The following is a 144179-nucleotide window of genomic DNA, read 5'->3' on the forward strand; positions in this document are numbered from 1 at the left end:
TAATTTGTTTTGATGCTACTCCCTTCTTCCCCTAGATACGTAATCTCAGAGGAATGAAGTGTTTTGAGCTCTGAGTGTCTAGAGGATAAACCAAACATTTATTCCGCTCTCAAGGGAGCATGATTCAATTCCTAACATAACATATTGCTAAGAGTTTTAGGGCTTGTATAACATCTAACATCTTTGCTTTATATGTGATCCGATACAGTATATACATTCTTCCACTTTGACAAATTTTAAAATTCTATTGATTTTAGAAGCTTACCATCCATAAAGCAATTCAGAATACTAGGCCAAAATATGTTAGGACAATGGCACATGGGAATATTTGCCCCACATGGTACAAAAAGGCCATGAATCTCCCAAAAATGCTTTCCCTCCACAATAATATTAATTGCGCTGGTGGGAAATGATACAAGTCACCATTTTCCTTATACTAAAGGTACCATCACTCTTCCCCTTTAGTGTCGTTTGCTACAAGGACATTTATTCTAACCACCATATGTAATAAAAGGCACTTAGTTTCCCAGTAGCAGTAACCCATAGCAACCAATAAACAGGTGACCAGTAAATCCTACCTGCTGATTGGTTGCTATAGGTTACTGCCACTGGGTAAACTTAGTGTCTTTTATTACATAACCCTCATAGACTTTAACTGCAAAGGCCTTTTACACAACACCAGGCAATGAATCTACTCATTGGCAGAGCACCAGTAATGTAAAGCTCACTTTATGTATGAAAATTTGGTGAAACTATAATTAACAGGCCATGAAAGGCAATGAGGTTCTAAGAAGATTTATATCTGCTTTAATATACTGGGTTGCTGTACCTCTAAACCAGTGATCCCCAACCAGTAGCTCGTGAGCAACATTTTGCTCTCCAACCCCTTGGATGTTGCTCCCAGTGGCCTCAAAGCAGGTGTTTATTTTTGAATCCCAGACTTGGGGGCAAGTTTTGGTTGTATTATTATTATTATATTATTTGTATTATTATTTGGAGCCCCAAGAACATTTTTCATGCTTGTGTTGCTCCCCAACTCCTTTTACTTCTGAATGTTGCTCATGGGTTCAAAAGGTTGGGGATCCCCCCCTGTACAGTGAGGGCTTTATTTATCAAAGTCTGAATTTATCTGACCAAACTAGAATCCACGATTGGACCTTATTTATTATTACATTAAACATTATTTTATCGGATCAGGGAAAAACCCACAAAAGGGATATTTCTGGATATTTTTTTGATTTTTTTCCTAAAATCAGATTTTCAGGCAAAATTCAGACAATAAAAACTTCCAAATAGGATAGAGACCTCTCCCAGTGACTTATATACAACTTCGGCAGGTCTGAATGCCGAATTTTCAGATTTTGACTTTTTCCATCCTCTGGGTTTAATAAACCCAGAAAAATGTGAGTTTTTATAGTTAAAAAAGCTAAAAGTTGGCAAGAGTTTTGGCATTCGGACTTTAAAAAATAACCCCCTTAGAGTGTGCCAATTTTTGCTTGAACCATTGCAATTATCATCTACATTATACTTTCTGTATTATCTCTTATTTTTGCTTCAGTTTTTTGAAGAGTTTGTACAGAAAACTGCACATTCTAGATTCTAAATACAACTTGATGAGGGTGCGTAGGCAGGAATTTGCACACCCGTAGAATGGTATGTTCCAATAACACTGTGGCCTTTTACTCACAATTCACACGAGTAGCACGTTGTAATTATATGAGTTCATTGCAGGGCCCTAAAAACTGACATATTTTGGCTGTGTACAGGCACCTTTAAATTCAATTTGTCTTCTTACCTTATGAAGTTTTGATTATGTTTAGAGGGGCTATTCTTTCTTTTTGACAGAATTGCCTAAAACATTATGGATGCACTGAATCCATCGTTTGGCACAATACCAGAAACTGAACCCAAAGTGTATTTTCTAAAGCAAATTTGAGGAAATATCCTGAGTTGTTCAGTGGTTTACAGTCAGATAGGATTAAGGTTTTAGAAATTATTTAGTTCCATCCTTGTTGGAAGCCTTGGGGGACCTTGCAAAACAACAGTATATGCTTAATTCCTGGTCTGAAAACTGAGATTTTCCAAAATCCATTTCTATTCCTTTTCAGCCCAATCTAAAAATAATAGTGTGGCCACATTAGCTTACACTCACTTGTAGAGGGAGTCCCACGGAAACCCCAAGCATGGAGGGCATTGAAGAAACACTCTGACCAAAATATTGAATCTCTCATAAATGTTTGAATCTCATTTTGCATTCCAGTAGGGTGCATGTCTCAGGCTTAGTTCACTTAACTTTACTGGACTTATTAAATCCAAAAATAAAATGCCATAGGCCAATCATCAGCTCTGCAGTGTCCTGAGAATGTAAATATTGTACTCTATTATCCATGGGTTCATATGCAAAAAAAAAAGCATGAGAAGGTAAACGAACCCAGTGTATTCAAACTACCTCTCATTTAGCAGATGCATCGGATTTCATTACTGAGATCTTAAATCACAATAGTAAGGGATTTTGTGACAGCTTTAAGAGATTAATAATAAGTCATTTTTGCTCCAGCTAAAAACATGCATGTATTGAAATAAACAGCAGGTTCCACCTCTGTAATTAAATCACAACATATGTCGATGTGCCTGAAATACTCTGAGGAATGACCAATCTGTTGCTAAATTCAAAAAAGTGGTAAACTGTATTTATCTGTTTTGGACCAATATATCATTTTGTGTACATTCAGATGCAATTTGAGTATCTAATGTTAACTTTACAATACATAATGCAATAAAATTGGGAGCGTTCAAAGAAAAATGATGTTCTGAATAAAGTCAGAAAACAATGATAAAACTCTGGTGCATTGCTTGCTTCAATGATAGGAAACTGCGACTATAAAAGAACAGAATTATCAGCCAAATCTATATTTTGAGATACATCATAGAACAGGTATTAATGTCTGCCCTTCTGCACCTGCAGGTTCAATAATTCATACCTGCCTGCCCTGCTGAGTAGAATGGCAAGGACATACAAATGAAAAAGTTCATTTTCAATATCAATGGAGAATTTATTTTAATATTGTATAAAATTTTAAATAAATAAAACATCATTCAGTTTTCATTAGTGTGTGAATTATTAGCCTGCCTAATATGCTTCTTTGGAAATACTAACTGGTTGTAGTGGGTCCCTGTCCCAGCAGCCAAAACAACTGTTGGTTTGTAAGGCTACACTCTTGTATTAATATTTCAGTCTGTTATTCAGAATAATTCCTCATTGCTAAGAGGCAGGTAGGAAGCTGGATCTAAGCAACCAGATAGGCACTGAAATACCAACTGGAGAGCAACTGATGAAAACTGAAATCCATTTCTCAAAAGAGCAAACAGATTTTTTTACATTCAATTTTGAAATCTGACATGGGGCTAGACATATTGTCAATTTCCCAGCTGCCCCAAGTCATGTGACTTGTGCTCTGATAAACTTCAATCACTCTTTACTGCTGTACTGCAAGTTGGAGTGATATCACCCCTCCCTTTTTCCCCCCAGCAGCCAAACAAAAGAACAATGGGAAGGTAACCAGATAGCAGCTCCCTAACACAAGATAACAACTGCCTGGTAGATCTAAGAACAGCACTCAATAGTAAAAACCCATGTCCCACTGAGACACATTCAGTTACATTAAGAAGGAAAAACAGCAGCCTGCCAGAAAGCATTTCTCTCCTAAAGTGCAGGCACAAGTCACATGACCAGGGGCAGCTGGGAAATTGACAAAATGTCTAGCCCCATGTCAGATTTAAAAATTGAATATAAAAAAATCTGTTTGCTCTTTTGAGAAATGGATTTCAGTGCAGAATTCTGCTGGAGCAGCACTATTCACTGATTCATTTTGAAAAAAAATTTTTTCCCATGACAGTATCCCTTTAATTAAAAAAAAAACACAAAAACTGAAGACTAGTCGCAAGGGATTTCACTTCAACATCTATGAGCCAGGCCTGTTATTGAAAATTGCCTAGCAAATCTGATACCAAAATGTATCTCATTAACAGTTTATATCCAGACCTGTGAAACTAGTTAAAAATGATCTGGCATCCAGTGCAGTCATTTATTTCACCTTCTCCAATTAAAAACAATAAGCCGCAACACATACCATTCCTTTTATGAGATATGACTTCTTGTTATTTTGAAAGGATTTTTTTTACTCTTTTTTTTTGTAAATCGACATTATGCTTTTTTTTCAAAATAAAGGTCTGTTTCATTTGTGTGGGTGTTCTTGGTTGAATATTAAAACAAGATAATGTCGCTGTGCACATTTGATTACTATTGGGCTGGTGGATTACGAGTTCACAAGATGCTCTTGTACTGGGAGCCAACTCTGAAAAATGTTGCTTCTTCTATATTATAATCTCTATTCTAATAGATTATGTTGTAAAATATTATATTCTCAATTCACACTACAGTCTAATGTGCAATGTACTTCCCATTAATACTTATATGTCATGTTTGCAAGTCTGAGCACATAATATTCCACTGTCCATCTGTTACACCCTATTCTGGCTTGACAGTCAAGCTCATTATCAACCAATTCATCTACAATAGATTTTAAATGAAGCATCCCCCAAAAACTGCAAATAACCTTAACCAGCTGGAAAAGCTCTACCAAATTACCTTTTTATTGTCTTCTTTATTATTTTTACCTTTTATTTTCCATAAAAAAAATCTAGGCCTTATAAACCTAAACTCTAATCTCTACCAATAGAGAACTGGAACTGGGGAACTTATGACTTATATATGAAAAATAAGTCTGTTTTTGAGGAAGCTAAGCCTGTGTAATTCTCCACATACGGGGATGCTCATCCAAAAAGCATAAACAAAGAAAATATAATATCTGAATCAGAAGTGACTGCAGACAAAAAAAAAGGAATAAGCAAATACTGTACATTACATGAAGCTATTCTGTTGACACAAACTAGTTAACTTTTAGTATGTTATACAGTGTCGGACTGGCCCACAGGGATACCAGGAAAACTCCCGGTGGGCCAAGGTGTCAGTGGGCCCTCATGCTTCTAAATATTTGTCTTATTTCATAGGAGAATGGAGGTTGACTAAGGAAGAAAATAATATTTAGAGTGGGCCCCTGGTCTAAGGGTTTTTGGTGGGCCCCTGGTGTCCCAGTCCGACACTGATGTTATAGAATTACCTATAACTAGTAACTTTGTTTATTAATATTTACACTCTTTGCATTATTTGACTTCCTATTCTGCCTCTTTCCGGCTTTCTAATGGGAGTCACTGACATCAGCAGCCAAAAAATGATTATTCTGAGGCTACGATTTTTATTGCTATTGTTACTTCTTATTACTTATCTTTCTATTTTGGTCCTCTTCTATTCATATTGCTATTCTCTATCAAACCACTGCCTGTTTGCTAGTTAACATTGGACCTTAGCAACCAGATAGATGCTGAAATTCCAAATTGGAGAGCTGCTGAACAAAAAGCTAAATAATTCAGACCAATTGCAAATCACCTTCAAACCCCTTCAAAGTAGAACCAATCCCTAACCATATACATTTGGTCATTAGGGATGGGCAAATATTTTCGCCTCGTTTCTTCGCGGAAACAAAGCCCTTAGACTTGTATGGTGTCGTGCGTCTATAATATTTCGCCGTGCAACAAAAATTTTTCAACAGCCATAGACTTTAATGGGCATCTGCGACATTTCGCTGGCGGTGAATTTTTGGCAAAACGAAACGGGTCAAATTCGCCCATCCCTATTGGTCATATAGCGTCAGTCAAAAAAAGGTTTTCTCCCTTGAACCCAGTAGTAAACATACAGTATTGGTGTAGATGACTGAAATCTGGCGATTCGGCCCTTTAGACCTATTCGGCAGTTTATCTGCCCGTGTATAGGGACCTATGTTGTCGATAATTGAACAGATGTTTATTGGGCAGGTTTGATTTTCCTGACTGCTGGTATCCCTGCTGTTATAATCTAACTGTATGTACCTAGGGCCAGTGATCGAATTAAAGCCAGATATTGGGCAAAAGATCTACTCATTTGTTTCTTAGGGCAGAGACAGGCGAAAAGATTCAGGTCGATTCAGTCGCCCGGTGACAATTCACCTCTTTCTTCGGGCGACTAATCTCCCCGAACTGCCTCCCTGTCAGCTAGAATCTAAATCGCCTGCGGGATGGCCCTCGGAGCACTTCATTTTCCAAAGTTGTCTCACGAGGCGACTTCGGAATATGAAGCACTCCAAGTGCCATCCTGCTGGCAATTTAGATTCTAGGCGGGAAGGTAGGTCAGGGAGATTAGTCGCCCAACGAAGAGGCAATTTGTCGCCAGGAGACTAAACTCCCCGAATCTCCACGCGTGTCTCTGCCCTTATTAGCATTTTAGGAAGTAACGGTACTAAATGGGAGTGGTTTATGTGCATAGGTATGCAACTGGTGGAGGAGGTCACTCTCTTAATAGAACATGCCAATATATCAGTAAAGGCTGCTGCAGGCATCCATATAAACTGGTAAGTAGCCATACAAGATTAGACATGCTAAATAACACAGTAGTTGGGTAGCAACATATTTGATTCTGCACAGAGGTTAAACAAGAAACAGTAACAGTCTAATTAACATGGGAGCCACATAAAAACAAATACAGTGTACTCAAAATAAAAGCCCAGGTAGAGAGATGCCAGTTATACCAAATGTTCTTAATTACGATTGGCAGCTCCTAGATTTAACTCTCTGTTCCATGAAATTGTAGCCTCTGGAAAAGCCCCATTACTTTTTTTAATTCAACAGCTGCACTGAAGGATTCTTAATGGTCTATTTAATGGGGTGAAGTTCACAAAAATTGTACTTATTTTACTCCTGAGCTTTAAGGAAGTGCAACCATTTAGCAATTAGATCTGCTTAATCAACTGTAGTATAAAACTAGTGAAGTTTACTTCTGATTGGTTTCTTTTGGGTCTCTACTCCAGAGTAAGTGTTATGTCTGTTTTGGACTCTACAAACATTACTTACCCCATAACCATAACACACCTGTAGCAGGTTTCCTCAAACACTGTTATTTATAATGTTTTACTACTGGGTGATTAATGGATTCATTATCTTGCCCCATCTTTCCTAGAGGTTAAAAAAATCACCTCCATTACTGTGTGCTCAATAACGAAAAAGCACAGGCACAATTCATCTGACTTACTGAATAACTGCTGAGTCACAGAACTTTAACCCCTTATTTCATAGTAGTCACTAACAATAATGTGCTCAAACCTGAGTCTCAAACATCCTTCAGATGAAAGAATCACCCCTGTGCAAAGTCCCTTGTGCTAAAATGTAAAGGGCAACTAAATTCTGCCAATTATTTTACTGTGTTTGTGAATGTTTCTCTGAACTTTTGAAATGTCTCACTTCTAAAAATGATACAGAGAGCATATCACTTATCTCACTGTGGTTGGAAATGTTTGCTTACAAATCTGTTCATATGGCTTTTACTTGCAAGTGAACATTGTGATTGGTGCAGGGAAATAACTGTGCTTAAATGATTTAATGATACAGGTATGGGATCCATTATCTAGAAACCCATTATCCAAAAAGCTCCAAATGATGGGAAGTCTGTTTCCCATAGACTAAATTATATCCAAATAATCCAAATTTTTAAAAATGATGTCCTTTTTCTCTGTAATAATTAAAAACAGTAGCTTGTACTTGATTCTAACTAAGATATAATTAATCCTTATTGGAAGCAAAACCAGCCTATTAAGTTTATTTAATGTTTAAATTGTTTTCTAGTAGATTTATGATATGAAGATCCAGATTACTGAAAGATCCTTTATCCGGAAAACACCAGGTCTCAAGCATTCTGGTTAACAAGTCCCATACCTGTACTAATCTAAAAACAGATTTTAGCAAAGAATTTAAGATGATTTGAAAAATCTGGGTCATGTTTTTGGTTTACACTTATTGCATTTTTGTTAAATACAGACAATGGGGCAAATTCACTAAAGTGCCACACTTAGTACCACTTTCCCATGCGTAAATTCACTATGTTAATTCACTACAATGCGAAGTTGCGTCTCATCAGCCGAACTCTGGCGAATTTTCGCTAGCGTTACTTCGGCAGTGTGAGCATTTCATAGTGATGGTTTGCTAGCATTAATTTCTGCTGAGCTAAATTCTTACGCTTAGGTCAATTTGGATAGGGCAGGTGCATAAAAGTCATATGGATGTCTGTATTAGTTGGTGCAAATTATAGAAGTGGCCACTTTTTATTCCAAATGTTCAATGAACCATAATGAAGACATAAAAGATCCTCAAATGCCCTAGACATGAGCCCACCCTAAAACAAATGTGGCATGCCCCTCAAATGTCTGGAAAAATATGTTAACACAAAAATCTTTAATAGTTAGGACTTTTGAAGGCAATGCCACTTTAAAAAGTAAAAGTCGCCAGCGTTATTTTACAACTTTTATGACTTTCCAGCATACAGGAAATGATGTCACTGACATAAGATTGAGGAGGATATAGTTTCATCTTATCAGTTCGCCTGGTCTAAGGTGGTGATGGAAACTCTGGAGAGAGAGGCAACATTCAGTAAAATTTGCGGAGTAACGACTTTTCACTTAAGCGAAAAGTCGCCTGGCAATAGGGTGCAAATGTACACTAGCGACGGTCTCTTTCGCTAGCAGTTGCCCTCTATGCCTGTTAGTAACTTGGCAATGGGATGGGATTTCTGGCAAGCCCTTTAGTAAATCTGCCCCAGTGTATCCCCCTCTAGATGGATTTTTTAGAACAGTTCCCAACATGATTCTATAATCTTAAAGGCAAGCTTCCACAATGCGTCTGCCCCGGGAAATTTGAAGAAAGAAGAAGGATCGCTCAGTGGTGCTTGCTGGAATAACCGCTGATAGGAGCACCGGTAAGTAAATACAGCAGATAACACCGAGTGGCCTATTTATCATGCTGTGTAAAAAAGTGGAGTGAAGCATTACCTGGATTAGCGCTAATTGTTCTTTGAAATAACTGACTCTTACACAAAGCTGGTTAAGTACTGGAATTGCAAATGTACAGCAGAGATACTGTTCAATATACTAATAGGAACAAGTGTCAGACTGAGCCCCCCAGATGACCTGACTTGAAGTAAGAAAGGGTTTACGGGAATTGTTTACTGGGCAGGGGGTTGTCTAAGGCTACAGCCATTTCAGTCCTGTAGGGCACTAGAAGATGTGTTATACACAGGGGTGCCGTTTTATTTCCTATTCAGGTATGGCAGTATTTTGTTCAAGGGGTTGTTCAACCCCTTTAACTAATGTAACACATATTTTTCCACCATGGAATTAAATAACTACCCAATGACCCATCACTATGTCTAAAGGGTATCTGTATTTATTGAATTAATCTGCATATCTGTTTATGTAGCGACCCCGGCAATATAGCTGGGACAGCCATGTGTAGTATCAGGGAACAGAATTAGTGACTGAGGTTATTGCTTAGGAAGGCTACAAATAGAATTCTTTCAATGGGAAAACATATTAGTAGGTATGATTATATATCAGAGAGTAGGCACACTGATGCTGTTCCATTTGAATATAATGACTTTACATCTAAACTTGTGTAAGCACTTTCCTAGCATTTTCCTAGTGCCCTTGTTTCCTAGTCTCCTTTTTCACAAAGTCCAATAAATCTTAGCAACCAAACAGCAGATAACACCGAGTGGCCTATTTATCATGCTGTGTAAAAAGTGGAGTGAAGCATTGCCTGGGATGTTGCCCGGAGCAACCAATCAGCGATTAGGTTTAATAGTTAGAAAACAAAAGCAAAGCTCTGATTGGTTGCTATGAGCAACATCACCGGTGATGTTTCACTCCACTTTTTACACAGCATGATAAATAGACCCTTTATTGTTCACTATCTGAAAGCAAACATTTCTGAAAAGCCTATTTCTTGTGGTTATATGAACGTATACACTAAAGGCTTTTTTTTTCTTGAAGCTGAGTCATATGGGTAGTTAAAGGAGAAAGAAAGTGTTCTTGCACTTGGGGGGGGGGGCGGTGCTCCTATCAGCAGAAAACTGCACCGGCCCGGGGGTTATACCAGTGAGCACCATGGAGCGATTCTCTTCCGTCTTCTTCTTTCTTTGCGCAGCTGCACATGCGCATTAGAGCAAAAAGCCGGACTTTAACTAAAAAGTCGGCTATTTCATTCTACTGTGCATGCGTCTGCCCCGGGAAATTTGAAGAAAGTAGAAGGATCGCTCAGTGGTGCTCACTGGAATAACCCCGGGCCAGTGCAGTTTTCTGCTGATAGGAGCACCGGTAAGTAAATACAATCACTTGGGGGTGCCTAACATTTGGCACCCCCAGTGCAAAAAGACTTTCCTTCTCCTTTTTAATTAAGTATTAGTGCATTGTTTAATTTATCTCGTATTTTATTTTAAAAAAAAACCATGACCAAACTCCCATGCTTGATTGACCTTATTTATTAATAAAATAACTAAAATTAATTGGATTGTAGGAAAACTCAATAAAATCAAGCAAAAACCCGAAACGTTCACATTTATGGGGCTTTTTTCCCAAATCGCACAATTTTTTCGGGTATTTGCCCAAAAACCCAGAAAAAGTCAGATTTCCGGACTAAACCCAAATTGGGTTTAATTGAGATAGGTGCTTCTAATATTGACTTCTGCAGGACCTATGACTGGCCTGAGATGGTGGATTTACAGATTTTGGCTTTTTGCAAAATTGAGGAATAATAAATCTCGAAAAATTTGAGGGTTTTTTTTCCCTAAAAAAAATTCGTTTTTGCCCCAAAAAGCCTGACCAGATAAATATGAGATTTAGTAAATAACACTTAACATCTGGTGAATCTGGTGACATCTCCGCCTAACACTCTGCTGACTATAAGAGCCATTCCTTAGCCTATGCTGTAATGTGTAAAACAGCAGCCAAGGCTACACACTACACCATTATGTTTAAAGGAGTAAAAGCTGGAATGAACTGGCTGTTCTGTATCTCCGCTAACAAACTCTGCACCCACAGAAGGGTTAATGTGATTTCCCCTGTGCTGCCTCATGTTACTGCTCTGGATCAGGTTTCTGCAGTTATTCACTGTGTCAGACTGACACGTACATTCTCATTATTGGCTGCTCACCTGGGAGACACAAAGGAATAGCAGTCTGTGCCCAGGAATTCCTGGCAAGGAGTGGAATGGTGAAAACCGGCTATAAGTAATTAGTTTAACCCACATAGAGGCAACACACAGAATTTTACATGCACCTTCAGATAAGGCAAAAGCAAAGAGTAACATAAACGTGTTTGTACAGATAAACTACAGGTACTATAATCACATGCTGACACGTGCTGGTGATTCATATACATACTGTACGTTATATACACAAGCACTGCACACATTCTATTTTAAGCAGAGGTGTAGGTGCTGTTACAAACTCTTGAAAACCCCAGAGTCTTCAAGCACTTAAATACCCCACTACCCAAAAAGCTGAACAGAAAAACCTACTGAAAATATAAGGAAGAAAAATTAAAAAAAATGTATGGAAAGATTTTTTTCCTCGTGAGTGGTTCCCCACAATACAAATCTATACTTTGCTGTTTAGAATCTGATTTATACATCATTTAGGACATATTGCTAAATCTATGAAAGTTTTAATGTATTCACTACCCGTGTTGTTGAGTAGCTAAACAGTATTAATATTAGCCTTCATTTTTTTTAAAAAGAGTGAGATCTGTCACTCCAGTTCTACAGTACAGGTATGGGATTCGTTATCCAGAAACCCCTAATCCAAACCCCTTATCTTTTTCTCTGTAATAATAAAACAGTACCTTTATCCAAATTAAGATATAATTAATCCTTATTGGAGGCAAAATCAGCCTACTGGATTTATTTAATGTTTACATGATTTTCTAGTAGGCTTAAGGCATGGAGAGCTAAATTATGGAAAGATCCCTTATCAGGAAAACCACAGGTCCCATACCTGTAATATAATATAATGCTAGCATACACAGTATATATATGGTAACTAGATCATATATTGTACAGTACTCCTACCCTCTAGTTGAGGGTCATACAGAAATTTACAAGATTATTATATTACACTGCTAAATCAAAGTTATTCATCTTATGGCAGTGACGGAACTACACGGCTCAAGGGCTCGGGTACAGCTGGGATCCTCCACCCACCTCTAGAAGCGATTTTTATGGCATATTTGCGTCCGCGCAAAACCGCCCACACCTCCAGTATTTCCATCACTGGTCTGTGGCCCTCCAAGCCGTTTTGAAAAACAGCTTCTATCATTTCCTGGTAGCCCTTGTGCTTCGACATCAGTCAAATTAATAAGGCCCACCATAGATTCAGAATATGCAGTAAGTCGATGATGTTTGTTAGTGTTGGGAATACAAGAACATTGAAACTACAGTGTCCTTCTGAAGATGCTTATGCTAAACATTCATTTGCATGTTGTTTTTAATTAGAAAATATCTATGGTTTTTGTTATTTCATGCTCTAAACAGGGCAAAATATGAAAATAAAATAAAGCCACATTCTACTTCCTGATTCAAACAATCAGTCATCTAAGAAACCTCTATATAATAAGCAGCTCTTTATCTAAAAAGATTAACGGGCAGTAGCCGAGGGGTTTATTAATACAGAGGCTTGTTAGAGGACTGCTGGTTTGTTTGACTTTGCTCTTTGGGATCTGGTCTTAGTTTCATCTTCAAACGTTACCCTGTTTAGAGCAACTAATATTTCCTAATTAAAACAATAATGAATTAAATGAGTAGGCCAAAAGTATGTTCAGCACAAGTTCTAGTCATTGATCCAATCCTTACAAAGGGGTATACTGTCTCTTTAATGCTTGATTCCAAAACCAGTTTATCTCGAAATCAGCGCTTGATGTATTTAAAGAGCAGTCATGCAAAGGCTAGCTCCAATGACAGGCGTTGTTGATGCTAAGTCATATGATGTTCACTGAAGCTCAATAATTCTGACACTTGCCTCACCAGTTAATGGGGCATATTAACTACGAAATGTCAAATTTGACATATATGAACCATAAAACGAAATCTGCCACATCATTGACAATATACTAAAACACGAGTCCAACAAGTTTTGGCATACAGGTATGGGACCTGTTATCTAGAATCCTTGGTACCTGTGGTTTTCCAAATAAGAGTTGTTTCTGTTATTTGGATCTCCATACATGAATTCGAGGATCTTCATATCCTAAGTCTGCCATTTAAAGGGATACTGTCATGGGAAAAAATTTTTTTTTCGAAATGAATCAGTTAATAGTGCTGCTCCAGCAGAATTCTGCACTGAAATCCATTTCTCAAAAGAGCAAACAGATTTTTTTTATATTCAATTTTGAAATCTGACATGGGGCTAGACATATTGTCAATTTCCCAGCTGCCCCAAGTCATGTGACTTGTGCTCTGATAAACTTCAATCACTCTTTACTGCTGTACTGCAAGTTGGAGTGATATCATCCCCCTTCCTTTCCCCCACCAGCAGCCAGCAGCAAAAATGCCGCTCCTGGTAACTAAGAGCTAAATTTCTGGTTTTAAACCCAGAAATGGGGCTCTTCTACTGCAGAGAGCACGATTGCGCTCTCTGCACTAGCGACATGGACCCCCCGGGGGGGCCGCCTCGGGCGGCAATTTGGGTAGGATCGCAACTGGACCCCTCCACCTTCTTCGTGAATCCCCCCTCGACCCCTTCTGGTGCAAAAATGTGAGTGCACGGGGGTGGCAGCTACAGCAAACTGCCTCAGGTGGCGGAGGGGCCAGGATCGCCCCTGAGCAGAGTGACTTTAAAGTGGCCCCGGGCCCCCGTGACTGCAGGGTCTGCTTCCTCTGTAGTTATGCCACTAGATTTATGGTTGAAGGGATTCTGTTTCTAAATTACTCTGTTTACACTGCAAACAATTAACTCTACAATATTACATTTCATTTCCAGCAAGTGTATTGTTTTTAGTTGTAATATTGGTGTGTAGGCAGCCTTCTCAGGTCATTTTGCCTGGTCATGTGCTTTCAGAAAGAGACAGCACTTTAGGATGGAACTGTATTCTGGCAGGCTGTTGTTTTTCCTACTCAATGAAACTGAATGTGTCTCAGTGGGACCTGGATTTTACTATTGAGTGCTGTTCTTAGATCTACCAGGCAGCTGTTATCTTGTGTTAGGGAGCTGTTATCTGGTTACCCTCCCATTGTTCTGTTGTTAAGCTGCTGGGGGGAAAGGGGGGTGATATCACTCCAACTTGCAGTACAGCATTAAAAAGAGACTGAAGTTTATCAGAGCACAAGTCACATGACTGGGGCAGCTGGGAAACTGACAATATATCTAGTCCCATGTCAGATTTAAAATTAAATATAAAAAAATGTGTTTGCTCTTTTGAGAAATGGATTTCAGTGCAGAATTCTGCTGGAGCAGCACTATTAACTGATGAGTTTAAAAAAAATCCCACAACAGTATCCCTTTAAAGGAGCTTTCCCTAATGTGAAGCAGCATGCAATAAGGCTACTAAAAATGCTTAAATTAGAAAAACCTAATCAAATTGTTTTATCATCAACACAAGGAAAGGTCTTAGGGTACAACTCGGATGATTTCCCAGCGATTGTGTCGGATCCGACGCGCTGCACCAAAACAGAGGCGTCAAGTCGGATGCGACAGAAAACAAGTTTGTGTAGTTGTACCCTTACTATTACAGATTAAAAAAATTTAAAAATGAAGAAATGTTTGTTGAGATACTAAACATTATAGAAGAAGTAAACATTATAAAAGTATTTCTGTATTTTGGAGTTTTCGGGACAAGTGGTTTCTGAATAAAAGATTATTTTTCTGTATTTAACATAATTTCCCATGTAAGGTTAATTCCATTGCTCCTCATTTTGGCATAGAATCCATTTAAGCGCACCTTAACTACAAACTGAATTCCTCGCCCATTACCTATGTCTCAGATCAGGAAACAGAGAAGGTTATTCCAGGTAAATCAGCAGGGAAAGATGTTTGCGGAGAAGAATGCTTATGGAGCTTGTTATTCCTCTTATAATGTTATATGGTTTCTCCCTCCCCCAGTTTTACATTAACTTTAGCAGAATTGGGGAAAAAAAAGAATTGGCTGTTTCCCAGAAATTCAACTCTTGCAGAAGCAAAAGAGAGATCTAGTAAAGGGAGTGTCTCCAGAGAGCAGAAGAATGTCCAGATAACCTGTCAATTATTCCCAGTTCAATAAAGTTTTCTCTTCCGATGCCAAGCTATTGCAGGCAGATGCTAATGGCAACAACAGCTTGAATATCTGAATAAGAACTCAGAAACTGAAGAACTTAGGACATCAATAAAGGAAGGTTTTCCTTCATTTCCAGAAGATAATGCAGACTGAATGCCAATTCAGAATGAATTACAGGTATTGGACCTGTTATTATGAATGTCAGGGACGCATCTTTCCATTATTGGATTTCCATACCTTATGTCTAAAAATTTATTTAAACATTAATAAAACCAATAGGTTTGTTTTGCTTATAATAAGGATAAATTATATCTTAGTTGGTATCAAGTGCAAGGTACTATTTTATTATTACAGAGATAAAGGAAACTATTTTCACAAATTTGAATAAATTCATTAAAATGTAGTCTATGAGAGACGGCCTTCCCATAATTCGCAGCTTTCTCGATAATGGGTTTTCCAATCCCATACCGGTATAAGCAATACTTTAATAGTAGAGCATGTTCCTGAATGTGACTTTCCATTTGCTGTTGAACTTTTACTGGGCAGCATGGTGGCACAATGGTTAGAACTGCTGACTTGTAGTGATGGGCGAATAAATTCGCCAGACACTAATTCATGGCGAATTTCCGCATTTCGCCACAAGCGAATTAATTCACGGAACTGCAAGGGACAGTTCCCTGGCGAAAAATCAGCAGTGTCAAAAACAAAATTGATGCACGTCAAAATTCTCACGTGCATAAAAATTGTCGCGCGTCAAAATTATTCGGACGCCCATTGACTTTAAAGCATTTGGACCGAGTAGTTGCTCGTATAAAAATTGTCACTCGCATCAAAATTGACGTGTGTCAAAATTATTTTGATGCCCATTGACTTCAATGCGTTTCGCAAATTTTTCACAGATTTGCCATTCACTACTGACTAGTGCCTTTTCCAGCCATGGCACTGTAAGGACCTGTGTATGTTTTCCCCATGTTTGCATTGGTTTCCTATGGGTGATTTAGTTCCCTCCAACACTCCAAAAATGTACAGGCAGGTTAATTGTCTCCTTATAGGTTTGACTGTAATGTGTGGATGTAATGTAATAGCTCCATTGGGACAGGGACTGATGTGAATCATGTATAATCACTTTATAATCTCTGTAAAGCACTGAAGAACATATTGGTGCTATAGAAATAGCAGAATAATAGCATTCTCTAAAGTACAATGCTATTGGCACAGTATTCTGGGAGTTATAGTGTAACACAAATAGATTAAGGGGTGTAATTAGAGGTCCATGGGCCCAGTGCAAAATATGGTCCAGTACCATTTTGTCTTTAAACCCCAAAAGATTTATTTTGTCTTCTCTAATACCATGAATGGGCAGAATGAAGCTGTAAGAACAGCTCTCAGCCCCTTGAATCTGTGTGACCCAGCGGTACTTTGTACAAAGTAGAAAACATTGTCCTATGATGATTAACAGAAGTTCCCGGATCCCCTGGAAAAAGTTTGTCTGTCCCTAGGTAAGAAATTCCCAGCGACCTAGTAAAACATTATCTTGGGGACAGGGAAGTCACATGTTGGCAGCACAAACCATGTTCAGTTAAATAGTAATTATATTGATTTTCTCTGAACAAATATTGCCACTTCCTTGTTAAAGAATGCAGAGCTAGGATTTCAGGGGTGCCTTCCAACGAGCAACTAAAATGTGCGTATAATCAGCAGGGTCTATACTTCATCATTTATTTCTCTGCTGTGTTGTAAGAAATTGGTAGAAAATGTATGAATAAGGTTATAGAATTATAAGTATGTGTGACACAAAGTGAAGTATTTGATGGGGGCTGGGTACATATAAGGTACAGTAAATGCACATATGTGTAAGTAGAGGAAGTCTCGTTCTTTAATGGTCAAGTACAGCTGTACTGTAGGGAGTTCATTCCCTGGGGGTGCCGGTTTGGCTTTTTAAAAGATATATTTTATAGAATAACTATATTTTTCCACAGCCATTAAAAGCATCTCCCATAGACAACACACATTTTAAGTGAAAGAGAAGTGGCTGCCCGAGGAGACGGGTGTTTTCATAGCTGAGAAGTACAAGGAGAGCTGCCTTACTAATGTCCATGTGCAGATTGTACTGATAGATTAGCATGGTGCTCCTCCATGTCACCCTTAGGGTTATATTCAATGCTTTTAAAACGTACCCCATTGTCCCTTATAACCCACACAATGAGGCCTACTAGAAAAAGTATTAAGAGAAATGCAACAGGATATGGGCAGATCTAATATGGTATTATGGTTAGTATAAATATATATATACATATATTAGATTTTAGCTGATTAGCAGATTATTTAATACAATGAGTTTTGTTTCTATTTGTCTAAATCGAAATCCACCCTCCCCCCCCAGGTTACCTTTAAAGATTGCTTGAATGTGTATGAATATTCCATGCAGCAATGTAACGTTAAAATGTAACTTTAAAGAAGGACTGTAAATGAATTATAATATAATCTTATTTAGAGCAATCTACAGTACATGAAAAGAGAATGTATGTATTTATTATGTCTGATTACCTGGAAGTACAGCGTAGGCAGTAACACACAGTGTAAGATTATAGCAGCACAATATACATTTACACTTAACACAGGTTTAAGCCTCTATACAGGAATTTCATGTTACGCTCATCAAAATGTGTTATGAATCTCTCCAGAGACAGCATTCTATATTACCTTACAACTCCAGCATCCACCACTCCACCAGTGAGAGCAAATCAATCACTAGAATATGTTTTTTCGGTCGCTTATTCCTCAAAGTCCATGATCCCAAATCACAATTTTGCAAGCTGAATTTTAAAGTAGCGGCTTGCTCATAATGAGATGTTTTCCAGGCAGAGATTGTCAGCGTCTCTTATCTTTCACCTTGGCTGGAGTATGGATTGTTGGTGAGATTCTTTGCCTGGTACAGTTCCCTTTGCTTCCCAGGCCAGGAATTTTTCATTGAATAATTTTTAACTAACGCTTTGGGAGGGGAACCAGGGTCTTCCTACATAATTGCGCTGTTTAGCCAAGTAGAAAGAGACGTTAAAGGCAATTTTTTTCTTATGTCAAACAAAGAGAGGGAGGGAAGCCAATTAAAGAGAATGTACCATTTATTATACACAATGTTAGTGAATCAAGTGTTGCACTTTATGTACAACCATGGTATTTATTTACTGCATTTGATTTATATAGGAGCATAAACGATACAATGAAACATACATTAAGACCTGGAGTGTTGCCACCAGGACTGTTTTTGAGGCAGTAGCCCCTTTGCCACACACCCCCCTTGCCTGCTCCAAGCTTACCACATGGAGTGGGTTGGGGGTGTAATACTAGTACTGCTCTCTGTACTAGAAGAGGCACATTTTTACTTTATAAAAGCTAAAGAGTTGGTTTTTGGTTCTCACTTTGCTTAATATGCAGGAGCGACCCTGGCTACCACAACCCCCTTTAGTGTATTTTTGTACTTTAGCCGAGATTGCCCAGACTTGCATGTGGTTGTAGCACCCCCCCCCCCACTCCCTTCCCTTTAATGGTGGCCTTATGACTTCAAAAACAGATGTTGGTCTTGGAGACCTCACTTTTATAAAGACTACAGTAGAGGAGGATGATCCTGTTAGACCAACTTTGGTCAGGAGACACTTTTCCCAAGACAGACAACCGTGCAGAGAGGTGCCAGCCTATGAACAAAGCTACTGGACAGAAATAGACGTAATACCATGCGACTTTTACCTTAAAGTGGCCACTTTATGATAATACCTTTGTAACTAGAAACCCATGTTTTTGAATATATATTAACTTGCATAAAGATCAAATTTCTAATTAAAGAAGCCCCTGTGAGTACACTTCCTTAGATTGAACAATAATATCCACTAGCTGAAACTTTCCTATTTCGGAGTACATTCCCCACAATTTGGAATCTCCCCTATCCAACTTCTCCAGTGCCATTAAACTCAGGGGCCACCAGCGCTTAGACAGAGAACATTTCCATCAGTTCCTCCACATGTATGTCACCCACCATAAAGGTGAAACCATCAAACTCGCAGTACACTAACATACCAGTCACCCCTGGCAGACTGACCAGGGCCTGACGCGTTGGCTATGACAAGCAAGACTCAATAGTCACCATTTAAGTGGTCACCCCCCAGAAAACTACAATCCTCCCCATTTTTTAGGGAGGTTGTGTCCCTTTTTTCTGTTAACCAACCTAAAATGGTGTCCAGGCTACACCCTTTACAGAATTAATTGGTTTCCAGACACCATCCCCCTGCACTTACCCCCGATTAATAACAAACTACCCCATGTTGTGTGGCTGGGCCTGGGTCATTCCTTGACGGCTGATTTATTAATGTATTGCTGTGTGTAACAAGCTAATTGTCACATTTTTTACCTACAATGCAGCATTTTTCCAGAATTTCAATGTAATTCCCTTTACCGCAACCTTTGTGAGCACCAACTTGACTCATATTCATTTTGGCAAGTAGTGTTTAAAGGTGCTGTTCACCTTTGAGTTTTGATGTATGATGTAGATAATTATAAAGGGGCAATTTGCAATTGGTCTTCATTTTGTATTATTTGTGTTTTTTAAATATTTTGCTTTCTGTTCAGCAGCTCTGCAGTCTGGAATTTTTAAAGCAATTCGATTGCAAGGGTCCAAATGACCTAAACAACCAGGCTGTGGTTTAAATGAGATTATTTATAGGAGAGCACCTGATTAGAAACATAAGTGATAAAGAGAAAAAGTAACAACTCACATAGCAATCGTTTTTTTGACTGAAAAGAAGCTGGAAAGAGTCAGAAGCGGAAGGCAATTAAAAAAAAATAAAAAAACTATTAAAAAAACCCTATAAAACTATAAAAAATAAAAATGAAGACCAATTGAAAATTTGCTTAAAACTGGCCATTCTATAATATATTAAAAGTTAACATAAAGGTGAACTACTCCTTTAAGTTGTAGTATATTGTGGTGCTCGCCTCAACCGGCAAAGAAGCATTTTAGGGGAAACTATGCAAATGTTAGCTCAGTTTTGTGTTCATTTGACTTTTCAGTCTTCTTATGTTGTACGATGCTGTGGGGGCTGGGGATAAAACACCATTATGTTAAAGCCCTCAGGCCCTGGGATGTTGAAAGCCCTATTAAGGTTTTCAAGGTAAAGAGCCAAATATATGTTATTGACATGGGGTATTGTCGGGTGTCAAAGAGCTCTCAGTTAAACATACAGAATTATCAATGAGAGCTCATCTGCTTTTGAACTTTGCTTTCTATTCAGAACCCCCACAAGTCAGGTCTATTACAGCACATTGTGTTCTCTGCTTCTGTTTTTAGAAGCAGCTACTAAGCAACTTGAATTCTCCAAGGTTCATAAACCATTTTGTCTGCTGCCTTCTATCTAAATGATCATAATGAGAAAGGCAAAATAGAGTTCTTTAAATGAGAATTTTCCTTAGCACAAACTTGAATGATGATAAGGATATTAGACAATGTGTTAACATGGCTCATATCCAAAGAATAAGAACATAAAATGATAAAATATAGGAACATTATATAATGTTCAACAGCTAGAAGGCTTCGTGTTTGTCTCATACGCCTATGTAAGAGCCAGCTAAAAGCGAAAATATATATATATATTTTTTTTAACATAGGTTCATTGAGTTGGGCTTATGCAGAAACCATGACAGTCTGTCTCTGCCTTGTAGGAACCATCTCCCAACTACCCTTAGGCGCACAGACTCATTCAATCCCTTACTCTTATTCTATTATTCTATTATGAAGTTATTATTTTTGGGACTTAACACCAGGCTGTTACCTATAGTGGGTGGTGTACAGATTCTCTAGAAAGCAAAGAGATCTCTTCACAATGGAGCAAGGCGAGAATGACTCTGTGATCATCAAGGGGACTGAGAGATGGTTCCTACAAGTCAGACAGATTATCATGGTTTTCAAGGTTAAAATGTGATCTAAAACATGTGTGATTGGTTCAGGGAGAGTATCAGTGGCTTAACTATAGAGGTAGCAGATCATGTGGTCTTGGGTGGGGGCAGGGATCTGGGGGGCCTAGACCATGGGTTAAACTTCCTCTATAGCCACTTTCTGTAGAAAAATATGGCTACCTGTGCTGGTAGGTGCACAATTAGGCACACATTTGGGCAAGGAGGAAGGGCATGTAGTATGCAGAGATTTGTTTGTGGGAGGAGCTCGGCGGCGGTGCCATGCTGTTACACTGGTGGTAAGTAACAAATTATATGTGTGCTTTCTGGTGTAATAACTTCATTCACATATACAAGGACTCCGTTTAGAAGGGACACTAAACAGAATACAACAGTGTAAATATATGTAAATGTTAGGGTAAAAATGGTTAGCTGGACTTAATGTGATCTCTATAACCCCTAGAAATCCAATACCTTCCAGTGAAATATTTGGTTTCTTCAAAATTTTTAGCCAAAAAGTTAATGAAGCGTGTATCCAAAACATTTTTTTTTATCCATGATTGTAGGGTTTTATTCACATTGGCAAGCACTATTTTCACCCATTAAAAAATATTAATGTACTTTTCACTTGTTGTGTACATGCAATAAGTATTAGTTTGGTCATCCTCAGAAATGAGTTCACATGGTATAAGACTAATGTCTTGGACTCCATGTTTGCTCACTTCCTGAGGTCCATATAGAGTTCTGCAAAAACTTCAGGTTTCAAGAACATCAGAAATTCACTTGCCAGACTATGCTCTTTCTTTATAGGGATCCTGTCATTGGAAAACATGTTTTTTTCAAAACGCATCAGTTAATAGTGCTACTCCAGCAGAATTCTGCACTGAAATCCATTTCTCAAAAGACAAACAGATTTTTTTATATTCAATTTTGAAATCTGACATGGGGCAAGACATTTTGTCAATTTCCCAGCCTGCACTTTAGGAGAGAAATCTTTTCTGGCAGGCTGAAGTTTTTCCTTCTCAATGTAACTGAATGTGTCTCAGTGAGACATGGGTTTTTACTATTGAGTGTTGTTCTTAGATCTATCTGCTGGGGGGGAAAGGGGAGGGGGTGATATCACCCCAACTTGCAGTACAGCAGTAAAGAGTGATTGAAGTTTATCAGAGCACAAGTCACATGACTTGGGGCAGCTGGGAAATTGACAATATGTCTAGCCCCATGTCAGATTTCAAAATTGAATATAAAAAAATCTTGCTCTTTTGAGAAATGGATTTCAGTGCAGAATTCTACTGCAGCACTATTAACTGATTCATTTTGGAAAAAAATTTTTTTCCCATGACAGTATCCCTTTATGTTTAAATGTTTCAATTCTACCCCTTAACACCAATTATAATTCCCTTACATATAATAATACTAACCCTGCACAACCGAGACACTTCAAAAATGCAGTTTTCATATAAAAATCTATTTCTGGTGCAATTTCTCATGAAGGTACCTCTACTGATCAACCAGCACCCACAAAGAATGTTACATGAGTGGTTGGATCTTACAGAAACTTTCAGACTTCAATTCAGCATAAATGTTAAGGCAGTTGCTAAATGGTCCTGTTTAAAAAGAGATCAGGGTCTCGAAATATGTAGTTATCTTTTCCTTAAATGGAGGGAAAACCGGACATGCAACCTAATGTTTTACTAGGGCTGCTTTCTTTAAAGGTGTATTTTTATTAAAAAAACCTTATAGATGTAGTGCTGATACCCCTCCTAACTAGTAAGAATAGGACTGATCTTTTATAAGACAAATGTTGCACAAGCTGTTTAAAAGAATATATAATTTTCATCATACTCCTGCTTTAAATAGGACATCACATAAGAAGTGATACATTAAAAGTTATCTAAATACATGATAGATGCTCAGTTTAAAGCTCAAGTATGATCTGTAGTTCCAGCAGTGTGGGAAAAGCATAATTCCATTATAAACTGGGAATTGTAGTGATAATTAGTGGATGGGATGTGGAATGAAATTACAGAGTACCCACCTGCTCTGCAGACTGATCCACCTGCACTCCTGTGAGGATATCCTGTAAAGGGGGCCCACTGGGAAGGCAGGAGAAACAGGTTTAAAACCTAATGCTTTATGATGATGACTTCTAAGGTAAACAAACACTTAAACAAATGCAACATACATAATTGTATATGTAAATATATATATATACCTGTATATATATTTTAATTACAGTTTATATATAAAAGAGTTTAACTAAAGTTTAAATACAGATTTCATTGTTTAAAATTATTCAACAAGGTCAAAATGTCAGAAATATTATCTCCATCTGGTATGTTACCTGATAAATAGCTAATTGCTAACTTATACAAATTCCCCTGGTATTATCAGTTTTACACTCTGGTGTCTCTCTCACCATCTGGAAAACAGATGAATTGCCTTATATCATATATATATATATATATATATATATATATATATATATATATATATATATATATATATATATATATATATATATATATATATATATAAGGATGTGGATAAATGGATGCACACCAGGATTTTTTTAAAAAGTTTAAAACTCGCTTTTATTTAAATACTTAAAACATGGTCAGGTCAACGTTTCGGTCTCCATCTTAGACCTTTGTCAAGATGGAGATGGAGATGGGGTCTTGACAAAGGTCTAAGATGGAGACCGAAACGTTGACCTGACCATGTTTTAAGTATTTAAATAAAAGCGAGTTTTAAACTTTTTAAAAAATCCTGGTGTGCATCCATTTATCCACATCCTTGTATGAAAGCACGTTTGGATAGCACCTGGGTTGGATTAATTAATTAATTTTTTCTGAATGGTGTGCTGAGACCCAACTGGACATTATATATATATATATATATATATATATATATATATATATATATATACAGTATACACATACATATACATACAGTATATAGTATGTGTGTGTGTGTCTGGGTACATGCATTTATACAAGCACACCCTTAGTACTAATACACAAAAACCATCAATATGCTGTATTACGTTTTGAGTGTATTGCTCAGCTTTTTTTCTCATTCACACTTTTTATATTCAGATGTTTTAATAAATTACAAGGCATTCACAGTTTTAGAGAAAATGAGTTTATTTGTGGTTTCAAAAACCTCTGAAACCACTAAAAGGAGAATATTGATAAATGGACCTCAAGGAGTCTTTCAAGTAACAAAATGTTTTAACAAAGTAACTTACTAACCTTGTATGTATTATTAGATTTTAAGTGCCCACCTAAATGAAGCCATCTATTGTAACTTGTCTCCTAAAATCTGTTTCTCTGGGTTTTAATATATTAGTGAAACGCATAAGAGCAGTACATGCCAGAGTAGAACAAAATGCTTATTATAGCTGACACACCTGTTTATATGTAAAACATAGTGATGGGCGAATTTATTCGCCAGGTGCGAATTTGCGGCGAATTCCCGTGATTCACAACCGCCGAATAAATTTGCGAAACCGCCACGAAACTTGGTCCGTTTTTTTGATGCCAGTGCAATTTCACAAAAACAGATGCCGGCGCCGTTTCGCTAATTTTTTCCAGGAAATTTGCGAATTTTTTGGTGAAGCGAAACGCCCCAAATTCACCCATCACTATTAAAACAGAATTATAACACCCAAGGAATGGCTTATCACTGTGCTCTGCATGGAAATTATCTAATAGCATATGAGATGCTGCAAGGATACAACACGCTTTTCTACATTACATGAACATAGCTGAGGCGTCATAAATAAAATGTTCTTGAAACTTAACTTTTATTTATCATACTCAAGAATCTTTTTCAAGGCCTTTCACCATTTTTCCCAGGCTAAACTAAAACTTTATATAACAAGTAGGTACACTGTACAAGGACAGCACAAATATGAATACACAGTAGGTAGAGATACTGTATTTTGATACATTTGCATAATTTTTTTTTCAATTAAATTACCCATCAGGATGTCCATAAAGAAATGACAGCAATGGCCAACCAATGGTGGAGCTATATTACCCAGTAACAGAGGATGGGGTTTCACTTATCTGTACAGGTATGGGACATGGTATCAAAAAATGCTCAGGGCCTGGGGTTTTCCGGATAAGGGTTCTTTCCGTAATTTGAATCTTCATTCCCTAAGTCTACTTAAAAATAATTGAAATATTAAATAAACTCAAAAAAAAAAACTCTCCAATAAGGATGAATTGTATCGTAGTTGGCATCAAGTACAAGGTACTGTTTTATTACAGAGAAAAAGTAAATCATTTTTAAAAATGTGAATTATTCGATAATAGAGTCTATGGGAGATGGCCTTCCCATAATTTGCAGCTTTCTGGATAATGGATCCCATACCTGTATTAGTGTTTTAATTATGAAGGACCACAGACTAGATGTTAGGTATTTGTTACATGGTTGGCTTTTATTTTCTTTCGTTTTGTATAACTTACCTTTTGCTCATGTTATATTAGTTAAATAGTTCACAATCACTTTGTCTCTGCTAATTTTTCAGGGGACACAATGCTGAACATATTTGCAGATAAAAAATTACCTGCTCAGCAGAGAATAATTTATGACAAAGGAAATCCTCATTCTCTTAGAATTTGTCCCCTTAGTAACGTTAATGACAGATTGGGATGTGGCAATTCTCCACTGAATTTCTCCTTACCTAAACCTTTTCGATTTTTTTTGTGGGATATTTTATGTAAACCAGAATCAAATTAAAATTACTATTCAGAATCTAAAAAATGCTTTTCAACCAAGTGGGTTTTTTCAATGGTCAGGTATTATAAGCTTAGCAATTAAGGCAGTGGTACTAATTGCAGGTCGATAATAACACGTTACAAGATTAGGCCAAACCCCCAAGCTTATGGTATCAGCTGCTTGAGTAAAGATAAAACAATGCCCTGCCCATTATCCTTTTACCACACAATTCCCCACCTGTTCCTGGGACAGCTGAATCAGGTGCAGCCCAGGGTCCCATGAGTATGGTGGCTTGATGGGAGTCCTAACTTCTAGGTATCTGAATACATCAATAAAAAGGGACTTGGGAGATGGGTGGGGGTGCTAAAAATATGGAGCATAGCTTATTTTAGCTCTACTGCTGTATACAGATCTAAAAGACACAATGTTCCAGAATGAACACACTAGAATCATTCATTCTATGACATCAAGACTATTTGCCACATAGCAGGCAACTAGATGATGGCTTTCATAATGCTAAGTACATGTCCAAAGCAAGTTCAGCCCCCATCCCCAATGTGACTAGCATTAAAATTATGCTGCCACCCCATGACAATTAAATTAAACACTGGGACAATTTTTTAGGATAAAAAGGCATTTTATTAAATAAATACACATAACCCATTTATGCTTTAAGGGGAACTCCGGCTTCCAAACCAAAATTTTATAGAGAGTCCCACATAACACAGAAACCCCTAATATACCCATCACATTTACCTGTTTCTTCAAAAGTACGAATAAATGCCATTTTCTATGCTGAAATCCAGCTGTTTAACAGATATTCTCTTTCTGTATCATTTGAAATCCTGGCAGGGAAGGAGGGACTAAACATTGATTTTACAAATTGTAACAACTTCTCCACAGCTTACAGACGGCATGCAGGAACTACATAACCCACAATGCATTGCACTGTGATGTTCTGTTCCTTATTGAAATCAAGTGTGCAGGGAATTGTGGGGTTTGGAGGATGCAGGCTGAGGACGCAGGATGCAGGCTGAGGACAGCTGGCTGTTGATACAAAGTTACAGTAGTCAGCCAGCTCAGCAAAGTAGTCAGATAGATCAGCAGGAGAGCAGGGGGCTAGGCTTAGGGAAATGTTCCAAACCATTAAAAATCATTAAAACTCTGCATATTTTTAAACTGATGTATATGGCAAAGTTGCTTGAAATTATGTTTACTTTTCAAAAAGCTCAAGTTATGTTTTTGCAGAGTTCCCCTTTAACATAAAACTCCATATAGTATATACAGTAACATTATAATTAAAATATCATGTGATACCATATCCATGTATAACAGTTTTATAAAAAACTACCACACAGGCCAAACACTTGTACCACCCCACACCAAATGCTTTGCTCCCCCAACCACACCTGACTCCTGTCGAGTTTTTAACCTCGCCTAGCCATGGAACTTCCCCTGCTTATCATGACTGCCATGCATGGCCATCTTCATTTGCTACAAGCCCCCTCTTCTATTCCACAAACTAAAAAAAGAGGGGGGACTGCCTGAACTAGACTTTCACATGTTTTAGTGTAAGTTATGTTTGTTGTGCCCTAGAGCCCAATGATTGGATCATCCCTATGTGACTTCACCAAATGAGCAGATCTTCAAGTGTATGGCCAGCTTTAGGTGTACAAACTAACAAAGCATGATATTGCAACATTAGGGGTAATATACAAGCTATGAAAATGACAGTAATAATGTTATTGCGTTGACAAGTATGCCACAGGTCAGCACCAAATAAATTGTGTCTTAAATAATTTTTACCTTAGATATTAGGGTTTGATTTATTATAATTACATTGATTTTTATATCATTGGGAATATTACCTCTCTTTGTTGTTTTGTTGCATTGTTAAACCCTTGCACTCGATGTTTAGTGGGGGATTAGATCTTGGGTCAGCGTGTGCCCAAGTATTTTGCCTAGAATCTAATAGCTTTGTAATAGAATAACAGGAGGTGGGACGAAGGCCCCTGTGTGGTGCCGAAACGTTGGATCACCAATAAATCTCCACTTTATTTGAACTATTGCATTGCTGTATTTCCTCGGAGTGCTGTCAATCCTTGCATTCGTTTATATACCGTACTTTTTGGACTAGCACCCAGGTATCTGAATACTAATGGTTGTGCATTCCATTTGGTTTTGATATATATATATATATATATATATATATATATATATATATATATATATATATATATATATATCTGACAAAAAATGTGTTCATTCAATGTAAAAGCTTGGACATATGACAGTAATAAAAAATGCCATTGGACACCCTATGATATAGAGTAATATATTAAAAAACAATTGTATATTAAACCACCCTGGTCTTGTAAAATTCAAATTTGTTCTTTGATCTTCTATTTTGAAGCTGAATACACAACAGGGAATGTGGCTGCTGTGTGCTGGTTGTTTTATTCAAATATAAAATATACACAAACAAAAATGTCAGAGACAATAGCTCTGATGTCAGAAAGCACATTTTATATTTCTTTTCAAATCAAGGGCCTAAGCACCTGGTTCAGATTGTAGGTACATTTAACGAATATCTTTGTACAAACAAGGGAGTATATCGATTATATATCCATGTGAATTATACAGGTGCTTGCTTTCATTATAATGTAGAGATCAAAGGCACATTTCCATATCCTTATGGTTTGCTTTTATCTTCTGTTTAAAATGTCATTGATATCATCAAAAAACCTTTACACTGGATGACATACTGTATTTCCAGGTCTATATCAGGCCTTTCTCAAATGCTAAAGGAGATAGAATTGTTGCAGGTGCAGAACCAGGATTAAGGGAGATGGAAAGTCTTATGCCAATTGAAGGTGCCAAATGTTAGTTTACCAATATATGTTGAAATTGTTCATTATTTAGGGCCTCATGGGGCCCTTATATCTCCTGGGCTCCCCTGCAGCCGAAGGGTCTGCTTCCTCTGTAGTTACGCCACTAATCCGCTCATTTGGACGATTGAGCGGATCTTTCCCTGATTTACCTACAAATGCAGTGCTATATTACAACGAGGAGTATTTGGCTTCGATTGGTCGTTCGCCTGAAAAATTAAACCTTCCCGATCGATATGGTGGCCAGATAATATAGTTTTGATAAGATTTCCTTGTAATTGTGTTCATTGTATAAAAAATCAATATTTTACATTGGTTCATTGCCTAGATGTATTTAACTGGGTGGTGCTCTTAGCATGGATAAATGGCAGAATTACTGCACTGACTCTGGATAAATATGGAATTTAAACTTGACCTGAGATAATTACATATAAAACATAGATTTATTATACATATATATAGAGAGAGAGAGAGAGGCAAAGAGAGAGATAGAGGTAAGACTCATGTCTAAGAATTGAGAAGCCAATCTGTCATCAGAAATAAGGGGTCCCATGCTACATAGTAGGGCCAGCGGCATAACTACAAAATTTACCCCTAGGGGTCTATTTATCATGCTCTGTAAAAAGTGGAGTGAAAAATGACTGGTGATGTTGCTCATTGCAACCAATCAGACCTTTGCTTTTGCTTTCTAACTGTTAAAATCAAATTCAGTGTTATATTGTTCAAAGTTAATTGCTGATTGTTTGCTTTTGGCAACTACACTTGATCTACGGTTGAAAATAAGCCTTCATACCTGCATTGGAGTCCTATTCTAAACATCTGGCCCAAACAATATTCTGTGACAGTTTGGCAGATTATTGTTGCTGCTTGGAGTCAACATTAGTTTTAAATGAACTAATAAAATACTTATTTTATATATAGGTTGGGTCTCATTCAGCAGCTGATTAGCAAAAGCTCTGGAGCCCCTGAAATTATGAAAGATTTGTAAGCATGCTGTATTATAATTGCTATTTTTTATGATGCACACCTTCTGTTTCAACCTCTTCTCCTTTTAGATTGTAAACTTTGGACTGGGTCATCTTTTCAACTCTGCATTGTGTTCAGTACCTCTTCCCGGAGATGTCAGTCCTTTGCTGCTTTTCCTTCTTCCCATGACGCATGTAGTAGAAAACATGGTAATTTGGTCCAACAATAGTGCATTGCACCATTAGCAATGGATGCCTACTGCCTCATCTGCAGTGTGAAAAAATAAATAAAGTATGTATTTTCACACAGGCCCGGATTTGTGGAAATGCCACCTAGGCCCAGGCCTAGGGCAGCAGGATTTTAGGGGGGCGGCATGCTGCCCAACTACTCCCACATTGGTTCAAAAACACAGGTGATGTGCTGGAGATACAATAATTTTTTAAATTTCCTGTGCGCCAATCTCCATTGCTCCGGACCAGATGATGAAAATATGCACGAATAAAGGGGAGGGGACAGGGGCGACGAACGGCAGTGGGCCTAGGGGTGCCCAATATGTAAATCCAGCCCTGTTTTCACAGCTTTGTCAAAGCATGTTACTATATGCTCCCTGAAATATTTGTATCAAGGGATTAATACACAGGTTGCCCTGGACTATAGCCTATGATCAGAGGCCCATCTAGCTTTTTTTTAATTATCATTTATTTGCTCTGCTAGGTCCTGTAGGGTGCACCTGCTGGGAGAAGAAAGCACATGCGCCTGGATGCATGCAGATCCAGTCACATCACTGGCGCACACCTAACCCAAACAAGCATAGAGAGCTCGCAAGCACTTGTGCCTGAATCTGCACACATCCGGACCCAGAAGCAGCCTAGAAGAGGAGACTGTGAATGTAGCTTAGAGGGCTGAAAACAAAACAAGGTCCAAGCACACAAGGCTTGATGCAAACACGGGACAAGCCCCTTACGTGTTTATTGTGTTGAAAAAGCTCATAATGTTTCAGGAACCTGATGAAGGGGCATGCCCCCGAAACGCTGTTAGCTTTTTTGATGCAATAAACATGAAAGGGGCTTGTCCCCTACTAATATCAAGTCTTGAATGCCAGTACCTTGTTTTGTTTCAGCCTTGACTGTGGGGGAGTGCCATCTCCCCAGAGGACTGAGCACCAGGCTGTAGAATGTAGGAAATGCCTGTGTGTGCTCGCAAACATAATTTGGTCTGTATCCTAGGGGTCCCCACATCTCATTAATCCACCACTAGTTGTATGGCTTTTGCTTAAATGTGAAACTTACCTACCATTGTAAACACAGCACCAATTCTAATATTACTGCAAGTTTCTAAGGGACAGAAGTAAAAGTAATCACTATTGAAAACATGACTGGAATGAGCACAAACTCAAAAAAGAACTCCACCATAACTCCAACAATCAGATAGGATTCCTATGGCAATGATGTAAAAACTTAACTTCCAATATGAAAATGAATTAAAATGTTTTATTCTGTTAATAACAACACTAAGGTGTATAATGAAAGTATAGCAGAGTAAATAGCCAACAAAAATATTGGTGTATGGATAAAAAGCAGTATTTGGTTATCTGATAAATAAGTTCATCAAAAGAGTATATCAAAGTGAATCCCAAAAACCAAGTAAATACGTAAAATAGGACAATATTGCAAATCCAAAATTTGTATCAGACTCTCAGAGAAAAAGTTGGGAGTTATAGTCGCACGTAGTATGCCTTATATAAGGATTAATCTCATGGAACCAATGCTGGGGTCTAGGTTATCTCTCCCCTTTGAAAGCTAATGGCGGGGGAGGACTAAGCCCTATGATGAAAACCAATGCCCAGGTCGGGAGACCTTATTTTTCAGGTAATGCTCTTATGCCGGGAGGCTTTAGCATTTGAAATTATGACCAGAGGTAAATAGTTAGGGACCGCCATATGGGTTTTACCTTGACGTGGTATGGTGGCTTATCAATCTTATGATCATAATTTTGTAACTAAAAAACCCCCTGTCTTTGTAAATACATGCATCTGCATAGATTACTGATATGACAGGGGCCCAGGGAATGTGCATTGATCAATTTTTCTTCTTTTTTTCTATGTCTGTAGTTAATTTGGCCAGATCAGTAGCACTTCCAATGTATTTTAGTACATTTTTATTTAGCCATGGAGTGCTCTCACAATTTTTCCTTTTTGTATTTTGTATTGTAGCAGATTTATTCTGTTTGGAAGTTCAGCAGCTATGCTGCAGGCCAGGCTTCCATGTGGTTGTAGCACCCCCATACCTGTCTCTTTAAATGGTGTAACAATGCCTTTGGAAATGGGTGTTGGTCTGGGCAGTTTCTCTCTCTTAAAAGCCGCAAGCGGGGGAGGATTAATCTCATGGAACCAATGCTGGGGTCTAGGTTATCTCTCCCCTTTGAAAGCTAATGGCGGGGGAGGACTAAGCCCTATGATGAAAACCAATGCCCAGGTCGGGAGACCTTATTTTTCAGGTAATGCTCTTATGCCGGGAGGCTTTAGCATTTGAAATTATGACCAGAGGTAAATAGTTAGGGACCGCCATATGGGTTTTACCTTGACGTGGTATGGTGGCTTATCAATCTTATGATCATAATTTTGTAACTAAAAAACCCCCTGTCTTTGTAAATACATGCATCTGTATAGATTACTGATATGACAGGGGCCCAGGGAATGTGCATTGATCAATTTTTCTTCTTTTTTTCTATGTCTGTAGTTAATTTGGCCAGATCAGTAGCACTTCCAATGTATTTTAGTACATTTTTATTTAGCCATGGAGTGCTCTCACAATTTTTCCTTTTTGTATTGTAGCAGATTTATTCTGTTTGGAAGTTCAGCAGCTATGCTGCAGGCCAGGCTTCCATGTGGTTGTAGCACCCCCATACCTGTCTCTTTAAATGGTGTAACAATGCCTTTGGAAATGGGTGTTGGTCTGGGCAGTTTCTCTCTCTTAAAAGCCGCAAGCGGGGGAGGATTAATCTCATGGAACCAATGCTGGGGTCTAGGTTATCTCTCCCCTTTGAAAGCTAATGGCGGGGGAGGACTAAGCCCTATGATGAAAACCAATGCCCAGGTCGGGAGACCTTATTTTTCAGGTAATGCTCTTATGCCGGGAGGCTTTAGCATTTGAAATTATGACCAGAGGTAAATAGTTAGGGACCGCCATATGGGTTTTACCTTGACGTGGTATGGTGGCTTATCAATCTTATGATCATAATTTTGTAACTAAAAAACCCCCTGTCTTTGTAAATACATGCATCTGCATAGATTACTGATATGACAGGGGCCCAGGGAATGTGCATTGATCAATTTTTCTTCTTTTTTTCTATGTCTGTAGTTAATTTGGCCAGATCAGTAGCACTTCCAATGTATTTTAGTACATTTTTATTTAGCCATGGAGTGCTCTCACAATTTTTCCTTTTTGTATTTTGTATTGTAGCAGATTTATTCTGTTTGGAAGTTCAGCAGCTATGCTGCAGGCCAGGCTTCCATGTGGTTGTAGCACCCCCATACCTGTCTCTTTAAATGGTGTAACAATGCCTTTGGAAATGGGTGTTGGTCTGGGCAGTTTCTCTCTCTTAAAAGCCGCAAGCGGGGGAGGATTAATCTCATGGAACCAATGCTGGGGTCTAGGTTATCTCTCCCCTTTGAAAGCTAATGGCGGGGGAGGACTAAGCCCTATGATGAAAACCAATGCCCAGGTCGGGAGACCTTATTTTTCAGGTAATGCTCTTATGCCGGGAGGCTTTAGCATTTGAAATTATGACCAGAGGTAAATAGTTAGGGACCGCCATATGGGTTTTACCTTGACGTGGTATGGTGGCTTATCAATCTTATGATCATAATTTTGTAACTAAAAAACCCCCTGTCTTTGTAAATACATGCATCTGCATAGATTACTGATATGACAGGGGCCCAGGGAATGTGCATTGATCAATTTTTCTTCTTTTTTTCTATGTCTGTAGTTAATTTGGCCAGATCAGTAGCACTTCCAATGTATTTTAGTACATTTTTATTTAGCCATGGAGTGCTCTCACAATTTTTCCTTTTTGTATCTTATATAAAGGCACCATCACAATTTAGGCAAGGAGAGGGGGAGAGGGATTTTGGACTGTGTTGGAAAGTACCCAATTGCACCCCAGTGTGCTTATCGCCCACCCAACCCATCTCTAGCTAAAGCCTTACAGTGTGAGCACCACAGCCACAAACTGGAGAGCTGTTGAATAAAAAGTTAAATGACACAAAAACCACAACTAAAAAAAAATGAAAACCAATTGCAAATTGTCTCAGAATATCACTCTCTAAATCGTTCAAAAAACGTAATTTTAAGGAGCACAACTCCCTAATTGGAGATCCCGAAAATATGTATTTTGCTTAATATATCTACAAAAAGGAGCTTAATGTTATACTTTCATTCAGGCCGGAGGGAGACAAGGCATTAAGCGAAAAAATAAACTGACATTCACTGCGTAGCAGCATCTTATCCATACCCCGACCTCACCTCTATATTATTTTTTTTGGATGTGTGATAGTCCCATGGCCAAAAGGCCTTTGGAATCTCCGTGATTCTAAGAAATGCTGCACCACTAGAGGTCAGTTTCTTCTCAAGCTGTAAGTTAGTCAAAGCTTTGTGAATATTCTGTATATGTTCCAGCAAAGTGTTTTTATACTTCTTTTTTACATTTTATTGCATGGACATTTAATTACATAAATCACCCTTTCTGTATTGCAATTAAAAAGTTAATTTGCCTTTGCCCACAATCTGTCATGGATGACATGCGATTGCCAAAAATATGGGAAAAAGGAACATTAACCACATGCAAATGTACCAAGCTTTGACCTATGAGTGGGGTTACTATAATAGCTATGTATTAATTTGTTTTGCAAATTGGTTACTCTACCAAAGGTAACTTGTGGACAGATGCCCAAAGGTTGGGCCAGCACTGGATCTGTCATTAAAGGGATACTGTCATGGGAAAACATTTTTTTTTCAAATGAATCAGTTAATAGTGCTGCTCCAGCACTGAAATCCATTTCTCAAAAGAGCAAATAGATTTTTTTATATTCAATTTTGAAATCTGACATCGGGCTAGACATATTGTCAATTTCCCAGCTGCCCCAAGTCATGTGACTTGTGCTCTGATAAACTTCAATTACTCTTTACTGCTGTATTGCAAGTTGGAGTGATATCACCCCCCTCCCTTTCCCCCCCCAGCAGCCAAACAAAAGAACAATGGGAAGGTAACCAGATAGCAGCTCCCTAACACAAGATAACAGCTGCCTGATAGATCTAAGAACAACACTCAATAGTTAAAGGGATACTGTCATGGGGAAAAAAAAAATCAAAATGAATCAGTTAATAGTGTTGCTCCAGCAGAATTCTGCACTGAAAACCATTTCTCAAAAGAGCAAACAGATTTTTTTATTTTCAATTTTGAAATCTGACATGGGGCTAGACATTTTTTCAATTTCCCAGCTGCCCCAAGTCATGTGACTTCTGCTCTGATAAACTTCAATCACTCTTTACTGCTGTACTGCAAGTTGGAGTGATATCACCCCCTCCCTTTTCTCCCCCAGCAGCCAAACAAAAGAACAATGGGAAGGTAACCAGATAGCAGCTCCCTAACACAAGATAACAGCTGCCTGGTAGATCTAAGAACAACACTCAATAGTAAAAACCCATGTCCCACTGAGACACATTCAGTTACATTGAGAAGGAAAAACAGCAGCCTGCCAGAAAGCATTTCTTTCCTAACGTGCAGGCACAAGTCACATGACCAGGGGCAGCTGGGAAATTGATAAAATGTCTAGCCCCATGTCAGATTTCAAAATTGAATATAAAAAAATCTGTTTGCTCTTTTGAGAAATGGATTTCGGTACAGAATTCTGCTGGAGCAGCACTATTAACTGATGCGTTTTGGAAAAAAACATGTTTTCCGATGACAGTATCCCTTTAACACTGGCCAATACTTATACAAAATGTTACGACTAAAGAGTTTTGGTATACTACTGCGATCAGAACAATTGCCACATTTTACTGTATAAAAGGACATGTAACTGAGTTGCTCATAATATTTTATGCCCAAAATAGTTTTTGGCTATCTGGGTACTGGAAACTCACTTGCGGTGCTCACACTGTATAGCTTTAGTTAGATAGGGGTTGGGTGGGTGATAAGCACACTAAGGTGAAATTGGGTCATTTTTACAGTCAGATCTCCCTCTCCCCCCCAGGGCCGCCATCAGGGGGGCACTGCTGTACTGGGCCATGGCCTGAAGGGGGGTCCGGCTGTGCTGCACTTTCCAAAATATCTGGGCCCCCTTGACTGGGCCGCCTCTCCTGAAGTCCTGAACAGCCGAAATGCTGAAGTGCCAAACATTCAAACAGTCAAACAGTCGAAGTCCCGAAAACAGCCGAAGCTGAAGTCCTGAAGCGGCAAAAAGACCTGAAGTCATGAAAACAGCCGGTCCTGAAGCGGGGAAAAGACTCAAAGTCACTATAAGAGGCAAGTTGAAGTCCTGAAGCCATGAGTTCAATTCTACTGAACCCCAATGTGTGTTTTTTTTATAATCCCCTGGCCACCAATGTATTATTTTAATATGCTATAGGCCCCTGCCACCTATGTTTTTTTAAAAAAATATTCTCTGGGGCCTCAATTTTTTTCAACTTGTAAGGGGGGCCCTGGTGCCAATTTTTTTTTTTAATTTATAGGAGAACCCTGACCACCATTTTTAAAAAAAAAAAAAAAAAATTAGGGGGGGCCCTGACTATCAATAGGGTTTTTATAACTTGTGTGTGTGTGGGGGGGTTACCTTTTTTAGCACTGATGTCTGTGTGGTCTTTTAACTGTGGTGTAGAGTGGGCAGGATCTGGGGTGAAGCTTGGTGGTTGGGGTTGGCAAAAATTTTGTTGTACAGGGCCCCATGATTTCTAATGGCTGCCCTGCCCCTGCCCTTGCCTACATTGTGATGGTGCCTTTATATAAGTCAGTCTTGTATACAATGTGCGACTATAACTCCCAACCCTTTCTCTAAGAGTCTGATACAAATTTAAGATTTACAATTTTGTCCTATTTTATGTACTTACCTGTTTTTTGGGATTCACTTTGATTTGCTACTTTGGAGCAGTGATATAGGATTAACTAAATCCATGCTCCAGATCTATATTTGTGGTGGCTGCTATTACTATAAGTGAGAGATGCTGTACACATATTGAGAGTGAGTTCTTTTTTTGAGCTTCTGCTCATTTCCAGTCATATTCCGTGTGATTCAACTCGCACTTTGATCCTTTCACCTTTATATCAGGAGAGTATGCTGCAAGATTCCCTGTGTTTTGTTTTACTATTGAATATCTGTCTGTGCTTCCGTGCTATTTCCTTCACTGCTTGCCCTTGCCTGACTACAGTCACAATGTAGCACATATGAGCTATCCTGCAACCTGGACCCCACTTCTCACAAGGTCTTGTACAAGTCTGTTACGCTCCTTCTTCGCAGGTGTGTCAATCACACAACATGGGAGGCACTGTGGGAATTTGAGATTCCACATTTTTTAGGATTCCTAAAAAAATGTTAACACCTAAAAAGACCTACAGAGATGCCGCAGAAGTCAATGTAGTGTGTCTTCTGAATTTTAAAATGTAGTCTAATTTTTTTGAAAACAGATGTAAAATAGCAATTCATAAAAAACAGATTTTTCTCCATGACTTTACAATATTTACAATAATAACTTTAATATAGTAATGAAAATAATACGTTCTAGCGTTAATTACAATTTTTGTTGAACAGTTGTTGAACTCACACACCCTCTAGTGTACACAGTGGTAAGTGCAGCTATGGGGAGACATGAAAAAATATACAGTAACAATATATTGAAACGAATAACATTGGCAGTTAACCCTTTGAATGCCAGCCAAACAACATACAGCACAGAAAAACTTGGACACTATGGGGCAGATTTATGAAGGGTCGAAGTAAATTCGAGGGAATTTTCGAAGTAAAAAAATTCGAAATTCGAAGTAATTTTTTGGATACTTCGACCATCGAATAGGATACTACGACTTCGACTTTCGAATTCGGTTCGAAGTAAAATTGTTCGAATATTCGACCATTCGATAATCGAAGTACTTTCTCTTTAAAAAAACTTTGATTTTAATACTTTGCCAAATTAAACCTGCCGAAGTGCTATGTTAGCCTATGTGGACCTTCTAGAGCATTTTTCTTAGTTTTTTGAAGTCGAAGAAAAATCGTTCGATCGATGCATGAAATCCTTCGAATTGTTCGATTAGAAGGATTGGTGAAAAAAACTTCGACTTCGATATTCGAAGTCGAAGTAAAGCCATTCGATGGTCGAATTTCGAAGTATTTATCACTTCGAAATTCGACCCTTGATAAATCTGCCCCTTAGATTATTTATTCTGTGGCAGGTACATGGTTAAAGAAGAAAATATTAAAGAGCATTAATTTGACTTCAGATTGCGATGACTGATAGGAATATAATTCTGCTGAAGTTTAGTATAAGAATAACTATAACAAGAAACAGAGACGGGTGTCTGTACTTTTTCATGATTTCTCAAGTTATATGTACATGTAAAGAGCAGTGTTTTCTTGTTGTATTCTATCATTTGCAGTAATTGTATGTTTGTAGCGCTTGCACATTGTTCTCCTGCAAATATCATTATTTTATGAACTGTGCCTTTGAATAGTGAGCAAAAATGTGAGGTGTCATCACACTGATGATTGAAAGCATGTACAGTAATAGCATTACATAGAATGCTGGGTCGTGGTATATCAAAAATCCTTTGGTTACATACAGAGTAGGGATGCACCAAATCCCAGATTCATTTCAGCATTCAAATCCATGTGTCTGGTCGAATAGGAACCAATAAAGACCACAGTATAAGCAGTCTTCCAGGCAGGCTACATAAGTAGTTCATTGTAGAACTCAAGGATACAACCTCAAGGTCCGCCCCTGGGTTGAGCTGTCAAAATCGTGACTGTCACGCGAAAAAATGGGACAGTTGGGAGGTATGTGTAAATAGACCGTTGTGTAGCCATGTGGGAAGCCATTCAAGTTAAAAAAGGAGAAAAGGCTCAGGCTACTTAGCTGATAACAGATAAGCCCTGTAATAGAATACAATGGGATTCTACAGAGTGCATCTGGTATCTGCTATGTAGCCTGTGCTTTGAATGGCTACCCCTATGGCTACTGTAACAATCTCGTTATTGAGAAATGGTGGCGGGTACACTCACAATGCACAGGGTATCCCTGCGGATTCCGGTGTTCACCAATGCCCTTTTGGGGCTCCGGGCTTTCTGCTGCGTAAAACACAAGGAAAAGTGTGTGACAACAACAAGTGTGTAAACGAGGTAACGGCAAGGATAAAGAGGAGACGTGGTTGAGAATCAGGCAAGGTGTTCAAGGCGGGCGGCAATAATCGGAGTCAAACAGGAGTCAGACGGGAGTCAAAAACCAGGAATTCAGATCACAAACAAACGCTTCGGCAGGAACAGTGAAACTGGAACCAGCTTGGGCACTTTCAAAATGGAGGACTGGCCCTTTAAGGGGAGTTTGGTGCCAAAGGTTCGCATTCAGCGACGAAAAATTATGTCATGACGCACAGCGTCAAAACGTGGGTGTCCATTGCTGAGGAAAAGACGCCAGCGTCAACCAGCCCTGCTGCACAAAGCAGGAAGTGCATGCCTGTGCACAAGACCTGAAGAGGCGCACCGTGAGGTAAGAGACCGGGAAGAGACACAGCAGCTTGTTTCTAAGCAAACACGCGAGCCAAATCCAGAAAAAGTGGATTCAGTGCTTTCCTTCTACAGAGCACTAAGGGGTACAAAAACTCTTAGTACTCATTCAAGTTCAGGGTACAGGTAGGAGGAGGGAGGTGCAACTACATGTCTCCCCAACGAATTATCGCTTCACCTGTAGCCTAATAGTTCTCAGTTGTACCAATTAAGGTAATTGACACACCCACCCACATACCTGATAAATAGGAGTGGAAGGAAATGTGGGATTTTCGCCCCTGAGGAAGTATTTTATTGATACGAAACGCGTTGGGCCCATTTTAGTGCTCTGTTAAATTCAAATTTTTGTAAATAAAAGTGTATATTTCATAAACACCGATGCTGTGTTTAATTAGTGCCTGAAAAAATCTTTAGCGCTTACAAACGCTAAAACCCGAAGAGTTACACACTGGGAAGAAACCAACGCCTGGCAGCAGCCACCAGTGACCTGTACGACCAAACTATCCCAGCAGACCGTCGAGAAGATTGGCAGGAATCCCAAAAGCCGAATAGGACCGTTACCCGTACGGGTTCTAAGTGCTAAGTAACATCAGAGTTGGGTAAGCATATACTCACCTCCTTCCCGCACTGTGAAGCTGGCTCCTCTGCGCTATGTGAGTTTTTTCTTCCAAACAGGTGTCACGCTGAACATACTGACTCCGGTGGAACACTGCAACTGCGAGCAGGCAACCGGCGTGAGAATCAGTCAATTTCCCACCGCCGAACAGATCGATAAGACCTAGAAGGAAGGCATTAAAAGAAAACTACCGGTTCAATCTAAAAGTGCTGTAACGACATCAGTGTCCGGTAAGCGAACCCAAATCGTTCCCCTGCACCTGCAAACCGGCTTTTCTGCGATATGCAAATTTCTCTTCTGACAGGCTACCAAGACGATCAGCTTTACTGAATTCAAGAGCAGCCCTTTTTTGCGAATCAAATCTACAGATCCCCCGTGAGTAGTTTTATAACACACACTACCTCATAAAAAAGAGGATAATACACCATCGAGTCCCCCTCTTCTTTTTTCCAGGCAATTACTAGTTAATCCGGCCAAGCGCACCTACCTCTGCTTCACAAATTACATGTCTCCCCTGCCTGCCCCTCATTAATACAATGCTGTCAAATACAGGTAGTTCTCTATTCATGAGGGGAAGGCAGGTCATTGCCCAACAGACCTGCCTGTGGCCAGATGTGCAGAAGGTCTGTCTTTTGCACTTTGCACCTTGTCTCACCTTCAATAAATAAGTCCCACGTCCATCCTCAGGCTGATGCTGCCACCAATTTCTTTTAACATGGGGGGACCCCTCAGGCAAGCATACAATGTTTTTTTCAAACCCCCCTCTTTTCCTTGCTGCAGAAAGTCACATTGCTAGGCCACAGTCACTAAGGAGCACAGGAATCTGGATTGCTGGATGCTTTCCCCTAGTAAATATCTGTGTCTGCTTTAAGGCACTACTGAGTCCGTCTCTACACACCTGATGTGAGGCTGTGCTGCTTTCACCCTGTTTCATATTAAAAGTAATTTTGTCTGCATTTAAATGTGGTGAAATGTCACCACTCAATGGAATTCTAGCTAGCCCCAACACAGTAGTTACAGTGCCACGTGTGTATATATTTTGTGTTACATAGGAAGTATTAACTATCCCTGGCAAGTGGTGTATAAGTCGAGGAACCCTAGCTAAGGGGCATATTTGTCATGCTGTGTAAAAAACAACAGTATAATACCACATATTGCCAGGCAGCGTAGTGTAAAAAATGCCGTAAAATGTTTACACTTTCTTAGAGTGACTTCTGCCAGAAGCAATTTAAAATAACGGCGGCAAATCTTGCATTTGCTTGGTGTAAAATTACACACTGGTAGGGGAAAAAAGTTTCTCCAGCACATAATGTAAATAGCTCACCGAGTAGATGATGTGGTCCAGGTGCACCTGCCCCAGACCCCCAGCTTTAGGGAGCGGCAAACCAGGATATACGACAAGAAAAACAGGGCTGTCCAGCACCAAAAGTATTAGTTAAAAATGACTTTATTAATCAAAGTTAAAAATATACTTGCATCTTCATGAGCTCATGCTCATCAGTGCCGGACAGCCTTGTTTTTCTTGGCATAAAATTACACACACCTTGATGAATTTGCCATTTATTTTACACAGCTTTTTACATTTCCTTTTACACAGCATAATAAATATGCCCCTTAGTCACTTATTGGCATTTCTATGACACTGCAGAGACAGTTTGGAAGGCCAGTGACCTACTGTAGCTTACAAAATGTATGTGACAGGGAGGAAAATGGAACTACGGTAATTCATTATTTAAACCTATGTTTGTAAATTAGCTGTAAGAAAACAGAAATAGCTTGAATAATAGCATTATTTGTGATTTGATATTTGAAAAGATTTTTTTCCAATGGTGAACTGCCCCTTTAAAGTTAAAGCTAAGTTATATAGAGCTCTTCCAAAGTAAAATGAAAGTAGGATCTGTTTGCATACCTACTATAGTAAATCTGCTCAGACACCTGCATGGTTGTTTTCCTTAAAATGTAAATTTTCAGACAAAGGGACCAAATCCGACAAACTTTGGCACTGAACAAAATTGCTACAGTGCGTGGTCGAGGGCAGAGGGTCCCTGAGGGGTAGTCGTTTTATTATAAGTCTGCTGCCTGTAAAAGATACAGGGAAATGCAGCGTGTGCTATTTCTATTGTGCCTGGCAGCTGTATCCCTGTAATACCTTAAAGGACCAGTGACATTTTAAAACATTTAATTGTTTTAAAGTAATAAATATATGATGCAGTATTGCCCTGCACTAGTAAAATGGTTGTGTTTGCTTCAGAGACACTACTATAGTTTATATAAATAAGCTACTGTGTAGCCATGGGGGCAGCCATTCAAAGTAGACAAGGCTCAGGTTACACAGCAGATAAGCTCTGTAGAACATAATGTTATCTGTAATACAATATTTAACCTATGCAATATAGCCTTTTTTCAATTTCCGCCATTACTACACAGAAGCTTTTTAATATAAACTATAGTAGTGTTTCTGAAGCAAACAGATCAGTTTTACCAGTGCAACCAGTGCAACAGTATTTTCATTACTTCAAAACACTTTTCTTTTTTGGTGTTCCTTTAATAACCCCACTCCATAAAGTGCACTGATTATCCAGAAACTGTTACTGCAACTTTAAACTGGCCATACAGATGAAGCCACTTGGATTTGTGTGTTAAAAACGTCATGACTCTGAATTATCTGAAGAAACTGTGTTATCTAAAGTCACCATAACTCATTTAACGCATTTAATATTTTCATTATTATACCAAAGCACCGTTGTTCACAATGGTGAACGCTTTAATTAGATGGGATGCCGTGACGCAATTTTCTGTGTTAAATGGGATAAGTATAGAATGAGCTAATATAGGATGTCTGACCAATCAGCCTGTCATGTACTATACAATATAATGAAAATAAAAGTATGTAATTGAATGTGGCAGGTGAAACCCCAGCAGTTAAATAGGATCTGCCAATTACAGCTGGGATGTTTGATTAGGCAAGACCAACTGCAACTCCACGCAGAAGGATGGCATGTCTGGGGATAGTTGGTCTGCCCCAACATATCCCTTGCAAATGAGCAATTTTGGTTTTAACTAATCAGTATCATAAATGTGCTTCATTCCACCAGTCAGACCCACATATTCAGAAGTGATCCGGTAATAACAAGCAAAATAGCAGACAAGGCAATAACGTTATACAATGCTATTTAAGCCTACAATAAATGGTGAAGGAATGAAATACAAATAATTTCCCTGTATGACATAAGATGTTTCCTCCATACACAGAGAGGGGTTGTTTCAACACCAGGGTCTAACAAGGAAAAAGGCTTCAGGGAAAATACCTGTTGGTGCCAGTGTAAGCGTGACAAGGCATATTGTCTATTTCTGTACCTTATGAGTGAGTGTGGGATGCAGGAACAGATCTGCTATCACTGGAACATCCAGCAAACTTTCCAGAAAACTGTGGCTAAATATTATCTCACTTATATCAGTAGAGATAATCTATTCACTTGTGGTGATTTAAGTGAATAACCCCCCCCCATGACCGTGCACAAAAGAGGATGCGCGTGCAGAAAGGAGGAAGCACGTGCATCTCCTGTTTTTTGAGGCGGACTAGGGGTAGTATGAGGTATGTGCCTGGAGACCCCAAGCTTTGCGCCCTAGGAACACGCTTCTTCTGCCCACCTCTAGTTCCGGCCCTGAGCATAACTATAGAGGAAGCAGGCCCCAAGGTCACAGGTAGGGTTGCCATCTGGCTGGTATCCGAATGTTATTTATAGCAAAAAAAGATAAATATATAGGAAGGCCGGTATTTGTCCCCAGAACAGGTGGCAACCCTAGAAGCAGGGAGGCCCGGGGGACAAGGGGGATGAGACCACAGTGTCTGCTGTTTAGAATTCCCTCCTTCCTAGCACCTGCAAAATTTTGCTAGAGAGCGCATGTGCAAGCTGGCAGGGAAGGAGGAGGAAGGGAGTCCCTGTGTGCGCTGGACCCCTCCAAAGAGTTTTTGCCGGGAGGGGTGGCGCACCACTGATTAAATGGAATGATTGGGTTTCCAAATAAAAGGTGTGAATTTTGATCACCACGGCTTTACACTTACTAGTTACCATCATGTACCATGTATGTTCATACCTTTATCTAACAAAATGGGTGGATTTGGTCTGCTGACTTAAAGTGATATTGATGCTAAAAGCAACTTTTTAAAATATGAATGTACATTAAAAGTAACCTATAGGCCATGTTGATTGCTTTTTGCTGAGAAGCCTGTTTTGTAAGTAATTGTTAGTAGAATTTCCTAAACCTGACTGTTTTGCCAACCTGACTGTCCCATGTCAGTTAAAGTTTTAAATGCTAACAGTCTTCTGCTGCACAAATATGGCAGCGCCCTCATAGATGAACGCGGGGAGTCAGAAAGGTAATGTAAAAGTTTTGAGCAAATACTTTATGGCAACATTTTAAGTAGCAAACATAGCCAAAATTATCATAGATGTAAAAATGGTTTAATTTCTGGTGTCAGTATCTCTTTAAGATTGCTATGTATGCCCAGATTCTATATGACATCAGCCAGAATTAATATATCAAAAACATATATATCACCTTCATCTATAGAGCAAGAACAAGCCTATTTATTTATTATTTATTTCATTTATAATTTATTTAATTTATGTAGATGACAAATCCCATATTAAATACTCGACTGATGAACTAGTTGGCCTGATAGCAGGGAGATCAGCCTGTGACAGCTCTTAGTAGAAGCAGTGGGTTGCATTATAGCATTATGCCTGTGTTTAGACAAAGCCTAGAGGAAATCCATCACATAATCAGGACGCAGAAGTAGATACTTTCAGGATTTATGCCATTCCAGCAGCACCTAGTGGCTTCATAAAGCAACTTCAAGCAACAGAAAGGCAAGCAAAATTAATAATGAAGTACATGAGGGACCAATAATTTCTCTGGAACTGCTTAGATTTACTGCCATTGCAAAGAAACAAATATTATGGTGTCATGAAAAAATAGGAGATACAAAAATCAAGCTTTTGTGCGGTGCACAGGGGTCTGGCTATGATAAATAAAAAGAGAAAAGCATGTAATCCTTCCCATTAAATGTAGGATTTATTCTCATTGTGCTTCGGTTTAGGCAAAGATGCAAGTTTTCTTATTTATAAAAGAGCAAGAGCTGCTGTACTAGATTTAACAGGTTAAAGTGATGCTGACACGTTTCAGGATTTTAGTTGTCATGGCATTAATTAAAAATTTTAAAAGGAAAGTCTTGCTCTTCTCATTAATTACCAATGTAATCGATCTGTTCAGCCATGGCTACAACAGTGACATTGGGCTTTTTACAGGGCATATGCCCAAAAAGCACTAATGGTGTCTCCAATCTATGCACTTGAGAAGAGGCCAGGCCCCATTGATTTCAAAGTATGCAATATTAGTAACAGAAGTACAGAGATGCACCATCATTATTCAGCAGATATCAGACTTTATTAGGCAGGTTATATATATTTACCAACTGAGCAGGTTCTGAACCTCACACTGACAGGCATAGCTTACAGCTAAGTACTTCTAAAAGAGAGCACACATTCTATTCTTGGAAGGGAGTATTCCCAGTCTCCATATACAAACAGCCATGTCTGCCTGCAGTAACTAACTTCTGCCAAATGGAAGAAAAGGAAAGTTTTAGGTGAAATATATAGGGCAGAAACACTAGCTTAAAAAATATCCAGGGCAAGTAATACATTAGGAAACCCTGCTGCACAATATTAAATAGAGAAAAGGGCGTTTTAATAATAAATCACCTTTATGCACTACTCAGTTTTAGTGTGCAGCTGAATTTTATTATTTAATACTAATATTGGAAGGTAGCAGTTTTTCTTAATTACCTTTACAGATGATTGAGCTCTCCACTTTTTATATGGAGACCAGAACAAGGACACAAAAGGAGATTATTATCCAAAAGGTGTGGCAGATGGAAACTAAGCATTTTCTATCTATACTAAATAGAGTCTAATGGATGAAATGCCAATAGCTTGCACTTGTACAAAGGAGAACCCCAAACCCTCCAAAACTTTCTGTGACTCACCCATCCATACCTCTCCCCACCACTAGGCCCAGCAACCTCATTAGGGATGGGCAAGCAGAACTGGTTCCCAGGTACTTGCTACAGCAATCTTATTGATCAGTCGATTTGTAGCTCAGGCCCGGACTGGCAATCTGTTAGTTCTGGCAAATGTCACTATTAATGGGCTGCTGGGGAGCAGATTGGGCCTCTGTGTACTGGAATGCATAGGCCTATTTTGACACCCAGTCCAGATTTGATGTAGCTGAAAGGTAAGGACCTGGTCCTGGAAACTACCTACTCTCTTTTTCAATGAGTGATCATTCACAAGTAATGGCCTGAAATATCATGACAGTTATCACATGTAGTGCTGAAAATGTATATGCTAGAGATATGAATCATTCATTGAGGTATTGTAGGATGGTAAGGGATCAAAAGATTACACCTACAAGTGGGACGCAATTGCACAGGTCAAAAATAATGGAATGTGTAAACGACATGGAAGATCTGCCATCTGGCACAATACAATTGGTTTCTGAAAGATTTATTCGTCTTATTTAAATACATTGTAAGATGATTTTGCAAGAACAAGACACACCATCCAACTGATCCATTTTACGTCACAGCAGGAGAGATTCGATTTTGTTGAATCACACAAAATCTCATGCTGGTGAGTGACTATATTTTGGGGGTCAGATCTGTGCCAGGCCAGGCCAGCCGAGCGCTGTAGGCAAACCGGCCACTGCAGTGCGCCACTGTGTGCAACCGAGGACGCACGTGCGCAACCGCAAACAGCCTAGTATGGTCGTGTGCAAAGCACTTCAGAGAGTGCACCCACTTTTGAATGAGGTAACACTTGCCGGATTAGGGGTAGGCTGCATGTTAGGTACGTGCCTGGTGCCCCCCAAACTTTGCGCCCTAGGCACGTGCCTCTTCTGCCAACCCCTAGTTCCAGCCCTGGGTCTGATAAAGTCAGAATCAATCATCTGTAGCTTAGCCCTGACGTTACCAAATCATATGTCAATATAATTCATGCTTTCAATAAATGCAAGTTGCTGGGCAGCATACAGGGCAGCCATTGTAGTTGGATTTTCTATAAATGCTCTTGATTTTACACATGATCTGTATTGTTAACCTTTAACTTTAGTCTTAGAATGATAAAAAAACAATATTAACTGCACTGTGACTGCCTTCCTCACTATTCATGTGCTCCTCTTAGCAGGAGGTTTTTGAGCAGAGGTGCTGTCGTTTGTACAAACAAGTATACAGATACCATGTGACTTATATCATAGGTGAGGCTGCTGCTCTTACAGACATGTTCAGGCTTTCCTAGTGGTGCGGCGTGCCAAAATGAAAATTAGGCAGCAAGCCACAATATAGAAATGTATGATCCAAAAATGAATGAGTTCAGTTGATAAAGTGGAAAAACCTGCTCCAGATTCTATAAACAGCTTCTCAGGAATTATTTTCTTCATTAGTGTAATTAGAGGCCTAGTCCCTTGTCTTTTCCAGCTTCTACCAGCCATAACCAGATTAGTTGGCATAAACGCTGTACTGCACTGTTGTTGGAATACAAAGTATGAAGAAATGGATGCTTTATGCTATGTGGCCAGCTGAAGTCCCCGAAGTGGTGCAGTCACTCTCCCTCCCAAAAAAAAATGGAAGGTTGTGTTCACCACAACAATTTTAAAGCGTTAGGCAGGAGTCAGTGTAGGACTGGCCAGACCAGGGATGACTGAGACATAGGGGGAAATTTACTAAAGGGTGAAGTGGCTAACGTGGCGACGGTGATGGTAGCTGGCGTAATTTTGCCAACTTTTGGTCTGGCGAAAGAGCATTACTACGCAAATTCACTAAGTTTTTGATTTTACTGACTGTTACCTCTATCGCCAGACTTGCCTTCGCCACCTCAGACCAGGCGAAGTACAATAGAGTAGATAGGAGTTCCTCAACAAAAAGTTGAACATTTTTCTAAGTCCCAAAAAACGCTGGGTGATAGTAAAGATCGTAAAATTTTTTTTGGGGTACCCTCCTTCCCCCCTACCTTTGCTAACATATGGCACATAAACTATACTGTGGGCACATTTGTAGGGCATTATAACAACTTTATATAATTTTATTAAGGTTCCCTGACCTTGTGTAGTGTAATGTATTTGCTGCAGCATATACGGCCATTGTACTTTAACTGCACGCCGTATGCTAATTAGCCAACGCTAGCGTAACTTCGAACTGCTGAGTGTAATTTCGCCGGTGTTCAGTACCCTGTGTGTAACTTCGGATCTTTGTGAATGAGTGTTGTCCAGGCGAATTCACGTCTGTCGAAGTGTTTCGATGTGCGCAAAGCTGGCGCTGACGAATTTTTGCTGGTTAGTGAATTTGCCCCATAGTTGGACAGCTTGAATATATAGTAATATATGGATAATCAATCCCTGTTTTGTTTAAAGGGAAGGCCTTTTTAGTAGCTTAAAAAAAAATTAAGACCTTAATATAGAGTGTAGAGGACCTTTTGTCTTTGTAACTACATGTATGGGACCTGTTATCCAGAATTCTTGGGACCTGGGGTTTTCTGGATAATGGATATTTCAGTAATTAGGATCTTCATACCTTAAGTCTATTAGAAAATCACGTAAACATTAAATAAACCCAATAGGCTGGTTTTGTTCCAATAAGGATTAATTGTATCTTAGTTTGGATCAAGTGCAAGGTACTGTTTTATTATTACAGAGATTTGGATAAAATGGAGTCTTTCGAAATATGAGCTTTCCGTAATTCAGAGCAGGATAAAGGGTTTCCGGATAACGGATCCCATATCTGTACAAATTTTGTGGTCTAATAATACTTTGGACATTATGGTATTGGTTTATAGGATGACATCGGGAAAAAAAATACAAAGCCGGTGGAGATATGAGATCAAATATATATATATATATACATACAAAACATACTGCTGAATTTGCTATTCCTGCATAGGTAGGTGGAAGCAAAGTCACATTAACAAAATACATGAGATTAACATTTGCTGGATTGTTGGACAGGGTTATTCCAGAGGACAAGCAGTGGTGTGAACCGAAGTTCCAGGGCTTCATAGAAACAGCTTTGTTTGTTTATCATGCATGTGTTGAAACTGGTCATGAATCAGAACCCCCATTAGGTCCTTCATTCTCTTGCCCCAGAAGCCCCTGGAATTTCATTATGAATTTTAGTGGCTCAGTCTTGCGAATATGTTCTAGAGAATAGACATGGAATCTGTCATAAGCTTTACGATGTAAGTAGAAAATGGATCATTAAGGTGTTTGTGGCTGAAATGTTTCATTTCCTTTAGTGAATGTTTCACCATCAGAAAGTCTCCTTGCCTGCTTTCCTCCATACTTGCAAACAAGCTGTCCTCAAATAATCAGATGCATTTCTTGGGTTATCATTAATTGAACAATGCATATTTGTCCTACCTCAAAACAAGATGGCATCAGACATTCTATTGCTGTGACAAATCAATATTCAGATTGCTGCATCTGCAGTCTTTTGCTCAATGACTCTAATGGGAATTAATGCTGTAATCAGTCCATTGAATGGCAAGGTTTCTCTGACCTCATTTCAGTGCAGTTCCTGTTTTCGGACACTGAGTGTCCCACTGTCACCACTTGTACAATGTTCTGAAAAGAAGCCTCAATAAGGAAGAACTGATTAATTTTTGTTCCCAGATTACTACTCATTACAAAACATTCCAATATTTCATAAACACAGATAGAGAAGGATGTTGAGTTTGATCTTTTTGCAAAAGAACTACAAGTTTGGGAACAGTGCTGGGCAACGCCTGCTGGGAGCCCCAGGCAACCCAGCCGGACACTTCGCGCCTCAACCTGCGCAAGCGAGGACGCGCGTGCACAACCGTGCGCAATTGAGCACGGAGGGGTCAGTGTCAACACGCTTTGACCAGAGCGGCACCCACTTAACATTTTTCAGTGGTGGACTAGGGGTAGGCTGCTTTTGAGGTACGTGCCTGGCGCCCCCAAGCTTTGTGCCCTAAGGCACTTGCTTCTTCTGCCTACCCCTAGTTCCCGGCCCTGTTTGGGAATCCCTTCTACATACCTTCCAACTGTCGCGTTTTCAGAACAGTCCCTCTTTTGACAGCTCAACTGGAAAGTCCCGATTTTCTCTGCACTGAACAGCCAGAAAAAGAAAAAATGTCTCTAACTTAATTGGCTTTTGGCAGAGAGCCCCGAACTGCCACATCTGCAGATAATATACTTTTGTAACAGTTTTGAGATAAGCAAATAATTAATTGTAACAATATTAGATAACATGGCCCCTTGGGAGAAGTTAGACTCACAGCTTCAATTCACCTTCATTAGCAAAACTGTAATAACTGAAAAAACACAAACTTTCATAACCTGCCAAATTTTGTAAAATGAACATGGCAATTAGGGGTTGTGGCCACAAAAATTTAGCTGAACTGAACTTTGCATTAATTTATTATTTTAAAACAAGTCATAAGAGGGGTCATACTGTATGTTAGGTGCAGAGCAAGGTGCAAAGTGAAAAACACAGGCGCAATGCGCACAAGTTAGGTGACAGGAGGGATGACGTCTAGAGCCATATTTATATAGTATATAGGCAACTGAGGGCCCATGCCTATGGTGGTAGCTTTAAGAGAGCGGAACGTGTTCATAGTAGTGTGTCAGTGGTTGAAGTTAAGTTATGGTCAACCACACTTGACAACACACATTGTCTGTGTGCATGCACAGTTGCAGGTTGACAGGAGCACACTTTGGTCCGGTGCCTAGGGTGGCACTTATTGGCATAACCACCTATACTGCAGACCCTGCGGTCGTTGGGGGGCCCAAACTACACTGTCTGCTACATCTTAGTCCCTCCTCCCTAGCCCCTCCCATACCTCATGTGCAGCGCACAGTGAGGGCCGGAAGGTGTGGAGTGAGCTAGCGCCCTGGCCTGGGGAGGAGGGACCAAGATGCCAGAGACCATGTAGTCTGGGGAGAAGGAACAGTTTTTTCTTAAGGTGGTTGATCAACATTTGGAACCTTTGTGTAAAATCCCCTGCCCCCTCTGGTTCTTACACCTATGGGTGGATGTACAAAAAAATTGCAGTATGCCCAGAGCGATCCTCCTCCAAGTATGCCAGTTGCATTGCATTGCAGTGTCCTCTGTTCACTAGACATGGTGTCTTTTAGGGGTTTACAAGAGGGCTCTGTAAATTCTGCAGTGAGGGTTGATTTCTCGTTACAGAGGGAAAATTAACCATACAGCTGCCAGGTCGCAAATAGTTGCTGCTTTGCCAGTATTTTACTGGCCTAACCAATAAAGATGAATCCTGAAGACAATGTTATTAATAGTGAATAGAGAGAGAAAAATATGGGAAGGCCAATATTATTTTCCAGAAAACTTGTCAACCCTATTTACCGAAGTACTCGGAGGTTGTGCCACTACATTAAAAGATGCACATTTCCCCTTAAGGTTTACTTTATTCCATTGTTCTGAAAATCTTCACAGAACTTCTCTATCTCTCTAACCAGAAAACAATTGCTACTGTTTCCACTTGAACAGGTCTGCTACTTCCTCAAATATAGCTTTGTTCATGTCATTACAAACACTGTGTCCCCAGGGCTGTTCTGCAAATCTAGTGAGGCACATCAAGTACAATTAGTGCCATCATAAAAATATACTCTATTTCTAACTAATGTTTAGATTTCATTTAGTTCCTGGTTTTTTTATGCAGAGAATATTATTTCTGAATAAATATATAGGTCCATATGGATACTTTATGCACTTTATTCCAAAGTTATCTTGCTGGTGTCACAAGTCATGGCATTAAATCATAACCTGTATATTTATCATTCCAGAATCCATACATGCCATACTGTAACACACTGGTCGCAGGTAAAATACAATTGAGTCCAAACATGAATAGCTTATCTAATTGATTAATCAGATATAAATATCTGGGCAGGGGCAGGTTACTCAGCACTAATGTTTGATATTTATTGAACCAGTAGTAAATTATGACCAAAAAATAAAATGTAATTTCTCCTGAAAAGGTGGCCATACACGGGCCGATAAAAGCTGCCGACAGACCGTGTCGGCAGCTTATTGGCCCGTGTATTGGGCCCCCCGACGGGCTTCACCGATCGAGATCTGGCCGAAAGTCGGCCAGATCTCGATCGGATGGGACAAAAAATCCCATTGGATCACGGCCGCATCTATTTGTTGATGCGGTCCCGCGATCCGACCGCCAAGTTAGGCATCGTTAGGATCTGATCGTTGGGCCCTAGGGCCCACGATCGGATTAGCCCGATATTGCCCACCTCAAGGTGGGTATATCGGAGGGAGATCCGCTCGTTGGCGACATCGCCAAACGAGCGGTTCTCTCCATGTATGGCCACCTTAATGATATATTATTTGCATTCATGTGGGCATGTCCAGGAAAGCTCTGAGCTATTAACACAGGGTCTGCATGACAAGAAACTGAAAGACCAGCTGCCAAATTACACTGGTTTATGTTTATGTTAAGTATCGTTAACATACTTACGCTTACGTCAGTTTAAATATGGCGGAAACATATAGGTCATATATCCATCTTTATTTGTGATTGTTGGTGAAATTGTTGGAAGTGGCCACTTATTACTAAATATGTCCTAGGCAGCAAAATACAAAATAGATCTTTTATTATCCTAGACATGTCCCTACCCTACAACAAATGTGGCATGAGCTTCAAATGGTTAAAAAAAATGTAAACAACATATATTTAACAGTTACAACTTTTAAACATAATCCCACATTAAAATATGAAAAAATGCCAGCGTTTTGTCTTTTTTATGACTTCTTTGGCATAAAGGATATTATGTCACTTACATAATAGTGTTGAGGTTGTATATCTTCATCTTATCAATTCACCAGGTATAATTTGCAGAGTAACGATTGTTCACTTGAGCGAAAATTCATCTGGCGAAACGGCTAAAAGATTCTTTAGCACTGAGCTTTTTCACTAGCGAAATTGTCCGATTTGCCTTTTAGTAAACTGGCAATGTCCCTATGAATTGCCATTTTGGTGAATTTTCACTAAAAAAGCTCACTTTGCTCTTAAGTAAAGAGCCCCAATGAGTCAAGGCGGGGGAAATCTGGGCTAGGGGTGGAGAAATAGAGGGATGTGATGTCAGGGGAAGAAGCAGTTCACTTCCTAATCTTCTGACCAGATAGAAACATCCCACCCACTAGGGATACCACCTGCCCGGTTTTGACCCGGACAGCCCAGTTTCAGAAGGGCTGCCCGGGTCAAAACTGCCTGCCTGGTTTTCCAAATTAGGAAAACTTGTCAGGATTCCCCTAGACTGATGTGGTGATGGACCGATTGCCATGTCATCGCCCTGCAACGGAATTGCCCTGCCCATTGACATCATCACTTTGGCTTGGTATGTCACAGCCACTCCCCTTGTGATGTCAGCTCCTGCCCCCGTCCAGAAAGGGGGGCAGGAAAAGGTGGCAACCCACCATCCTCCTTTTTGCATATTTTGAGTTGATGTTCTTTTATAATTTATTAATAACTGAATGTGGATGTTTTCCTGAATGCACTGGTATATTCTGGTTTCTGTAACATTAAACCACCCTGCATTCATATTTTATCTGAAGGCCTTAAGATAACATAAGTTCTATCTCTCTTGATTATGAATCTTTCTTTTTTTATATCAATAGAGAATGGGCTCTGTAACTGCAATCATGAAGTCCCTAAACCCTAATGAATTTTCTCCATTTGCCAAAATTGCATGTCACAAATGAAGAACAAGCTAGTCTTGGAATGTAAGAACCCAAATATCAGCATGTGTATTTCAGGGCTTAATGTTCACCTGAGTGTCACATCCTAATATTATTCATATATTTGAATGCCACTGCATGTGATCTCCATGCAACGCAATTCAAGAAATCACTAATCTAGAATGCAAGCTGATCCTTGCACAGAAGTCTGGATGCATGCAATATCCATGGTATACAATTGAAATCCGAACTGACCTTTCCAGTAGAAGCAACATCCATGGAAATCTATAGAGGCAAATAAAGTTGATGGTACCAGTGCACGCTTCATTGAGAAACAGATAAGGACAGCAGAAGTGGCAATTAGCCACATAAATAAGGGAGCTATCTGAGTAATGTATAGTACACAAATACACAATGTACAATTATTTTCTGTAGAGGAAATTACAGTAACTTTAAGGTCTTTATTACATCTGTAAATATCTCTGTTAATCGTTTCAAGAACAATTGGCTTTGGTAGCGTGCAGCCACTAACAGCACTAAGCAAAAGAACAGCAAAAACTATTTCCATGTAAAAGTATGGTAACCTGGGTGAAATAGCAAAGCATTAATCTTCTTTAGCAGTTGAAAAGAAAATACATTTAGAATACAGCAAAAAATGTAAATTTTCTCGGTTAAGATTTGCCCAGCGCCTTAGTTAAGAGACCAACAGGTTGTTATACTGCAGTACATTGTGTATAATTAACTTCCCAGTCTAAATTTACTGCAGAGTTGAAGCCTTGACAAAACATGTCTTGCCAAGATAAAATTTAATAAAATTCTCGTAGTAAGCAGCTTTGAAATGTAATTTTTATCATTGAATTTCACAAGCAGGACATATTGGTTTTAGATTATTCTGGAAAATCTAACAATGGTATCTGATGTTGCTTCCAATCATTTCACACCTGTTCAAATATTACATTCACTTAAAGGGGAAATCTATGATCTTACCATGCCATATAATAAGGGATGTCACGTAAAGCAAATAGTTACAGACACTCCTGTTTAGACCACAACCTGATTTTCATTAATATTGTACCAATCTGCACCATCCAGTGGGGGAACATATGAATGCCTATACTCTTACCGGTACTACTCAGTACAAACAGCGGATCCAGCAGCTGTCAGGGCCTAGAAATGTAGACGGTTTGGTGGGGGAGGGGGTCCCATCTGTAATTTTAACTTATATATGTGCAAAACAGAACATCTTATCCAAAAGTTGGAGAGCCTTAAAAATATTGCTGTGTGGCCAAGCAGCTGTTGAATGCAAAGGGACTGCAGTAATTCACTGAAAGGACATAAAACACATAAAACATTATGTATTTAAGTGCATTTGTGTTAGCCAAAACATGGGTTAAGGTACACTCATCTTCTGAATACTGCTCAGGGGCCCATTTAGCTTTTCCAATTGTTATTTTTCTTTAAGAAATTTTAGTTTTCTGGATTTGTGGAGAGGCCACCAAGGCCTGGGCTTAGGGCGGCAGGATTTTAGGGGACGGCATGCTGCCTAACCACACCCACATTGGTTCAGGAACACTGGGAATGCTCAGGAGATACAATCGTTTTTTAAATTTCCTGTGTGCCAATCCCCATTGCTCTGGTTCCGATGATGAAAATTTGCGCGAATAAAAGGGAGGGGACAGGGGGAGACCAATGGCAGCGGGCCTAGGGGTGCCCGTTATGTAAATCCGGCCCTGCCTGGGTCCAATCGGGTGTTGTGCATGGTTGGTACGTGCTTGCTGGGAGAAGATAAGGTAGCCAGGAGGCAAGGCAGCAACTTACAGGCTCATGCATGTCTGTATAGTATGTGTGCCTGTGCTCTCTAAGGCTCGGAGCATGCCAGTGAAGTCACCCAGCAAGAAGGTAATGACCAGGCCCAGCACAGTGCAGATAAAAATAAATATAAAAGGAAAATAATAATTAAAAAATGCAAAAGAAGAGAAAGTACAAATAACAACTGAAAACAAGTAAGATTGGCCCTCGTGACCCTGACCCACGCAAACAATAAAAAACATAGTGAGAGTCACTCACTGTCTGTGCCTTAGTCCATCTCTTGCTGCTTGCCCTATAAAAAGTGGCTTCAGATGCTATAAAGGTCCACTCCATTTTTAACTAATACTTCCATAACAGAATAGCACCTTGCTAAGGGGGCCTGTGGAAAGTATAGCCTAGAGACCTCACATCTCATTAATCTGCCACTGGGGACAAGGCTGAAATAGTGGTATAAAATCCAGGACAAAAAAATGTAAAACCCAGGAATAGCAGTCATAAGAATGCATTGAATCTTGCCTGTCTATAAAGCATTCTTTCACTGAGAGCATTTGACCAAATGATATTTAAAAAAAAACAGTAAAACAGATGTGTTAGTAATAAGCAGCTGATACCATATAAGGCTTATCTATGAGTTCATGAGACAGGGATATTGTTATGCTATTAGGTAAGAACTACAAAAACCCCATACTCACTGCCAAAGAAATGACACATGTATGTTGTCACCTTTTGTTATGTTTTTTTTATTTTTTATTACTTCCAAGAAGAAGATACATTTATATCTGGTATGTGGTTATGACAGTGAAGATGCATCAGATGGTTTAGCAGGTAAAGTAAGAAATATAAAACTGTTATAATACAATTTTTTTTATAACATTATAATTTTAGAGATGTATGCATTATAATTAAGATGTATGGCATCAGTGGTGCCACTAGCAGTTATAAGGCGCCATAGCAAATCATTTCGAACCACACAAAACAGCCTAGACCTCACTGGGCCTTCTGTAACACCCTGGGCATCACAGACATCACCCTTTCTGATTAAAGGACCAGTAAACTGAAATGTATTAGGGGGGTCACAGCTGACTTGGTGTGTGACACTTCAGGACTAAATAACATATGTTAGAATCAGGCAAAGAAGCAGAAGATCTAACTCAATGCACAATAGCTGTCCTTGAAAAGTTATCCTGGAATTGTAGACAAAAGATTATGCATTTTTTCACTAAAAACCCACTTTGTGTGTCAGAGATGTAACTACAAAGACCCCACACTGTCCATGCACAGGGCCGCCATTAGAAATCACGGGGCCCCGTACAACAAAATTTTTGGGGCCCCCTGGGCCCCGCCCACACTGACGACCAAGCTCCGTCCCATATCCCGCCCACATCGCAGTTAAAAGACCACACAGACATCAGCGCTAAAAAAGTAACCCCCCCCCCACACAAGTTGTAAAAAGCTATTGATGGTCAGGGCCCCCTTATAAAAAAAATTGGGGCCCCCAAAAAAAAAAAAATTAAAATTTTTTTTTTTTAAAAACATTGGTGGCAGGGGCCCCCTGTTAAAAAAAACTTGGGGCCCCAACAAAAAAAATGTAAAAAAAACTAAAAAATAAACAAACATTGGTGGCAGGGGCCCCCTTCTAAGTTAAAAACAAATTGGGGCCCCAAAAAAAATTTGAAAAAAAATTAATTTTTTTTGAAAAAAAAAAAAAACATTGGCGGCAGGGGCCCCCTTATAAGTTAAAAACAAATTGGGGACCCAAAAAAAAATTTGAAAAAAATTAATTTTTTTTTGAAAAAAAAAAAAAACATTGGCGGCAGGGGCCCCCTTATAAGTTAAAAACAAATTGGGGCCCCAAAAAAAATTTTTTTTGAAAAAAAAATTTTTTTGAAAAAAAAAAAATGGTGGCAGGGGCCCCCTTACAAGTTAAAAACAAATTGGGGCCCCAAAAAAATTTTTAAAAAAAATAATTTTTTTTTGAAAAAAAAAAAAAAACTGGTGGCAGGGGCCCCCTTACAAGTTAAAAAAATTTGGGGCCACCAAAAAGAAAATTAATTTTTTTTTAAAAAAAAAAAAACCCCAAAAAAAACAATGGTGGCAAGGGGCCCCTTACGAGTTAAAAAAAAAATTGGGGCCCCAAAAACAAAAGTTTTAAAAAAAAGATTGGTGGCAGGGGCCTATAGAATATTAAAATAATACATTGGTGGCCAGGGGATTAAAAAAAAAAAAAACACAAACTGGTGTTCAGTAGAATTGAACTCATGGCTTCAGTACTTCAACTTCGCCTCCTTTCGTGACTTCGGGTCTTTTCACCGCTTCAGGACTTCGGCTTCGGCTGTTTTCGTGACTTCGGGACTTTGCGCTGCTTCAGGACTTCGGCTTCGGCTGTTTTCGTGACTTCGGGTCTTTTCGGCGCTTCGTGACTTCGGCTTTTTCCGTGACTTCGGGTCTTTTCGTCGCATCGGCTTCGGCTTTTCGGCACTTCCGCATTCGGCACTGAAGAGGCAAGACGTACGGCTCGGGCGCTCGTAAGGGGGGCCCGGATCTTCAAAAAAATGCAGCGCTGCCGGGCCCCCCTTCATGCCCGGGCCCGGTACGCTTGTCCCCCCTGTCCCCCCCTGATGGCGGCCCTGTCCATGCATATGCACCATAGAGCAGGGGTGGATTGGCTGTTTCTTCACTTGTGTTTATACACAAGTGGAGAAACAGTCACATGTGAAATTAGCCTTAGACTTCTTTGTTATACAAAGCAAGTACTTAGCCTTAGGGCCCGCATACATGGGCCTATAAAAGCTGCCGAGAGACCGAGTCGGGAGATTATTGGCCCGTGTGTGGGGCCATCCAACGGGCTTCCCCGAGCGGATCTCTACGTCTATGGCCACCTTTAGGCTAATGCCAGATGTGGCAATTGTTGATTTGCAGATAAACACCACTCCCTACATCACAAATCAGCTCCTTCCTTGCCTGTACCTGGAACCATGCCATCAACCCGGGTGCAGGCACATGCAGTGGATTACACTGTGATGGTGAAATCTGCGATGTGTGCAAGGAAAGTGTTTATTCGCGGTGATGGGGCACTGCATATATTCAGCGTTTATCCACAAGCCAACAATCACCACGTCTGGCATTAGCCATTAACATTTTCGCTAGTAAGTTCAAATAACGTTAAGCAATTTGATCCACTTCCATTAGTACTCACCAGACAGTTTAGACTGGGCGATTCACTCTCAGCAGCTGATATTTAATATAGGGTTTTTAATGAAGGTCATGTATGTCTATGAATTCTATTATCTTTAATTTATGTTGTCTCAATATATAACACGGAACAGAAGATGTTTAATCATTCACATCAGTCCCTGCCCCAGTGGGTCTTATAATCTAATATTCCTACCACAGGCACTCACACACACAGTTATTTCAGCTTGGAAAAAAATATTTTAGTCATTCAAACTGAATCTTTTACAGAGCTCTTTAGAATTGTTTCTCCAGGGAATTTCATTAAACAATTTATTTGGCTTTTGCCAATTTTGCCTGAAGAAGGGAAAAACTTTAATTATGATTGCTTAGCGGTATTAACTGCAAAACTGCAAGTTACATTGTAAACAGAATCTTGATTGTACCATCAGCTGAAATAAGCCGTTAGCACTCACATAAATAAGTTCTTGTTGTGGACAAAAAAAAAAAAGCAACCAATATACCTCTCCCTCAACTTCCCTACTCACAGACAGGTCTTTTGAAATCTGTGTTAAGCTGGCCAAAGACGTAAAAATATAGTTGCACGAAACTTATTTTTGGACCGTGTGTGGATTGTCCCGATATTTTTTGTACTATGGCAATCGGTCATTTCGTCGATCGAACAGGTTAGAAGATTTCTGTCGGTTAATGATAATATCTCTGCATGTATTGATATCTGACGATATCAGTGGGTGACTGTCACTACTATTTGTCGGACATAACTTTTATAACAGTTGCTGTCAATTTATGGCATGATTCTTTTTACTACGTTAGTCCTGCAGAACGGTTATTTGTAGGTCGTCCATTGGAACATACGATGGTCCATCAGACATCTATGGCCAGCTTAATGGCCAGCTTAATGCATGGGAAACAGGAGCAGTTTGTCAGTATTTTGGAACAAGAAGGGTTCAACTAGATACTGAAAAGCAGATAATGCTTCTACTCTGAAACAATGGGCCTCATTTACTAAAACATTGCACTCTGGCAGGGTCGGACTGGAACTCACAAAAGGATTCCTGAATCCCCAGCCTCTCAAGTCAATTAGCGTGGTGTCCAGAAAAGAGGTCGGCACCTCTCCAATATACATAGAGACGAGAAAATTCACCAGACACTCAACAGCAAGTGAAGCGGGGCGGACCCCTGCGTGTTTATTCAAGTCTTGTGATGTAACGTTTCGGGGGCGGGTGAAGGGGCCCGCCCCCGAAACGTTACATCACAAGACTTGAATAAACACGCAGGGGTCCGCCCCGCTTCACTTGCTGTTGAGTGTCTGGCGAATTTTCTCGTCTCTCAGGTCGGACTGGAGCCATAGGGGCTCACTGGAGCTGCAAAACAAGGGCTCTCCTTCCAGTCCCTGGGGCCCCCTCTTAACTTTATAACTCACGGCGCGTGTATGCACAAACGGGACACACACTGTCCTTATGGGGCATCCAGGGGAGAAAGCTGGGGATGCTTGGGATGCTTGGGGCTGGGACCCACCGGGTTTTTTCCCAGTCTGACCCTGAACTCTGGGATGTGTTCTGCACCTGATTAAAACCCCAGTACAATTTGCAGATGGCAATGCTGTGAGGAGGAGTATAGCAGCTGAGCTCTATATTTACTGCCTTGTGATTCAGTTAGTGGACAAACCACCAATGCACTGTTGCACTCAGCCAACACTTTGAACAAAGGGAGTTCAGGATTTGGGAGAATCCCAAAATAGTGGATTCGGTGCATACCTAAAATATGTACTGTATAATTTTCTTTATGGATCCAAATCACTGTGTGTGTGTGTGTGTGTGTGTGTGTATATGAATCCCAAAACACATTTTTGCATTCATTGTATTGTTCCTTTAAAGAGATTAAAAAAGACGTCATGTAAAACGAAGAAAGAAATGGCTTTGTCTCATTACACCAAGAAACCAATCAGCCTCTGTGAAAATTGAAGATTCAGTTGAGGGTATAATAAAATGTAAATGAGAAGTTCTTCTCTACAGGAATTCAATGTAATAGGATTATATTCATTTTATCTTTCTACATTTATCCAAATGGTCTTGACAAATCATTTAAAAGCAATGCATCAGTTATGTGTTGAATAGCCATTAATTATGTACTTAATTGAACCTTTGCTAATGAAAACAAAAGGCTATACTTGTTCTGTGTTTGTCACTGGCCGCTTATCATCATCTCATTTCCTTGCAATCTTGCTGTCATAGCATTTTAAGTCATTGGTAATTGGATAATAACATTTATGGAGCCACTAATCACTTACTGTAAGTGGGAAGGGAGGAGTAGCCTCACTTCTCACACTTCCTGCATTCCAAGCCCAGGAAGTCCAAAGAGCAACACGAACATGAAGAAAACACATATAATTTGCTGTGTAAAACAGAATCACCGTTAAGGGATACAAACCATTTTTCTGGACTATACTTTATATTGATTTATTTATACTTAAAAGTTCCCAAACTGCTTATAGATAATTATCACTGAACTAAACCTAAGGAGGTGGATAAAAAAGGAGCTAAAAATATGAGGCAGTATGTGATCTCTCATAAAGTTGCCTCTCCTTTATGCCAAGTCCAAAGCAAGGGGGTGTCAGTCCTGCAAGGTCCAGAACAAATAAAAATCTCTAATTCTGCCAGTAAATGTAAAACAAAATACTTTTTTAAGTAACAGAATATATATATTATAAATACATATAGGCAAATAATGCCCTTTTAAAGGATAAGTAAATCTTTTAAATAAGTCAATGTAAAATTGATGAGGGTGCTAGTCCAAGCACTTTTGCAATGTATATTAATTTTTTTATTCCAAGATATTAAAGGATACATGTACTGTTAATATGAATGGACTTTGTTAGAAAAAAAATTAGGACCCTTTCTCAAATCTTTCCTAACCAGAAAAACATGAGACCGACGACTTTCTTGACTACTTGAATTGGTTGGAATGATTGGAAAATAACCAGCAGGTGGCGCTGTTGTAATAAAATTAATTTATATTAACAGTTCATGTGTCCTTTAATATCCTGGAATTTAAAAATAAATAAATAATGAATGTACATTGCAAAAGTTCTTAGAATAGCATCCTCATCAATTTAACATTTTAAAGGTTTACTTATCCTTTAAGGGTATGTTCAAGGGTTGTTCACCTCTAAATTAAAAGAACAGTAACATCAAAAAATGAAAGTGTATTAAAGTAATGAAAATATCATGTCCTGTTGCCCTGCACTGATAAAACTGGTGAGTTTGCTTCAGAAACACTACTATAGTTCATATAAACAAGCTGCTGTGTAGCAATGGCGGAAATTGAAAAAAGACTATATGGCACAGGATAAATCATCATCATCATTTTCTATATAGCGCTGTCAAGATACGCAGTGCTTTAAATAATGGATAACAGATAACACCATTACATTGTACAGAGCTTATCTGCTATCTGCTGTGTAACCTGATCCTTTGAATGGCTACCCCCATTGCTACACAGCAGTTAATTATATAAACAATAGTAGTGTTTCTGAAGCAATCACACCAGTTTTACCAGTGCAGGACAACACTGCATTATATTTTTATTACTTTAAAACACTTTCATTTTTTGATGCTACTGTTCCTATAACTTTAAGTATTATGAAGAGAGTGATTTTCTGAGATACTTTGTAACTGGTTTAATTTTTTGCTATTTGTGTTTTTTGAGTTATATAGCTTTTTACTGAGCCATTCTCCAGTTTGAAATGTTAGCAGTCTGGTTGCTAGGGTCCAAATTTCCCTAGCAACCACACATTGATTTGAATAAGAAATTGGAATATGAATAGGCGATAGACCTGCATAGAAAAATGAGTAATACAAAGTAGCAATAATAATACATTTGTAGCCTTACAAAGATTTTTAGATGAGATCAGTGACCCCCATTTGAAAGCTGAAAAGAGTCAGAAGAAGATATTAAATAATTTAAAACCTATAAAAAAGAAAAAATATAGGCTGATTGCAAAGTTGCTTAGAATAACCCATTCTATAATATGCTAAGGGAGTTATTTACTAATATCTGATTTTATCTGACATTTCAAATAAAAAAAGCTTAACCAAACTCCCAACCCCGATTTTGCCTTTATTTATTAATAAAATAACTCTAATTAATCGGATCAGGAAAAAAACCTGATAAAATTGAGCAAAACTCCGAATTGTACTATTTCTTTCTCCCAAAACGCTAGATTTTTTCATTTTTTTCCCCAAAAACCCTAAATTTATTGGATTATCTGGCTAAATCTCCGTAGAACACAATATCTTTCAATTGGGATAGAGACATCCCTCACTGAGTTATACATGACCTTGACAGGTCTGAGATGATGGCCTTTCGGTTTCGGTTTCAAGTGTTTTGCAGCATCGGGCAATAATAGATTTTTGTCCCAAAAAGCCCAACCAGATAAATTTAAGGTTTAGTAAATAACCCCCTTAAAGGGATACTGTCATGTGACTTGTGCTCTGATAAACTTCAATCACTCTCCCCAGCAGCCAAACAAAAAGAACAATGGGAAGGTAACCAGATAGCAGCTCCCTAACACAAGATAACAGCTGCCTGGTAGATCTAAGAACAACACTCAATAGTAAAAACCCATGTCCCACTGAGACACATTCAGTTACATTGAGAAGGAAAAACAGCAGCCTGCCAGAAAGCATTTCTCTCCTAATGTGCAGGCACAAGTCACATGGCCAGGGGCAGCTGGGAAAATGACAAAATGTCTAGCCCCAAGTCAGATTTTAAATTGAATATAAAAAAATCTGTTTGCTCTTTTGAGAAATGGATTTCAGTGCAGAATTCTGCTGGAGCAGCACTATTAACTGATTCATTTTGAAATTTTTTTTTCCCATGACAGTATCCCTTTAAAGTTAACTTAGAGGTGAACCATCCCTGTCATATGAGCATAAAAAGTTTTGACCAAGTTAAATGAAGCAAGAGCATGGTTTTGTGTCCACTTTGTGGCTGAGAATTTTGCAAAAACAAAAACTTTTCAGCTACTCTTTATGTCATGAAATGCCTAGTGCCCACCTGTCTCTGATCTACCTTTCTCTCGTCAGTGTGTTCTCCATTCAGGAAATCCTGTGCAGCGCTGTTCAGTGCAAAAGCTCTTTGCTTTGGTCATAATCTATACATAAACTTTGTTTGTACTCTATTTCTCATATACAGTAGGAAGGCGTATTTTTACTACAAGTTTTCAGCTGTATCTTACTGGCAGGACTGCTTTTACGTAAGTTGTCTTTTTTTATTTTGCACATGTTGATTGCTTTGCTTCTATAGTCTGCAAAATTACATACCAGAACAGGAATTGCACACTGAAGATTTTAAACAGGAAGTTCAAATACAAATGTAACTTTTAATACTTTGTAGAAAGTATAATTTTATTGTTAAAGTACTTCCAGTATGCCAACATGTTCTGCATCACGTAAATTGCTGATCAAAACAGTCTATTTATGAGTTGGTGTTAACGTATGAATTTAAGCTTGTCATCCATCTATGCTCTTACCATATATTAGGGTAAAGTCACACTTTGTGGCATAGACAGCCTCGCGAGCTGTAAATTACTTCAAAGCAACAGCTTCGCTACTTTATACAAACACTGAATTTATGTAGATAATGTGAAAGCTTTTCATAAAAAGAAAGGAAAATGTAAACCTTTTATATTATTTTGAGAAGCAATCCGAATAAATGTTAGATTAGAAAATGAATTATCTTAGCAACACACAGATGCTGCCTCTTAGGGAATTAAAGTGGCAATATATGGCATGATAACAACAGACAGAAATTCAGATCTCAACCTTACCGGTCTTCAAAGGTGACATGGACAGTCCCCCATTTCCACCATTGGATTAAAGATGGTCAGTCAGCTTTAGGTTATGCTGATGCCACCCTTGCTATATATGCAGGGAGCATAAACAGACCCAGGGACCCAATCTTTCTCCTTCTTCCGCTGAGATATGCTAGTTAGATCTGCTAGTTGCTAGTTAGATGTCCATCTGCAGGGCTTCCATCAGAGGGAGACACAGAGAAGTTTAGACCCAGGAGACCTCGGACAGCAATATTATTTCATGTTGCAATAAATGTGCCTCCTGGGCAGACAAGACAATACTTGGGTGCTGGTGATGCTTACAACTGGACATGTGGTTTACCGACCATCCCATTCTTTGGGGCCCCAATATTAATTTTGTCGGCACAGTTAATCCTTGTGTGTGTCCAGTACCTGCCCAGTCTGTTGTACTGTTTTAGTTTATGGGCTTTATAGTACATACACTAATGCCTTTGTCTGGCTTGGTGAACATCACCTTTAAACTGGCATAGTTTGCTTTCACAATGCAATCTCTCAGCGCAATTGTAGCCTGCTATTTTCTACAATAGCCTTACAGTCTGTTCTATGTGGCTCACGCTCTGCTGAACAGGATTTGATAAACGTAAAAATGAATTTTCTGTCCAAGGGCAACATTTTTAATGAAGGATAATGTATTAACTATTTTTATCTATATATAAGTCAGTTTTACGACATCCATATAAGGGCAGATTTTATTGTACCTACAGGTTTTCTGTAAATACTGTGGCAAGGATTTGGTTTCAATTTAACTTGGACAGCTATTTATGTTCCTTGGAATTCCCATTTTCATCTGAAGGAGTAATAAAAGAGACACTGGGGGAAATATGTGTTCTTATACATCTATTTCCCTTAGCAATTGGTTCCTGTTTCGGTGAACATTTTGTTCCCAGAAAGTTAAATATGTGATGTTACCTTTTATTTTTGCAAAGCCTGGAGTTAGGTATGAAATAAAATAGCAATAGGGAAGTTTAAATGATCATGCAATATATATACGGTTTATAAAATACTTAATATATATATATATATATATATATATATATATACTGTATATAGATATATATATATATATATATATATATATATATATATATATATATATATATATATAAACATAATGTTTGCAATGAATTAGGTGCAGGGCATATGTAGCCCTTATTTACCTGTTTCTCTACATTCTCATAACCTGGTCATATACATTTTTGCTAGTGTGTTTCCCAGAAGGCTAAACACCTTTAATTTATCTATAGATTACTGGGTTGCTGCTTTTTTTCCAGCAGTATAGGTAGCTTGCCTGGCATGTCCTATCATCCTGTGGGCAGAGAGAAAGTCCTTAAGCTACCTAAGGATCCTTGTGAAACAGCATACACAAGTTCTTGTTTAATAATATAGGTGATACACAGGTTAATATTAAACCATAGGTGCATTCACAAAGGCTCTGGTGTACTCATGAGTGCAAACAAAAAAAAAATAAACATCATCATTATTTAGAGGACCTGTTTATCAGGATCATGAAGATAAATCAAATAGACCTATTAGGTGTGTTGCATAACACAAGTTTGCTTTATATTGTATTTGTCATGTATTGTTGGAAGCCCCTGCAATTGTATTTTGGAACCTTTCAAATAGAAGAGGGGGATGGTGGTTAGCACAGCTTTTCCAAATGATATGCGTCCAATTCCTTAATAGTGTCAGGGAGCCGGGAGGTCCCTCCAGGGAGGTAGTCAGGATTGAGGAGGAAGCCCTCTTGAGGGAGCAAGGTCGCGGTGTCCAAAGGGTTAATCAAAAGAGTAGTCGGGATCCAGGCAAGAGTTCAGAGGCAGGCAGAATATTAGCAAAGTCCAAAAGTCCAGGCAAGAGGTCAGCAACAAACAGGCACAAGATAAGTCTTCAGCAAAGCAGACAGGAAACCCAGGAAACTTCACAGGAATGAATCCTATACTTGGGCGCCATTCTGGCGTCTTGGTAAGGCTTTTATATTTGAATTTGGCGCCATTCTGACGTCATCTGGCTTCTGGGGAAATTTGGAGTGGAACTCCCTCACCAGACGAGGAGCATGGACATCAGAGCGTCCTTCCCAGGAGCATTCTTCAGGGCCAAAGCCTTTCCACTTAATGAGGTACTGAAGAGAGCCCCTGGAGATTCTGGAGTCAAGGATCTTCTCCACCTCATATTCTTGTTGACCATCCACAGAGATGGTAGGAGGGGGAGGCTGGACAACGGAAAAGCGGTTGGAGGTAGCGGGTTTCACCAAGGAGACATGAAACACGTTGGGAATTCGCATCTCAGGGGGAAGCTGAAGTCTGACAGCCACAGGGTTGATCACCTCCGAGATGGAGAACGGACCTACGAACCTCGGACCCAACTTAGGAGAAGGTACCTTCAACCGAATGTTCCTGGAAGACAACCAGACTTTATCACCGACCTTGTAGGGAGGAGAGGGTCTACGTCTATGATCTGCAAACATCTTATGAATCAGAGCACACTTCTCCAGGTTTGACTTGGTTGCAGCCCAAATAGCAGACATGTGGGCTGCATGGTCATCAGCGGCCGGAACATCAGACAACACAAAGTCTTGTGGGAAGGCTTGAGGATGTTGACCATACACCGACATAAATGGGGACCTTCCAGTGGAAGTGTGGCAGGCATTGTTATGAGCAAATTCCGCCCACGGGAGGAGATCAGACCAATCATCTTGACAAAGGGAAACGTGGTTCCTCAAGAACTGTTCCAAGGCTTGGTTCACTCGCTCAGCCGCTCCATTAGTCTGGGGATGATAAGCTGAGGAGAACTGAAGATTAATACCCAGATCTTTGCACAGGGAACGCCAGAACTTTGCCGTGAATTGGGACCCTCTGTCAGAAACGATCTCAGCCGGGAAGCCATGCAGGCGAAAAATTAACTGGATGAACAACTGTGACAACTCCACTGCAGATGGAAGCTTCCGTAGAGGGATGAAGTGGGCCATCTTGCTGAAGCGGTCAATGACAACCCAGATCACGGTGTTCCCACTGGAGGGAGGAAGTTCAACAATGAAGTCCATTGCCAAATGCGTCCAAGGACGAGAGGGAACAGGCAACGGCTGTAGTAACCCACTGGGGCGAGAATAGCTGGACTTGGAAGTGGCACAAACAGTACAGGCAGAAACAAAGTCTTTGACATCTTTATGGATTGTCGGCCACCAGACTAGACGCCGTAAAAGTTCAAGAGTTTTAACAGGGCCAGGATGTCCTGCTTGTTTGGAACTATGAGTCTGTTGCAGGATAGGCAGGCGAAGCTCAGGAGGTACAAAAGCCATTCCGATGGGGGTATCAGGAGGGGCAGAAGATTGACCAGCCAGGAATTGATCAGCAAACTGAGGGTACAATGAAGCGATGATCTTGACAGGAGGAATAATTGGCTCTTGTCTTTCAGGAGAACGATCCACCGGAGAGAAACTTCGCGACAGAGCATCGGCCTTCCGATTCTTGGAGCCAGGGCGAAAAGTCAAGATAAAGTTAAATCGGGAAAAGAAGACAGCCCACCTTGCCTGCCTGGGGTTCAGCCTCTTGAGAGATTGAATGAATTTGAGATTCTTATGATCGGTGAAGATCGTGACTGGAATCAAGGAACCTTCAAGGAGGTGACGCCACTCTTCTAAGGCGAGCTTGACAGCCAGGAGTTCTCGATTTCCTACATCATAGTTATGTTCAGCAGGAGAGAACTTCTTAGAGAAATATGCACATGGGTGCAGCTTTTCATCAGAGGGATGCCTTTGGGACAAGATAGCTCCAGCTCCAACTTCAGAAGCATCCACCTCAATGAAGAAAGGTAACCCCGGATCAGGATGGCGGAGAACCGAAGCGGAAGTGAAGGCATCCTTCAGGGATTGAAAGGCTTCGATAGCAGATGGAGGCCAGGAACTGGGTTTACCCCCTTTTCGGATGAGGGCCAGGATAGGAGCTATACAAGAAGAGAACCCCTTAATGAATTGCCGGTAGTAATTGGCAAAACCAATGAATCTCTGGATCGCCTTGGTGCTCAGCGGAAGGGGCCACTCTTGGATTGCGGACACTTTAACGGGATCCATCTCGAAACCCTCTGGGGAGATGATATAGCCCAGAAAAGGAATCTTGGACACTTCAAATACACATTTCTCCAGCTTGGCAAAGAGAGAGTTCTTCCTCAAACGAGAGAGTACTTCCTTCACCTGGGAGCGATGGCTTGCAAGGTCCTTGGAGAAAATCAGGATGTCGTCTAGGTATACGACCACAAACTTCCCCAAGAGATCCCGGAAAATGTCGTTCACGAATTCCTGAAAGACAGCGGGGGCATTGCAGAGACCAAAAGGCATTACGAGGTACTCATAGTGACCATCACGAGTGTTGAATGCTGTCTTCCATTCGTCACCTTCCCGGATGCGGATAAGGTTGTACGCCCCACGGAGATCCAACTTAGAGAAGATTTTAGCCCCCTTCAGTTGGTCGAAAAGTTCAGATCAGAGGCAAGGGATACCGGTTCTTAACAGTGATTTTGTTTAGACCCCGGTAGTCAATACAAGGACGTAGGCCTCCATCCTTCTTCTCCATGAAGAAGAATCCAGCCCCTGCAGGAGAAGTGGAAGGGCGAAAAAACCCCCGCTGTAGATTTTCTTGAATATATTCTTTCATGGCAGAGGTCTCTGCTGGGGAGAGAGGATAAGTGCGACCTCTCGGAGGCATGGTTCCAGGCAGGAGATCAACTGGACAATCGTAGAGACGATGAGGAGGGAGAAATTCTGAAGACTTTTTACAGAAGACATCAGCAAACTCCTTGTAGAAGGAGGGAAGCGTCTTCAAATCTGACGAAGAAATATTCACCCTCTGGATGGGCTCAGCAGGAAGGCAGTGCTGTTGACAGTAAGGACTCCAACGGGAAACCTGCCCCGTGGACCAATCAATAATAGGGTTGTGTAGGCGTAACCAAGGAAGCCTCAAGACGACTGGAACAGAAGGACAGGAAATAATCAGGAACGATAACTTTCCTTTGTGTAAAGTCCCAACCTGTACAGGCAATTCCCCAGTCGTCATAGAGATAAACTCAGATTCAAGGGGTCGATCATCAATGGCGGTTACACGAAGTGGAGGAGTCAAAGGAAACAGGGGAACATTCATATGCTTGGCAAAGAGAGCGTCCATGAAATTGCCGGCAGCTCCAGAGTCAATAAAAGCAGAGCCAACAATGGTCTTAGAGGACAGACGGATCTGTAAAGGCAGAAGAAACCTATGAGAGTTCTCTTGTGACTTGGGAGTAACACCCCCTACATGAGTCTTTGCAAGGTTACCTTGAAGAGGGGAACTCTGAGGCTTCACAGGACAGGAGTTGGCAAAGTGAGATTGACCCCCACAGTAGAGACAAAGTCCAGCCGTACGTCTCCGGAGTTTCTCCTGTTCAGAGAGACGAGCTCTTCCGACTTGCATAGGTTCCTCCGGAGGAATAACAGAAGGCTGCTGGGAGGTAGGAGGTAATAGAGGTCTTTGAAAGCGAGGAGCCAACATGGGTTGAAATTTCTTGACTCTGTCCCTATCAGCTTGATGTTCTCTCTGACGAGTGTCCACCTTGACCGACAAAGCAATGAGGTCTTCAACCTGTGTGGGTAATTCACGGGAGACCAGGTCATCCTTGAGGCGGATAGAGAGACCATTGTAGAAGGCAGCATGATAGGCATCATTGTTCCAGCAAGTCTCTGCAGCAAGGGTACGGAATTCAATGGCATATTCCGCTACACTGCGATTTCCTTGGCGGATCTGGAACAGACGAGAAGCAGCGGTCACCACCCGACCGGGAGCATCGAACACCGTCCGGAATTCATGAAGGAAGGCTTTGGAATCGTCAATTAAGGGAGACTCCTTCTCCCAGTGCGGAGATGCCCACTCGAGCGCTTTCCCCGCCAGACGAGTGATTACGAAACCAACCTTTGCTCGTTCAGAGTTAAATTCCGCAGGTTGCAGGGCGAACCGAATCTGGCACTGGTTCACAAAACCACGACAGGCTTGAGGGTCGCCACTGTAGAGAGGTGGTGCAGGAATTCGCGGACCAGAAGTGGAGGATTGTGTAGCCATATCGGCAGCAGCTAGCGCGGGCGTTGTCGGCGTTGGAGTAGTCGGTGTGAGCATGGATAACTTTTCCAAGATCGCCTCCAGTGTGCGTCCGACGTAATTTTGCCGAGCTTCGTACGCCTCCATGCGGGTATGCAGACCTCGAAAGGCCCTGCCGAAATCTGGCTGAGCTTCCTCAGTGGGATCCATAGCCCAAGTATAATGTCAGGGAACCGGGAGGTCCCTTCAGGGAGGTAGTCAGGATCGAGGAGGAAGCCCTCTTGAGGGAGCAAGGTCGCGGTGTCCAAAGGGTTAATCAAAAGAGTAGTCGGGATCCAGGCAAGAGTTCAGAGGCAGGCAGAATATTAGCAAAGTCCAAAAGTCCAGGCAAGAGGTCAGCAACAAACAGGCACAAGATAAGTCTTCAGCAAAGCAGACAGGAAACCCAGGAAACTTCACAGAAATGAATCCTATACTTGGGCGCCATTCTGGCGTCTTGGTAAGACTTTTATATTTGAATTTGGCGCCATTCTGACGTCATCGGCGTCCTTGCGTCGACGCGCTGACGTCATCGCGCCGGCGCCGCTACCCACGTGGCGGCCATGGGCGCCGCCATTTTGGGAGCGACGCCGGCAGGGAAGGACGCGACGCCCGGAGCTCCTGGACCTGCTCCGGGCGGCGATCATGACAAATAGTTGCTCTGTGCTGCAACTGCTGCAAAATATCCAAATATAGGAGAAGGAAGAGGAACTCCAGCAGTATTACTGCAAACAACTTTTTATTCCAGGCAGTGGTAAGCACAACATGTTTCTGGTTCAATACAGTATTGAACCCAAAACATGTTGTTTACCACTGCCTGGAATAAAAAGTTGTTTGCAGTTTCCTCTTCCTTCTCCTATACTTGGAACCTGGAACCTTTCCATTAGTGGACCTACCCGGTGGTACCTGTTTATAGGTAGTATGACTGAAGCCTTTACTTTGATAGCATGTCATAACTGTATTTGTAATGTATCGTTGGAAGCCCCGGCAATTGTACTCTGGAACCTTTCCATTAGTGGACCTACCGGGTGGTAACTGTTTATAAGTGGTTGGACTGAAGCCTTTACTTTGATAGCATGTCATAATGTGCTCTGTACTTTTCCCAACAAACAAGAAGGAGAAGTAATACAATTGCCTTATAATCTCTGCTTTTGAGAAATCCATCCTATTATGCCCAATGTCTCATACATGCTGAAGGTACACACTTCCATTTTAAAGAGATATTGTGTGAACAGGTTCTAATTACATGCCCTGATCTTATCCTCGCCAAACTGCTGTTTGAGATTTTCCTTATGTTGTCTCAAGCTGTCTTGTTTGGCGATGTTGTAAATTTAGCCACCCACCACATGCAGAGTCAAATAATGCTGGAGACCCATCAGTAGAGGATCCTATTAAGGTACATAGGTAGTCCTTGCCTTTTGAGATTGACTCCTTATGTGATGGCCCATAAATGGACCAGTTAAGCTACCAACTCTGTCAGGAAGGGTCAAGTCAACAGCTTATATGAGGCTATGTATGCCCAGCTTTAGGCAGTGATCTGAGTCAACTGCCTACCCTATTATAAAATTCATGAGCTGTCCCCCTCCTACAAATACACATATTCTGGCTGGCTCTACATTCAGTGCCTCTGTTCTCCCAAACCACTCAACACACTGATCATCAGAATATGATATCTTCTATAAGAATTGATACATTATATGATATATACATTATATATGATATACTTGAGAATTACACTTGTGATATATTGAAAATATATAAATGATATAATAATAATAATACCGCAGTATACAGTATTTGTTTAAAAGAAGAAAACATGCATTAGTTTACACTATTTGGGTCTAGTGTTTTACCCCCTACTGAGGCACTCCTAATTTGTACAGAAATACAATGAAAGTATTTGACATTTCCAACATGTTAGCTCTGTCTCCACCCTTTTGTTCACTATGAATTGAAGGAAAGGCCAGCTTATTCATCTGGTGCCGCAAGTTCTAAAAAAAATTACTGAAGCTAAATAGAATATTGATGTGAGTTCCCTTTTGAGACTTTATTTGATGTATACAAGGGCATATGTTTTCTTTTGTATCGGTCAGTATTTGTATGGAACCTGTATGTTTGATGTATACACTGTACTTTGGAATATGTTGGCATTTTAAAGATGCTTTTTAGGAATAAGAATAATGCACAAGAACTTGCAATAACAGGGCCCAGTAAAATTATAGCCCTCAGGAAAGTAATTGGTACATAGCCAATGAGTTTTGAGAAAGGGCTATTAAAGCACAAACTTGGATTTTTGTTGATGCAAAAAGAAAAAAAAAAGCAATCAGCAAACTGCAGACAATTATGACAAATACAAATTAGTTCATAAAATCTGATACACAGTTTTATGGAGAATCTCACAGAATTAGACAGAAAACTGCAAATTAATATACACCAGATCACCAAAAAACACATTTACATATAATAAACAGTGATGAAGGGTGGAATTAACACTATATAGAAGGAACCTGCTCAGTATCAGTTTGTTCATCAGAGCAGCTTCAATAAATGACATTTGCCTAGGGCTTATCAAACAGGGGCTGCCTTCAGCCTTGTCAGTTGCATGAATATATTAAGAAACACATACTGTATATCTGTTATGCCAGTCTCCTTTTAATCAGATGGAAGAGCACTGTATTATGATACATTAAAATGGTATATTATTAAATTAACATCAATGCAGTGTAGAACAGACGCTGTAAAACAAAGCTTGCCTTGAGCAGGAACAGGTTGGTAAATATATTTTTACATGTTTCATATTTTCATGTTATTAAAGGGAAAATATACCCCCACAGAGGTGCATAAACACTATCTAAACTTCCATACATTTATTTGATTTTTTAAACATATCTCTGTGCTCTTTGGGACCATTGTCCCGGCCTCCTTTGGACCACAGTGTAATCCAACCGCTCCCTCACCTGATGATGGATTCTGGAACTTGAAATCACTCTGTTTCATATAGTGAGTGTTCACAGATTCTCTGGCAAGCAATGGGACTTCAAGTCTAAGAATGCATCACTTCACAATGGAACTGGGCAATGGAGCAGTTGCATTACACTGTAAGTCTAAGGGGGGGTGGGAATAGGTTTGGTATCTGGCCATTATTTCAGTAAATTAGCCAGTAAAATATCAGCCAAGGCAGGGCCATTATTACAAATTTACCAGCAATGTATCTGCCGGTAGATTTGTAACTATCTGTCTTTCTCCCCCCAGCCTGCCCTTAGCCTGCCTTAAATCCCTGCTTCAAGCCAGGGCTTATAGCCCATACTCACAAAGTTCCTGTTGGTAGGGTTCCAGTCCACCCACTTATTTCACTGTCCCACTCCTTTTGCATTGCAGCTCGCCCTCTACGTAATTACCCTGTCCCCCCTTTACTTTATTGACCTGCCCTTCCTTGTTCTGCCCCACCCCGAAAATCACGGGCCAGTATTTTACATTAAGAAAAAATGGTAACTCTAGGTGAGAAACTGGTTTCAAACAACACAGAAAATCAAAGTTTGCTTTCAATCCTTGGAATCGGGTTTGTCTGTGTAAATAAAGAAATACAATTGAATGAGGTCATGTAATGAATGAGGTCATGTAAAAAAAAAGTAGGGTTTATTTTTTTTTTTTAAATCTCCCTGACTGACACATATGGAACAGTGAAAAGCAGAGCACCATAAAATCCAAGGCATTTTGTTCCCTACTGAATACTGTTGTTCTATGACAGTGGCATGCAAACCACTCCAGGTGCCACTAGCCTAAGGGTTTGTCCTTTTCTCCAACACTAATTCACAAGATCACGAAGGTTGTGTGGTGGCCAAATATTTGGTTAACAAGAAGACATTAGGGGGTCTGTTTATCATCACTGGTAATGCCTCACTCCACTTTTTATACAGCATGATAAATAGGCAGTGCTTAAAGGGGTTGTTCACCTTCAAACACCTACTTCTTTTCAGATAGTTCACCAGAAATAAAGACTTTTTCCAATGACTTTCTATTTTCTATGTGTGAATATTTTTCTAATACTGAAGTGTAAAGTTTCCTTTTTCATCTTCTAAATCTGCTCGGGGAAAGGGGGTCGTCGACCCTGTAATCTGTTCTAAATTGATACATTTAGTTGATACATTTCTTATCTTTGGCCCTGCTGAGCAGAATCCCTGAATTTCATTAAAGGCAGCTGTTAGAATTGATACAATAGTTGCTAATACTCCAGAAATGCTGCTGAAAAATGTATCAACCAAATGTTGCAAAATTGTAACAGTTTAGTCTGCGCCTGAATTACTGAGATGCCAAGACTCAAACACCACAGACAGGGACATTTTTGAAAAAAACGGTAAAAAACAAGAAATGGAAAGTAATTGAAAAAAGGATTTATTTCTGGAGAACAATCTGAAAACAATTCAACTGAAAAAAGTTTTTGGAAGGTGATCAACAGCTTTAACTAAAGGACTAAACCCTAAAAATGAATATGGCTAAAATGCCATATTTTATATACTGAATTTATTGCACCAGCCTAAAGTTTCAGCTTCTCAATAGCAGCAATAATTAAGAACTTCAAACTTGTCAAAGGAACTAAGAAACTAAGCTTAGGGGTTGTCACAAATTATCAAGCAGAAAATGAGGTTCACCTGTAATATAAACTGATGCTACAAGGCTGATTATTAAATTCTTGCACTGGTTTCTAAGCTTTCATGTAGTAATTATTTGTATTAATTATTAATTAGCCGTAATTAACTATATTCTATGTGTACTGTATATTTTGAGTTGGTTCCTAAGCTCAGTAACCGACAGCAGCAGTGTCGGACTGGACCACCAGGAGACCAGGAAAACCCAGGTGGGCCCAGGTGTCAGTGGGCCCTCATGCTGCTAAATATTTGGCCTATTTCATGGCCATTTCCTATTTCTATGAGAACAAAGAGGCTAAATAGATGAAATAATAGACTATAGTATGTAAAGAAAACAGAATAGGCAAATAGAGGTTGAGTGAGGAGAGGAAGAATAATAGCGCTGAGAGTGGGCCCCTGGCCTAAGTTTTTTTGGTGGGCCCCTGGTCTAAGGTTTTTGGGTGGGCCCCTGGACAGCAGCACAGAGCATGTGCAGTGAATCAGTAGAAAAGAAGATGAGGAGCTACTGGGGCATCTTTGGAGACACAGATCTTCCCTTTTAAAAGGATGTGGTTGCCTTGGGCTGGAACAGGAGCCCAAAACATACGTAATGTACAGCATTTCTAGCTACTTCTTTAGTTAAGCTTTAGTTCTCATTTAATTGACCTGTAACCTGTATCCAAGTGGCATGTCAAAAAGCTATTTTGTTAAATAAATAAAACATTTATTTTACTTTTTTTCTTAGCCTGTGCATTGGAGTGTATCAGAGTAAGTGTTTTTTTATTTGCATCTTTACAAAATTCCACTCCTCTTGCTCAGCACCCAAACTCACCGTATACAGTGGACTTTACTGCTCCAGTCAGTGGGGAATTCATTTTTCGACATCAAGTAATTGATGTAACCTAAGCATTGACACATAATGTTGATTTAGCCTGCAACTGACATTTTTGCAGGAAATATTTGGACATTACCTGCAAAAGTGGACAGCCAGCAGTGTGAATAAACACTGGACTATACTTTTATAAGCTGCTCATGTAGCAGACAGAGACTTAATACATTTAGTTGGTGAATCAGATGAGCTGATATACATTTCTGTTTTTCAGTGTTGATAGTTATAGGGCTATTTCTTTCTTATTCCTGGAAAAGAGCTACAAAAGTGAATCCCCCTACACAAGGGAGAAGGAACAAAGACCACAACAGCCTGAAGCACCTTCCTACCAAATAGCATCCTGAGAAGCCAACATTTCCACCTCATAAAACTGAGAAAACAAGTGGACAGAAAACCATGTAAGCCCATAAAAACTGCTGGAGTTTGTCATAGTAAGAGTTGATTTGGAAGGCAACCAGATGATCTCTGACTTTTTAATTCTTTGCAGGGAAAACAAACAGAGAAGCTCAATGTGCAAAAGATGAATATAGATCCTGAGAGTGCAATCCAAGTCCAAAGTATGGAAACCATTAAGAAAAGGTTGCAAGAGACAGATGAAATTTCATGTTCATACTCACTCAAAATACTCTCTAGTACTCACAAATCATAGCACAAATCTAGTATTATTTCCTGAAGAACCCTCTCAGGCTCGGTAGGCTAAAAGGTTTTCAAAGAGGGGAAGGTCTGGGGACTTCAAGGGCAAAAGAAACAGAACACAATGGCCCTTAAATATCTATTGTTCTTCCCTGTGTCAAAATATCTGGATTTCCCCAGTATAGTCTTCCCTCCAGTCATATTCTTTATTTGTTCTAAAGCTTGAAACCAAACAGGCCCTTCCTGGACTGGCAGGGAAAAGAGAATCTTTTAGAAGTAAAATCTGCTGACCATGTAATCAGCCATGGAACCATTTTATGGCTGCCAGAACAGCCAAGGCCTAGATGCTAAATGAGCAATGTCCAGTGATGTATGCTCTTACCCATCACATTTCTGAGCATTTTGAACCACTCCTAGATAAAGCTTTTGGCTTAAACCTAAACAGCCTAGCTACTCTTTCATTGATAAAAGTGGGGTGTAGTCTGGCCCAGAGAACTGCAGAGATAAACTTCAACAGTGCTCTCATATTCTTGTCATTTTGGTCCTTGGAGGATGCATTGTTCACAATTGGAATAATAGATTTCCTATATAGCCTTGAGGGGGTGGCCATACACGCAAATAGATAAGATAATGCAAAACAAAATTTTGTACTATTATTTGGAGGCGGGGCTGGTGTTACCAACTGTGGGGTCCAATTAGTACCATTTTGGTGGGCCCCCCTTCATAGAGCCACAAGGTTCCAGGGCTGGGTGGACTGGTTTTGCCTCTGTTCAAGTGACTGCTGCTAATTGGGATTGGTGGCGGGCTGGGTCGATCAAGGGTTGGGGGCATGGGCATTCACAGATAGAAGAAAGGGAGGGGGGCACTTACCCCCCCCCCTGGACTTGTACTTTATAATACAGGATATTTTCTTATCATATGTATACATATATTGTTTTGTTCTTTTTTATATGAACATATTTCTTAAAATTACCATTAAGAACCTGCAATAAGCTTATAAAAGTCTTACATCTAATGGTCAGCACCCCTTCAAATAATGGACCATCCCAATGCCTATTCTACTTCTCAGAGCAGCAGTCCGAATTTCCTTTTTCTTCCCTCTGTGAGAAGCTTCCTGTTCCTCAACTGTGTAAGGAATGAGAGAATCACAGTAGAGAATCTTCTCCTTTCCCAGGGCAGAGGAGTGTGAATCTGTTGTGTTAAGATTAGAGTGTGAATGCCAGTGTATGTGTGTGTGCATCTATGCATGTGAGAAAAATTAACTGTTTCCCCCATATGTAATAAAAGGCACCAAGTTTGCCCAGGAGCAGTAAACCCTAGCAACCAATAAGATGTTTGCTTTTAAACAGATGACTATTAGATTCTAAGTCTAACTATTGATTGGTTGATATGGCTTACTTCCCCTGGGCAAACTTAGTGCCAATTATTACATAAACCCTTTAGGGGAACATTTACTTACGGTCGAATATCGAGGGTTAATTAACCCTCGATATTCGAGCGTCGACGTTAAATCCTTCGACTTCGAATATCGAAGTCGAAGGATTTAGCGTTATTCGTTCGAACAATTAAATTCTTCGAATCGAACGATTCGAAGGATTTTAATCCATCGATCGAACGATTTTCCTTCGATCAGAAATTGGCTAGAAAGCCTATGGGGACCTTCCCCATAGGCTAACATTGATGCTCAGTAGGTTTTAGGTGGCGAAGTAGGTGGTCGAAGTTTTTTTTAAAGAGACAGTACTTCGACTATCAAATGGTCTAATAGTCGAACGATTTTTAGTTTGAATCGTTCAATTCGAAGTGTGCAACAAAGTTGTTGTTAGGTTTGTATGGAAACAAAAATATGGGTACAAGTAATTTGTGTAATATGTTTTCTTCCTTGCCCACCCCCCTGGAAAATTTTCTGCGGACACCATGGTTGGGGGCAGGGTTGGGATGATTGGAGTTGGGGACGGGCTGGGCAGGTGGGGACAATGTTCCATTTAATTTTCTATAGGCTGCGTGAAAAAAATCTTCTGTGCAACTTTTGGTGACCAGTGTACAAATGTGTGTTCAGCATCATGGATTATATACAAAATATAAATGCATTTCACTTGTTACTCAGTTTTATTTTTATTGAGTTCAAATGCATATAGAGCACAGGTATACATTTTTACAGTATATGTAACAGAGGATGCATTCTTTAACCCTTTAAGTGCCAGCAGAATTTCACATTTCTGGTACGCGAAATGCCAGACGTTTTTTAAGCATTTGGTACTTGTTCAGTTTAACAAGGTTTTTCTGTAGGAAAACCTCCATGAAACTAGGAAAATTATATATTGTTTTTTTCGTTATAAATTGGACTTTGACATGCAAGTGTAATTTTGCAACTTTTCTGGAGATTTAGTGTGTATTTTGGGTGAAATATGTAAAAAAAAAATAAAATTATTAAAAAATTGAGTATATCTTGAGTTTTTTTTCCACAGAAAAGTTGATTTTACGAGCATTTTTTTGTGTTTGTAAAAGCCGTGATCCTGCCAAGTCCAACGATACCAAATATGTATCAGTAACCCACTTTTTTTGTCCAGGAGTAACCCCCAAACTAAATCAGCATTTTCTAGAATTTTACACCAGAACAAAGTAGATAAGCACATGTAACAGTTGATGCAGCATAACTTATATGTAAATTTAAATTATCCCTTCAAGTTTGGTATTTTTAGAAACAACAGACCTTCAGGTTTGTAGGGGTGCTGTATTTTTTACTCAAAATTGAAATACATTTTACCAGCGCATCATGAAATTTAGAGCTTTTTTGTTGCATTTTTAGTTTTTTTCTAAAATGTAAACTTAGACGCAGGATCAAATGTAAATCTGACAAAACAACACGGTTATAAATGTTGAAACCACAGACAATTTGAAAGACAAACTTCTCATGAATAAAACAATACCCCATATGTATGGATACACATAGAGACGCAGCCACCAAACACCCCAAAACAGGAGCAATGCATAAGGGCAATTGCAGTTGAAAATCTGGGGACTGCGCTCTATGTGTACTACTTGCAGTTTTTCCATCTAAACACCCCCAAAATGTGAAATAACCCCCACAAACCATACATTACCGAAAAGTACACTTCTTCAGCTATTCAAAGATGCCATTCTCGCTTTTCTACACGGAGAATTGTGGCCGCAGTCCTTCGTAGAAGTCCGAGACTTGGCCTGAAATAAAGGAAAAAAGATATACAAAGCTAGATTTCTCCCTAACTATCCATGGTAACTACCAAAAACCTGCTCAATAACAATCTGCAAGTCCCCCTGAATGAAATGATACCCCCTATGTATGGATACACATAGAGACGCAGCCACCAAACACCCCAAAACAGGAGCAATGCAGAAGGGCAATTGCAGTTGAAAATCTGGGGGCTGCGCTCTATGTGTACTACTTGCGGTTTTTCAGTCTAAACACCCCCAAACTCTGAAATAACCCCCACAAACCATATATTATCGTAAAGTGCACTTCTTCAGCTATTCAAAGATGCCATTCTCGCTTTTCTACATGGAGAATTGTGGCCGCAGTCCTTCGTAGAAGTCCGAGACTTGGCCTGAAATAAAGGAAAAAAGATATACAAAGCTAGATTTCTCCCTAACTATCCATGGTAACTACCAAAAACCTGCTCAATAACAATCTGCAAGTCCCCCTGAATGAAATGATACCCCCTATGTATGGATACACATAGAGACGCAGCCACCAAACACCCCAAAACAGGAGCAATGCAGAAGGGCAATTGCAGTTGAAAATCTGGGGGCTGCGCTCTATGTGTACTACTTGCGGTTTTTCAGTCTAAACACCCCCAAACTCTGAAATAACCCCCACAAACTATATATTACCGTAAAGTGCACTTCTTCAGCTATTCAAAGACGCCATTCTTGCTTTTCTACACGGAGAATTGTGGCCGCAGTCCTTCGTAGAAGTCCGAGACTTGGTCTGAAATAAAGGAAAACAGATATACAAAGCTAGATTTCTCCCTAACTATCCATGGTAACTACCAAAAACCTGCTCAATAACAATCTGCAAGTCCCCCTGAATGAAATGATACCCCCTATGTATGGATACACATAGAGACGCAGCCACCAAACACCCCAAAACAGGAGCAATGCAGAAGGGCAATTGCAGTTGAAAATCTGGGGGCTGCGCTCTATGTGTACTACTTGTGGTTTTTCAGTCTAAACACCCCCAAACTCTGAAATAACCCCCACAAACTATATATTGCCGTAAAGTGCACTTCTTCAGCTATTCAAAGACGCCATTCTTGCTTTTCTACATGGAGAATTGTGGCCGCAGTCCTTCGTAGAAGTCCGAGACTTGGTCTGAAATAAAGGAAAAAAGATATACAAAGCTAGATTTCTCCCTAACTATCCATGGTAACTACCTAAAACCTGCTCAATAACAATCTGCAAGTCCCCCTGAATGAAACGATACCCCCTATGTATGGATACACATAGAGACGCAGCCACCAAACACCCCAAAACAGGAGCAATGCAGAAGGGCAATTGCAGTTGAAAATCTGGGGCTGCGCTCTATGTTTACTACTTGTGGTTTTTCAGTCTAAACACCCCTAAACTCTGAAATAACCCCCACAAACCATATATTACCGTAAAGTACACTTCTTCAGCTATTCAAAGACGCCATTCTTGCTTTTCTACACAGAGAATTGTGGCCGCAGTCCTTCGTAGAAGTCCGAGACTTGGTCTGAAATAAAGGAAAAAAGATATACAAAGCTAGATTTCTCCCTAACTATCCATGGTAACTACCAAAAACCTGCTCAATAACAATCTGCAAGTCCCCCTGAATGAAATGATACCCCCTATGTATGGATACACATAGAGACGCAGCCACCAAACACCCCAAAACAGGAGCAATGCAGAAGGACAATTGCAGTTGAAAATCTGGGGGCTGCGCTCTATGTGTACTACTAGTGGTTTTTCAGTCTAAACACCCCCAAACTCTGAAATAACCCCCACAAACTATATATTACCGTAAAGTGCACTTCTTCAGCTATTCAAAGACGCCATTCTTGCTTTTTTACATGGAGAATTGTGGCCGCAGTCCTTCGTAGAAGTCCGAGACTTGGTCTGAAATAAAGGAAAACAGATATACAAAGCTAGATTTCTCCCTAACTATCCATGGTAACTACCAAAAACCTGCTCAATAACAATCTGCAAGTCCCCCTGAATGAAATGATACCCCCTATGTATGGATACACATAGAGACGCAGCCACCAAACACCCCAAAACAGGAGCAATGCAGAAGGGCAATTGCAGTTGAAAATCTGGGGGCTGCGCTCTATGTGTACTACTTGTGGTTTTTCAGTCTAAACACCCCCAAACTCTGAAATAACCCCCACAAACTATATATTACCGTAAAGTACACTTCTTCAGCTATTCAAAGACGCCATTCTTGCTTTTCTACACGGAGAATTGTGGCCGCAGTCCTTCGTAGAAGTCCGAGACTTGGTCTGAAATAAAGGAAAAAAGATATACAAAGCTAGATTTCTCCCTAACTATCCATGGTAACTACCTAAAACCTGCTCAATAACAATCTGCAAGTCCCCCTGAATGAAACGATACCCCCTATGTATGGATACACATAGAGACGCAGCCACCAAACACCCCAAAACAGGAGCAATGCAGAAGGGCAATTGCAGTTGAAAATCTGGGGGCTGCGCTCTATGTTTACTACTTGTGGTTTTTCAGTCTAAACACCCCTAAACTCTGAAATAACCCCCACAAACCATATATTACCGTAAAGTACACTTCTTCAGCTATTCAAAGACGCCATTCTTGCTTTTCTACACGGAGAATTGTGGCCGCAGTCCTTCGCAGAAGTCCGAGACTTGGTCTGAAATAAAGGAAAAAGATATACAAAGCTAGATTTCTCCCTAACTATCCGTGGTAACTACCTAAAACCTGCTCAATAACAATCTGCAAGTCCCCCTGAATGAAACGATACCCCCTATGTATGGATACACATAGAGACGCAGCCACCAAACACCCCAAAACAGGAGCAATGCAGAAGGGCAATTGCAGTTGAAAATCTGGGGGCTGCGCTCTATGTGTACTACTTGTGGTTTTTCAGTCTAAACACCCCTAAACTCTGAAATAACCCCCACAAACCATATATTACCGTAAAGTACACTTCTTCAGCTATTCAAAGACGCCATTCTTGCTTTTCTACACGGAGAATTGTGGCCGCAGTCCTTCGCAGAAGTCCGAGACTTGGTCTGAAATAAAGGAAAAAAGATATACAAAGCTAGATTTCTCCCTAACTATCCATGGTAACTACCTAAAACCTGCTCAATAACAATCTGCAAGTCCCCCTGAATGAAACGATACCCCCTATGTATGGATACACATAGAGACGCAGTCACCAAACACCCCAAAACAGGAGCAATGCAGAAGGGCAATTGCAGTTGAAAATCTTGGGGCTGCGCTCTATGTGTACTACTTGTGGTTTTTCAGTCTAAACACCCCTAAACTCTGAAATAACCCCCACAAACCATATATTACCGTAAAGTACACTTCTTCAGCTATTCAAAGACGCCATTCTTGCTTTTCTACACGGAGAATTGTGGCCGCAGTCCTTCGTAGAAGTCCGAGACTTGGTCTGAAATAAAGGAAAAAAGATATACAAAGCTAGATTTCTCCCTAACTATCCATGGTAACTACCAAAAACTTGCTCAATAACAATCTACAAGTCCCCCTGAATGAAATGATACCCCCTATGTATGGATACACATAGAGACACAGCCACCAAACACCCCAAAACAGGGACAATGCATAATATTGGGGCTGCGAATTTATATGAGGTTCTCAACTTTTCTCATCCTAAACTGCACCTTTTCTGTTAAACCCCCACAAACCATATATTTTTGAAAAGTACACTTCATTAGATATTCAAAGATGCCATTCTTACTTTTCTACACGGAGAATTGTGGCCGCAGTCCTTCGTAGAAGTCCGAGACTTGGTCTGAAATAAAGGAAAAAAGATATACAAAGCTAGATTTCTCCCTAAGTATCCATGGTAACTACAAAAAACCTGCTCAATAACAATCTGCAAGTCCCCCTGAATGAAATGATACCCCCTATGTATGGATACACATAGAGACACAGCCACCAAACACTCCAAAACAGGGACAATGCATAATATTGGGGCTGCGAATTTATACGAGGTTCTCAACTTTTCTAATCCTAAACTGCACCTTTTCTGTTAAATAACCCCCACAAACCATATATTTTTGAAAAGTACACTTCATTAGATATTCAAAGATGCCATTCTTACTTTTCTACACGGAGAATTGTGGCCGCAGTCCTTCGTAGAAATCCGAGACTTGGTCTGAAATAAAGGAAAAAAAGATATACAAACTTAGATTTCCCCCTAAGTTTCCATGGTAACTAACAAAAACCTGCTCAATAACAATCTGCAAGTCCCCCTGAATAAAATGATACCCCATATGTATGCATAAACATAGAGACACAGCCACCAAACATCCCAAAACAGGGACAATGCGTAATATTGGTGCTGTGAATTTAGGTGCATGTATCCATATATCATCTGAAACTGTCCCTTACTGATGAAATAACCCCCAAAAACTAAGATTTCTTGAAAATAAACACCTTCAACTATTCAGAGATGCCATTCATGCTTTACTGCGTGGAGAATTTTGGCCACATTCTGCATTGTAGAACTCTGCTTTGGTCTGAAATAAAGGAAAAGATAGTATACAAAGTTAAGATTTATCTCCCAGGGAATTTTGGGACCACTTTATGGATCTGCATCTGGGTGCTACTACCCCAAAATATATTTCACTCACCTATTCGGATATATTGTAGTGGAGTGTCTTTGAGTTCCATCTGTCCTGTGGTGTTACGATACGAATTCCTTTGCTTCTTCCTACACTATTTCGCCAATGACAAAATCTGTACCACATTTACAAATACATTTTCCAACAGAAACCATAGTAAATTTGGCCCATAAATTATGCAAGTGTCCTAAGAAGTTTAGGAATTTAGGTGGCAACAATGAGGATTGGGGCATTAGCAGCTGAAATACTCACAAATCCAGAGATACCTAAATCTACAAAAACAAATGCAAATGTTGCTCAGAAATACAGACAAAACTATAGATAACTGCGCTGATAGACGAGCTTTTGAGGTGCCAGTAAAATAAAAGACTTGTAGCATCAGCATTAGAGATGCACATCATCCCACGTATTCATCACGCACCACAAGTTCTATCGTGTGCCCTCTCGCCAACCAGCACCTCATTTTGCTATTTACCACCAGCGCAATAGAAGTGCTATCCATAACACAACTGGTCTAAAACACCATTGCTCAACACAAAAGCTGAATGCCTAGACTAAGAACAATTGGAGTAGACACTCGCACACCCGTTGTGCAGGTATATAGCTTTGCTCGGTGCACAGTGAATGGAGGATACGGTGGCCTCCTAGTAACGTCTTGTATCTGCAGGGCAAGCCCTAGCAAAGGTTTTTACTGCGGTGGCACCACGGCAGTAAAAACCTTTGCAAGGGCTTGCCCTGCAGATACAAGTCTCGTGTGCTAGTGTGGTTTTTTGATTTAGACTAAGAACAAACCTACATACAAGTTTTTACTGCTACATTGCACTGCTCACCCAGTGCCAAATCCTATATAAAAAAATCAAAGATCACTACTATACAGAAAAAAAACTGTCATTGTTTGCCTTGTCAAACTTTTTTTTTTTATTAACAACATCTATACCTAGTTATAAGCGAAGTAGGGACCTGCCAAAATGTTAGATCTCAATAGGGGGGCTTGAATCTGAAAAACCACTCCACAAAAAAAAAAAAAAAAAAGAAAAGTATCACTCTGCCAGCACACCTAAACAGCTACTGCTAGCATGTGCATAAAAACCTAGAGCATGCCAAGTTTACTATACAGATTTACTAAATCCTTTTACCACCAACAAACCCAGAGAGCCCTAACCTACCAACACAACACAGAATTCAAGCCCTCTCGTAGTGTACCACAGTGTGGTACACCGCAAAACAGGGTTGGAAACACAAAGCAGGCTTGCTAGGACACTTGGGACAAAAATACCGCACATCTTTTCTAACACCCCTGGAACGGCAAACCTTACAAGCTCTCTGGGCATATCTTTTATTAGGAGTTGGTGGAATTTGGGCAATGAAATGCTTACCCACCATTCGGGCAACATTGTCATTGCCAGGCATTTCTGGAACCTCCTGTACATCACCAAACAAAAGGGCAGGGAGCAGCTGCAGCAGATAATTGTAAAAACTCAATTTTGGGCCTGGTACTGCCGTTTTGTAAACGACATAAGAATTATAAAGGGCCATTTGGATCATATAAATTGCGGCTTTTTTGTACCAGGCCCTGGTTTTTCTGGTGGCGTCGTAATAAGTTTGGATTTGGTCGGTTTTTATCGACGCCACCCATATGCTTACTATATTCTTTACAACAGAGTGGCTTTGATTTTGCGGGCCTATCACCACTTCTGTGTTGGACAACTACACTCTCATTGTGGATAGTAGTAAGCATAAAAACATTTTTGGTGTCTGCAAATTTTAATGCCAGGAGCTCATCGCTTCTTAGAGCATGTACTTCTCCACGTTTCAATTTCTTATCCACCAGTTCCTTGGGCAGTCCTCTGCGGTTACGCCTAACAGTGCCACAAGCTGGGGTGTCCAACCAGTAAAGGGTTCTGAATAAGGGGATGCTTGTGTAAAAGTTATCCACGTATAAGTGGTAACCTTGGCCCAACAGTGGAGTAATGAGCTCCCAGACAATTTTACCACTGACAGTCAAGTCAAGGGGACAGCCGGGGGGGTCCAAATTAGTGTCCTTTCCCTCGTAGATCATGAAAAAACTAGTATAGCCCGAGCTGCTTTCACAGAGTTTGTAAAATTTCATCCCATATCGAGCACGCTTACTAGGGATGTATTGGCGAAATTTTAGGCGCCCTTTGAAGAGCAAAAGGGACTCGTCCACACATATATTTTGGGAGGGGGAGTAGACCTCTGTGAAGCGCTGAGACAGGCTATCTATAAGGGGCCTCAATTTGTAAAGCCTGTCGTAACCGGGCTCATTAGGGGGAACAGCCGCTGCATTGTCGTTAAAATGAAGAAACCGCAGTAAAATTTGATAACGGTTTCTTGGCATAACGGCTGAAAAAAGAGGGATGGAAAGGACTGTAGTGGTATCCCAGTATGAAGCTAAGGTGTTGCGTTCTACGAGTCCCATTGCCAATGTGAGCGCCAGGAATCTTTTGATTTCATTTACAGTAGTGGGATACCACGCCTGGGCTCTTGAATACCCTGGTATAGGGTGGCTGGCAAGATACTGCTCAGCGTATAAATTTGTGTAATGGACCATGTCCTGTAGGATGGCCTCTGTGATAAAAAGATTGAAGAAATCTAGGATTTCAAAGTTAGTGGTGTCCACCTTGACGCCCGTGACTGCAGTGAATGGGGGAATTTCAGGGGCATAATTACAGGGAGGCCCCCACATAGGCGCTCCAACTGCTGCATCACCACTACCCTCACCCTCTTCTACCTCCATGGGTGCATCTGGCACACTGCCACCAGCCTCTCCCTCTTCTTCTACTTCTTCAGCAGTAAGTGTGCCGCCACTACTAGCCTCTGCGCTAATAGTGCTGCTATCACCAACCTCTGATTCATCAGTAGAGTCATCAGATGGGACATACTCCGAATCAGAATTGCTAAATTCCTCTGAGCTGGAGTCCTCACAATACCTAGCTGCTTCTGCAGCGGTATAAAACCGTTTGGCCATTGTGCCAGAAAAATACAGACCACTGCAAAACTAGTAACAACTGCAAAGCAAGAAGCTCCTAAATCCAATCCAGCAAGATTTGACCAACTGCTAATACAAACAACCAGAGGGAAAAAAAAAAGGCAGCAAGATCTGACCAACAGTTAACCACTGCTAAAACAAACAACCAGAAGAAAAAGAAAAAAAAAGAAGGCAGCAAGATCTGACCAACAGTTAACCACTGCTAAAACAAACAACCAGAAGAAAAAGGAAAAAAAGAAGGCAGCAAGATCTGACCAACAGTTAACCACTGCTAAACAAACAACCAGAAGAAAAAGGAAAAAAAAGAAGGCAGCAAGATCTGACCAACAGTTAACCACTGCTAAACAAACAACCAGAAGAAAAAGGAAAAAAAAGAAGGCAGCAAGATCTGACCAACAGTTAACCACTGCTAAACAAACAACCAGAAGAAAAAGGAAAAAAAAGAAGGCAGCAAGATCTGACCAACAGTTAACCACTGCTAAAACAAACCAGAAGAAAAAGGAAAAAAAAGAAGGCAGCAAGATCTGACCAACAGTTAACCACTGCTAAAACAAACCAGAAGAAAAAGGAAAAAAAAGAAGGCAGCAAGATCTGACCAACAGCTAACCACTGCTAAAACAAACAACCAGAAGAAAAAGAAAAAAAGAAGGCAGCAAGATCTGACCAACAGTTAACCCCTGCTAAAATAAACAACCAGAATAAAAAAAAAAAGAAGGCAGCAAGATCTGACCAACAGTTAACCCCTGCTAATACAAACACCAAGAAGAAGAAAAAAAAGAAGGCAGCAAGATTTGACCAACAGTTAACCCCTGCTAATACAAACAATCAGAAGAAGAAAAAAAAAACTAGAACTTGAACTCCTTCCAGAAATCTACAGAATAGATTACAGACAAGACACTGCACGTGCCCAAAATCGAAAAGAACCTTTTGGGGGCACTAAACAAGCAAACAGGGCAAAGGAACAGTCTGGAATAAAATCACCCAAAGCACTAAAACCAACAGCTATTGGAATGAAATCGGGGGCCAGAAACCTAAATCAACCAGCGTCACTGCAAACACAACTTTTTTTGGGGCACTAAACAAGTAGCAAAGGGCAATGCAAATGAAAAACAGAATAAAACAACAAAATGTAATAAAAATCAGCTAAAGCAATAAAAACCAACAGCTATTGGAATGAAATCAGGGGCCAGAAACCTAGACCAACCAGCGTCACTGCAAAGGCAAACTTTTTTGGGGGCACTAAACAAGCAGCAAAGGGCAAAGCAGAATAAAACAACAAAATATAAGAAAAAAAACTAGAACTTGAACTCCTTCCAGAAATCTACAGAATAGATTACAGACAAGACACTGCACGTGCCCAAAATCGAAAAGAACCTTTTGGGGGCACTAAACAAGCAAACAGGGCAAAGGAACAGTCTGGAATAAAATCACCCAAAGCACTAAAACCAACAGCTATTGGAATGAAATCGGGGGCCAGAAACCTAAAATAACCAGCGTCACTGCAAACAACTTTTTTTGGGGCACTAAACAAGTAGCAAAGGGCAATGCAAATGAAAAACAGAATAAAACAACAAAATGAAATAAAAATCAGCTAAAGCACAAAAACAACAGCTATTGGAATGAAATCGGGGGCCAGAAACCTAGACCAACCAGCGTCACTGCAAAGGCAAACTTTTTTGGGGGCACTAAACAAGCAGCAAAGGGCAAAGCAGAATAAAACAACAAAATATAATAAAAATCAGCTAAGACAATAAAAATAACAGCTATTGGAATGAAATTGGTGGTTAGAAACCTTGATCCACCAACGTCACTGTAAAGGCACCAAACAGCAAATAAAAGTGAAAATGCAATATAATAGATATAAAACACAAAGCAACAATGAAAATGGTAAAAAACTGCAAAAATACAATAAAATAAAGCAGATAATTATAGAACAAGAGTAGAAATAAAGTTTTAGCAAAAAAAAAACCAACTACTAAAGAAAGCAAAGAAAGAAAGAAAAGAAAAGAAGTATAGGGGAAAGAAAAAGTGTAGAAGTGTGAGTGTGTGTGTGAGTGTGTGTGTGAGTGTGAGTGTGTGCTTGGCAAAGATGCCTGTAAGTGTGTGAGTGTACAAAAGTGTGCTAAATGATAAAGACAGAAGAAAAAAATATTCAAAAAAAAAAAAACCAAATTTAGAGAGATTAGAAGGAAACAAGTAAAATAAAAGGTGTAAGGGTGTTGTAGTTCAGCTCACTGAATCCAAGGCAGGCAATCAAGGCGACCAAACCAGCAGGAGAACCGCAGGAAGGCAGCAGGAGGGCTCCAACAGACACAAGTGCGCAGTAGGAGTGAAAGGGGAGGCGTCAGGAGGGCTGGATTTATTTGGGCAGCAGGAGCGCGTCACAGCCATGCGCCCTGCGTGCGCCCTGCGCTCCTATTGGTTCCAGCGACGATCGGTGGGGAGACCGGTGAGTATGACCGGTTTTGCTCGTTGCCTAGGGGGTTCTGCCAGCATCTAACGTGCGCTTGCGGTTTTAAATGCAACCGCTGCGCACTGGAACCCGGAAGTGCTGGAGATCGTAGAATCTACGATCTGTGGCACTTTGGTCCTTTGATCCACAGAACGTAGATTCTACGATCTGTGGCACTTAAAGGGTTAAATAACTAACCTCAGACCCCCCTGCTGTATGGTAAATAGTAAAAGGAAATACCAATGCTGGCATTTATTATTTTCTGTTTGGACTATGGGCAAACATAGGGGGCTGATCCTGCTGAATTGTTCTTAGTACAGGAGAATACCTATGCTGCAATGGTTTCATGGTATCTCTCTGTACAGGCTATGGGCACATTTTAGGGGGCTGTTCCTGATGAATTGTACTTAGTACAGGGGAATACCTATGCTGCCTTAGTTTTATGGTTTATATCTGTACAGGCTATGGGCAAATATAGGGGACTGTTCCTGTTGAATTGTACTTAGTACAGGGGAATACCTATGCTGCCATTGTTTTATGGTACCTCTCTATACAGGCTATGTGCAAATTTAGGAGACTGTTTCTGCTGAATTGTACTTAGTACAGGGGGATAACAAAAGAGGTAAACATTCAGCAGCAGACCTTAGTTGGTGCAAATTACTAAATGGCTGGCCTCCCATAAACTACATTATGCCACAGTGTGTGCTTTTGGGTAGAAACATGTATCTCGTCTGGGGCAAGTGAGACTGTTTCACGCATACTGGTAAAGGCACTCTCAGTACTTGGATTTTGACTTGGTCCCTTTATTATAGCACAGGCTGGGAAATGAAGTACATCTCATTAAACAATAGAGTAATGAGAGGAAGCTGGGAACTTCAATTCCCATCAGGCTTTTGGACTGACTGACCTGCCCATTATATCTCCTTCGTCTGAGCTGCTTTTGTTACCTGGTGTATTTGGAGACAGGTGTGTGAGGGAGCCCCAGAGTATTATAGGAAATGTAGTTCCTAGTGGTGACTTTACAAGCTGTAGGGCGTTGCCAGGACTACAAGTCCCAGGGTGGGGACAGAGCTGTAAGGTGAGACTGGGTGTGCAGATAGGCTCAGGATCTGACTGCTCGGAGCAGAGGTAAGAGACAGAGTTATTTGCCTGGACGTAGAAAACAAATGACAGTGATTGAGAGATACAGGCAGCTAGGGGTGCAGATACCAGCACTGCTGTGTTTGTTGGTAACCTGGTCATCGAGAATGATCATGGGTAAGAATGTGGGCCTCTTTTTACAGTGTGTAAAGTGTTGTGTAAAATAAAGGGCAAATTTATCAAGGTGTGTGTTTCTTTTTACGCTGCCTGAATGCAGAATTTGGCCCAATTGTTTTACACCACTTCAGACCTTTTATAATATTCAAGGCTCAAGTAAGTTCCAGTGGAATTCACTCTGAAAAAAAGCCACAATGGATTAACTCTGTATTTCCCCATAGCAGTTTCAAGCAGCTGCTTACTTTTATGCAGAGGTATGCAGTCGTCTAAATCAGTACACAGCTTGGTAAGTATGCAGTGCCTGGTTATGCATGGTGTATTTTGTGGCTGTCATTTATCAGAGCATAATATACTGTATAGGCCCCTTACAATTTGGGAGGGCAGTTGAGGAAAATGAGAATTTCTAGCGAATGCGCTACTTCATTAGTTTGTATATATTTTAGAATAATATTCAATAATATTCAACGCCTAAAAAAATTCCCAAACACTTTTTTGGGACGACATACTTTTCTTGGGCACACATTTATTTTTTAAGTTGTTTTTTGCAAAGGATTCAATTTTTAGCCAGCCAGGACTATGGGGATTTTTTTGCAAAACCCTAGTCAGCCTGAGAACTAGAGATGATGCTTATCAGAATCTCCTCTAAATGCCATAAAACTGTCTCTTAGACCAAAGTTAAGGCGTGTTCACCTATGAGTTAACTTTTAGTATGAAGTAGAGAGTGATATCTCCAGTGTGCAGTTTTAGAAATCTGGTTGCTAGGGTCCAAATTACCATAACAACCATGCATTGATTTAAATAGGAGACTGAAATATGGATATAAGATGGCCTGAATAGAAAGATAAGTAATAAAAAGTAGCAATAACCATAAATGTGTAGCTATACGGAGAACTTGTTTTTAGATGGGATCAGTAACCTCTATTTAAAAGTTGGAAAGAGGCAAAAGAAAAACGTAAATAATTTAAAAAAAGTATATAAATAAAAAAAATAATGAAGACCAATTGAAAACTTTTGTAGAATTTGCCATTATGTAACGTACTAAAGGTTAATGTATAGGTGAACCATCCCTTTATGGTGCCCATATGTAAAATGGCACTGGTCATTGACTCATAGCAAAGTCAACAGCTTGCTGGCCCATTTTTGAGCCAACAACAACAAACCTCTATTGATATTTTTTGCAGCTCATTAACATATCAGTCAAGCAAATTGGAAAATGCAGAGTAAGGGCCTCCATTAAAAAGGCAAAGGTGAGAGTCCTGTCCAGGGCCTATACTGGGGCTCAGCAGATGACACTTTACAATTTTAAAAAGCAGCAGAATTTGAATGGGTGGTGTTTTTCATAGGTCATGGGGGTGTTTGACAAATTTATCAAGATGTGTGTTTTATTTTACACAGCCTAACCCTGGATTTGACGTTGTTATTTTACAGCCATTCATACTTTGCATAATATATTAAAGTCAATGGTAAAGTTCTGGCAGAAAAAAAACATTATGGATGAGCACCATATTTTCCCATAGCATTTGCTTCTGTTTACGCTAGATTTTCATGTGATTGCTGAAAATATATACACTTGTAGCCATTTTATATACAGTGATGCCTGTGACTTGTGGTGTATTTTGTTGCTGGGTTTTTTTTTTTACAGCATGATAAAAAGGCCCCAAAAACTCTTTCAAAATGTCTGAAGTTAACTTCCTACCTGTTAAAACATATACATCTCTTAGCAGCTCAAATTTATTTAGAAAGGCAACTTCAGGCTAATGCAATGCATATGTCTTCCCACCAGTGATCAGATCTTTACTTTTTTTCCCAATTTGTAGGTGACTGTTCAAATCTAATTGCAGATTGGTTGCTATGGGCAACATCACCTGTGATGTTTGTCTCCACTGTTAATAAATCTGTCCCAAAACGTGAGCAACAAAATGAACCGTCTAGAATCACCCTAAAGTAAAATATCCTACCTGGTTCATAGGATGTGATGCAGATGAAAACAATTGCTTTACCTGTAGAGACCAATGCTATTTGTGGTTGGTTGTGTGTGGAGTTGTATACATGATTTTGTGTTATCTATAACATTTGGTGCACTTTATATTTGTGCCGACTGTATAAGCATCTGTATTAGAGAAATATGTTGCTTTAAACCATCACCAGTGAACGATTAATGGTTTGAAGTGCACAAGTGGAGGAATAGCCATTGAATGACTGCGTTGTGTATAAACTTTTTTTTTTATGTTACCTAATACATTTTTTTGACCGTGTTTGGTGTGCATGGGGCCTGATTTCCATGCACATGTCTGAAGTGAATTCCACCATATGCTGTTTTTCTTTTGTTTGTATTGGACAAAACATGTATTCCGCTTAGTTGTTGGCTACTTTCATATATTTTATTCACAGTTTTCTGTTCTTGGTGTGCTGTTCTGCTATCACGGTATGTGTGGTCTGCTTATTTTTTTGGCTTATGTCTAAAGCACATGGTTTCCTGAAAATGCCTCAAGGGCTAGTTTTGCCCAATAAAGACATGACTTTATGGTTGAAAAATGATGTAGCAGTATAAAGGCAGACTTAAATTTTCAATTCATTCAAATCCTAAAACCTTGATTATTTGTCTTTTCTTCTAGTTTAGCTTCGCCATTTAAACTGCTGCCCTCCCCTTCAATTTATGTTTCCTTGTATTCCTTTCCTTTTCTTTTTATATTTTCTGTTGAGATGGTCATTTATCGACACTGAAGAATGTTTATGTTCTGCACAGTTAATATATAAAAATAATCCTCAGGGAACTTGCATTGGGTCACTGCTTAAAAAATATTCAAAACCAAGCTTTACCAGAAATCTATCGGTCTTTTAAAGGAGAAGGAAAGCTACGGAGGCATTTTATTGCCAATAGATTAGCTGCAATAGTGCAAGCTAGAATGCTATATTTATTCTGTAGAATGTTTCACCATACCTGAGTAAAAAGCTCTAGAAACTCTCTGTTTGTTTAGGATAGGAGCTGCAGTATTAATGTGGTGTGACATCACTTCCTGTCTGAGTCTCTCCCTGCTCTGGGCTCAGATTACAGTAGAGAAGGGAGGGGTGGGGGGGGAGAGGAGCAAATTGAGCATGCTCTTGCCCAGGGCAGTGAGGTTTAAGCTGAAGGGAGGAAGTCTGATACAGAAGCCCATGTGTACACAATAGAAGGAAAGAAATGCAGTGTTTCTTTTGACAGGGGACTCAGAGCAGCACTACTTTGGGGGTTTACTGGTATATTTAGATGGACCTTTCTGTTAAGGCTTACTTAGTTTTAACCTTTCCTTCTCCTTTAAGCCAAAATTATATTGTTATTGTTACCTTTTATTAGTTATCTTTGCATTCAGCTTTTCATAATTCAGTCTTTCATTCAAACCACTGCCTGGTTGCTAGGTTAATGTGGACCCCAGCAACCAGATAGCTGCTAACATTCCAAACTGGAGAGCTGCTGAACAAAAAGCTAAATCATTCAAGAGCCACATATAATAAAAAATTAAAACCAACTGCATAGGGCCGGGTGCCCAAGGCAAATTGACCAGCCATGTCGCCATATTAGAGCAAATGAGAAGAGAGCATCCGCATGCTTTAACTTCCGAGAATGGAACACACTCCGGACTTTTCTGTGAGGGGACTAGGAGTAGGAGACATGGAAGGTACATGCCTGGCGCCCCCAAACGTTGCTCCCTAGGCACGTGCCTCTTCTGCCTACCCCTAGTTCCGGCCATGCAACCAAAGTAGTTATTCACCTTTGAGTTAATTTATAGTTTAATGAAGAGTGTGATATTCTGAGATACTTTGCAATTGGATTTAGTTTTTTGTTATATAGCTTTGTATTCAACAGCTCTCCAGTTTGCATTATAAACAACCTGGTTGGTAGGGTCCAAAGTGGCCAAGCAACCATGCATTGAAAAATGGGTAATTTAAAGTAGCAATAACGATAAATTAGTAGCCTTACAGAGCATTTGTGAAAGTTAGAAAGAGTGAGAAGAAATTATTAAAAAAAACTATAAATAATAATGAAGACCAATTAAAACGTTTAGAAATGGCAATTCTATAACATACTAAAACTTAACCATGAATCATCCCTTTAAGAGGGCAGTTCACCTTGTATTTTCCTAGTGGTAGTTAAGTAAACCAGGTAGTTGGCTCTCTTACTCAGGGGTCCCCAGCCTCTTTTTACCCATGAACCACATGAAAATATAAATAAAATTGCAAAGCAACACAAGCATGAAAAAAGTACCTTTGGGTTGCTCAATAAGGACCATAGTTCATTATTTGGTAGTCCCTATGTGGACTAGCACATTACAGCTGGGTCTGTTTGGCAGTACACTGGAGTCCTTATGCCTCCAAGTGAGAAATACAAAAATAAGTCTCTCCTTTGAGGCCACTGGGAGTAACGTTAAAGGACTTGGTGAGCAACATGTTGGTTGCCAGCCAGGTCTGGACTGGGAGTCAAAATAGGCCCTGGCATTCCAAGTACAAAGAGGCCCAAACAGGTCCCAGCAGCCCACTAAATAGTGGCTTTCTATGGCACCTGATAGCCCCTCTGGCATTTGCCAGAACCCACAAATTGCCAGTCCGGGCCTGTTGCCAGCCACTAACTGATATGGAGCACAACAGCTTTCAGTGGTGTAACTAGATATTACTGGGCCCCACAACAAATTATTTTTCAGGCCCCATAAATGTCTAGAGGTTGACCTGTTTTTAGTGTACCATTATTTATTGTATATGAATTATACATTCATGGGGCCTCTACACCTCCTGGACCCCCTGCAGCCGCAGGGTCTGCTTCCTCTGTAGTTACTTCCCTGGTTGCTTTATGTGCAGGAAAGTGTCTCAAGATATCTGTGCTGTGAAATAAAGGAGTAGAAACTGTCCCGCAGAGGAAAGAATATAGTTAAAAGCCAGGCACATTCCAAACTGCTGGGAGCAGCCAGAAAAGAATTTTGCGTAGCCAAGTAATGGTGGGACATAAAATAGTACAGCCGCCACAGCAGGTCTTTTGGCAGTGCAGTGGAGAAACATATATAGTGAACTAGGTAAAAGGCTTTATTCTGTAAATAATTGCTGGGAATATCAGGCATAATAATTGTAAATATTGTGTCTCCAGAATTCAGTAAGGGGCTGGTAGAGAGTAAAGAGAGCTCTCCCTGAGGCTCCTAGCACAGACGCTGCTGTGATTTGGAATGAACCAGAATGAGCATTGAGTCAGTTCGACTGACAGGAAGGTGCACACTGGCTCCTGCCTCACTGTGGATCAGTCCGGCACCTGCAGCGGCTCCTCTTCCTCTATCCTCACAATCAAGGAGAGCTCAGGAAAGAAAGGGGGCGTGGCTTCACGCTAGACCAGGAAGTAGCTGAAATGAGCTGGAAATTTCAACTAGTTATTCAGAAACCACATGAGAGTGAATGCAGGGAGAAAGGTATGTTATTATGGGCAGTGTTTACAGTTAAAGGGTATTATTCTTATTCTTGAATGTCTTTCTTTGCACTTGGCATAGCTTTATCTTCTCCTAAGGACATTTTTGCCAAGTGTTGGTCATGTCTGTCACAAGCTGGCCATAGGCGCAAAGATTAAGTTGTACAAAATGAAGGTTCAAAATTTTTCTGACAATGTGTAGATCGTACTATTCGATAGGTCGTTTAGTCCTCCGGACAGGTTCGAAGATTTCAGTCGGCTAATGATAATATCTCGCTTATCTTATCAGTCTATATCAGTGGGTCACTGTCACTACTATTTGTCTGTAAATTAGTGGCCAGAACATTGTTTGATTTGTTCTTTTTACTACTTAATTCAATCTGAATGGTAACTTGTAGGTCCGGAGATTGCAACGCGTGATCATTCGTCAGATATAAGGATAAATCAGCACGTCTATGGCCAGCGTTGATGCAGAGAGTGCTATTCTGAGACAAATTGCAATTGGTTTTTATTTTCTGTTGTTTGTGGTTTTTATTTATCTCTCGGCTGTGCAATTTCTGCAATCTGGTTCTAGCGCTAAGGTAATTAGGACCCTAGCAACCAGATTGCTGAAATTGCACACTGATTTGAATAAGAGACTTGAATATGAATAGGAGAGTGCCTGAATAGAAAGATGAGTAATCAAAAGTAGCAATCGTAATAACATTGTCGCCTTGCAGAGCATTTGTCTTGTGGGTAATTGACCCCCATTTAAGGGAGAAGGAAATCTACTAAGGCATTTTATTGCCAATAGATTAGCTGCAATAGTGCAAGCTAGTATGCTATATTTATTCTGTAGAATGTTTTACTATACCTGAGTAAAAAGCATTAGAATCTCTCTTTATTTTGGATGGCAGCTACAGTATTAGCTTGTTGTTACATCACTTCCTGCCTGAGTCTCTCCTTGTGCACTTATAGCTCTGGGCTCCGATTACAGCAGAAAAGGGAGGGGGGAAGAGGAGCAAACTGAGCATGCTCACTCCCGGGGCAAGGAGGTTTAAGCTGAAGGCAGGAAGTCTGATACAGAAGCCCATGTGTACACAATAGAAGGAAAGAAATGCAGTGTTTCTTTTGACAGAGGACTCGGAGCAGCACTACTTTGAGGGTTTACTGGTATATTTAGGTGGACCTTTCTGATAAGGCTTACTTAGTTTTAACCTTGCCTTCTCCTTCAAAAGCTAGAAAGAGTCAGAAGAAGGCAAATAATTAAAAAAACTATATATATACACACACACACACACACACACACACACACACACACACACACACACACACACGTGTGAAAAACTATTTGCCCCCTTCCTGATTTCTTATTCTTTTGCATGTTTGTCACACAAAATGTTTCTGATCATCAAACACATTTAACTATTAGTCAAAGATAACACAAGTAAACACAAAATGCAGTTTTTAAATGAGGGTTTTTATTATTTAGGGAGAAAAGGGAGAAAAGAAATCAAAACCTGTGTGAAAAAGTAATTGCCCCCTGAACCCAATAACTGGTTGGGCCACCCTTAGCAGCAATAACTGCAATCAAGCGTTTGCGATAACTTGCAACGAGTCTTTTACAGCGCTCTGGGCGAATTTTGGCCCACTCATCTTTGCAGAATTGTTGTAATTCAGCTTTATTTGAGGGTTTTCTAGCATGAACCGCCTTTTTAAGGTCATGCCACAACATCTCCATAGACTCAGTCAGGACTTTGACTAGGCCACTCCAAAGTCTTCATTTTGTTTTTCTTCAGCCATTCAGAGGTGGATTTGCTGGTGTGTTTTGGGTCATTGTCCTGCTGCAGCACCCAAGATCGCTTCAGCTTGAGTTGACGAACAGATGGCCGGACATTCTCCTTCAGGATTTTTTGGTAGACAGTAGAATTCATGGTTCCATCTATCACAGTAAGTCTTCCAGGTCCTGAAGCAGCAAAACAACCCCAGACCATCACACTACCACCACCATATTTTACTGTTGGTATGATGTTCTTTTTCTGAAATGCTGTGTTACTTTTACGCCAGATGTAACGGGACGCACACCTTCCAAAAAGTTCAACTTTTGTCTCGTCGGTCCTCAAGGTATTTTCCCAAAAGTCTTGGCAATCATTGAGATGTTTTTTAGCAAAATTGAGACGAGCCTTAATCTTCTTTTTGCTTAAAAGTGGTTTGCGCCTTGGAAATCTGCCATGCAGGCCGTTTTTGCCCAGTCTCTTTCTTATGGTGGAGTCGTGAACACTGACCTTAATTGAGGCAAGTGAGGCCTGCAGTTCTTTAGATGTTGTCCTGGGGTCTTTTGTGGCCTCTCGGATGAGTTATCTCTGCGCTCTTGGGGTAATTTTGGTCGGCCGGCCACTCCTGGGAAGGTTCACCACTGTTCCATGTTTTTGCCATTTGTGGATAATGGCTCTCACTGTGGTTCGCTGGAGTCCCAAAGCTTTAGAAATGGCTTTATAACCTTTGAAATTTAACTCAGGTGTGATAAACCACAGTTAAGTTATTTTTTAACAAGGGGGGCAATCACTTTTTCACACAGGCCCATGTAGATTTGGAGTTTTTTTTCTCCCTTAATAACTTAAACCTTCATTTAAAAACTGCATTTTGTGTTCAATTATGTTATCTTTGACTAATAGTTAACGGTTTTTGATGAGCAGAAACATTTAAGTGTGACAAACATGCAAAAGAATAAGAAATCAGGAGGGGGCAAATAGTTTTTCACACCACTGTGTGTGTGTGTGTGTGTGTGTGTGTGTGTGTGTGTGTATATATATATATATATATATATATATATATATATATATATATATAAAAAAAACATGAAGACCAATTGAAAAGTTGCTTAGAATTAGCAATTCCGTAACATAATTTACTTAATGGTTTAATTTAATCGTGAACCACCCCGTTAAAAGATAGAATGCAACTGTTTGAAAATAAGATTTGTTGAAGTTAGTGGAGCACAGTAGTGATGTGCAGTTCAGGTTTTACCGACCCGCCCTGCCGATGATGTGACAAAAGGGACGGGGCGCGTCTATAAAAGTTGGAGTCGGAAGCCGGATTTCTCATGTTGAGTTTTGTTAGGAGTATCTGTGACACATGCACATGCTCTGTGAGCTTTGAGCAGATGTTGGGAAGCTAAGCTTAGTAGTAGTTGGAAATCATCAAGCAGAAAATGAGGTTCACCTCTTTTATATAGGCTGATGCCACAAGATGATTATTAAATTATGATACAAAAATGGTCTCATTTTCAGCGTTAGTCTGGCATAATTAAAATTCCTTTCTAAATATGCTAATTTGCTCCTTGCAAGGGATTATTTGTAAGATTTTGAAACGTCACTAATAAATGAGTAAGGACTAGAACCGATTTAAAGGAGTTGTATAGGATAAGTGAAAATCCCCTATTATTGTAGGCAGTAATGAATAATATACGGGGCTGGTTTCACTTTGGGCTAAAAGTTAATATTATCTTTAAAAAAATACCTCTTTATTGGAGCTTCCTATAGATCTGCTTTGCTCCATGGCCATGTTTCAAATGAGGTGTGGGCTTGTCTTAAAGGGATACTGTCATGGGAAAAAAAAAATTTCAAAATAAATCAGTTAATAGTGCTGCTCCAGCAGAATTCTGCACTGAAATCCATTTCTCAAAAAAACAAACAGATTCTTTTATATTCAATTTTGAAATCTGACATGGGGCTAGACATATTGTCAATTTCCCAGCTGCCCCAAGTCATGTGACTTGTGCTCTGTTAAACTTCAATCACTCTTTACTGCTGTACTGCAAGTTGGAGTGATATCACCCCCTCCCTTTTCCCCCCAGCAGCCAAACAAAAGAACAATGGGAAGGTAACCAGATAGCAGCTCCCTAACACAAGATAACAGCTGCCTGGTAGATCTAAGAACAACACTCAATAGTAAAAACCCATGTCCCACTGAGACACATTCAGTTGCATTGAGAAGGAAAAACAGCAACCTGCCAAAAAGCATTTCTCTCCTAAAGTGCAGGTACAAGTCACATGACCAGGGGCAGCTGGGAAATTGACAAAATGTCTAGCCCCATGTCAGATTTCAAAATTGAATATAAAAAAATCTGTTTGCTCTTTTGAGAAATGGATTTCAGTGCAGAATTCTATCATGACAGTATCCCTTTAACGGTCCCTTCTAGAAGCACAGTCCTGCATTCACACACGCAAAGGCAGGCTTCTGCTCCCTTATTACATACCTCCCAGCTGTCCCTTTTTTTTGCAGGACTGTCTTGATTTTGACAGCTTAACCCACAGTCCCAGATTGTTACTGAAATACCTGACTTTCTCCTGCACTGACCAGCCAGAAAAAGCTACAAAGTTTCAAAAACACACAATGGGAAATGTGCTGAAGTATGTCTTCAATAATATAATTGTTCTACATTTTTTATATATATATTTCACAAAGGTTGATAAACGTATTTCTTAAAGGGGAACTATTGCGAACATTTTATATAGGCTTCATCATACTGAAATAAGAAACTTTTTAAATACAATCAATTAAGTCTGCATTGTTTCTGATTTAATCAAGTTTATCTTCACTGTTCCTCTCTCAGCATCTGTTTCTACTAATTCTGTATTCATTCAGGAGTTGGGTGTCAGATGAATGATCCAATATATCTTATAGGGGAGCTCCTTTTGCATAGAAGATGTATTAGAGCTCACTCTATTAAAATCACCAGAAATCCTGTCTCTCTACATGCAGAATTTGAAAGTGGGATAGTGAAGATAAACTTGATTATTTCAGAAACAATGCATAATATTTAATTGATTGTATTTAGAAAGTTTCTTTAATTTTTGCGATAGTTCGTTGGGGCCCCTGGCCAGAAAACATTCATGAGTGCTGACCACAAATCCCTTTACCTTAAATGAGAGCCAGAAAGTGCTCTCACTTTTGCTTCAGCACTTTTCCCATTGGAGTTAATTGAAGCCACGGGAGGCAAACACTGGAGTTTTTTGGTTGGCTAAAAAAAGCTACTTTTGACATTGGTATGATAAAAACCACATGCTGCATGGTGCTCAATGTTCACGGGTGTCACAGAAGTCAGAATATTTTTCCCTATAATATCAACCCGTGCATATATCTATGAATTTTGCAATGTGAAAAAATAAACGGATTCATTTATCTTGTACTGTAAGTGCTTTCATTTATACAATTATTTGTTTTTGGGAAAAGCACAAAAGTAGTGAATGCAGTTGTATAAGTGCAGCCTCATTGTCATGTATTGCATACAGTTATAAATAAATTGTCAGGCAGAGCAGAAATATAATTCCAATTAGAAAATCTGAGTATTGGGATTATGCAGTTGGCGGGTACATGATTATCATCAACCCCTGTGTTAGAATTCCTGTTCTGTGCCTTTTGGCATAGGTTTGTGTAATCATACTAAAAATGTACAGGCTGAAAAAAGGGGGGAAATGTATCAGTTTAGACTAGACATAGTTTAAGCATGACCTATGAATCAGATATGTTCTGTTAAATTGTTTTTTCAGGTCAAATGATTCTGCCTCTCTAAATCTGTATTTGGCTAATGATTACTGAAAAATGTGTGTGCCCCTCCCAGCCACCTTAAATTGTTTTATACCAGGTATTCTGTTAAAAAAATCATTTGAAATTAACTGTATAATGTTGCCAAAAAAAAGCTAAAATCTAGACTTTTTTTTTTAACTCTACAGAAAGGCTATTTTTTCATATATTGAAATAAAAAGCAGCAATAGTGATACATTTTAGCCTTACAGAGCATTTTATTTTTAGATGGGGTCAGTGACCCCCATTTGAAAGATCGAACGCGTCCTAGAAGAAGGGAAATAATTTAAAACAAAATAAATAATGAAGACCAATTGAAAAATTGCTTAGTATTGGCCATTCTATAACATACTAAAAGTTAACTTAAAAGTAAACCACCCCTTTGATGTTTGTGTCACTTTTTAATGTTATTGTGCACTAGATAAATAAAAGTGAATTCTGTAGTTTCACTACTTGTTTAATTCTGAGGTTAGGATTGTTATTACAGAGCTAGTCAGACACTGAAAATAGAGTGTATGGGATGACCTGTAGTGGGTGCACAAAGAGGTCTGCCTCAGCATGATGGGTGTGTGACACACTTCTTAGGCAACTGAGGGTGCAGAACATCCGTTCCATGGACTGCGCAGCATTTGTGTTATTCCTTGCCATCTCCCTTTCACTCACAGACAGCATGCATCACTAATCTGAACCCTTATCTGCAGTTCCAGATTGTAACCACATTGATTTTTCTTTTAATGGCAGTTCCTGCATGTGAAACCCATTCAGGAACAAAATGATAAGGACCCCAGTCACCTAGCAGCCACCCAAAAAGAAAATACACCCCATGCCAAAATGCTCGTCTGAAATCCAACTTTTACAGAAAGGTGAGTTTTGTGAGAACCAAGATACAAAATAATGCACACAAAATAAAAATACTCAGGAATGTAGTTACTGTTCTGACACTGTTTACTGGCTTACTAACACCTGCATTTAACTGTCTGTTTTGAATTAGGATGGCTGTTCCATGTGCCATATTCCTGGGCAGGTTTATAGCAGACACAGTAGGAGTATCCATTTTATCTGTGGTATGTATTCTTTCTATCTCCTCCTCTATTCCAGTGAAATCATATTCTAACTAACTTCTATTCATATGAAACAGCTGCTGTAAGTAAATGGAAATCTGGTGCCTAATAGGCATAATGAAAATAATCCAGCTCATCTCCACTACAGAAATAGATTTCATTCCACAGTGGTGCCTTTGTAAGCAATGGCTGCCCATAAGCAATGCCTACGTTCTCCCTTGGCTTCAGTATGATTGCCTTTTGTAAGTTTTCTCTCTTTTGAAATGGATGAAGGAAACAGGTGCATTACAAGAGAATGTAAGTGTTTGCAGTTCACCAGTTGAACTATGCATAATACTAATTCAGATGGGTCTGATGAAATGGATAGTAATGAGCTGGCAAGATGTAGTTGTGCATCATAGGGCTGAAAGAGTAAGAGTAAATGATAGGAGCAATTGGAGTCTTTGCACGAACACAGTTGATTCAGGGAGCTAAAGTGGGACTGTTCTATGCCAGTGCACACCTGCATTATCCCAGAGGCTTGAGGCAAATCAAAGGGTAAAATGGAAAAGCAATGCAGTTTGTTTTGCATTAAATTATCATGCTTTGTAATATCCCTGCCAGTAAAAAGTTAAAAAACGTAAGTGTAACAGCTGTTTGATTAGAGAACAATTCTTGCTGGCCTCTTCGCACACAGAGAATATCAGGTATATGTTTCTTCTTGCTCCAAAGCAATCTCAAAACACCTGATTTTCACCCAAAGTTTTCTATTGCTTGTAATAGGCATCAGATCAACAACAGGGCAGATCTGGCCTTGTTTTCCATTTTAACTGAAATGTTATGGCACTATTTCCACACAGTTCATTTGGCCAAGGCACCTAATTGTGTTTTTACACAGAGATTGATCACCAAAATGACTATAATGTATGAAACATTTGGGGCATATTTATCAAAATCCAAATTTATGGAGTATTTTAATTAAAAAAAAAAAGTCAGATCAAACTAGAATCCACAATTGGACCTTATGTATTATTATAAAATCACGATTTATTCAGTTCAGGGACAAGCACGAAAAAATTGAGCAAAAATGAGAATCTAGTATTTTTCCAGAATCGCTTGATTTTTTATCAGGCTTTATCCCGTAAAAGCCATAATTTTTCAGGTTTTTGTCCGAAAAGTCAGAAATAGTTATATTTACTGGCTTTCAAATTGGATAGGGACCCCTACCATTGACTTATATACAACCTCAGTAGGTCTGAGTTTTCTGACTTTTTCCATCCTTGGGGTATAACACATGTAAAATTTTGAGTTGTTTTTTTTCCACTTAATATTTGGATTTTATAGTAAAAAAACACAGAGTTTTTCAAGTTTTTGGCATTTGGACTTTAATAAATACATCCCCTATGTGTGTGTGGTTAACTTAAGGTGCATTCTATTAAAGGGTGGTAAATATTCTTTTGTTTAGTAGAAAAAAAAGCTTCTTCTATTTGGTATTGTTAAAAAGGGGGTTGTCTTGTCCCACCCCAATGATCTGCATTAAAACATTTGGTCTGGTAGTGTTTTATTTTTTGCAAATGTACTAAGGGTGAAGGAAGATGTTTAAAGACAATAGATTTTTTCTTGAGTTCATTTACCTGCAGGAGAGCAGATTCAGGGCATGGCTTATGGGACTTTTTTTTCCATGATACATCTTGGCTAACTCAGATGACGGAACATCCTGTGCTGTGTATGTTTCCCCACCGTCAATTTGCATTTCAGTCGGGGACAAACAAGAGACGTTTTTTTCACCTGCCAAGATTTACCAGGGGCGACAAAATGTCCTGTGCACCTTTGCCTTTACCACGGGCAACTAATCTCCACGTCTGCCATAGCTACAGGTATAAGGGGAACTATTTCCCCCACCTTCCTTTAGCTAAGCCATTTTTCCCTGGGACTTCACCATATTTGTTAAACAGTTTATTTAGGCATCTGTAGACTACATCTGAAAGACAAGATTTGTTTATAAGAATGAAACAAAAATAAAGAAAATAGTAATGATACTCTAGAACTTAACTAGAAGTTTTGCAATTCCAATGAACATTTTTCTTTATTGTTCCTCAACCTTCTTTTACAAATCAATTGCTAACAACCTACTACACTTCTTGTCCTTCCTGAGGATGTCATTTTAGATGGAGTTTCTGGATACTTTTGACCAAAACTGTGTCTGGATACTTTTGGCTATATGATTTATTTAACTGCCTTTTTATAGCTAACATTTCAGTGTTTCAGTACAGTGTCGGACTTGGACACCAGGGGCCCACCCAAAAACCTTAGACATCGGGCCCACCATAAAACCTTAGACCAGGGGCCCACTCTCAGTACTATTATTCTTCCTCTTTTTACTCAGCCTCTATTCTCCTAGTCTCTTTTCTTTATATAATATAATCTATTATTCCATCTATTTAGCCTCTTTGTTCTCATAGAATAGGGAATGGCCATGAAATATGCCAAAAGTTTAGAAGCATGAGGGCCCACTGAACCCTGGGCCCACTGGGAGTTTTCCTGGTATCCTGGTGGGCCAGTCCGACACTGTTACAGTATGAGTATACTGTAGTCCAGGGATCCCCAACCTTTTGAACCTGTGAGCAACATTCAGAAGTAAAAGGAGTTGGGGAGCAACACTAGCATGAAAAATGTTCTTGGGGTGCCAAATAAGGTCTGTGATTGTCCATTTGGTAGGCCCTATGTGGATCGTTAAACTACATTGAGACTCTGTTTGACAGTACACCTGGTTTTTATACAACTAAAACTTGCCTCCAAGCCTGGAATTAAAAAATAAGCTCCTGCTTTGAGGCCACTGGGAGCAACATCCAAGGGGTTGGAGAGCAACATGTTGCTCATGAGCTACTGGTTGGGGATCACTGCTGTAGTCTAACATTTTGTATGGGTCGCACAATATTCCCTACGGCATGAATTGACATATGTTCTCAGTCACTGCAACTCATGCATTATAGACAGGCAACTGCAAAATTTCTCAGGAAGCACCATGGCAAAAAGGTGTTAAACAGTATATCTGTGTTCCCATGGGTTCTTCAGTTAAAAAAATGCCGAACACAAATCTAAAAATATCACATTTAAGAAACTGGCTAATGTAGAGCACAGATTACAGAAGCAAAGTACCCTGTCCAGTAATTTTCTTGTGTCCTACTTTTTTGCCGGATTCAGGTGAATGACTGCTGCAGTGAGAGAGATTTAAATGGCTCCTGTCCCATATCCCATCGGTGCAGTCCAGGTAATTATTACTCTGCATATGAATACAGATGCATGCTGCCTTTACAATTACGAAAAGGCACAGTTATAACTAAGAAGAGTGTTAGATTCATGTAAAACAAGGCAATAGCATATAATTATATAGCTCACCTCTACGCTGATGTTGCATTCTGTTATATTAGTGTGATACTGAATATTGTAATTATCCAAAACTACATATGCAGGTCTTCCAAACAGAGCTCTGCAATGTGTGAGTGATGTATTATTTATCATGATGTGTTTGTTGTGTAATTAGAAAATGAAGGAGTAAGGCAAAAAAAATTTCTTGCTGAAAATACATTAAAATGCAGCAAGCATTAAAGAACAAGTAAAATGAAACATTTATTTTCGCCATTATTTTAGATTTTTTTGGTACAGGTATAGGACCGGTTATCCAGAATGCTTGTGACCTGGGGTTTTCCGGACAACTGATCTTTCTGTAATTTGGATCTTTATACCTTAAGTCTACTAGAAAAGCATGTAAACATTTAAATTAAACCCAATAGGCCGGTTTTGCTTCCAATAGGGATTAATTATATCTTAGTTGGGATCAAGTACAAGGTAATTTTTTATTACAGAGAACAAAATAAATCATTTTAAAAAATGTGGATAAAATGGAGGCTATGGGAGAAGGCCTTTCAGTAAGTTGGAACTTTCTGGATAACAGATCCTATACCTGTATTCCATTCTGTCCTCCTCTAGTGTGAAATGTAAATGTTAACTTAATAGCAGCTTGTTTTGTCATACCATATCATATACCTATGTATATTGCATAGATATGATTTGAAGCATGCAAGTTGTATTCAAAGGGGTTATTCAAGTTTAAGTTGACTTTTACTATGTTAAAGTTAGCACCTTCTGTCTCAGCCAGGCTTAGAAATGAGGTTTACTATGCCTGTCATCCAAAAATCTATTGCTTTGGGGAGGCAAATTGTCACTGTCTATGGATACTAAAAATACATTTACAGGTAAACTACCATAGTAACATAGTAAGTTAGGTTGAAAAAAGACACACGTCCATGAAGTTCAACCTTTCATCTCTATTTTAACCTGCCTAACTGCTAGTTGACCCAGAGGAAGGGCAAAAACCCCATCTGAAACCTCTCCAATTTGCCTCAGAGGGGGGAAAAGGAAATTGGACTAGTCCCTGGATCAACTTGTACTATGAGCTATCTTCCATAACCCTGTATTCCCTTACTTGTTAAAAAGCCATCCAACCCCTTCTTAAAGCTATCTAATAAATCAGCCAGTACAACTGATTCAGGGAGAGAAATTCTCATCTTCACAGTTCTCACTGTAAAAAACCCCATCCAAATATTTAGGTGGAACCTCCTTTCTTCTAATCTGAATGGGTGCCCATGTGTCAGCTGAAAAGACCTACTGGTAAATAAAGCATTACTGAAAAGTTAATTGTAAGGTGAACTTTCCCTTTAGCTAAAATTAATTAACACTGAGTTTAATTTATCCTGCCTGTTTTTTAGTAGAAAAGTTACCATAGCAATTATGAGCTACTGTTTTCCTAATCCAAACAGGTTGCTTCAGACTCTGGTCAGAAGATGGAAGCAGTACTTGCATTAAATGCAAAAATGAGACCAGTCTGGGTTCTGAAGTCATTCATAATGTGACAGAATGCAGAAATTGTAAGTTTTAGGTAACAGAGGTATCATAAGTGAACTGTTCCTATACTGGAAACCATTGCAGAAGGAAGGGCAAAGGACTGAGATTCAAGTAATTTGTATTTCTAGGGTGATCTTCTGTCCAGTTATAACAAAAACTAGAGGAACCAGAGGAAGTTCTTATAGGGCAGTTACTGACACTAAAAAACAAATATGAATGTATATTAAAAGTTGCCTATAGGTCATGATGTTTTTTGCTGAGAGGTTTGTTTTTGTAAGTAATTGTTAGTTGAAGTTTCTAAACCGGACTGTTTTGCCAACCTGACTGTCCCATCTCAGCCTGTTTCTAATGCTAACGGACTCCTGCTGCACAAATATGGCAGCCCACTCATACAGGAACATGGGGCATCGCAACGGTAATGTAAAAGCATTGTGCAAATACTTTATGGTGAAGTTAGCTTTCAAAGGCAATATTATGATATATATAAAAAAAAAACTGTTTAATATCTGGTGTCAGTATCTCTTTAAGGGATCTCAAATATGCAAAATCCAACTTTTCCTAATAAACAAAGTCATGTCAGTGATTAGCTACATCATGCGGTAGATCACTTTAGGAAGGCTTTAGTCCTGAGAATATGGTGTTTTGGACATAAATACCATCCCAATGATTTTTGGTCAAGGGTATTGTATAGCCACATTTTTAAAAGAATGTATTCACATAAGGTGCCCATACACAGAGCAGCCTGTCTCCTATTCTCTGCACTGCAATTGAAGATGCTGGTTGGTTTGCAACAACAACAAAAAAACCAGTGACCACAAGGCTTTGATTTTATTATTATTAGCATTATTTATATTACTTACATTTGCATTCAGGCCCTAAAACATTTTGTCATTCCAACTGATGCCCATTTGCTAGAGTACATAAACCCTATCAACCAGATAGCTACTAAACTTCCAAGGCTGTCAGTTTCACAACAAAAGGAAGTAGGAGAAGTTATTCCACTAGAGATTCTGTATCACAGCAGTGCAACAAACTGTCCCATAAAAATGTATTTATAATGCTGTAGGTCTGACTATATGTATTGACCAAACTGTAAATGATACGCTTTTAAATAGCCCCTACATCATTCTAGATCTCGAACTTCCAGCCCTTGAACACTGTCACTTGTCTAAAAGCCTAACATAAGCAATTTTTTTTTAAATCACTGGAAAATACCATATGCCACATTTTTTACCAGCCACTTTTCTGCAGCAAAGGGAGAAAGCCCTTGACTAACCTATAATTAAAGATTATAATTAATAATGTACCCCCTGCTAAAATGTATAAAGATATTAAAAATTACCTCCGTGTTATGTGACCTGTATAAAAGGCCTCAGCCTTCAGCCTCCTGCTTTTATATGGTCACGTAACTCCTCGGTGATGGTAGATTATCCACTACAGTAGAACCCCCATTTCATGTTTTTCAGGAAAAATCCAGGAAACTGTAAAATCAGGGAAATATATTATGCATAATATAAAGGTGGGACCACAAAACAATAATGTAAAATGAGGGAAGACAATGGAGGTAAAATTGAGGTTTAACTGTATATAATCTGTGTGGCTAAACAACTATAAAAACAGGCGCAATAAAAATATATCTCTCTTGTTTTTCTGTATTGAAAGAATCCAATGGGAGCCGTCTGTATAGAGGCCTTGGATGAACTTTGCACTTCTGGAAAGGGAAGTGCTTTATTTACTTTTAGGTGAAGAATGAATACAATGTTAAGCAGATTAATCTAAAGACCAGCAAACAAGAGGTTCTAGTGTTCCAGAGTACTGTAATCTCTTAAATAATTCTCTTAACTACATTTTGTATATGCATAGAAAATTTTCATAGTACATTATTACAGCGATATGAAACTGCAAGTAAGTGAATTTCAAAGTTACAGGCCCCTTACCCTGTCCAAGAGTAGAATAGCTTAATTTGCAAGGTTGGCAATGGCAATATTTTGTATCTTTGCCCAAATAGGCCACCCAAGTGAAGGGCCAAATCTGATCCTTTACATCTCCTTGCCAGCATTTGGATCAGATTATGAGCCTGTGCTTTATTTAGACAGAATAGAAAATCTGCAAACATTGGTTTAGCTCAATGCTCAGACCCAAAGGCCTATCTACATCACGAGTGACAGTTGTCAGCCTATATTTCTCTATTTATGGCTAATAAATATTCAGTGAAAATGCCAGCAGACAAATTTACTTGGGAAGTGACACTTTTTTCTACAGGTATAATATCCGTTATACGGAAACCCATTATCCAGAAAGCTCCAAATTACGGAATGGCCATCTCCCATAGACTCAATTTTAACCAAATTATCCAAATTTTAAAAAATGATTTCCTTTTTCTCTTTAATAATAAAACAGTGCCTTGTACTTGATCCAAACTAAGATGTAATTAATCCTTATTGAAAGCAAAACCAGCCTATTGGGTATATTTAATACTTAAAAGATTTTCTAATAGACTTAAGGTATGAAGATCCATATTACAGAAAGATCCGTTATCTGGAAGATCCCGAGTATTCTGATAACAGGCCCCATACCTGTAGTAGACTAAATGTAGTAACAAATGCAAATTGATTGCCTCTAATATCGTTCCATTATAGGTAATAGGAATCTCCAAGCTCATGGCACAAATAAGCATTAATCAACTAAAAATACAGTGGGGATCATTTATAAACAATTGGCAGATTTGCACATGGGCAGTAACCAATGGCAACCAATCAGACGATTGCTTTCAGTGCTCAACCTGCAGCTGGCTGAAAAAAGCTTATCCCCGATTGGTTGTTGTAGGTTACTGCCCAGGAGCAAATTTGCCCAGTGTTTATAAATCCGCCCCAGTGAGCTTTATTTTAAGCATGTAGTTGTTCGGATCTGCCAAAAGGCAGATTAAAAGCCATTTGAAGCAATCCCTGGCATTTTGCCCGTATGCTTTTGTTAATACAAAACCATGTTATATTTTATGTAAACAGGTTTTGCAACTGTTACTTCTGATGGCATTACATTTTCGACTACCTATTGAGCTTAATATTTCCTCTTGACTCCAACAGCTTCTTACCGATATCAGGATTCTGATAGTGGGGACAGAATTTGCATCATGACTGCATACCTCTCAACTGTCCTGTTTTTTCGCGGGACAGTTCTGATTTTGACAGTTAGTCCGCAGTCCCGGATTCTGATTGACGTCCCGCATTTCTCTTTGATCTTGTGCACTGAATGCCAGAAAAAGATGCAAAGTTTCTAAAACTTAATTAGATAAGAGGCTGTTGGCAGAGAGCCCAGAATATTCAGCACCTGCACTTAGATACAATTGTATCTGTTTAAGATAAGCAAAGATACAATTGTAACTAATTAGATGAGCAGGGCAATTTTCACATTTATTGTTGAAACTGTAATAACACATGCAACGTGTCCCTAAAATTCCCAGACGTGCTAAATTTTCCATAACCTGCCAAATTTCCATAACCTTGCCTCAGAGGCAACTTTGGGCGACTATAGAAAACGCATCGTCGTGTGTGCATTAGCGCAGATGACTTTTCATTGCAGCCTATGGGGAAAAAATCTGAGGCAGTTTGGGGAGATAGTCGCTCAAAAGACGAAGCGTTTCGCCAGGCAACAAAATCTCCTCGTGTGGACTAGCCCTTACCAGTGCAGGGCAACACTGCATTATATTTTTATTACTTTTTTGATGCTAATGTTCATTTAAGCCACAAATGGTACCATCCATGACAGAATTGTTAGATGATGTAGTGTACATGTTTTTCCCCCTTCATCAGCTTCTTTGGTTATGTAAAGATGCATTTGTTTTGCAAACCTGCCATATGAGGCTGTGGAACATTCTGATCTTTGCCCAGTTTGGCCAGTGGAGAAGCACATGAAACTACCAAACTTAATTTACTTCACTGTGAAATCTTTGACAAAATGGATTGTCCTAGCATCCTGCCTCATAAACTTTCTACTATGTTTGTATGTTGTCAGTTGTTTTGCTCTAATATATGCACCACCTAGACTTTCAGATCCTTTCATTATTGCGTGGCGTCCTATTTTATTGTTTTTCTTTCTTATTGATTTTTTTTTGTCAGTCAGCTCCAGTACACTGGACGTAAACTTGAATGCCAGCATCACTCCTTCTGTGTCCCACAATCTTGGTGAGTCATAGAAAATATTAGATGAAACCTTTCTTTTTCATTTGGTTTGTGTAAAATCTAGATTGAGCTGATTCATCCAAACACAAACCTTTAATATCATGTGACTTTGGCTATGGTACATGCAGCATTTCGATCCTGCTTGAGATAACAATCAAAATGCTGCTATTCTCCTTTGATTACTTTCAGTGGAAGATCATTGGTCATTCAGCACTTATGATTTATACTTAAAAACAGGAAAGGTAAAGGGCTAATTGTGGCTGCTTCAAATTAAAGCGCACTTAATCCAGGGTTACCTGTGTGTTTTGGTTGCTGCTACAAGTAGTTATAAAGTATATTACCATGAAATGAAAGTACCATTGCCCTAAAGGCAATAAATTTGTGTTTGTAAATGATCAGGCTCAAATCCAAATATGCAAATTAGGGGCTGAATTTGTTTTGCCATTGGGCCCAAATGCAGCTCAAATATTATGAATTCATTGCATCCCTTTTTCTTTTACAAAACATGACAATTTCCTCCAAGGAAGATTGTGTACAAGCTGTACAAGCAGAAACTGAATGTTCTATACATGTGGGGGCAGATTTATTATGTGGTGTAAAAAATGGCTCAATAATTTGCCGGCACTATGTAAAAACCAACATAAAAATGGCAAAATGTTTTATGTTCTTTTTTCCTTGAGCAACTTTTGCCAAAATGTAATTACAAAAGTTTAAAGCTGTGTAAAATAATGGTGGCAAATCTGGCATTCGTATGGTGTAAAATAAAACACACCTTCATAATTTTGCCTTTTCTTTAAACTGTTTTTTTCCTCTAATTTTGTTTTACACAGCAGGTCCGGACAGGGATTAAAAATAGGCCCTGGAATTCCAAGTACACAGAGGCCCAAACAGCCCCCCACAGACCCAATAAATAGTGAGTGCCTATGGCATCTTACAACAGCCCCTCTGAACCCACAAATTCCCAGTCCGGGCCTGATACTCCGCATAATAAATAGACTCTGTGATGCATTCTCACTGCTTGGATTTAGCAGTTTGTTGCCTTTTGAAGTTCTGATTACAGATACACATACAATGCTTTGATTGGTGCTCTTACTTCTCCCCTTCATCACCCCCAGTCATTACAGATTATCTATGATCAGAAATAGACTTGTTTCAGTTGTGTAGTGGGAGATCTGATGAGTTTGTTCTCAATTTGGTTTAAAAAATGTCTTATGAATGATGCTTTCCAGGGTACATAATATAGTGATGATTGGGTCATTATTAACAACAGTCATTGCCTGTTTTGGACAGGGTAATTTATTTTTTTACCAATGTGTTGGAAGCTTAATACCCAGCTGTTCCCTCTAAAAATAAAGATTTAAGAGATGAAGTTAGGCAGCAGGGATCCTGCTGATGTGGTGACATGCTGGAATGGAAGTTTGAACTTGTATTTGATTATTTTCTCGTTTTACAGGTAGTCCAGGAATAGCTGCCTCTCTCCTGCTGGGCATACTCTTCATCAGTCTGTTCCTCATTCTTTCAGTGGCCTCATTTTTTTACCTCAAACGTTCACAAAAACTTCCTGAAATTTTCTACAGAAGAAATAAGGGTATGTACCATGATCTTTGCCCTGATGTAGCCTGCATAAATCTCAGGTTTTTTTTCCAATAGTGTGATGCATAGGTATATAGTGCGTCTGATGGAAAAGATTTTTACAAGATGGCCATAGACGCAAAGATCTGATCGTACGAATCGAGGATTCTTACAATTTTCGGACCGTGTGTGGAGAGTCCCGGCATTTTTCGTCCGGCGGAGATCGGTCGTTTGGTCGATCTTACAGGTTAAAAGATTTCTGTCGGCTGTGGGTTATATCTCTGCATGTATTGCCGATCATACGATTTTCAGTGGGAGACTGTCACTGGCTTTGGTCGGACATAACTTTCGTACGATTGTTGTCAGCGGCAGAACATCAGCTGATCTGTTCTTTTGTACTTTATTTGATCTAAATGGTTAGTGGCAGGTCGGGAGATGGAAAAGTCCAATCGTACGATTATTTATACGATTGGATCTTTGGGTCTATGGCCAGCTTTATACTTTTCTATCAAAAGAAACCCACTCCAGCTTTGATTAGAGAAGGTATATAGATAGATAGATAGATAGATAGATAGATAGATATATAGATATATCTATATATATCTATATCTATATATATATAGAGATATATAGAGATATATAGAGATATATAGAGATATATAGAGATATATAGAGATATATAGAGATATATAGAGATATATAGAGATATATAGAGATATATAGAGATATATAGAGATATATAGAGATATATAGAGATATATAGAGATATATAGAGATATATAGAGATATATAGAGATATATAGAGATATATAGAGATATATAGATATATATATAGACCAAAAAATGACCAGCAACACCAGGATTTCAGTGAAAAAGAAATGTATTCATATGTGCATATATAGCCTATAGATATATATATATATATATATATATATATATAGATAGTGCCACCTTTCCGTGTTTTTCGATGGCTTTTGCATCCTGCCTATTGCTGATATTAAATTTGCACATGATAATTGATGAAAGGTATTTAAAACATAGGAAAAAAACCTAAATAAGTTTAAAACAAAAGAAAATGTAGTCAATTTAGATTTATTTTTTCATTGTAACCACTGTTTTTAGATGTTTTCATTAATTATGAAAATTATTAATTTTAATCCCCACCAAATCTGTTGTGTATGGGTAATTTTGACCAAAATGGGCATATATGTCACTTTAGGAGTCCGCGCCCACAGAACGCCCTAATGTATTCCTTCTGCAGATGCATCTTTGTTTGCAGGTTTATTGGGCAACAGCAGTGGGGAAGTGAGGAGGAGCCTTCGGTTTCATCCAATTGCTCAGGCAACCAGCCCAAACAAACGGAAAAAATAGTTTATACATATTTTGAGGTATCTTTCTATTGGGCCCAATACCTTGTTAGCGTTAGCCAGTCAAAGTATTCCAAAAGACTGGAAGAGCTAAAACGTTATGCAAATACATATAATATTTCTATAAATAATGCAGAATTGTTGATAAAATATACTTAAATGAAAGTAATTTAAAAGAGTAAGACCCCTTACACCTCAGCTCCACTGGTAAGTGTATGGTGGGAGGATGCTATATAGTTAAGTTGGGTTGAACCCCTCCAAATGAAAACCCAGTATCCATACACACACTCCTCCATACCCTCACACAAATTATATATACCCATACCTATACTAACTATAGAGTTTAGTATCACACTAGCCTTTGATATTATGTCTGCTCAAGAAATCATCCAAGCCATTCTTAAAAGCATAGTCAGCCATCACAACATCAACAGGCAGTGCATTCCATAGCCTCACTGTAAAGAACTGCCTACGTTGCTTCAAAAGAAAGTTTCTTTTCCTCTAGTCTGAAGGGGTCTCCTCTGGTGCAGTGATTCTCTGTATCGGTAAAAAAGGTTCCCTGCAAGGCCCCATTGTAGCTGCCGCCCTACTCACGAGCCCTTGGATGCCTGTATAGAAACATGGCCCTGCATCACGCATTAAATTAAATGAACTGTGTGAGAGATTACCAAGTGCTTATGGAATAGTGAAAATCGTCCAATTGATAGTCGTCAGTTTGTTGACCTGAATTTTCTCTGCCTATGTTCCTAGAAAATACCAACAACCCTGCAGTTGTTGTAGGTGCTATAAACCTCTCAGCTAGGGTTGCCACCCGGCCGGTATTTTACCTAGCCGGTAAAATATCTACCAAGGCCGGGGCCGGTATTACAAATTTACCGGCAGTGTAAAGTTTTCAGAAAAGGTGCCAACCCTACTCACTGACCTTTTCATTGTGTGAAAGTCCTCATGCAATAGAGTAGAGGCAAGTACACCAACATTTCAAAAGGGAATTACACCCCTTCCATTAAAATCTTTTATGGCATGTACAACATTTCAAAGGGCTCCCGCCTCCTTTTTTTAGGTTCACAAAAAACGACGGTCTACTTCCCCTTTTAAATGTCACCCTACTTGCCTCTACAGTACATCATTGCAGAAACCTAATGAATATAGTGTTTCAAATGTGTTTTAAATTTTTCTTTTTGTTTTAAAAAAGTTATTGTAACAATACCTGTGCAGCGGGGTTGCCCGACGCGCCATCGGCGGGGACACCTGCCGCATGGTCAGAAGTCCTTGCAGCCATCTTCGCGCTGGCGCCGGCTCTCTAGGGCGCGCGCGCGCCGCGCCTCCTTCCTATTTAAAGGCGCTGGCATTGTGACGCCAGCGCGCAAAGGCGCGAATTTCAAACACATAAATAGCTGCTCAGCATAGCAATGGTGGCCCGTGATAGAACTTTGTTTCTAGTGGTTTCTGAGCCTAGTGCATCTGTTCCTGTTATTCTGTTATCTTGATTATCCGTGTTTGACCCTTCCTGTATCCTGACCACTCTGAACTCTGTATCCTGACCCTTGCCTGCCTACGACAACTCTCCTGCTTAACCCCTTGATTGACTACCTGGTTTTGACCCTTGCCTGCCTGACGATTCTGATATCCGCCTGCCTCGACCCAGCCTGTCTGACCATCCTTCTGTCTAATCCTTTGTACCGTGACCTTTGGCCCAAAAAGAGTTTGCTAACAGCCGTACCCCTTCGCCAGCCAGAACATCTCGCCTTGCACCCCTCGTTAAGTCCAGGTGGCACCCAAGTAAGCTGAGGGTTCCTCCTGAAGCCCAACGGTGGTCACACTACTGGTAAAGCCGAGACCAGGGTGCTTGGCATTTGTTCTTGTATCGGGTGCCGGCCGTGACAGTTATTTAATGATTAAAAATGTATCAAATTGTTTTGTTAACTTTTCTGTAGAAGCTCCTCATCACCATCTTCAGCTTTTTCTGTTTTCTCTTTATTCTGACTAAGGCTAATGCACAGCAGAGTGAAAGCGAACTTTGACACAAAAAAAAAGATTGCCGAATACTTAACAAATTTTAAGAGTTCAGTTCACCATGCACTTGGGATCACCTGAATCTGAATCTTGCTAAAAAAGGCAAAAGGCCAAATCCAATCATAATCCTAGCCAAAACTGAACCTTTAAAGCTCTGGCTGACTTGAGTGTGAAAATGTTTTCGGTTCACAATTGAAACATTTTCTTAACTTTGTGGATTTAGGTGAATAAACAGCATGTAGTATTTGGGCAAATCCAAAAAGCAGGCATGTGCTTAGGACACAACGGTGGAGGGGCTCTAGGCAAATACCTCATTTTGTTTATTTATGGACAAACATAATAACTACAAAAACTGACAAAGCCAGGAAAAAAGTTCCTTTTTATGGATGTTCTCTGTAACTAAATATTTTTCTATTTTCTTAGCATCCATCTTTCAACCCAGCGAAATGGTAAGTCGTTTATTCACATTTTCCAATACCAATCTGCATCAAAAGGCAAATTTAAAGGAGAAGGAAAGGGTTCGTCAGTTTGGCACCCCCCGGTAAATCTATACACTTAACTAAGACTCAAGGCTGGCGCTCTTCATTGCTAAACAAGGTAGCATTTGAGGCTATATTATAGGCTGTATAAATAATGACATCACACTGATTTGAGATTCATTTCCTGGTATTCAGCTCGGTTATTGAAAAAGCTCTATTGCTAATTTCTTTTTCCTTTTTTAGGCTTCTATGATTCCAAATCCCAACTCTTCAGGTAACCAATTTTCCAACCATTTGAATATGTGTAGTGGGCCAATAGCACAAAAGGAAAATGCTTTACATAAATTTTATAGCTTTGCTTTTAAACAACATTTGCAAAAAAACAAGTGTCCTGGTTTTTTGATAAATGTTTTTATCTGGTGGATGTGTAAGGAGATTAAGGAAAATATGCTGGTACCAGAATGACTATTTCATACCCATCGGCTGTGGGCCCTTTTGTGGCCCATGAGGGTCTTGAATAATTAGAATTTTGCATGTGTGCAGTGCATCTGGACCAGACGCCATAAGCCCCCAAGTGTTTGTTTTATTTTTTTTATTTAGGCCTTTCTTTTTTTAACCTAAATGTACATTTGATCCCCTAACTACACGCTAGTAACTTGAGCTTATTTTTGCTAATTATTTCAGTTCGAAAGCCAAGGTATGTCCGCCGTGAGAGGACTCGTACAACAGCAGTGCCAGAATCTTCAGTGGACACTCGAGTCAGCAATGTTTAGTCTGTTGCTGTCAGCAGTGGTGGAATCACAAATCTGAACATCAGAAATACCGTGAAAACCTTGAAAAAGGTGTGAAGAAATATTAGAATTTGTGTTATCTTCTAGGTTTGGACTTGAGTTTTATGAAGCACTGAACAGAGAACAATATTATTTATCCACTTGCATCAAAAGGCAAACAGTTTTACATGTAATTGGCAATTGTTGCAAAGATCGATAAGAACAATGAAGGGAATGTCACCGTAACTGTACATCTAATCTGACACGTTCAACTGTTTTAATCCTCTTTTTGCTCAATTCACTTTGTGGAACAATGGACTTCAAATCTTTCATTTATGCTTATTTTTTTATAATTAGATTGGTTTTTTTGTATCTTCAGCAGCTTTAATAAATGAAGTAATTTAAAACATATCTTGGTTTGCTAGCCAAAAGGACTGGTAAAATTGGATGTAGAAAAATGGAAGTTACTTATAGTAAGGGCAGTGTAGCCATTTGTGCCTTAAAGGAGAAGGAAAGCTACCAAGGCAGTTTATTGCCAATAGCTTAGCTACATCAGTGCAAGCTAGAAAACTATTTTTATTTTTTAGAATGTTTTTCCATACCTGAGTGAACAACTCAAGGCACTCTGTTTGTTTACTTTTTGCTGTGACATCACTTCCTGCCTGAGTTTCTCATTGTTTGCTCACAGCTCTGAGCGCAGATTACAGCAGGGAGAGGAGGAGGAATGGGGAGAGGAGCAAACTGAGCATGCTCAAGCCCAAGCCCTAGAGGTTTTAGTTGAAAACAGAAATCCGAGCAGCATTATTTTGAGGGTTTACTAGTGTATTGAGATAGACCTTTCTGATAAAGCTTACTTAGTTTTAACCTTTCTTTCTCCTGTAAGCATCTCCTATTGGGTTCACCTAACCGTCTTCTACAGTTGTACAGTACCGGACAGGGGTGTCTGTGTCCCACCAGGCTGCCATTTCAGGGCCCCCACCCCACTTGTGAATTCTTCTCTCCAGTCTTGAAACCCGTTGCAAGCCTCCAACCCACACCCAGCGTGTGCATCATACCTTTTACCTATCGCTTGTGACTGATCAGGGGTGGGGGGGAGAGGGCCTGCTGGGGCCCACTGGGTTTTTTCATGGTGTCCCTCTCAGTCAGACACTGCAACTGTAAAAACTTCTGCATGGCTAATTTATAGATATGTGGCCATAAGCGACCTTTTTCTTTTATACAGGGCACATAAGTCCAAGGTGACTATTAATATCTGCTTGCAGAAGATGGGATTTACTTGTACCTGGCCAAAGCTTTTCATACAGTGGCACACACACGTTATGTACAGAAGGTGGTTGTCAATGGTACATTCTGTACTTGGAGAAGGGTTTGTAATGGGGAACCATATTGTGCTGTATTGAACCCACTTTTAATTTGTTCACTAATGACTTGTGGGAAGGCAGTGTACGCAATGCATCTGTGTTTGCTGATGACACAAATCCAGCCCAGTTAAGTCCAGCGATATGCATGCTGGGAGTTCTAGACAAAATGGTAGACTGGGCGGCTAAGTGGCAGATGACATTCATCATTGATAAATGTAAGGTTATGCATTTGAGATACAAAAACAAGAAAACCCCACTTATAACCTAAATAGGGTTAAGTTAGACACATCCTTGATGAAGAAGGTCCTGCAGGGTAAATTTGGCTGTAGCAAGTAATACCAGTTAGCAGCAGGAAGGGCCAGCAAGGTACTGTCCTGTATTATAAGGGTTTTAGATTCACTGGATGAGAGGGTCATATTCCTTCTTTACAAAGCACTGTTAAAGGAGAAGAAAAGAGTTAATCATTGGGAGGGGGATGCAGAGAGCGTTTTTTTACAGTAAGGACTGTGCAGTTTTGGAACTCTCCCCTGATTCTGTTACACTGGTCTTTTTTAATCAATTTTTGGTTAAAAAAAAGTGGTTCCAGGGACTGGTCCAATTTTTGGAATCTGGAAGGGATTTTTTTTCCCATCAGGCAAGTTGGAAAGGCCGGAGATGGGTTTTTCTCCTTCCTCTAAATCAACAAGCAGGCAGGTTTCACTCGGGTAAAAAAAATGGGAATTTTATATATAGAAATAAGTCAATCAACTGGACTTGCTGTGGTTTTTTTTTTTTCCTTGGAGACATTTCACTAGTCATCCAACTCTTTTTTTCAACTCTGAATAACTTGTAAATAAGATCTTTAGGGAATATATACTCTGGAATGTTGCAGAATCTGTTTATCATAATCTGCAAGGATGCCATGAAGTTAGGTGTTGATTGTATTAGCATGACTGGAGCTTTGAGGTGTTATTAAACCTTCCATGGAAAGGTGCCAAATCAGATTTGTATGTGGCAGACAATAGATGATAGATTATGATATGCTGATAGGAGCAACATTCCAGAGTATATATTACAGAAAAAAGATCTTATTTACAAGTTATTCTGAATTGAGAAATCCAGTTGGATGACTGGTGATACGTCTTCAAGGAAAAAAAAAACACACACCAAGTCCAGTTGATTTGACTTATTTCTACAGATATATCATGACCTGGATGAATGAGAATCTTCACAAACATGTTAAATTTTATAAATGTTTTCCTTTCTTAACCTCATCTACTATGTTACTTGTATGTTACCTTTAGCAGTGTAAAGAGTGTTTCTTTTTCTGCTAAATGACAGCACATTGGCTGGGTTGCTCTCACTTACCTGAGTGTAGTGACGGGCTCACCTTGTACAATACATATACAGTACAATGTAAATATACCATACAAGGCTGATTATAAATTCACATTACACGAGGTCTCAGAAAAAAGTGAACCAGGAGTGATTATTATTCAGCCCTGTAGCATTGTCTCCTATTAGAAACCTCACTTTCTTAAAGGAACAGTTCAGTGTAAAAATAAAAACTGGATAAATAGTCTGTGCTAGGGATGCACCGAATCCACTATTTTGGATTCGGCCGAACCCACGAATCCTTCCTCAAAAGATTTGGTCAAATACAGAACCAAATCCTAATTTGTATATGCAAATTAAGGGTCGGAAGGGGAAAACGTTTTTTTACTTCCTTGTTTTGTGACAAAAAGTCCCTCTGCCCATAATTTGCATATGCAAATTCTGATTCGGCCGGGGCAGAAGGATTCAGTCCAATCCGAATCCTGCTGAAAAAGGCAGAGTCCCAAACCGAATCCTGAATTCGGTGGATCCCTAGTCTGTACGAAATAAAAAATATTTCTAATATACAGTAGTTAGGCAAAAATGTAATGTATAATGGCTGGAGTGACTGGATGTCTAACATAATTGCCAGAACACTACTTCCTGCTTTTCAGCTCTCTAACTCTGAGTAAAGGTGGCCATACACGGATAGATCCTCTCGTTTGGCGATGTCGCCAAACGAGCGGATCTCCCTCCGATATGCCCACCTTGAGGTGGGCAATATCGGGCTGATCCGATCGTGGGCCCTAGGGCCCAACGATCGGATCCTTCACGTTCGCAAACGGGCGGTCGGATCGCGGGACCGCATCAACGAACAGATGCGGCTGCGATCCGACGGGATTTTTAACCCCATCCGATCGAGATCTGGCCGACTTTCGGCCAGATCTCGATCGGGGAAGCCCGTCGGGGGCTCCCATACATGGGCCAATAAGCTGCCGACTCGGTCTGTCGGCAGCTTTTATCGGCCCGTGTATGGCCACCTTTAGTCAGTGACTTGAAGGGGGGCCACATGGTACATAACTGTTCAGTGAGTTTGTAATTGATCCTCAGCATTCAGCTCAGATTTAAAAGCAACAGTTATGACCCATGTGCCCCCCCCCTCAAGTCCCTGATTGGTTACTGCTTGGTCACCAGGGTAACCAGTCAGTGTAAACCATGAGAGCTGAAAAGCAGGAAGTAGTGTTCTGGCTATTATATTAGACATCCAGTCACTCCAGCCTTTATACATTACATTTTTGGCTAACTAACTATATTAGAAACATTTTTTATTTTGCACAGCCTATCTATTTACACAGTTTTTATTTTTATACTCGACAATCCCTTTAATGTTTTGATGATTTCCAGGGACTCCAAAGTTTAAGCTTATTTTCTGAGCAGCAGCACGGAGCTCACTGATCATGTGCATTGTGACCTAACAAAGTTAGAATGTTGGAGACAGCTGTAGATCATTCCTGTTATATGCCTGCTATCCCTGTCTGTGGTACATCTAGTGTAGTACAGGTGTGAGACCTGTTATCCAGAATGCTGGGGACCTGGGGTTTCTCTGGATAATGGATCTTCCGTAATTTGGATCTTCCTACCTTAAGTACCTAAAAAATGATTAAATAAACCCACTAGTCTGGCTTTGCCTCTAGTTAGGGTTAATTATATATTCGGATCAAGTACATGGTACTGTTTTATTATTACAGAGAAAAAGAAAATCGTGTTTAATCATGTCGAAAATGTAGATAAAATGGACCGTATGGGAGATGGTATTTCCATAATTCGGAGCTTTCTGGATAATGGGTTTCTGGATAAATGATCCCTTCCCTTTATATAAAAAAAAAAGAGAATTTCTAGCCATATTCTGTTTTTTAGGCTTAAGTTAATTAAATGTAGTCAATTCACCATCCTCCCAGTCCATTTTTTTATTTTGTGTTTATATAAATCTATTCTCAGTTACAGCATATTCTGGCAGTAACCCAATCAGATGTTTTCTGTCATTGTTCTGCCTTCAGCTGACTGAAGAAAATTAATCTCTAAATGGTTGTTATGGGTTATTGCCCAAGTGCAGATTTGCCTCATGTTGTTAAATGAGCCTGTATACATGCAAGAGCAACTCCTAGAACCCTCAGTCACCTATTTCAGTTACAAGCCTACCGGAGGTTCATTGGCATATTGCAACATTGCTCCGCTTTCCTCTAGCAGCTTCCAAAAATTTGCCATGAAAACCTCAAAACAAATTTGCTTAACATGTGTAACATATGTTTTAATGCAGGTTATCCAGAAACCCGTTATCCCGAAAGCTCTGAATTACGGAAAGGCTGTCTCCCATAGACTCCACTTTATCCAAATAATTAAAAATGTTAAAAATGATTTAATTTTTCTCTTTAATAATAAAACCGTACCTTGTACTTAATCCAAACAGATATAATTGATCCTTATTGGAAACAAAACCAGCCTATTGGGTTTGTTTAATGTTTACATGATTTTCTAGTAGACTTAAGGTATGAAAATCCAAATTATGGAAAGATCCATTTTCTGGAATACCCCAGATTCCAAGCAATGATTTTCTGGTAGACTTAAGGCATGAAGATCCAAATTACGGAAACATCTGTTATCCGGAAAACTCCAGGTCCTGAGCATTCTGGATAACATGTCCCATACTTGTACAATTAATAACAGGGCTGTCACACACAGGAAAAGTTCTAGACTTTAGTATCTGTCAGCGATTTAAGTATCTGGCAAGGGGGGGGGGGGCAAAAAAAATCTACTCCCTGCCTCCATTCATTTGCTAGAGCAGGTACAACTCTTGTGCATTGTTTGAATTCTGACTAGGACAACCCTTATTTTACCTTGATATGTTATATTTAGAAGACATATCTGATTTACAGATGTTGGAATGTTAATTATAGGTAAATACTGATGAATACAGATAATAAACTTGTGCCTGTATTTATCTGACATCATAGTTATAACTATAGATTGTTGATCAACCCTGTGGTTTATTTTTCCTCTGCTCCTTCCTGTGTTGATGACTGAATTTTAAAATCAAGTGAGTGCATGCTTTACTGTACTTTGAATGCAGTTGCACCAAATATTTTCACAGTTCCTGTGTTGCGTGTGCAAAAGACGTCTGCGCCCAAATTCGCTAGCCACGAATGCACTGTGTCTTCTTCTGCTGGACACAAAGGGAACCCTGGAACAGTGCCATGCATCCAAAATTGCAGGAACAGAAGGCAGGAAGGACTGAGCACAACTATATGGAAGTGCACAGAGCACATTTGGGAACAAGTACGTTGAATGAGAGTGGTTTTAGGTGCAAGTTCCCACTGCATCTGGGGATGTAAACAAGCCCTGTTGTATAGGTAATAAATACTTTAACTCAGTTCTCCCCGCAGTCAAGCCTCAAACTCTGTTTTGTATGAAACCCAGTTTTCCTAAAAATGCATATGTAATACTAATGTTTAAGTTATTCTGTCTTAAACTTTTTATGTCATACAACTGGTTTAATCCTCTTAAATATTGTAAGAGTTATGCTAGACACAGAATTTCAATACTATTCATTTAATGGGTCTTGTCATGAATTGCTTCTTACTGGAGGCAATAGAAACTGTGACTTTCTTCTTAGCCAGTGTTCGACTGGGCGAAAGGACACCGGGAAAAAAAACAGATGGGCCCCTGGGGCAATATGGTCATTTTCCAAACTTCCAGCAAAGTGTATGCTTACAGCACAGCCACCCAGGGAGCAATATATGTGACCGACCCTGACACAGGAATCCTGCTTCCCTTTATCCTGGAGTCTTGAAGAACCATAGTTGGGCCTGTGAAATGAAGAAAGTAAGTCTGGACTGTGCAGGTCTTCAGCTTATGTGTTCATATGACAATGGGTTAAAGGGCATGTAAAGCCTACATTTTCCTACCATGTGTATAAGTTGGGCATATCTTCCCCACCTGCGCCACATCATTTTTACTGAATATACCCCTCCATTTGCCAGCGCCATCACATTTTCCTAAAGCAAATAGCAGCTTTCATCCGGCAGCCATTTTCCCTCTAATACATCATCAGTAACATTGACATCTGCAAACAGGACATGTATGATGTAAAGTTCATGCAATGTAGAATTCAAATTTACACAGGCACAACATACTTTGATAAAAAGTTCAGGTTGAGCACTGTAATGGTTAAGCTGAGCTCAGAGGTGGTTAGGAGAATAAAAAATAGGATCAGACAGCTAGAGTAGCGTTTCTATGGGAAGCAGTAATGCTATCTCTTCATTGGCTGTAAGACTGAAGGGTGTGTTTATTTATCTGAGCTGAGAAGAACTGAGCATGCTCATGAGCCAACAGCCTAAGTAAATTCCGGAGTGAGGGGCATAGTGGGTTCAAGGAGTAGAAGGAATTCTCAGTGATGAAACAGATGCTGCAGCCTGACTGTTAACTTTTTAACAACCAGAGTGGCAGTAATCTAAAGATTTTAAAAAGGCTGTTCACTGATTACATTTTTGAGGTGAGGGTTTACATGTACTTTCAGGGCTGGACACCCTAGGCAACCCGGCAATCCCCGCCCCTGCACATGCATGTGCAAATGCGAGAGGGACGGACGGGCGGGACAGTGACGGAGGTGAGGGTGTAGGGGAGGAAGAGGAGTACAACTGAGTGGTGCAGACTAGGGGTAGGCAGAAGACAATTTTAGAGGTAACTGCCCAGTGCCCCCCTATTATTGCGCCTAGGCAGCTGCCTCTTCTGCCTAACCCTAGTTCTGGCCCTGTTTCCTTTAAGCTAAAACTCAGATTACAAACTCTGCTACTCTTTCTTTGTTAAAATGGGGACCAGATTCCATTATTTTGAAAGCTGTTCTCTTCTATTCTTCTCTTCTGTTTTTTCTTAAAGGGGATGTAAAGGCAAACTTAAGTCTCATTTTTACTTTCTTTACTGAAAAAGAAATCTATCCCAATATTCTTCAATGAAAAAAATCTTTACCATTTTTATGAAACCCTGCACATTACACTTCCCTGCCGTTTGAAAGTACAATCCTTTCCCTGCACAGCAGCTGGGAACATCTAAAGTTTCTTATCCACAGTGGTCAGAGCAAGTAAAACAAAGGGGGAATTTCACTGCATACAGTCAGGTTTCTTATAAAAACAGTACACATTTTTTCATTGAAGTATATTGGAGATCAATTTCTTTTTCATTAAAGATGGTAAAAATGGGATTTTCTTTTCTTTTAAAATGTGTTTAAATGTTAATGTACAGGTTAATTGAAATCAGTTTGGCCTAACTTGACTAATGTAAGAAACCAGGTAACATTCCAGCACTGATAAGGACTCTGTGTGTTTCATGCCATTTCCTTTATTGCCTATGAGTAATTGCTCAGCTTTATGGTTATTAAACAGCCCTTTTATTACTTTAATATTGATTAACCTTAAATGAGACTAAACTTTGGCTCAATTGTATGATAAACTACAGCTGAGAAACATTTATGGAGGAAGAAGGAAGTTGTCTCTTTAAACAGTGAAAGATACACTCCTTTTACTTGGAATCTGCCCTTTCCAGAAAACACAAATTATTGTTTAGCGCTCCCATTAGATAAAGGTGGTTTCAGAAAATAATTCAGTGTAAAAATGTATATTAAAAAGGTTACAATTACAAAGATAAAAAGGGTTCAAGGTAGTTGAAAATTTTGAGAAACCTTGAAGAACGGACACAGCAACAGAAGCATATAAATAAATTGCGCTAGAAATACCTTCCCCGTCTAGATCCCAGGGCTGCAGTACTTCAACTAAGTTATCAGTGTCATACAGGAGACTAAAAATTGGTGGTAATGTAATAAAAATCACAAAGGTTTGCACAAGTTCGTACAACTCACAGAAACCAGATATTTGCTTTCAGAAATGAGACTAGTAAATGCTACTTGTCAGTTAGTGGCAATGCTTTACTAGGCCTGGTGCCAAATTTGTGACTTTAATTAAGCTACCTCATACAATCAAAATCCTCCAAGGTTTACTATTACAATCAGTATCTTATGTGCTAGAAGTCTGACAGAGAAAGACTAATGCATGAGTAAGAATGAGGTGTGAGTCAGGAGGGCTTTGGGTTTATGAGAATATACTGGCGATAACAAGTTGTACTGTTTTGATGCACTTAACCTCACTGTGACGCATGATGTGGAGCTTTGGAGACTGAATTACAGTAGGTGGGTTGTCAAAAGGTTCTGTGTAGAATGAAGTTAAGAAGGCAAGGAAGAAATGAATCAGCTGTTTAAGAGGAGTGGAGACTTGGAAATAAAAGATAGAAATGGCATAAGGGGAACAATATGTTACAGATATTTGAGTGCAGTAGGCATTTGCCAGTAAAATCACTACATAAATCCCCAATGAGCACCTCATTAATCCCAGACATGCCAGTAAGATCACTACATAAATCCCCAATGAGCACCTCATTAATCCCAGACATGCCAGTAAAATAACTACATAAATCCCCAATGAGCACCTCATTAATCCCAGACATGCCAGTAAAATCACTACATAAATCCCCAATGAGCACCTCATTAATCCCAGACATGCCAGTAAAATCACTACATAAATCCCCAATGAGCACCTCATTAATCCCAGACATGCCAGTAAGATCACTCCAGAAATGGCTAATGAGCCATTAACCCCAGACATGCTCCTCAGATCACTGGAAAAATCGATAGCGTAAAAGCATTACTCTACCCAAGCAGAATAGCACAAACTTCAGAAGGAACATTCTAAAATCTAATCACAATCATGTTCTAAAAAAATCCATTATCCACATTATGAATGTACTTTGTGAAGGAAAACGTCCCAATTTACTCTGATTTGTTATTGTGAAGGTAAGTAAAAAAATTTCTATTTCCCATCACAAACTGAGGATGCTTGTGGGAGAATGTAATTATAGGTGCAAAGTAGCTGCACTTGAATGATCGGCATTATCCATGGAAGACCCTACTGCTAGAAGGCAGGGATGGGGAATAAGTTGGCCCTACTGAGGGTTTGCCATAGACAGCGTGGTTCTCATCAACTTGAATGGGACATAGCACTTGGGATGTTGACATGTTGCTTGCCACAGTTTCCCTCAGTCTCTCAGGCCATTGTAACATTACTGTATGAACATAATCACTTCAGGTAAATCAGTAACACAAAAAAAATGTAGCAGTAACTAGCAATGAAGAAATGGAACAGAGTCCCCATTCAGAAGCACACTGCTATAAATAAAGTTGTAAGTATTGTCCAGTAAACAGGCTGTTTCAATATACAGTACGAGCAGAGCCGAACAGGGCAAAAGCTGAAATTGAAAGTAAATTCACGTTTCTACTTTTGGTTCTTATGAGCACAACCAAAACACATGGACAATCTACTGAGAGCTCTATTTATCAACAAGCCACTCCTTTCAGTGTGGGACTAGGACACCCAGGGCCCAGCAGACAACCCCATATGTAGGGCCTGCCAGTTGTTTTGTAACCTTCTTCTTATTGAGAATGATTGGGGGGGGGGCTCTCTGACCACTTTTACTAATCAATACAGACAAATTTAGTAGACAACGTTTTTCAAAATGCTTTAATTCTAGACTGGAAGACTCCATTTACACAGATATCAAAGCAACCAAGGTGGCAACTTTCAGAAATATAAGTTCAGGAGTAATGCAGGCAGCTAATGAAATAGCACTTGTGCTCCTAGTTACTCTGTACAAATTCCTTGAAACATTAACCCTGCAATTGAATATCATTTTAATCATCCCTGCATTTTTAAGCATCTCTTGTGCATCTGGAGCAATACATTTGGCCTGTCTTTTCCCTGACCCCATTAGCTTTGTCCAAAATGAACTTTTTCTGATTTTTCACTCAGAATTTTCTTTTATGATTTGGCTTTCTCCAGGCACCTTGTATCAACTACTTGTTTTTTTCTTTTCCATTTTATATATCTAGATGTGCACAGTCAGAGGCTCTGCAAACGTTTGTTACTGGGAGATCAACAAGCAAAAAAGGTCAGCACTCGTGTAGAAACAATCAGGTCATTTTATTAGTGGAAACTGACGTTTCAGCTACAACAATAACCTTTCTCAAAGTGAACAAACACAAACAACTTGTGTCTAATGTGAGGAGGGAGGTGCTCGTTGTGACATCATATTACATCACCAATGTGAGGCAAGCTGAGCAATAAACATTTGCATGTAACCTTTGCATAATGAAAACTGAACCCACTGCAAAAACCTTTTACTGTAGTACATGTCACAATGGTCCTAATGTAGCGGAATCCAAAGGACAGCACTGGATTCTGAGGTCAGTCGATCACCCTTTAGCACTTAAAAGGCAAATCACTAAAGTAAAAGGAACTATAATTAGTGTTTCTACTATAAAGCCAGGGGATAACAATATGACCCCATGTTTCACTTCTTAACTAAACAAGATTCGCAAAGGATTGTGGGAAGAGTAGTCCATACAGCAGCACTAGCAATGGGGGAAAAAAGACTGCACGTTGTTTGAATGGTGTCTTATAACCTGGGCAAAGTGCACATTACCAGATAAGTGAATGGTAATACCAGCGAGAGGGAAAAAGAGAAAGAAAGAAAGAAAGAAAGAAAGAAAGAAAGAAAGAAAGAAAGAAAGAAAGAAAGAAAGAAAGAAAGAAAGAAAGAAAGAAAGAAAGAAAGAAAGAAAGAAAGAAAGAAAGAGAAACTATCATTAGTGTTTTTATTATAGAGCCAGAGGATAGTAACCTGGCCCTGTTGAAAGTAATGCTTAACAATATCATAACCAAATACACCAATTGAATGGTGTTATATAAACTAAGTGAAATGGTGGTACCAGAAAAATACAGAAGTATATCAAAAAAGCTATATATATATATATATATATATATATATATATATAGTCCATGGAGGAGTCGGCACTCACGTCATAAACTTCGAATATGCCTGGGTGCAGTGTCCAAAAATTAGATACAATATCATACAGAATAAGGTCCGCACTCTCAGGACTTAAGGAACTAATAAATTTTATTCACAAAGGAGACTGACGTTTCGACCTCTACAGAGGCCTTTCTCAAAGTACTGATAGATATTACAGAAATGTCTTAAATACACAGAATGGCGGGAAAAGGTCAGATTGGGAAAGACGTGTCAGCACAATAGTCAGTATACGTAACATAATTAGCATACACATATTTAAAAACTATACACTCATTCGGTATAACACTTTTAGTAATAACAATAACTCACTAACATTTAAACTCAACCTCTCCTACAATATACATTGTTAATCGAAATGGTTAAAAAATAAAATACTAAGTAACATTCTGTTGCTATTATGGCTATTAACTACTACCATAGGTGGAGCTAGTCATTTAAAAGTTTAATGTTACAATTAGTATCTAAAACAGAGATAAGATTATAGGTCTAGGGTTTGGAAACGAAGTAGGCATGAATGGGATCGGCTGATGCATATATCCGCGAAGGTGAGCGAGCCTGCTCCCCTACACCTGGGTTACCTGGCTGATGACTAAAACAGGCAGACTCCATTGGCCAGTTACACAAACATGGCAGATTTAATGCTTTCCCTTCAGTGGTGGATAAGATGGGGGCAACCACGGGACGGATTCACGTCCGGTGCAACAGACTGGGACAATGAGCTATGTATTTTTTCACCATCACGATTTTTATTTTTATGTTTATACGTGCTTGTGGTTTAGCTATTTTTATGCACGTGATATTGGACATCAATTACATGACGGGAGCACGATTTACACGTGAATGCTTAGTGGGTATATGGCCACATGTGGGGGTTGGAGTTATTCACATAAATAATTAATTAATAATGATTTAGTTAATATGACCTTTGATGGTTAAACCTTATAGATAACTAATTTGTATATATACACTAGATTCTTTTATACACCAATCTTGGGTTATATTTAATAAATGATTTATACCAGTATTGGGTTCCAATACAGCTAGGCTCAAATATGCCTTGACTGGTTTGTCCTAACACCATAATTAGAGTTGACCATCAAGTTTGTTATTGAAGGGTTAATACCAGTTCGTGGGGGTTAATTACCATATGAGAGGAGTTAATGTTTCTTACCCAAAAGGTGGGGCCTGTTGCATGTTTCTGTCCTAAAGTGTGGGTTATATCAGTTATATTACATTTTATAAGGGCTTTATGTATGAAAATTGAGGGTGTTCACTTTAACAAAGACCTATAATCTTATCTCTGTTTTAGATACTAATTGTAACATTAAACTTTTAAATGACTAGCTCCACCTATGGTAGTAGTTAATAGCCATAATAGCAACAGAATGTTACTTAGTATTTTATTTTTTAACCATTTCGATTAACAATGTATATTGTAGAGAGGTTGAGTTTAAATGTTAGTGAGTTATTGTTATTACTAAAAGTGTTATACCGAATGAGTGTATAGTTTTTAAATATGTGTATGCTAATTATGTTACGTATACTGACTATTGTGCTGACACGTCTTTCCCAATCTGACCTTTTCCCGCCATTCTGTGTATTTAAGACATTTCTGTAATATCTATCAGTACTTTGAGAAAGGCCTCTGTAGAGGTCGAAACGTCAGTCTCCTTTGTGATTAAAATTTTTTAGTTCCTTAAGTCCTGAGAGTGCGGACCTTATTCTGTATGATATTATATATATATATATATATATATACAGTATATATATATATATATATATATATATATATATATATATATATATATATATATATATATATCCACGAAAACGCACTCACAGCAGTCGCCATCAAGCGTGTATCAATAAGTCTTTATTTGTGCATGGTGCGTCAGTTTCGGCACAGGAGCAGAAACTCATTGATGCCCCATGCACAAATAAAGATTTATTGATACACGCTTGATGGCGACTGCTGTGAGTGCTTTCGTGGATTGCTGTGAATGACTTTGGTTAGCACCCGGCAAATAACTATGTGATTGGTGAGTGCCGATTAATCCTACATATATATAGGATTAACATGAGAAAGGCCTCGGAGACGCCGAAACGTTAGTCTTTGTTAATAAAACATTATTTAATTTTTTTAAGTCCTGAGAGTGCGGACCTTCTTTACTGGATATATATATATATATATATATATATATATATATATATATATATATACTGTATATATGTGGCCAGGTACTCGCAGCCCCCATAACAGTCCGTAATAGCTTCTGTCTGCAAAGATGGCTCTTCTGCACGCTGCATTTCAGAGACTGGGGTCACTATTACTATTACTGTGTCTGACCACATTGCTCCCACTAGTGTGCTAGCTAGAGATTGCTTCCAGTTCATTAACCAATATACTTTGGGTAAAAGGAGCTGCTGGGTGTAGTCCTGTTGATGCACATTTGCCCACAAAACAATTATACAATACCTAGCTGATAGCTGGCATTTTCTAAGTTATGTGTACATTTCATTGGGGAAGTCTTTTCACGTGATTAAAGGCTAAATGTCTAACTACTTGGGCAGTAGCATCATCAGCTATTTGCTTAAAGAGCACGTGAAGAGTAGGTGCATGTACTCTATAACCTGCTTCACACAAAAGCAATAACAGCTGTAAACTCACTAAAAGGGTCTATGTAAAAATATAATTGAGAACCAGCTACAGAATCCACAATGTGCTATTTGAAACATTAATATGGCAACGTTGTGCCTTTATCTGCACTGCAGATTTGCAGAAACTGAACTCAAATAACTCATTCCATAATGCTTTTTCCACTAAAAAAACTTCTATAAAGAATTTAAATTCCTCCTGCTTTTGTTAGCTAATACATGCAAATATTGTATTCAAAACGCTCAAATCAGCTTCCTCTCAGTAAATATGGTATACAAATATTAAGCTTTTTCGGTTCCTTATGACACGTGCTGAAAACAACATCATGGGATGTCACATGGAAGAACTTAAACTGAATGTGCCCACCACATCAAGTGACTTTCTCTGGCGTGTGTAAAGCAAGGGCTGTTTGGAATCCATCTTTTAGGCACCTCAACCGAGAAGATAGTTTGTCCAAAAGGTAGATCAGGATGTACCAGTAGACTTTTAGCTGGTGATCAGTAGATCTCAAGACACTGTCAACAAACAACTTGTCTATATCACCTTTTTCATTATTTTCATTGAGATATTTATTATGTTAAAGTTACATAAGAAATAATTGTTTGTTAAATATAACAATATACGTTTTCTCATGAATCAATAAAGTGATATTTTCTATGGAACAGAATGCTAACAATGCTTTTATGGGTGTACATCATAATGAAACAACATCGTTTTAAGTAGACCTCGCATTAGTAAAGTATGGGCATTCCTGGAATGAAGCAGGATTTTGGCTGTCCCCAGTGAATGATACCCAGCAGACAATATGGCTAGCAATTATACGAGAAGTTCTAAGTGTGTCATATAAAGGGGAGTCAATCAGCAGCATAACTACAGTATGCTGGCCCCCCTGCTAATTCAGAGGGCCCGGCGCACTGCACTTCCCAACCAGCCCACCCTTCTGCACCACCCACTTCTACCTCATGCCGCCCACTCCCTGTCCTCTCCCACCCAGCACCGGAGCAGCCTGCATGCCCCTTCCCACAGCCAAAGGTAAGATAATGGCTGGGATGGGGGAGGGGGTGTTCCACGTAACTCTGGGACCCCCTTCAACCACTGGGTCTGCTTCCTCTATTGCAGTGGTGCCAAAAAGTTAGATCGGGATCTACCAGTAGACCTTTAGCTGGTGATCAGTAGATCTCAACACACTGTCAACAAACAGCTTGTTTAAATCACCCTCCTGTTTCATTCTTTTCATTCAGATATTTATTATGTTAAGGTTACATAGAAATAGTTGTTTGTCAATATAGCAATATAAATTCTCTCAAATCAATATAATATTTAAGTAATATTTTCCATGGAACAGAATGCTTAAAATTGATTTTATGGATGTAGATCATAATGGGACAAGATCACTAAGGGGCACATTTACTTAGCTCGAGTGAAGGTTTGAAAGGAAAAAAACGTTGAATTTCGAAGTATTTTTTTGGCTACTTCGACCATCGAATTGGCTACTTCGACCTTCGACTACAACTTCGAATCGAAACGATTCAAACTAAAAATCGTTCGACCATTCGATAGTCGAAGTACTGTCTCTTTAAAAAAAACTTTGACCACCTACTTCGCCACCTATAACCTAACGAGCACCAATGTTAGCCTATGGGGAAGGTCCTATAGGCTTTCTAGGCAATTTGCGATTGAAGGAAAATCGTTCGATCGATGGATTTAATCTGCGAATTGCGCTAAATCCTTCGACTTCGATATTCGAAGTTGAAGGATTTAACTTCGAGGGTCGAATATCGAGAGTTAATTAACCCTCGATATTTGACCAATAGTAAGGGGCAAATTCATCAAGGGTCGAATATCGAGGGTTAATTAACCCTCGATATTCGACTGGGAATGAAAATCCTTCGACTTCGAATATCGAAGTCGAAGGATTTTGCGCAAATACTTTGATCGAACAATCGAAGGAATGATCGAACGATTAAATCCTTCGAATCAAACGATTCGAAGGATTTTAATCCAACGATCGAAGGATTATCCTTCGACCAAAAAAACTTAGCCAAGCCTATGGGGACCTTCCCCATAGGCTAGCATTGGGTTCGGTAGCTTTTAGGTGGCGAACTAGAGGGTCGAAGTTTTTTCTTAAAGAGACAGTACTTCGACTATCGAATGGTCAAATAGTCGAACTATTTTTAGTTCGAATCCTTCGATTCGTAGTCGAAGGTCGAAGTAGCCCCTTCGATGGTCGAAGTAGCCAAAAAAACACTTTGAAATTCGAAGTTTTTTTTCTTCTATTCCTTCACTCGAATTTAATGAATTGGCCCCTAAATGGGCCCCTAAAAGTACACCTTGCATTAATAAAGTATGGGCACTCCTGGTCTATAGTTATACTACTGGAGTCAATACAAGCAGTCATAGCTCTAAGAGCTTAATGAAACGAAAACCCCCATGTGCATAGGCCTTGCAGTAGGCAGCTGCCCCTGGAGGTCAGTTGGAACATGTTATTCAGATTATGCTGATTATGCTTATTTTAAAACACCATACCTTAAATCTACTTGAAAAAATAATTTAAACATTTAATAAACCAAATAGGATTTTTTTGCTTCCACTAAGTATTAGTTATATCTTAATTGGCATCATTTACTATTTATTACAGAGAAAAAGGACATTTAAAAAAAAAAAAATTATAATTGGATTAAAATAGTCATACCTGTATTGTATATTATTCTTCATACAGGGCTGGAATATTCTGTGGCACGTTGCAGAAATACATCATTATACACATCTCTTCCTATTTACCCTATTTAACCTTCTGTGCTTGTGCACAGAGTGTAAGGGAGTAACTCCACGGGCGATTTCAGCGCGATCCGGTGTCAAGTTGGATGCAAAGAAAATAAAGTAAGAGATGGAAATGTCGGATGAAGTCACAGCGTTCATCCGACACAGCGTGCAGCATCTGCATCCGACAGTCGTGTTGCGTCGGATGAACGCTGCAACACCATCCGACATTCGTGCTGCTCACCTTATTTACATTGCACCTGCGTTTTTGTGCAGCGCGTCAGATCGCCTCAAAATCGCGGGGATCTGGGCATGTGATAACTTTAACAATAATAAATACCTTCTAAAACTTCTCTCCTGTTTTTTAACTTTTCCACTTTTGCAAAATGTAACATTTACTCTAATAAAGGATATTCAAGCAGCATGAGAGCAGTATGTAATTTCAAGAAAAATGGGCAATATTAGTAGTATTTTGGAATGATTTCTTGCACACTGTCAAATAAGCAAAACATGACAATTTCAGACACAACAGGGGAACTGCCAGCCCTCAAATTGATGCTTTTTCATAGACACTAACCCTTGTCTGTCCTGTTGTTTATTGTCCAGAGAAGTGTAGACCTGTAAAGCTATAAATATGCCATACTAAATTCCCTCATTTATTTCCCCTTACACAGAGAAATAGGTAGACATTTCTGTAGGGGAAAAACGGGTACTTACTAAGAGCTAATCTGATGAATACTGGATCTCCAGATTATTGTAATACAATTCTAAGAAAAACTGCAGCAAACTGATACAAAATGTGACATATTGTCTGCCACATGTCATAAACCAAGTGCTACATCAGGCATTTTACAGTGTTCATTTTATGTGCAACACATTTATTCCTTGTGCAATAAACAACTGCTCTAGAGCTGCATCAGCACAGACAGTGAAATTTAATTGCTTTCAAATCAGAGTTCCACTGGGAGGGAAATCTAGAGTCATTTCATTGCCTATTCCAAAGTAACAGTTCCTAGACTTGATGAAAACATGAGTAGATCACAGTCACTCAGTGAGGCTATATCTCAAAACAGAGATTTACCGTATCCCCATAAAGATGCATTGTATCTAAAAATGCACATTTGCTCTGTGAGCTTTCAGGCTTTCATTTCGTTTTTCCCACTGTTCAGGAGTTTTCATATTTGCACTTGAATCTTCAGTGATCTGGTTGCTAGGGTCCAAATTACACTAGCAACCATGCATTTATTTGAATAATAGACTGGAATATGAATAGGAGAGGGTCTGAAAAGAAAGACGAGTATTAAAAAGTAGCAACAACAATAAAGTAAAGGGCATATTTATCAAGGTTCGTATTTCCAATTGAAAAAATGTTGAAATTTGAATTCAAAAAGACCAACCGAATAGAAGTCGAAGTTTTTTTTGCATCGAATAGGTCAGTTTTCGATCGAATAGGTCTGTATTTGGCCGAATTCAAATCAAGGAATAGCACATTCGATTCAAAGTTTTTCCCCAAAAAACTTCGATTTTGACCAATTGACTCCAAATAGGATTTAGGAGGTCCCCCATAGGCTAAAATAGCAATTTAGCAGGTTTTAGATGGCAAATGGTCGACGTCGAATTTTTAAAGAGACAGTACATGATAAATTTTGATTTTCGAATTTTTGAATTTCTTTAAAATTCAAAACGAATTTGGACTATTCCCTAGTCAAAGTACACAACAAATAGCTCGAAATTTGAATTTTTTTCATTCGAAAATTAACCTCGACCTTTGATAAATCTGCCCCTCAATGTGTAGCCTTACAGAGCATTTTTTTTGATGGGGTCAGTGACCATCCAACTGAGTCAGAAGAAGAAGAAAGCAAATAATTAAAAGATTAATAACTTATTGCTTATAATTGGCCATCCTATAACATACTAAAAGTTAACTTAAAGGTGAACCACCCCTTTCAGATGTGCTTCAGATTACTGAAGGATCTCTTATCTGGAAACCCCAGGTTTCAAGCATTTTGGATAAAAGATCTCATATCTCTATGCAGTAGCATCACAGAATCTATATAAAGGCATAAAACAAAAATAAAAGTCACTTGTGAACGTGTCCGTGCGTTTCAGAGTGTTTGCGTCTGCCTCTGTTTCTTGCCTCTCCAGAACTTATGATAAATGATGATGCTAGTCGTTTTTTAAGCGTGCTGTGGGAAGTAATATTTTTTCACTTCAGTAGGCTGTGGCCTGCTGTTAAAGACACAGCGGGAAGAGAGGTGCAAAGAAGTACTTTACACAGTCTGCAGGCAAACAGCACTGTGCTAGGGGACATATTTATCAAAGAAATCATATTAAGTGAAACCACTAGGTTGGGCCTCGCATCAATTAGTTTGGTGAATATATCAAGCAGAGAATAAATGTAGTGTGTAGGGTACAATGATACATGATGAGCCGACATTAACACAGTGAATTGCACTTAGTAAACTTAATTCTCCCTGTAAAAAACAGGGAAGGGAAGTTTATTTCTTTTCTTTTATCTCTTTTTTTCTAAATTACGATGTGAATGTGATGTGTTTCATCTGAACATGTGTAGTGTAGGATATTTGTATGGATACAACACTTGCCTTGGTGTACACAACCAGTTTGGTGTTTACATATGGCAACAGAGAAGAACATACATAATCTTTGTAAAGCAATACAGAATAGTCATAAATACAGACTATAAATAAAGAATAATACTATTGACATATTTAGAGAAAATGCGTTGTTTGGCGTAGACCTTAAAGGGATGGCTCAACTTTAAGTTAACCTTTAGTATGTTCTAAACAACTTTTCAATTGGTCTCCATTATTTATTGTTTATAGTTTTTGAATTATTTGCCTTCTTCTAACACTTTCCAGCTTTCAACTAGGGGTTACTGACCCCATCTAAAAACAAATGCTCTGTAAGGCTACAATTTTATTGTTATTGCTATGTTGTTTTGCTATTCTTTCTATTGAGGCCTCTCCTATTCATATTCCAGTCTCTCATTTAAATCAATGCATGGTTGCTAGGGTAATTTGGACCCTAACAGCCAGATTGCTGAAATTGCAAACTTGAGAGCTGCTGAAAGGACCAGTAACATAAAAGAATTTTTTGTAAAAATGTGTTTCTTTTTAACGAAAATAAAACACCAAGACAGTTTTAACTTTTATTAACAAATTACTTACCAATTCTCTGCATGCGCTCCTCTTCAGAAACAGCGACAGGGCGACAATCCAACGTGCAGCGCTCGATTTCTCCTCCCTGGCTATCTCCTATACAAGGCAGGGAGGAGAAATTGAGCGCCGCACAATGGATCGTTGCCCTGTTGAGTGCATGCAGAGAATCGGTAAGTAATTTCTTAATAAAAGCTTTGCGATTTAAAAGTTAAAACTGTCTTGGTGTTTTATTTTCGTTAAAAAGAAACAAATTTTAAAAAAATGATGTTACTGGTCCTTTAATAAAAAAAACTCTCCTTAAATGATTTGCTCTGTTCACAACATTGTTAAAGGAACAGTAACACCAAACAGTGCAACAGTACATTATATTTTCCTTCCTTTAAACCATTTTCATTTTTTGATGTTACTGTTCCTTTAATATCACCTCTTAAATTCTCACTGTAGCCTTTAGCATCTTCCACAGTTCCACAAGGCAGGAGCTGGAGACCTTATCACTTACATCCATAAAAAGAGCAGAAACAGCTAACGAATATGCTTCATTCATTAGTCCACGACCTGCTGCTAGTGTCATTTACCAGAGCAACAATTTATTATGCTCTCTTATGTTTTGCAATCAATTACTCAGATTAGGGTGGGTTTATCATCAAGGGAAAGGTTTTCATCCCCCCAAGAATAATACCCGTGTTTTATTCTCACTTCAGTGAGGTTCATTTTGTTGCAAAAATATTTACACATGAATTAATGGGCAATGACAGTTTTTCCAAATTTAGTAAACAGGATAATTGCTAGGTTTCCTTGTAAATGAATAAAAACGACTGCCACAGTTTCCCTGTTTATCAAAACTTTCCTGACAGTTGATGAATGGAGACATTTATCAGAGCTGATATCTGAGGCAGTTTGTCAGAATGTGCTCCACCATTGTGCTTAATGGGGTGTCAGTGGCAATAGCTTTTCCATATTCACAGGATAGAGGCTGGGCTCAATTGCGCTGCACAGGCAACAAGATCAATCGACTCCCATTTTCAGGGATTTCACTGATTTATAAAAGTCCCAGTAAAGCATCAGCACCTAAAAGGCCACAGTCATTGTGCGTGAATTCAGTCTGTTACATTTATAATATTTATAATGTAGCGTACAGGAATAGGATCCATTATGCAGAAGCCAGTTATCTAGAAAGTTCCAAATTACGGGAAGACCATCTCTCATTGCCTTCATTATAATCAAATAATTAAAATTCTTACAAATAATTCCCCTTTTCTCTGTAATAATAAAACTGTACCTTGTACTTGATCCCAACTAAGATATAATTAATCCTTATTGGAAGCAAAACCAGCCTATGGGGTTTATTTAATGTTTACATGATTTTCTAGTAGACTTAAGGTATGGAGATTCAAATTAAAGGAAAAAGCAAAGTCCTTTTTATTTGTGGGTGGCAAAAGTTAGGTACCCCCAAGTAATCGCATTTACTTACCTGAAACCTTTGGCCTGGGTTATTCCAGTGAGCACCATGATCGATTTTCTTCCTGTTACTTCTTTCTTTAAATTTCCCCATGCAGACGCATGCGCAGTAGAGTGAAATAGCACGACTTCTTCGTTCGGCTTTTCACTCTACTGCATATGCCGAGAGAAGAAAGAAGAAGCCGGAAGACGATTGGTGCTAACTGGAAAAACCCGGGCTGGTGCAGTTTTCTGCTGACAGGTGCACCGGCCCGGGGTGTCAGGTAAGTAAATGCGATCACTTAGGGGTGCCTAACTTTTGGCACCCTCAAGAATAAAAGGACTTTCCTTCTCCTTTAAGGAAAGATCCCTCATCTGGAAAAAAAAACCCAGGTCCTGAGCATTCTGTTTAATGTATGAGTACTTGTGCTGGAATAAAGTTTTATAGCCAAATGACCTTGATTTACCAAAGCGATGCACATTTACATCTATGGATAAAAAACCATGACAATTTTGCACTTTGAACATCCACTTACATCTGTAAATTAGCCTTAAGGTGGCCATAGACACACAGATCCGATCGTACAAATCGAGGATTCGTACGAATTTCGGATCGTGTGTGGCGTGTGCCGACATCTTTCGTCCGGCGGAGCTCATGGCACATCGTAATCTGATCGTTCGGTCATACGGCCGAACAATCAGATTACCCCCGATATAGCCATGCCTGTTAATGGCATATCGGGGAAAGATCTGCTCGTTTGGCAACATCACCAAACAAGTGGATCTTTGCATCTATGGCCACCTTTAATGGGTGTAAAAATGCTGCAAAAACACATGGGTCATATGTAATAAAGGGCAAAGTGGCCGTCGCTAGCGAAAATTCACCAGAAATCTCATCCTCAGGGACAATGCCAATTTACTAACAGGTGTAGATGACAATTCGCTAGTGAAAGAGACCGTAGCTAGCTCAGTTTCGCACCCTATAGCCAGACGAACAGTCGTTACTCCGCAAATTGACTAAAGTGCAATTTTACAGAATGTTACCTCATTCGCCAGAGTTTCCTTTGCCACCTTAGACCAGGCGAACTGATAAGATGAAGCAATGTTTTCCTCAATCTTATGTCGGTGACATCATATCCTGTATGCCGAAGTCTCATAAAAGTTCTAAAAAAAAACGCTGGGGTTGTTTAATTTTTTAAAGCAGAATTGCCTTCAAAAGTTCTAAGCATTAAACATTTTTGTGTTAACATTTCTTTCCCAACCATTTGAGGGGCATGCCACATTTGTTTTAGGATGGGCTCATGTCTAGGGCATCGGAGGATCTCTTTTGTCTTTAGTAGTAGCCACTTCAAGCATTTGCACCAACATCTCTAATAAAGACGTCCATACGACCTACTGTATATGTACCCGTCCTATTCAAATTGACATAAGCGTAAGTGTACTAACAGATTCACTAGGCAGAATTGAACGCTAGCGAAAGTTGGCTATGAAATGGTCGCACTGACGAATTAGCGCTAGTGAAAATTCACCAGACCAGACGCAACTTTGCATTTTAGTGAATTAACGAAGTGGTAGCAAATTTTTGTCTGACGAAGTGGCTCGAAGTGTACGTTCGCTGGCGAATTTCGTGAATTTGCCCCATAGACACGGATTCTCTCTGTATGTGCCCACTAATGGTAAATGAGGCCCTTACAGTTCTTTTCATCTTTACTGGATGAAGCTCATTTAAAGAGATTTTTATAGCGGCGGAACTGACAGCAAATCATGTTTATAATGAGTTTTATGGTAAGAATCGGCGGTAGAGACCCTACTTTATATGTCAATCCGATCCTGATCAAACCCCATAGCTTAACATTCATTATTGCTTTTTCTCACTCTCTTTTTACTTTGTCCTGCGCGGTATCAGTCTGGAATGTCACGAAATAAGCAAAAATGGTGTTGCTATGGAACCTATAAATAAGAGTTTGTTTAGCGCTACTATGTGACGGGGGCAATAAGCCAATACAGAGTCTATTAGGTCACAAATGGTAACGTTTAAGCTTAATCAATACTGACCCTTGTTCCATTGGGTGTCTTGTAGAAATAACGTTTTATCTCGTGTCTGTAACTACAGAATATTCTCCACAAATATGTATTATGAGACATCTGTTTTCACAAATTAACAGGGTTTGATAATTGTTTAAATAAAGAAACAGGGAATGCATTTTCCTTTGTTTTCATCAAACCAAGCAGAGCAAGGGCTGCTCCTGTCCTCTTATTGAAATGCTACTGTAGAACAGAACAGGGCATTATGCTGGCACATCTTATAACCCACTTTACAAAGACACACGCATTTCAAATACAGTACATTTCCTAAGCATTTAGAGACAGGTAAATGTGTTTCATTATTTATGAATACAACAATGAAATATTTAGTTACGCTAAAGTTCTTCTTTAACCATATAAGTGCCAGGTGACACTGCAGCTCTAGCACCATGCATTGCCTAGCAACACATCATTTCATTCATTCATTTCAACGGAATTCAGAGCTGATTCCCAGATTTTGTTTAAAAATTAAGAGAATTGTCTGGTAGTGCCCCATAAGTACACTGGCACTGTATAGCAATTGATTTACTAATACCGGTATGGGATCTGTTTTAGAAACCCATTATCCAGAAAGTTCCTAATTACGGAAAGGCCATCTCCCACAGACTCCATTTTATCCAGATAATCCAAGTTTTTAAAAATGATTTCCTTTTTCTCTGTAATAATAAAACAGTACCTTGTATTTGTTTTAAACTAAGATACAGGAATGAAACCTGTTATCCAGAACACTCAGGACTTGGGGTTCTCCGGATGACGGATCTTCCCATAATTTGGATCTTCATACCTTAAGTCTACTAGAAAATCATGTAAACATTAAATAAATCCAATAGGCTGGTTTTGTTTCCAGTAAGGATTCATTGTATCTGCGTTTGGATCAATACAAGGTACTGTTTTATTATTACAGAGAAAAAAGAAAAAAAATTAAAAAAAAATTGGATAACATGGAGAGAAGACGGCCTTTCTGTAATTCAGAGCTTTCTGGATAACAGGTTTCCAGATAACAGATCCCATAACTGTACAATTAATTTTTATTAGAAGCAAAACCAGCCTATGGGGTTTATTTAATGTTTACATGGTTTTCTAGTAGACTTAAGGTATGGAGATCCAAATTTCAGAAAGACCCCTTATCTGGAAAACCCCAGGTCCTGAGCATTTTGGATAACAGGTCCCATACCTGTGAGTGGTAAACAAGGAATAGACCTGGAGACACGGTTATCAGGCGTCATTCTTCTTTTATGAGCGGTAGTGATAGTTACGACTCGTAAAAAGTAGGATTTATCATTCTTTTCTGACGCCATTTCACAATCACAATGATAAAGGGCTGTACTGATTTGTAGCATCACCAAAAGACTTGCATTGTGCTCAGTTTGCTCATTCTTTCTGGTGACTTTATGGATCGGTTAGGTGGTTGAATCTAAAGAGCTGCTTTACAATATTTCTGGCAATGACAAACAATGAAATGTGACAGGTTTTAGCTGGCGAACAATTTCTCAAGTGACTTTTTTGGGAAAAAGTTTGATATATGCTACCTGCACTTGGCAGCA

At 39.4% G+C, this 144179-nt stretch overlaps 1 protein-coding gene across 8 annotated transcripts; it reads left to right on the top strand.

The window, feature by feature from the left end:
- The first annotated feature begins 64095 nt into the window (after window positions 1–64095).
- On the top strand, window positions 64096–119303 carry c1orf159.L (chromosome 1 open reading frame 159 L homeolog). 8 transcript variants are annotated; one of them, XM_041569321.1, is made up of 10 exons: window positions 64096–64169; window positions 103312–103433; window positions 103562–103634; window positions 106815–106881; window positions 108431–108538; window positions 112631–112696; window positions 114147–114281; window positions 118069–118094; window positions 118368–118398; window positions 118809–119303. In XM_041569321.1, exons 3-10 carry the CDS (start codon window positions 103563–103565, stop codon window positions 118895–118897), a joined length of 594 nt encoding a protein of 197 aa, XP_041425255.1. In that variant the 5' UTR covers window positions 64096–64169; window positions 103312–103433; window position 103562; the 3' UTR covers window positions 118898–119303. The 8 variants fall into 8 exon arrangements, with proteins under 8 accessions (XP_041425255.1, XP_018081454.1, XP_018081455.1 ...); XM_018225965.2 differs by lacking the exon at window positions 64096–64169 and adding an exon at window positions 91172–91292; XM_018225961.2 differs by lacking the exon at window positions 64096–64169 and adding an exon at window positions 91302–91454.
- Window positions 119304–144179: the final 24876 nt, after the last annotated feature.

The sequence above is a fragment of the Xenopus laevis genome, chromosome 7L (genome assembly GCF_017654675.1).
Source record: "Xenopus laevis strain J_2021 chromosome 7L, Xenopus_laevis_v10.1, whole genome shotgun sequence".
Lineage (NCBI taxonomy): Eukaryota > Metazoa > Chordata > Amphibia > Anura > Pipidae > Xenopus > Xenopus laevis.

Excerpts from the sequence above, each read along its gene's own strand:
- c1orf159.L (XM_041569321.1), top strand. The coding sequence starts at position 103,563 with ATGGCTGTTCCATGTGCCATATTCCTGGGCAGGTTTATAGCAGACACA. Across the intron at positions 103,635-106,814 it reads GAGTATCCATTTTATCTGTG|GTGAATGACTGCTGCAGTGA; the intron begins GTATGTATTCTT and ends TGCCGGATTCAG. Across the intron at positions 112,697-114,146 it reads TTCTGTGTCCCACAATCTTG|GTAGTCCAGGAATAGCTGCC; the intron begins GTGAGTCATAGA and ends CTCGTTTTACAG.